At 42.4% G+C, this 143,866-nt stretch overlaps 7 protein-coding genes and 3 long non-coding RNA genes across 24 annotated transcripts in view; 5 read left to right on the top strand and 5 right to left on the bottom strand.

Annotated features, from left to right (window-relative positions):
* The window catches only part of igfbp2a (insulin-like growth factor binding protein 2a), a 13,675-nt gene extending 4,447 nt beyond the window's left edge, over window positions 1-9,228 (top strand). The window contains exons 3-5 of the mRNA XM_089000841.1: window positions 6,639-6,811; window positions 8,298-8,438; window positions 9,013-9,228. Coding sequence (XP_088856967.1) covers window positions 6,639-6,811; window positions 8,298-8,438; window positions 9,013-9,174 — 476 coding nt within the window. The 3' untranslated portion in view covers window positions 9,175-9,228. The remainder of the gene's footprint in view (window positions 1-6,638; window positions 6,812-8,297; window positions 8,439-9,012) is intronic.
* A 143-nt stretch (window positions 9,229-9,371) lies between these two features.
* Window positions 9,372-22,374, bottom strand: LOC148903348 (insulin-like growth factor-binding protein 5). 2 transcript variants are annotated; one of them, XM_089000863.1, is made up of 5 exons: window positions 21,814-22,374; window positions 21,429-21,721; window positions 14,599-14,771; window positions 14,246-14,365; window positions 9,372-14,162 (listed from the first exon to the last, which is right to left on the bottom strand). In XM_089000863.1, exons 1-5 carry the CDS (start codon window positions 21,831-21,833, stop codon window positions 14,025-14,027), a joined length of 744 nt encoding a protein of 247 aa, XP_088856989.1. In that variant the 5' UTR covers window positions 21,834-22,374; the 3' UTR covers window positions 9,372-14,024. The 2 variants fall into 2 exon arrangements, with proteins under 2 accessions (XP_088856989.1, XP_088856980.1); XM_089000854.1 differs by having other exon boundaries at window positions 21,429-22,371.
* A 9,599-nt stretch (window positions 22,375-31,973) lies between these two features.
* LOC148903347 (homeodomain-interacting protein kinase 2-like) lies at window positions 31,974-35,965 on the top strand. 2 transcript variants are annotated; one of them, XM_088996036.1, is made up of 10 exons: window positions 31,974-32,165; window positions 32,325-32,429; window positions 33,552-33,733; window positions 34,021-34,144; window positions 34,212-34,319; window positions 34,393-34,461; window positions 34,536-34,729; window positions 34,808-35,038; window positions 35,118-35,227; window positions 35,317-35,965. In XM_088996036.1, exons 1-10 carry the CDS (start codon window positions 31,974-31,976, stop codon window positions 35,424-35,426), a joined length of 1,425 nt encoding a protein of 474 aa, XP_088852162.1. In that variant the 3' UTR covers window positions 35,427-35,965. The 2 variants fall into 2 exon arrangements, with proteins under 2 accessions (XP_088852162.1, XP_088852083.1); XM_088995957.1 differs by having other exon boundaries at window positions 32,244-32,429.
* Window positions 35,966-36,680: 715 nt separating this feature from the next.
* tns1a (tensin 1a) lies at window positions 36,681-101,449 on the bottom strand. Of its 9 annotated transcripts, none has more exons than XM_089000734.1 (36): window positions 101,304-101,449; window positions 100,708-100,866; window positions 77,509-77,623; window positions 75,876-75,913; window positions 68,076-68,114; window positions 66,965-67,006; window positions 64,705-64,754; window positions 64,314-64,485; window positions 64,180-64,230; window positions 63,990-64,112; window positions 63,848-63,912; window positions 63,458-63,541; window positions 60,535-60,647; window positions 60,385-60,445; window positions 60,231-60,306; window positions 60,009-60,138; window positions 59,085-59,150; window positions 58,870-58,995; window positions 47,831-49,498; window positions 47,179-47,259; window positions 46,853-47,016; window positions 46,644-46,719; window positions 44,331-44,378; window positions 43,645-43,671; window positions 43,439-43,520; window positions 42,282-42,817; window positions 42,103-42,189; window positions 41,897-42,025; window positions 41,354-41,449; window positions 41,209-41,286; window positions 41,067-41,138; window positions 40,947-40,973; window positions 40,657-40,825; window positions 40,389-40,457; window positions 39,295-39,324; window positions 36,681-39,213 (listed from the first exon to the last, which is right to left on the bottom strand). In XM_089000734.1, exons 2-36 carry the CDS (start codon window positions 100,801-100,803, stop codon window positions 39,084-39,086), a joined length of 5,016 nt encoding a protein of 1,671 aa, XP_088856860.1. In that variant the 5' UTR covers window positions 100,804-100,866; window positions 101,304-101,449; the 3' UTR covers window positions 36,681-39,083. The 9 variants fall into 9 exon arrangements, with proteins under 9 accessions (XP_088856860.1, XP_088856869.1, XP_088856879.1 ...); XM_089000743.1 differs by having other exon boundaries at window positions 101,094-101,425; XM_089000753.1 differs by lacking the exons at window positions 100,708-100,866; window positions 101,304-101,449 and adding an exon at window positions 92,962-93,212.
* Window positions 40,807-47,019, top strand: LOC148903345 (uncharacterized). Of its 2 annotated transcripts, none has more exons than XR_016115546.1 (3): window positions 40,807-40,947; window positions 41,053-41,147; window positions 46,881-47,019. It is a non-coding gene; the product is annotated as an uncharacterized LOC148903345 (long non-coding RNA). The 2 variants fall into 2 exon arrangements; XR_016115547.1 differs by lacking the exon at window positions 46,881-47,019 and adding an exon at window positions 41,921-42,059.
* LOC148903346 (putative C-type lectin domain family 20 member A) lies at window positions 44,389-46,452 on the top strand. Its single transcript, XM_089000818.1, has one exon. The coding sequence runs from the start codon at window positions 45,298-45,300 to the stop codon at window positions 46,108-46,110; it is 813 nt and encodes a 270-aa protein (XP_088856944.1). The 5' UTR covers window positions 44,389-45,297; the 3' UTR covers window positions 46,111-46,452.
* Window positions 101,450-102,864: 1,415 nt separating the features above from the next.
* On the bottom strand, window positions 102,865-104,504 carry LOC148903343 (uncharacterized). 2 transcript variants are annotated; one of them, XR_016114918.1, is made up of 3 exons: window positions 104,149-104,504; window positions 103,763-103,921; window positions 102,865-103,204 (listed from the first exon to the last, which is right to left on the bottom strand). It is a non-coding gene; the product is annotated as an uncharacterized LOC148903343 (long non-coding RNA). The 2 variants fall into 2 exon arrangements; XR_016114926.1 differs by having other exon boundaries at window positions 102,870-103,204; window positions 104,359-104,504.
* A 27,828-nt stretch (window positions 104,505-132,332) lies between these two features.
* LOC148903342 (uncharacterized) lies at window positions 132,333-140,569 on the bottom strand. The gene is made up of 3 exons (XR_016115540.1): window positions 140,236-140,569; window positions 137,290-137,451; window positions 132,333-136,795 (listed from the first exon to the last, which is right to left on the bottom strand). It is a non-coding gene; the product is annotated as an uncharacterized LOC148903342 (long non-coding RNA).
* Window positions 140,570-140,732: 163 nt separating this feature from the next.
* Window positions 140,733-141,724, top strand: mettl21a (methyltransferase 21A, HSPA lysine). Its single transcript, XM_089000715.1, has 3 exons — window positions 140,733-141,014; window positions 141,089-141,200; window positions 141,283-141,724. Exons 1-3 carry the CDS (start codon window positions 140,868-140,870, stop codon window positions 141,678-141,680), a joined length of 657 nt encoding a protein of 218 aa, XP_088856841.1. The 5' UTR covers window positions 140,733-140,867; the 3' UTR covers window positions 141,681-141,724.
* Window positions 141,725-141,747: 23 nt separating this feature from the next.
* LOC148903340 (cyclic AMP-responsive element-binding protein 1-like) overlaps window positions 141,748-143,866 on the bottom strand; it is an 8,675-nt gene continuing 6,556 nt past the window's right edge. Inside the window, exons 6-7 of one of the 3 annotated variants that reach the window (XM_089000685.1) lie at window positions 143,810-143,866; window positions 141,748-143,734 (exon numbers count right to left, since the gene is read on the bottom strand). The exon at window positions 143,810-143,866 is cut by the window's right edge and continues 349 nt beyond it. In XM_089000685.1, coding sequence (XP_088856811.1) covers window positions 143,590-143,734; window positions 143,810-143,866 — 202 coding nt within the window. In that variant the 3' untranslated portion in view covers window positions 141,748-143,589. The remainder of the gene's footprint in view (window positions 143,735-143,809) is intronic. The other 2 variants (XM_089000701.1, XM_089000693.1) reach the window with 2 other exon arrangements.

Genomic DNA, 143,866 nt, shown 5'->3' with positions numbered 1-143,866 from the left:
GAAAGTAGGGAGATACCACGGCTGTTGCCACAGACAGACTTGTCCCCCTTCCTTTTATAAATGGTAACAATGTTGCTGTCTTTCCATTCCTGAGGAAGTGTCCCGTTTCGCCAGATGTTGCAGATTAGGTGGTAAAGCTTCCGTGTCAGGAGGTAACCGCCGCTCTTGAAGACCTCAGCTGGAAGTCCATCAGGGCCAGGGCTTTTGTTGTTTTTAAGGCTCCGGATTGCAGAGAGGACCTCTGTGAACTGAGGAGGTTCATCAAGGGAGGGAACTGATGGAAGCTCTGGGAGGGAGTCAAGGACAAATGTGTCTGAAGGGTTTACTTGGTTGAGCAGGGAGTCAAAGTGCTCTGCCCAGCGCTCAAGTATTAGCTGTTTGTCCTTCAGTAGTACAGAACCGTCTGCAGATTTAACTGGGACAATGTGTTGTCTTCGTGGGCCGTGCAGGGATTTTACAGCATCATAGAAGGCGTGGGTGTTGTTGTTGTCTGCATGCCTCTGGATTTCTTGGGCCTTGCTGAGCCACCACTTGTTCTCCATCATCCTCAGCTGTTTCTGTGTTTCACCACGGATGGCCTTGTAGTGAGAGAGGAGAAGTGGAGAATGAGGGTTGGAGAGAAGTGTGGTATGGGCTTTGCGCTTGGCTTCCAGAAGCTCCTGTATGGCAGCTGAGCTGTTATCGAACCAGTCTTGATGACGTTTCTGAGTGAAGCCGATGGTCTCAGAGGCAGCTTGATGAATTGTTGTCCTCAATTTTTTCCACCTGCTTTCAATATCAAGGTCACCGTTACTGGTGTCCTTGTCCAGGCTGGCAAGTCCCTCTGCCAGCTTGTTGCGGTAGCTGGCTGCACACTCTGGGGACTCCAGGGCCCTGGTGTTAAGACGCCTTTGGGGTTGCTGTTTCTTGTGAGGAGGTCGAATTTTCAGCTTGAGCCTGGACTTGATCAGTCGATGATCAGTCCAGCATTCAGCCCCACGCATGGCCCGTATGATGCAGACGTCATTTTGGTCTCGTTGCCTTGTGATGATGTAGTCCAGTAAGGGCCAATGTTTGGACCTGGGGTGCATCCATGATGTGATGTATTTCTTTTTCAGTTAAAAGATGGTGTTAGTTACAATCAACTGATGCTCAGAGCACAGAGTGAGGAGTCGGAGGCCATTGCTGTTTATTTTCCCCGTCCCGTGTCTTCCGATTACTTGTTTCCAGAGCCTGGCATCAGTATCTACTCGGGCATTGAAGTCACCCATCAGAACAAGTTTATCAGAGGCAGGGATTTTGGATATGGTAGCATCCAGGGACTCGTAGAAGGCATCTTTGGTGTTGTCGTCAGCATCCAAGGTGGGAGCATAGGCGCTGATTAAAGTTGCGAAGCGACCTTTTACCAGGGGAATACGCCAGGTCATAAGCCGTTCACTGATGCCTTGGGGGGACTCAGGGATGTTACTGAGTAAGCTGCTTTTCACAGCAAAGCCAACTCCATGTAGTCTTCGCTCATTCTCTGGGAGACCCTTCCAGAAGAAGGTGTAGCCCTCACCAACTTCTGTGAGTGAATCCTCGCCTGAGAACCGAGTCTCACTGAGTGCGCCAATATCGATGTTGTACCTCCTGAGCTCATGTGCGATGAGGGCAGTTCGTCTTCGAGGTCTCTCCATCCCGTCTCGAGCATCGAGGAGGGTGCGAACATTCCAGGAAGCCAGGTTCATAGTCATTAATTTATTTATATTTCGTTTTCGACCGCAGAGGGGGGATGCCTTGGTGGCTGCGGTGGGCCACCCAGGTGTGGTGGAACAAGCAATGTTTAAGTCACCTTTTCTAGACCCTTCCCCTATAAGGGGTGAGCAGTGCGGACCCTGAATAGGGCTGCTCAGACGCACAGGATGCTGCCGAAGGATAATTGTTGCTCCATCCCATCTTCGCAACGACCGTCAATCCTGTACCGCCCCTGTGTAGGAATCAAGCTAGAAGCTTCCAGTCACATCCATGACCTGCCCCCGTCACTTTATCCTATCGGCAGTGGACTTATATGGTGGAAGCTGGATCCTGCGCTACTAGTGAATTTAGTGTGAGGGACGGGGCGCGCAATTCCTTCCCCCACATACTTGGCCGCACCCGCTGTATTCCAGTGGCAAGAGTGAGGACTCAAGACGACCTTCAGGTGAGTGCGGTTGCAAGGGGCTGCCGGTGGTCCGATCTGTTGGACTCCGCCTACGCCTACCCCCGGGTGCGGATTTGGGATCACTCTTTGTCTGGCCTCTACCCTCCGACCTGTTCGGCTTGGGTGACCCTGCCAGGAGTACAAGACTCCAGCCGACATAGCTCTCGGGGTCATGGAGACGCGCAAAGTGCCTCACCACGATAAGGTGGTGATCCCAGTCGAGGCACCCATCCATCCATCCATCCATCCATCCATCCATCCATCCATCCATCCATCCATGAATCCATCCATTGGATTGGATTGGATATGCCTTTATTAGTCTCACAGTGGATAAATTTACATTTCACAGCAGCAAAGTGATGAAAGGAATGAAAGTAGAAAAACAAAATACATGAGCTGCTGGATAGGTAGCCACTCCTGCGGCTCCGTCTTGAAGTCAAAAGAACAAAAAAAACCTAAATAACAAATAATATGACAGCATAGAGACAATATGACAAAACAAAGACACAGAGAGACATGCATTCTTCAGGACTTGCTGTACCCTCTTTGTGATGACATGAAGCAGTTCTAGATGAAAGAGGAGAGGATCAAAGCGTCTTTCCACCAGTGGATCAGGGACATCATGGTGGAATGTGCACGTCGACTACAAGCTAAATGTTGAAAGCAAACACGCAGCTGTAGCATCCATTGACGAAAAGAGATTGTCTCACATCTCCTGTTCCACATAAATCTGCTTCAATTCCAAGCCGCAACAGTTCCACATACGCATCGGCGCTCTGCGCTGACGCTCCTTTCTTCTTATCGCGGGTTCCTCAAGCCATGCATCCATCCATCCAGCCGCAGACTGTCCAACAGCACTGACCTTTCCGCTAAACAAAGCGGGGCTGTGAAGATGCTGCCCATTACAGGCGCAAAAAAACACAATGGCCCCATCCATCCATCCATCCATCCATCCATCCATCCATCCATCCATCCAACCAACCAACCAACAATGCCTTGGCGGGGAGTTGCTGGAGCATATCGCAGCTGTCTGGGCGTAAGGTAGACTCCACCCTGAATTGGTCGCCAGTCAGTCGCAGTGCACACAGAGACAAACAATGATTTACACCCGTATCTACCCCGTCACTGAGTAGGAACCGATCCCAGGCTGCACTCACACAAGGCAGACAAGTGTACCATTACACCATTAGTGACCTCATGTGAGTAATTATAATAACAATAATAATAAAGCTGTCTGGAAAATGGATGGTGAAATATCTTAGATTAAGGGAGCACCAAAAAGAAGGCAGGTATTGGTCCGATACTGATAAATTCTGCACTAACCCAACCCCCCTTTTTTTGCAAGATTCCACAAAGAAGACACAATAAGTGTGCGTGTGACTGCGACAAACTATTGACACCTTCTAAGTCACACCTTCTCTCTTTAATTGGTTGTTTCTTTTCCAGTTGCTGTGATTTCGCTTGTGTGTGTGTGTGCGTATGTGTGTGCGTGAATGCGTGAATGTGTTTGCGCGTGTGTGTGCAAGCATGCCAGAACGTGTGCAAACGGCGGTTTGAGATGAAAAGTAAAGACATTTGAAAACCAGTTCTACCCAGTGCTATGGGGTTGATGGAGAGTCGCACCTCTATGTAATTTAGACATGAACTGGTTCTTTTTTTAAATTTTACTCTGATTTATCCTTGAAACATGTTGTGTGCAGCATGTTGGACCTGAACAGACCACGATCAGTCATCCGAGTCTGGCTAAAGACATTTTTTTCCCACTGAAGTGAATGAGCGAGGATTCGCTCTGCTGACCCAAATCTTGACGTGGCACCTGTGGCCTTTGTGCATTCTGGGAATGTGCCACGGATCAGTTTTAGAAAGGAACTCATTGTCTAGGGATTAATCAAAGCAGTAGACTGGACAGTTGGCCCACTCCTCTGTTTATAGTGCTGACCTGAGCCCGCCGAGGCCTAACTCCCCATCAAGAGCGGGAGGAGTCTGGGGGTGTTGTCCTCTGTGGCTGGCTGCATGTCCATAGAGACAGTGGCCTTTGACAAGTATGGCGCTGCCTAGACTTTAGACTTCCATAATGTACAGTGGGGCCTTGGCTTACGAACTTACTTGGTTCCGAGAGAGAGTGTGTAAGACGAAAAGTGTGTATCCCAAAAATTAATTTCCCATAGGAAACCATTAAAATGAGAATAATCCGTTCCCAGCTCTCCATAAAATATAATTTTCAACTAAATAACCCTTAAAACTACACACAACATACCTTATTCTATGTGTAATAAACGTGCTATTGTATTGTAATGAAAGAAATACACTGCACTGTATAATAAATTAACTTTATTTACATTTGTGATGGTCGTTGATGGCTCTTAATTGACACCTGTTGCTTTCTGACTTGTAAGGTCTTACGAAACTGAGGCATCACATTATCATTCATCATGTTGATGTCATGATCTGGTTGGCGACCAACGGGGGGCGCTGTCGACCCCGCCTGCACCTGCAGAGGTGCTGGTCGTCCCGATCAGATAGGCGACCAACGGGTAGCGACGTCAGCCCTGCCTGCAGCCTCGCAGGTGCTGGTCGTTTTAATCACTGACACTTAAAAGGACACCCGGCACGACCATCCGGTGTCGGTTCATTGTTTGCTGCATGTTTGTTGCATGCTTTGTCTGCAATCGCATGCATTGTATGCTGTGCATGTGTTTGTTTAACCTTGGCGGACTTTTACTTTTGGCCTTCTTTTGATACTTTGTATTTTTTCTGTTCAGATGATTTTGATGTTTTACATTTTGTTCCTGCTGACCTTTATTTTAATACAATTTGTCAAACAGCCTCCTGCTCCCTCCTGCCTGCTTTTTGGGATCCGCACCCGCCATCACCACCTCGCAAACCGTGACAGTTGATGATTCTCAGCCACAGTATTTTCTGGATGGAACTGTTCAATGAAAGCCTGCACATCATTCCACTTAGCCAACATTGCCTTGATGCTCTCACTTGATGCTGCAGCCATCTCCTCCTCCTCACCCTCAGATGACAACTCCTGAATGGCTTGCTTCTGCTTGGTCTCTTGATGGCAAATCAAATCCTCTGTGTTGAGGACCTCATTATGGTCAGCAACGAGCTCCTCGATGTCATCTGCATCCACTTCGAGTCCGATGTTCTGTCTAATGGAAACAATGTCGTCCAAAACAACGGAGTCATGTTGATCAAATCCTTCAAAGTCCCTCTCAAGGATGCACGGGGGCCACAAATTCTTCTATGCTGCTTTTTAGGATCAGATGGTAACATCATGCCAAGCCTTTTCTATCAGCTGAACACAATGACACACATTGAAATGGTCCTTCCAATAATCCCTAAGGGATAGTTCGGTGTCATTAGTCACGTGAAAGCATTGAGTAAATAAAGCCTTTGTGTAAAGCTTTCTTGCGAAGGATGGTAGCAATGGTGGACTTAGCATATCGGTACCGCGCGGCAAAATCGGACAAATGCACACCTCCTTCGTGTTTCTCAATGATCTCCTTCTTCTCCTCGACTGTAATTTTGTTTTGTGTCTTCTTCGGCTGAACACGAGCCTGTGGTGGGGTATTTTTCGGTCACAGCAAAAGTATCGTTCAAGACGATCGACGTGTGCATTCATTCAGATAAAGGGGGTGTGGAACGGTAGGCCGGCTGGGGCGCTGTTCGGTCGTGTGCTTTGGTGTTCTTCCGCTAAAGATTACTCCGCCAGCCGTGGTGGGGCGGCGCTCCATGTGTATCCCGAAAAGTAGTGCTCATGCCAAGGTTTAATTTTCATAAATTTAACGTTCGTGAACTGAAGATTTCGTAAGGCAAGTTGTTCGTAAACCGATGCCCCACTGTATATCGTTTTTTGTTTGAGACAGTTGTATAAATTACGTAACAGCAGTTTTTCGATGACTAATCATTCTTTCAGCCCAACAATGGGTCACAATGCATAGGTAACACACTTAACTTGGTACCATTTGATTGACAAACACTAAAATTATATAAATGGTGAGCGCTTCTTTCTTTAAGAACTAAAACTAAGTTTGTAAAAAACATTTTCATGAACCAAATGAAATAAAATATAAAACACCTTTGCAAAAATGGAAATTAACTTAAATCATCTTTGTCAATTAATATCATACATGAGTTTTCAGGGTTCATTGAAATATATTTATTGAAATATTTCTGTATGCTTGGACAAAAGAAGTCCCAACTGTCATTGTGAGAAGCATGCTACTTTAGAAGGAGTACATGGGAAAGAATAAAAGAGATGCAAACGAGGTGTATGGGAGTATATTGAAGGATACATTTTGTTCCCGCTTACTTGAACGTACTCAGCATGATGTGTTAATTTATTTAGTATATTTTAGCGATAGACACTGCAAGCTTTGCAATTTCATCCGCAAAGAATAAAGCAGCTCCTGAGCAAATCAACTACATCTTCAAATAATTTGGTACTTTCTGACTGTGAGTCCTCTCCCAGGTGAGGCCACGGACGTGTTCTTCGAGACAGGCCTGGGTGACGCCCGCTTACCCAGTAAGGAAACCGTTTGGATGGGGCCCAAGGAGAGTGCTGTGCGACAACATCGTCAAGAGATGATGACAAAAATGAAAACCAACAAGGTGGAAGAGCTTAAAACAACTGGACCCAAACAGGTGACAACAAGCCGACAAACGATGTACTGATTGCAAAAAGAAATATTCATCAATGGACTTCTAAGATCCTTCTTCTAAGAACCTAAGACAAGGAGCTGGATTCATCCATATTTCAAAAACAGTTTACCTGCTTTGCAATGTGATTCTGTGTCATCAGAATCAGAATGACAAAGCCTTTAATAGACCCACAATGGGGAAATTTGCAATCTACAGTAGCGACATTGAAAGTGTGTGTGTGGGGGTGTGTGTGGCGGTGGGGGTGGGGGTCAAAAGGTAAAACAAAGTATTCTATTCGTTATGCTGATGAGGTGATACCGGAGGGAGTAGGGCAAACAGGCCAGTCGTTAGTCAGGAATATAGGAACAATCACTGGGGCCACAGGGAGTGGTCCTCTGCTCCCCCCAACCTGAGAGTAGGGACCTATCATAGCTATGTCCGGCGCCGCCATGTCTGGACATTAGGGATATATAAATAGGGCCGATACGACCAGTAAGACTTTAGTTCGCTGACGAAGCCTCTTCGATAGGAGGCGAAACGTCCGACACCTTCAAATTTGTACAGATGACGGCTGAAGAAACCTCCTCATCGAAAGTATTCTATGCACAAAAAAGTTGTATGAAAAGAACTGTATATAGTGCAAAGTATAAAATACATTATAAAACGCATATTTGATATATGTAACTATGTTGAATCGACATAAAGTGGCTGTGGTATTTACAATGTGTGAGTCTAGGATGGCGGTGGCGCCCCCTGCGCGGCTGCCTCTACAGCAGCTTCTAACCAGTCATGTATCCTCAATGAATCATTCATTTCTACATCTTCTTTTAATTCTATGTAATTTTAGGTCAGAGCAATCCGATAACGTTCTGTTTATAATTACATTTAGCTTGTAGTCGACGTGCACATTCCACCATGATGTCCCTGATCCACTGGTGAAGAGACGCTTTGATCCTCTCTTTCATCTGGAACTGCTTTATGTAACAAAGAGGGTACAGAAAGTGCTTAAGAATGAATGTCTCTCAGTGTCTTTGTATTGTCATGTTATTTGTTATTTAGGTTTTTTTTGTTCTTTTGACTTCAAGACGGCGCCGCGAGAGTGACTGCCTTTCCAGCAGCTCCTGTGTTTTGCTTTTTTTCTTTCATAACTTTGCTGCTGTGAAATGTAAATTTCTCCACTGCGAGACTAATAAAGGCAAATCCAATCCAATCCAAAGCACAGTTCTTAACAACAAAAATTATGTCAAAATCAACATTGGGCAGTGACAACATGGACATAAATCATAATAAATGCTGCCAGGTGTCGTCAACTGCTCATTTACTAATACACGTATGCTCTATTTAAACCATATACAGTATACAGTATAGATATATTTTAAATGTCTCCATGTATATTTTATGTTGACTTGAAAAAACTCTTACATATCAGCACAGATGTGGTGATCTTTCTCATAGCTGTGTATACTCTCTTCCTTGTTTTGGGCAAAAGACTCCGTGTCAGCAGGAACTGGACCAGGTGCTGGAGAGGATCTCCAAGATGCCCTTCAGAGATAGCCGAGGTCCCTTGGAGGACTTGTATGCCCTGCACATCCCCAATTGCGACAGGAGAGGGCAGTATAACCTCAAACAGGTGAATAACACGTTTCATTTTTCGTACCACTGACCTGACTTGAAGTGATGACTAAGATTTGATTTGTTGGTTGCACCGTCAGATAAGTTTTATTTTTTTAGTGGAAGGCTTCCATCATTGTTTTGTGCAAAGGCATTTTCTAACAGGTTTGTCGAAATAATTTGCTTCGATTGTGTTAGTTTCAAAAAAACATCATGGCGAGCCTGCGATCTAACGTGAGCTCTGTCTCATGCCGTTCATTTCAGTATCAAAAGATCTACGTCATGGAGTATGAGCAACAGAAAAGTCAATTAAACAGATAGTTAATCGCTGGTCAGATTAACTGGGCCTTCAAATCGTTCAAGTCGAGTTTTTTCAACCAGTTTACCTTTCGAAATGCTAATTCCTGTCAGTGCTATTTCTTCCATCTACCTCCACGTAGAGCGTGTGTGTGTGTGTGTGTGTGTGTGTGTGTGTATGTGTGTGTGTGTGTGACATCATGGAGAAATGACTCTTTCAACAGAGTTGTAATATAATTCCTATCTTGTTTTTAAAAAAGTATCATGACTGAACTCTCCCCAAAATTTTGTTTCAGTGCAAGATGTCTCTTTATGGTCAGAGGGGAGAGTGCTGGTGCGTGAGCCCCCACAGCGGCAGACCCATCTTAGCAGCCACCATTGTCCGAGGTAACCCCAACTGCAGCCAGTACCTTTCCGAGCTGGAGCTGGAGATCGCCAACATGGAGCAAATACAATGATTATAAACATAAAGCAACTGTGAAGCATGTGGGAACAAACAGTAATGAAAATGAGTAAGTGTGGTGCAATTAGAAATAGCATAACATTACATTTAACATGCAATTTAAAAAACATGGTAGGTTCAAGGGGCTTCTTCAGTTTTATTTTGTGTCTTTAAGCTGTACAGCCGTTCATCGAGATACTTATTTGTTCTGTGACCATACTTGTAACTCTCAACACTTTATCTGATATAATCTCAATCCACAGGAATACATGTAAACACCCCCTCAAAATCAGCACCTCTATAACATCTTATTTTGCGAAAACATACAGTAATAACATTAGTGGAGATTTTGCTGCTCTCCCTGGTGCATACACCTTGGCCATCGGTGGCAGTATCAGACTGAGACGGATATACATCAAGCCTGTCGTGTTTTGCATTTTTGTTAGCTTGAGACCAAAAAAGAAAAGATGTATGTTTGTGTTGTCTTTGTTTTATGTTTAGTTTGATGTCAAAATTCAAATGGGAGTAGCTTGAAGGAAAAATACTTCACTATCTGCCAAATTGTTGTTTGGAAAGTGATTTGAGTTTACTGCCACCATTCAGTGCTCATATGTCAAATGTTAGCTCGCATACAAAATCAAAAATAAATGTTGTGTTGTGAAAATCTGACTGAATAGAATTGCACTCAGTAGAGCACTGGCCTAAAATTAATATCCTTAACCAAATCTTTCACCTTCCAAGATACATCAAACCAGTGCCATGATGATCTATGCATTGTTCACGCACGCACTCATGCAAAAACAAACAAAAAAAAACATCAAAAGAATATGTCTTGTAGGATTCGTCCTCAGACGAATGACTTTTGCAGGGGAGGTCATATGTAACGCTGCCATAAAAAAACAGGAAACGCAAGGATGGTCATGGCAGAAAACCTGGTCTAAACAAATTGTCATCCATCAACATCCACGTCGGACTCAACCACCAGAAGCACCACACTGTCGCATGCAAATCGGAATTCAAACAGGCATGTGGCCAAAGGCACTTGGATTTCCATACAAACTCAGCAAACCTACACCTGCAGCCAGTTGCCATCACCTCGGGGATTTGCTTACAATCTGGCTTATTACGAAGGGCTACCAGTTTTATATACAGTACTGGTCTGAAATCACAATGTTATTATTAAGGTCTGTCCGATCTGTTACACTAATATTAACTTTTTAAATAATCCTGTAATCTTTGCTGACAACCAGTTCAGGATGTCCCCCGCGTACTGCCCAAAGTCAGCTGAGATAGGCTCCAGCACTCCCTGTGACCCTTGTGAGAGTAAAGCGGCGCAGAAAATGGATGGATGGAAAAATACTGTCGTGACACGTGTCGTGTTTACTTCTGTACACATTAATACAGTTATTCAAAAGCCAAAGATAGTGACATTTAAACATCTCCCCCAAAGTCGTCAGAAAAAACAGGTATTTTGTTTTTTTACTACTGGTTATCGGAATTTCAGCGACAGACTAATATAAATCTGTATCCTTTTGAGACTACTATTATGATTATCGTATCACAATGTTATGGTTATGAATTATTGGTTTTCATTTACGCAAATACATTGATCATGAAAATGATTTCTCATAGCTTTGAAACACAACAATAGCAAATCGATGAGAAGGTTTCTTCAGCCGTCATCTGTACACTCATCGATGGACCACTCCTGTACGACTGAGAGCTTACACAGACGAAACAATAGGAAATGTATTCAGCATTTTATTTTCGTACATGTCAGTTAGTGTTCAATTCTGAAAAGATCAAATTAACAACAATCCTGGGAAATTACAATGGTTCCATCACTTGTGAGCTATTTTTAGAATAGGCCAGCGGCCTGCTCGTGTGGTCCTACCTGGTGGTCGCGCGTACCACATTGGTGACGTTGACCCTTGTAATAAAGAATCTAATCCAAATGCCACATACCAGTAATTTCTAAAGATTACCATGATGCACTGTGATGCCTTACTTGTGCATTTTTCCTTTAAATTATTGTTATTTATTTGGGATTTTTGCCTGGCAGAAGCATCTGATTGTTATTCTGAGTTTGACAGTCATCTCCCATCCTGCGAGCATATGACAGAGTACAAAAAAAAACATTTCAAGGATAACCGACGTCACTTTTTGTTTCTTAACTGACATCAGAAAAACGTTTGATAGCATCTAAAATACCCAAAACACGCAGTATGATATTTTTATTGAAATGCAAAACACCAATAAAAATGACCTAAAGTGTCCAAAATCGGCAAAAAATTGAGCTGCGAATTGGGCATTTTCAGAAAGTCCCGCCCCCAGTTCGTGACGTCACGCCAAGACGTCTTGCATTGCTGGAGAATCAAAACAATGGCTTCAGAGAATATGCTTTCTTGTTACACATCCAGTTATGAATATGATTCAAATAGTTCTGAAGAGGAAAGCATACATGTTTGCAATCGATTAAAGAATTTATTCCGTGCCATTATGAGGCAACATTGAGGGGAAATGTCTCACCGAAAAAGAGGCACAAAATGGCGACCTCCTGTGGCCACCTCCGTTTCCACAGGCTGATAAATTCCTTATATGGAGCTTGGACGCCCTCTTCTGGCGGCTTTTGGGTGCAACACGAGGTCCCCAGACCAAACAAGTAAAATTCATTGACATGATGGAAGGACCGCTACAATGCGTCTTTTTTTTTTTTTTTCGGTCAGGGGCGTTCCTTTAGTGACGTCACGTACGGACTCGTCACCAACTCAAAAACAAGACTTCCTGAATATTCAGTGTGAGTCCTAAAATATAGCTATATGCGGTGGAATCTTATTAAAATACGCTCAGTAGAAGTCATTTGAAGCCATTTTACAAATTATGGACACAACTTGTCCGGAGACGTCGGTTGTCCTTTAAAGCTTGACTCATAACATCATGGGATTCATATTCGTTTCCTAATGGCGGAGTTGCCTGAAAATATGTCGCAAATCATCCTACTGGAGTTGAAGCTTCCATGCCTAGATTGTAGCTTTGAGTCACATTAAAATAGGTAGTGTATGTGTGTGTTTGTGAATGTGTGTGTATACTCATGAATGTATGGTCTCTTAAAGGACAACTGACACCATTTTTTTGTTGTTTCCTAACTGACATCAGGAAAACGTTTTATAGCATCTAAAATACCCAAAACACGCAGGCTGATATTTTTAGTCAAATTCAAAACACCAATAAAAATGAGGTAAAGTGTCCCAAAACTACTTGAAAAGGACCCTTGAAATTGTGAGTTTCAGAAGGTCCCGCCCCCTTGTTCGTGACGGAACGCCAGGACATCTTCGCCTTACTCTAGAATCAAAATAATGGCTTCAGATTCGGAGAAGATTCTTTCTTGTTACTCATCCAGTTATGAATATGATTCAAATAGTTCTGAAGAGGAAAGCATAAATGTTTGCAATCGATTAAAGAAGTACTTGCGTATCAATTTGAGCCATCAGGACTCCAATGTAGCGTCTCAGAAAATGCACAAGATGGCGCCCAAGCTCCGTTGGAAATGGGCTTATTTGTCCGCTGAGAATTTGTGTCAACTCGAATCAAATAGTAGTCTGGGTGACAAAACACCACGATTCACCATCGGGTTATTTATGTGTTTTCCTTGTAATTTTGCCATCAACACGGATCAACATTTAGTTTTCAGACCAAACAAAGTACCCAAAATGCATTGTGTGTCGCTTTCTCGGTCAGGGGCGTTCCAGACGTGACGTCATGTCAGGCATTGTCATCAAGTCGAAAACAAGATTTCCTGAATATTCAGCGTGAGTCTTAAAACGTAAAATATAGCTATATGCCGTGGAATCTTTGTACGCTCAGTAGAAGTCATTTGAAGTGATTTTACAAATTATGGACACAACTGGTCCGGAGGCGTCGGTTGTCCTTTAATTGTTTTTCCAGAGCTGTATATACACAGTTGGATCTGAACAATTTCGTCAGACATTGTCTCTACTATGGTAATTCCATGATCACAATTTAAAAATTCATGAGCGGTGTCCATTTGATGCACTCACATCTTTGAAATGAAACCGATTTTCCCATTCAAATATTTGTTTTGTTTCATTTAATATACTGGTTGGATTAACTCTGCACACAGTGAAATACAATTTAAATGTTGCCCATTTTATTTGTGATTACAATTTACAGCTAACAAAAACCGCCAATTTATCATCACCAAACATTTCAATATAACTTCAATATAACTTCATTGGCTCAAGTGTCCCCCGAGCAAGGCAGGGACTGAGCCCTCCTGGTTCATCGAATCAATTTGGTTCTACTGCTTTTTGTAGTATGTTTGTGTATGTATTTGTGATTCCCGATTAAAGACGATTGGTTGCTGCCTTTCCTTGGTGGCTTTCAATGATTATCCTCTAGGCAGCAGTCCAGTCAGCAGTGATGCACTGAAGCAAGCTTAGAGACCATTTAAAGACCTTGGATGTTTTAAATAATCCCATTCTGAGGGTGCCTGAGTAGTTGACCACATGAAATCTTTTTGGACAGTATTCTAATGATGTGGGATCCTGAATGTAGGTCTTTTATTGTCTGTAAGGCTTACCCATGGCAATTAAAAGTTGCTGATAAATTTCACTTTCTAGATTGAACTACTGAGGTTAAACACGTTTTCCACGATATTGAAAGTTATCGAAATGCACGAAAACATCAGCTATAACAACACACACACACACGCGCACTCACACACAGTCCATTTAAAGCCACAGTTACAGTATATAACCTATATGAGCAAGCGTTTCAGCTTTCCTTTGTCAAACAAGTTCATCATGTCCCCATGGTGACGAATGAGACGGCTAGTTGGACTTAAGCTCACTCATTCCTGTTGCTGCTGCTGTCCAAGTCTTTGCACTGCAAGTCACCACCGGCGTAGTTAATGCCAGGGACCTTGGCACCGAAGCGATCCACGCACCAGCAGATCCCCCTCCTGCGCCCACGGGAGGGCTTGCACTGTTATTGGAAAGGCGACGAGCTGAAGGTATCGTTTTAAGGAAACACACAAAGGAGGAAGAGAGAGGATAATTCCAGTCTACCTGTTTGCGCTTGAAGAAACCTTTTTTGTCACAGTTGGGGATGTACAAAGACAGAGCCAACACCCGTGATGTGTCCTTCATGCCTTGAATCAGGTGATCCAGACGTCTCCGGCAGGGCCCCTACATAAGGGACGATATGGTTGCTTGTATTTGTGCTTTGCAATATTGTTGACATTCAACATCTGAAGAGTCTGCTCCCAAAGTCTCAAAAGTGTTAGGAAAAGATGAGGCAACATGAAGGTGAACATGGCTCTGTGAAACTGCCACTGTGGTGCATGGGGGCCCCCCCGAGTAAAAACTAATTGGGTCAAATACAATTAAAGCTTGGAGCAGAGAGATTACTGATCACGTACAAATTCAGGTTCCAGTTTCTCGGGGCCATGCACTGGGAAGTTCAAGTTGCTGTTGGGTCCCACGCGTGCAAGCTGCTTTTTGCGGTCCTTGGCCTGCTTCATCGCCTGGGCCTTACGACTGCGGATGTGATCTCGTCCGTAAATGGGCACCTTGGTTTGGGGCATCGTGGACTCTGGGAAAGGGAGCAAGACATAATTATGAGACTCAGGTCAAATGACAATCATTGTTTCTGGGGCAGGATTAGTCAGTGTGATTTGGATGAGAGAATTAATTTCTTTTTAAAACTACAGAAATCTGGAAAAGGGGACAGATAGAGACCAAAGTTAATGTGTGCAAAATGATTATGAGAGCATTCAATCCTCGCTGACAAGCACACCACATCTGCTATATAGGCCATGTTCATTTGTGCAGTTCCAGCACCATCCGGTGGTTCGTACTGCAAAACACCAATAAAAATGACTTAAAGTGTCCAAAATCTGCAAAAAATTGAGCTGCGAATTGGGCATTTTCAGAAAGTCCCGCCCCCAGTTCGTGACGCCACGACAAGACGTCTTGCATTGCTGAAAAATCAAAACAATGGCTTCAGATTCGGAGAATATGCTTTCTTGTTACACATCCAGTTATGAATATGATTCAAATAGTTCTGAAGAGGAAAGCATACAAGTTTGCAATCGATAAAAGAATTTTTTTCCGTGTCATTTTGAGGCAAACGGGCGGGGGGGAATGTTGCACCCAAAAATGGCGACCAGCTACCGTAACGAATGAATCAGCCCGTTTCCACAGGCTGATAAATTCCTTCCATGGAGCTTGGACGCCCTCTTCTGGTGGCTTTTGGGTGCAACATAAATGTTTTCAGACAAACAGTACAGGAAAATAGATTGACGTGATGAAGGACTGCTACAATGTGTCAATGTGTCGGTCAGGGGGGGTCCTTTCATGACGTAACGTGAGGACTCGTCACCAACTCAAAAACAAGACTTCCGGAATATTCAGCGCGAGTCTTAAAACGTAAAATATAGCTATATGCGGTGGAGTCATTGTAAAATACGCTCAGTAGAAGTCATTTGAAGCCATTTTACAAATTGTGGACACAACTTGTCCGGAGACGTCGGTTGTCCTTTAAATGAGGGTCACTGTCCAAATACAATGCTATACATACATATTGGTTTATATAGCGCTTTAATAACATCTGAAGCTGGAACAAAGCGCTAACGTGGAAAAAGGGGAAATGCTGCCCCCTTGTGACAGGGAAAAACATTGCCAGAGGCCAATGGCCACCACTTTATCAGCACCCAAACAAGAAAAAAACAAAACCCGAACAAATTCAAGAATGGTGTTCTACGTCATATTTTCAATTCCCGAATACATTTGTGAATGGCAGTGAATGAGTTAATTTTAATTTGCCATGATTTTTCTTACGACCTGATGACATAACGTGTTCTCGTCCCTACACAAATGGACTCAATTCACATTGTGTGCATTTGCAAGTAAATGCCTTTGTTATTTAAATAACATTGTTATTTGTGCGATAAGACGAACACAGCATTGTGTACCACGTAGACTGCTCGGCGAGGAGCCAAAAGCAGACCTTCACAAGAAAATGACAGGCTAATCCTAATCCTTTGGCACTGCTGTTAGGTACAAAAACATAATATTGGGATTTTTTGTTTGCAAGATTTTTTTAAACCAAATTGTACATGTTTTTGATAAATTAAGGGTGTTTTACATATGTCAATGGCCCATGACCAGTGACGTGCGGTGAGGTTTATGGCTGGTGAGGCACTGACGTCTTCACAGTCAGATTTACAAACATATGAACTCAACAGAGTAGCTTATTCACCATTTGTTTGGCAAGAGTTAACGTGTTTTGTGTAAAATGTCACGTCAGCATTCTTTATATATACAAACTGTAGCATAGAAAAAAATAATTTTAAAAAACGTTATCATCGTGTTACCTTTACTTATAAATGAAGTCCATGCGCCACTCCTTCTGAAGAAAGGCATCGATAACTTCTTGGTAGAAGCCTTCCTTATCTTTCTTCAGTTTTATAAGTCTCTCTGTCTCAATGGAGATCACTGCCAGTGAAGAAAGTTGTCCTTAATCAGTCCTGTTCCGAATGTATGTTTTCAGTCTTTTGTGCTTAGAATGACCACTCAACTGATGCTGTAGTAGCAGGAACAGTGAGCAGGAGCTGGAGCAACTTTGTCGCCTCAGGAATAGTTTCAATGAGATCCTTCTGGGCCAAAAAGCTGAGAAGCTGTCCAGGAGATTTACATCCACCCCCCTCCGTTTGTGAGCTATACAGTCCGGTGTTGGTCTTCCTTGAATGAGTATTTCCTGCTTCGATTGAAAGTCCAGTTTAGAAAAATCTTTCAATTGAGATATGTAATCCTCCATTCTGAAAATAAGGCCAATCAACACGAAAAAATGACTGGATGGTTGCACTTAACTTGCTGTTTACTGTAGCTTGTCGTTGCTAATTCTAGTCTGCAGCCGAGGAGTCGCAAGAAGAATCTCTGGAATCACCAGCACCCCCTGTCATGAGGCAGGAGAGCTGTGTGCCTCACCTATGCACACAGTTTTGATAAAAATAAAATAAACACTGTTGTACAGTGTTTATAATGTACAATGACTGTACATTATATACATCAGCTAAAGTGTAGAAACTTAGTTCATATACTAAAAGTTTTTGAACACTTTAATAGCGATATGCAGAGGGACAGCAATGCGGTCTCACTGCTGAGCAAGCCAGCACAGTTAGCGTAGTCATTGTGCAATCCATGGTGAGGCTCAGCCGGCTGCTGCCTCACCGCTCGTCTCTACTTAGTATTTGAACAGTAAATGTGAAAATTCAGCGATTAAAAAGAAAAATCCAAAAATGGTGAAGTTAAATGGAAAATAATTTTAAAGTACAAATGACGAAATAACTGTTTAATTTATTTTTTCATTTGATATTTCCATGATGACAGGTGAGGCAAATTTTTATTTTGTTATGCTTAGAATATCTTGTTTTCTATCCTTTCACTCCCACCCCAACCCCATCCCTCTTCAATTGCTGCTGTGGACTGCAAATTTCCCCATTGCGGGACGAATAAAGGTATTCTGATTCTGATTCTGAAAGCCTCACCTGCCTCCCCTGACTGCACGTCACTGCCCATGACCAATAATTTGGGTCACAGATCCAAACGCCCTGTTCATGCAAGTTGTTTGGCAATCATCCATTTTTACAAATTAGTTCATAACCACTAAACACTGTCTCTCGTTAATTCTGTGTGTTTGTAATTTCTAGATTAATCTGTTCAGTTTTCTTTGTATCAAATGCTTTCTCTAGGTCAATGAATATTCTATTAGCAGGTTTAGATTTGTCTATAGCACTTCTTTTGTCATTTTTTTCAGAATCTACATTGAGGACTGGTGAATAAATGTTGCTGATCTTGAAGTCATCAAAGCTGACAGTATTTGTTTAGCCTATAGGCCTAAACATGTCTTGTTCCATTAAGCAACTGCTGGCCCGGTTCCATTGCTATGTCACGCACGACAGCATTTTCTCCATCTCATTGGTACATGACCCTATATGGCTGCTCACTAAGCTACTAAGCTAACGGGGTGGTGAAACAAGGTCACCATCATTAGACCCCCCCCCCCCCGCCCCTTTCCTCTTCGCCACAAAAGCTCCCCCCTTTCCGATGACGATGGTGCAGATCACAGTGACATTATCCCTCTACATAATGACTTCTTGGAAACGGGTTCCTGCTGACAGTTATTCACTGCCTCCTTCTGGAGAAAAATAAAAAAAAATAGAGGCACGATCCAAATAATATGTCCATCAATTCTTTGCTTGCTAATCCTCACCCTATCTGACCTGAATCATGGTATGGCAAACCTTTGCAGCTTTGATAAATTGTGATGTTTGTTTGCATGGAATGTGCTCAATGCATGCAGCCAAAAGGATGAAACCGTTCCCTGGCTAGCTACCGAAGCGTGCTGATCAGCAGATTACGTTAGTATGGCCATTTCGATGTTTACAGACAAGAGCTGATGTCACCTATTTGGATTACTTGCTACAGATTGTAAAATCTCATGACATCGGGTATACTGAACCCATAGTTGAAGGAGACAAGATGAAAAGACAACAGCTGGGTGGTCCTCACAATGCATGGTCCAAGATTGTAACGTGAGAGCCCAGTTCAAAACCAGGTCAAAATGCTACAATGCTTTTAATCAAATCTTCCTGTAGTGTCAGTTTGTTAATTTATTGTATTTTTTTTACTTTGTTACTTCCGGGGGTGAGTGAACGCTGGCGCGTGTGGCTGCCGCTGCTCACCCGCAGAAAAAATATCCTGTGACTTAAAGAGTTTTGAAAGGTGCTTATAAATGAAATTTATTATTATTATTATAAAGATAATTTACTCAGCCATTTGTTCACAAGAGCTTTATGAATGTCGTGGATGCTGTTTTGTCATCTTGGAGCACTTGGGGAAAACTTGTATAAAATGACCAATACATTACATTGGACGGACGACAGACTCAGAGAAATGATTTTTGTTCATTTTGTATAATATTTAATGCTGAATTGTGTTCCAACCTTCTGTTGCTGACTAAAGTGCAAGAGTTCAATCAACAAGTGGTGTGGGCAACTATGATAAAATATGTTATTGTATTTGATACGTATTTTATTGGCCGTGTATTTCCAATAAAAAAGAGTACCTGCTTGGCACATAGCTTACTTTTTTGTTGTAGATTAAAAAAAAAGAGTTACAAAATTTGACCATCGTATTTTGCAGGGAATCCATTGAATTGTTTTTTTCACCACTCAGCAGACCAGTAACAGCACAATTCCCACTTGCTTTTTCATCTCTGCAATCTTTCTTCAATTTTACAAGCTTCAAAATCTGGCGACTGATTGTAGAATGAAAAATTGGCTCAGCGTTTCGTGGATGATACATTTTCAGAACCACCCAATACATGCAGTCAGCGCATGAAGTAATTGACAGCAGTCGGATGACATATAATCTATAATATGACATCATCTTGTTTGAACAAGCAAACGAAGTGTGAAGCGTTTGACAGGCCATTTACTGAGCAAGTTGCAAGCAGCCCAAATTGTCCACAGCTGCCAGAGACAAACAAAAGGAAAGAACCCGTTGGATTGAATGCCTTGAAGTATATAACGGTGCCCATGTTATATTAAACACTTGGAAATGAATCTTGTTGAATAAAAACTGTCCTTGTATTTCTGGGCCTCCGGTGAATGTCACACAGCCAAGCACGGTCATTTATGTCCGGTGGGAAAAAATGAAGACGAAACATTAACATGGGAGAGAATGGCGAAACATGAGACGTGAGGATAGTGCGTGAAAAAAAGGTGTGTCACACCAAGTGGAAAAGAAAGGGCTGAAACTCAAGTAAACAGTATAAAATATGACTTGACACTTTGCAGGGTCACGCAAAGCTCGACATGCACGATGCTGCTCCCCGGCAGACATAATGACTCCATATCACATCTCGAAGCCAACTCAACCTTACAAGGTCCCACCTGTAATTTTCTCCCTTGTTTCACCAACCCCCACTCCCACCCCCAAAGGCAACCACCACCACATACACAAACACACGCAGACACCAATGCACACACATACAAAAACCTCATGATTTATGGTGTGCACCCCCTCTGGCTTTCAGGGTTAAAACGACAGGTTGATTGACACTCATTGTTGAGTTCGCTGGGACAAGGCACGATGGGTGCGGTGGAGGGTTCGAGCAATGGGATACTTAGGGAATCTTTTGAATCATACGTTCTGGTAATGACAGATGTTGGGCTATCTTTAAAGGTGGTGAGAGACTCGGGCTCTCAGTCTCACTGGCTCCAGAAGGTTTACATCTCCAGTCATTATCTCCTCTGCCATTGAACAAACAGGCAGCATTTATTCAGACCGCAGCATATGCACTGTGGGAGGAAGTTCACACTGAGCCAATATGAACTGAGCGAACTCAGAGCGCCACTGATTCCCAATCGGGATGTGCAGGCACAAGAGTGGCATGAGAGATCATCATGGCTGACATTGAATTTACCCACGTTCACTTTTCATCCGAAAATAATAATAATAATAAATATTATTATGATACTACTGGTATTATTAATTACTTAAATAATAATAATACATATCAATTAATGAACATAATAAAATAATCACAAATAACAATTAGTAATACAAATTATTATTATATTACTGCTATTATTATTAATTAATTACATAATGAATAATAGTAATCATCTTCTTTTCCTTTCGGCTTTTCCTTTCAAGGGGTCGCCACAGCAAATCAGTGTCCTCCATCTTCAGAGGTTTGATCCTCATATTTGTTTTGGCCAAGCTTTTACTCTGGATGCACTTCCAGACACAACCCTCTATATTTATCGGGGCTTGGGACTGGCACAAGAAGACTTATGTCCCTTTGTGGCTACAGAACAAGCAACTCGCTCAGTAAAAGGCTACCAAACATAATAGTAATAATAATAAGTATTATTATTATTATTATTATGATTGTGATAATAATAAGAATTTTATTATTAATCATTAATTAATACTAATTATTAATTTTTATTTTTTATTAAAATAGTTAGCATAATTAATAATAAAAATTATTATTATTATATAATTAAACTCTTACAGTTGATGGCTAAAACTATATAATCATCCCGTTTATCAATAATATAGAATATAGCTTGTCAGTTGTTGCTATTTTCCCCTTAATATGATTTTTAGTGATGAGATGATAATGTGAATTATTGAAAGGAGATCTTTGACGGGCGCATGCAGGCTGCAGGCCTACCTTTGCCTTTCGAAGGCTGCTGCAGCAGTTTGTACAACTTCTCGTTTCTGCACAAACCCCGGCCATGCAGGAGGGCGTGCAGAGGCTTCTCCTCGCCGTTTTTGGGAAGGCATCGCAGCCCGCGAGTGCAAGGTCCCGTGTACACGCCGCAAGATTGGCCCTCCTCGAGCGCACACGTCAGGCAGCAGCCGCAGCCGGGTTCCTTCACCACCTGGCAGCCCACCGGCACCGGCGGGCACATGGAGTGGGCCTTCTGGTCACACGGCTCGCACGGCACGTACGATGCACCGCAGCTTGTGACGCACAGCAAGGGGAGCATCAAGAGGGAAACGCTCAGGTACATGGTGCGCGGGAGTACTTATCAACTGGAGAATCCGATGTGTACCAAAACTGGAGTCCGAGCATCAAGCGGATGCTTGCTGCATCCACAGGTGTGCAAAGGTGTCACCGTAGACGACCAGTATTGCGATTGGTAAGCAAGAGAATCGCGCTCCGAGTTCTTCAACTTTGCGGTGAAAAGAAAAAAAAGATTGAATGTGCACGTAAAGATCCAGACGCAGCGCCGGTCTCTCTCCCCGTCTTCCTCCTCCTCGTCTTCTTCTGCTTCTGCCTGGCGCCGGTCGCGCGCAGAAGATGTCGTCTCCACGCGAGAAAGACCGGTGTCTGTTTGGCCCAGCGTCGCCCTTCTCTGCCTCGGTGCCTCCGTGTGAGCAGAATGTGTAATCTGTTGCTGGCGTTGAGCTGGATTTAAAAAAAATCCCAGAGGCGAAGCCGAATGATGGGGATGTCAAACAAGGCACGCGGAGGGGGGAGGCGCACTTGTCAAGCGTGCACGCTGTGATGCTGATTCTGCAGGGCGGGTACTGGCATGCCTTCAGATAGGAGACGGTGATGTGACTGAGGCCGACTCAGTAGGACCACGAACCAAATCCCCCCATCCCCCACCTCATGTGACTCAAGTTTGAAAGTCAAAGCAAGCTTGTCAACGAGAAAATAAAGCAAAATCAAGAGTAATTTTTACAGGGCATCAATAAATCTCTCTCTTTCACCCCCTCTCTTTGTTTCTCTCTCTCTCTCTCTCTCTCTTTCTCTCTATGTTCTCTCCCCCCTCTCTCCTTATCCTCTCTCTCGCTATCTCATTCTCTCTGTTTCTCTCTCGCTCTATGTATAGTTCTATTTCTCTTTCTCTCTCATTTTCTCTCTCTCTTTCTGTTTCTGTCTCTCTCCTTATCCCCCTCTCTATGTCCTCTATCCCACCCTCTCTCTCTCTCTCTCTCTCTCTCTCTCTCTCTCTCTCTCTCTCTCTCTCTCTCTCTCTCTCTCTCTCTCTCTCTCTCTCTCTCTCTTTCTCCTTATCCCTCTCCCTCTCTCTTATATCTCTCTTTCTCTCTCTGTCTATATATTATTATTATTATTATTATTATTATTATTAATATTAATATTAATATTCGTCTATGTAAGCTCTCAGTCGTACAGCAGTGGTCCATCAATGAGAAGGTTTCTTCAGCCGTCATCTCTACAAATTTGAAGTTTTCGGACGTTTCGCCTCCTATCCAAGAGGCTTCGTCAGCGAACTAAAGTCTGACTGGTCGTATCGGCCCTATTTATATATCCCTAATGCCCGGACATGGCGGCGTCGGACACAGCTCTGATAGGTCTCTACTCTCAGGTTGGGGGGAGCAGAGGACCACTCCCTGTGGCCCCACTGATTGTTGGTACATTCCTGACTAACAACTGGCCTATTTGCCCCACTCCCACCGGTATCACCTCATCAGCATTACGAATGTTGCCTAACCTGTTTTGCTTAAGCAGGCTATTGTATGAACGATCCAAATTTAACCTCACCCCACCAGACCGGTTTAATGAAGGATTTAGTTGTTTGATGAGAATCGCTTCTTTTACCCCCCTTTCAAACCATCTATGTTCTTTCGCTAAGATTTTAACCTCATTGTCGTCAAATGAGTAGTTGCTAGCTTTTAGGTGCAAATGTACTGCCGATTGAGGCCCACTAGTATTATCCCTGTGATGTTCATAAAGTCTTTTTTTGAGAATTTGTTGAGTCTCCCCAATGTACTGCTCTTAGCAATTTTCATTCTTACAATGTATTGTATAAACTACATTACTTTGTTTTTCATTTGGTAGCCTATCTTTTGGATGCACTAATTTTTGCCTTCACGTGTTTATCGGTTTGAAATAGGTAGGAATTTTGTGTTGCCAAAGGACTCTTTGTAATTTTTCAGAAACTCCTGCAATGTAAAGTACTGCTACTCCTCTCCTTTTTGTGTCTTGAGAATTTTTGGTTTCATTCTCTATTCGTTCTTTCTGACATTTGTTGAATGACCACCCACAGTTTGTGAGTGCTCTCCTGATATGTTTTGACTCATTTTCTCTACCTTCAATGCTAGTTGGTATTAGTTTAGCCCTATGCTGGAGGGTTCTGATAACTCCTATAGTTTGTGTTAAAGGGTGGTTAGAGTTAAAAAGTAAGTATTGGTCAGTGTGCGTAGCCTTCCTAAAGACTTCTGTTTTTAGCGCTCTGTCCTCTTTCATAGTTACTTTACAATACAAGAAGGCTAGTTGGTTCTCATTAATGTCCTCACAAGTAAATTTAATGTTGATGTCTACAGAGTTGAGGTGATCTGTGAAGGATTGAATTTCTTGTTTTTTAATTATGACAAAAGTATCGTCCACATATCTAAACCAGTGTCTAGGTTTTGTCCCCGGCAAGGATGTGAGGGCCTGTTTCTCCATCTCTTCCATGTACAGATTAGCCACTATGGGTGAAACTGGTGAGCCCATAGCACAACCATGAATTTGTTTATAAAATTTCTCCCGAAATTGAAAATATGTAGTATTAAGGCAGATTTTCAATAACTGGCAGATGTGGTCCGGTTTAAGTTTGGTTCTTTCGTGCAGAGAAACGTCTGCCAGCAGTCTCGTCCTTACCACTGAGACTGCTGCTGGGGTTGGGACAGATGTAAAGGGAGAAGTCACATCGTAAGATGCCAAAGTTTCCTCAGGTTCCAATATGAGGTGTTTGATCCTCTCTACAAACCCTGTGGTGTTCTCTACGTGATATTCTGTGTTACCAACCAACGGAGCTAAGATTTAATGTAAATTTTTAATATTTAATTTAAATATTTGGCTACATTGTATGTAAAAGCTAGCAACCACTCATTTGACGACAATGAGGTTAAAATCTTAGCGAAAGAACATAGATGGTTTCATAATATATAGATGGGGGTAAAAGAAGCGATTCTCATCAAACAACTAAATCCTACATTAAACCAGTCTGGTGGGGTGAGGTTCAATTTGGATCGTTCATACAATAGCCTGCTTAAGCAAAACAGGTTAGGCAACATTCGTAATGCTGATGAGGTGATACCGGTGGGAGTGGGGCAAATAGGCCAGTCGTTAGTCAGGAATGTAACAACAATCAGCGGGGCCACAGGGAGTGGTCCTCTGCTCCCCCCAACCTGAGAGTAGGGACCTATCATAGCTGTGTCCGGCGCCGCCATGTCCGGACATTAGAGATATATAAATAAGGCCGATACGACCAGTCAGACTTTAGTTCACTGACGAAGTCTCTTGGATAGGAGGCGAAACGTCCGAAACCTTCAAATTTGTACAGATGACGGCTGAAGAAACCTTCTCATTATTATTATTATTATTATTATTATTATTATTATTATTATTATTATTATTATTATTATTATTATTGTTGTTGTTGTTGTTTTTATTGTTATTGTTCAAGAGCGAGTGTTATAATTTAGTGTTATAATTAATTCGGACGTTGAGTCAGATGTATTTTATCCTCCATAGCATAGGCTCTGTTGAACCCCTGAGACTGATTCATCAGTAAGTCGTGAATATAAAACACTTAGTCCAGCCACACAACAAGCTCCCTCGCTCATCATCAGATCGGCACCCTGTAGGTTTGGAGGGAGGGGGTGTGTCCACTGTAACAAAATGTAAAAAGTCAGAACATGAACATCATGGATAAAAGTCTTGAGACACATATAACAACATTAAATAAAACTGGTTATGGAAGAATTAATTATTTATTGAAGATAATGTGAATTATTTTGAACCATTTTAGCCTATATGTTTTGGTTGACCAATTTGAAGAAGGCTCCAAGTGCACACATCAAGGTCCAAAAAGCTGAGATGAGTGCACATATGTGCCAGTACATTTGTCTACATGGTCACGAGCACATTGGCCTTTTTTCCATCTTAGTCTGGCGTCCATCAAGAAGAAAAGAAGATTTCTCATATTCATCAACATCCTACTGCCCTGCGATTGGTTGGCAACCAATTCAGGGTGTCCCCCGCCTCGTGCCCGAAGACAGCTGAGATAGGCTCCAGCAACCCCCGCGACCCTAATGAGGAATAAGCGGTACGGAAAATGAGATGAGATGAGATGAGATCAACATCCTACAAGGACAGGCTTATTTCTAATGAAAGGTAGAAACAATTTGGTCATACTGCTTTCAACATTGTTTCTCTCCTATAGTTTCGCTCGCTGTTTCAATCTAAGGCTCGGCTTTCACATCCTGACCTACTTCACAATGTGCCAAAGGACGCTGCAGCTGTTGTGCTTGTGGAAGAGCTCCTCGAGTCAATCTAAAAAAAAAAAAAAAAAAAAAAAAAAAAAAAAAAAAAAAAAGAATGAACGGCTGAAACCCGGATGCTATTTGACTCTGAACGAATGTTGATATGAAGATTGGGATTCTTATACGTGTTTCTTTCGAAGAGATCAACAAACAGATCTGTATTGCCTCTGCATGTTTCAACACTCCTGTTCGTGCGTATGTGGCACACTGGTAGCCCATCACATACCCGGCAAAAGCCTTGCCGCATGCGTAATGAGCTCTGAATCAATGTGAAAAGAAATCCAAGTTGAGTGTGAAGTGCAGATGGTGCTCATGCATTTGCTTCCCGCCAAGCATATTAGCATGAAATTCTCAGGGAAACGGAAAAGTGTTGCACCTGCTTAGCATGACTAATGGTGGTTTAAGGAGGCATTTTTGCCCACATAACTGTCTCGATGAAATCTTTGACTGAGACGCGCTTCGTGTTTCCAACAACAGCAGATGCTGTGTTTGCTGGGAGGAAAAATGACAATGTTTATGATGAGAGAGAAGTGATGATAATGTGATAGCAAAGCCCCAGTTGACATGCAAGGGTCTGTCTGTTCTGGCTACTTTTGCAAAAAGACAATTAATTGGCTGCACAATTACACTGGGAGGAGGGTGTGGGGGATCACATACTGTACCAGATTAGGTAATGATACTAGATTTATATATATCAGAGCTGGAGGTAGCAGAGATACTAGATTTATATATATCAGAGCTGGAGGTAGCAGAGATTAAGATGTTGAGGTTTTCTTTGGGAGTGACCACGTTGGATCGGACCAGGAATGAGTATATCAGAGGCACAACTCATATTCGAGGCTTAGGAGAGAAAGTGAGAGAGGCCAGACTGAGATTGTTTGGACATATCCAGAGGAGAGTGACTATATCAGGAGAAGGATGCTGAGCCTTGAACTGCCAGGCAGGAGACCGAGAGGAAGACCTAAGAGGAGGTTTCTGGATGTTGTTAAAGAGGACATGAAGGTAGCTGGTGTGAGAGAAGAGGATGCACAAAAACAGGTTGAATGGAGGACGCTGATTCCCTGTGGCGACCCCTGAAAGGAAAAGCCGAAAGGAAAAGAGGAAGTTCACACTTATAAAGCTGCTTACTCAAGGGAAGCATGTTAACCCCAGTGCAGCCCCACTTGCGTTCATACGGCAGGTTCTGCGACCGTGCAATTGAACACTCACAGATTGATTGTGACCTCTAAAATGTGTTCCTAAATGTGATTGTGAGTTTGAATGGTTGTTTGTTGACATGTGCCCTACAATTGGCCGGTAACCACTTCAGGGCATATCCTGCATACCCCCAGAAGACACCCGGGAAAGGCTGCAGCAAACCCACCACCTCTGTGAGGATAAGCGATGAGACAATGGATGGATGAATGGAGATGATAGAAAAGAAATAAAGTGGTATAACTTGAGCACACAAATCATACACAATGTGATTCAATTTCTAGATGTTTCTAGATAAGACAAACTGTTATTTTGCACTTTTATTCAAAACAAAACCTTTGTATCCCTATGACTGGAAACCACCAACATACACTGATTGTATAGTGGCTATCTATTCAACACAGCTCTAAGTCATCCAGTTTTCCGGTGCAAGCTTTGCAAAGATACAAACATCCTTGTAATCCCTCATAAAATACAGTCTCCAAACATACTGGTTCTATTTATCGATGGAATAACATTTGGCCCACAAATGGTCACAGAGGAATGTTTCCAACATTATACTTGCCTGAACAGTTGTTTCTTTGCAAGATGATAGCAAAATGTGCTGAGTGATGACTGCACTTTCCCACACTCACATTCCACCTGCAACTTCTTGCGGTTCGTGTCTCTCGAACAGTAACTTGCCTCGAATGAGTAACGGCATCAAGCTACATTGCAAACTTTTGGGGTCTTTATTAGAAAACTCACAATGGAGTGGACCAGATTTTTTGGAGGATGAGGAAGGTTGCTCAGTAAGGTAGACGCAACGGCAACAACTCCCAGTCATATAGTAAATGTGTCAAGTGTGATGCCTGTAATCGTGTCTTAATACTTGCACCATATCACACAAACTTACTTGTGATGTGTCAATACAAATTAAATGAAAAATTAAGGTTTAGGGTGCTTAAAAATTGTTAATTGATTTAGTCGCCCTCGTGATTCAGAGGATTTTTTTATTCATATTTTTGTCCACTGTGTCCTTGGGGCTCTTGCGTATCAAGACAAAACAAGAAACCAACATGAGGACAAAAGTTAAGCTTAAGGTTGAGGTTGGGCTGGAGTGTTTTCCATGAGTGTTGCAGATCCTTATCAGATGTGCTGAGCACGTCCGTTCCAGATTCCTGGAAGCAGCCATGCTGAAATTTCACATGCATGAGAATTGTCATTAAATTCATGATGAGAAGATGAGCAGGGGCTATTTTCTTTCTCAGCACAGAGCCATTGACCCTCCACTAAATTTGTCACCTTTTAGATCCAAGTCAGACTTTGTTCCCTGGGAACTGCTGCCAGAAATGCGTGTTTTCCTGGTACATACGATACTGAAACAAGACCATATTGCCAGCCAGGGGTGAGTCACAGGCTGCTCCAGACAACTAAAAGAAGACAAGAAAAAGGGAAGGATGGTGTCTGACAAGTCTGAAAAGAGCAACGAAACAGAGCTCTAGTTTCAACTGGACGTGGAGCCACTGGTGCCTCAAGCAGCAAGTCCTCGCAGTTTAAGAAATAATCAAAGTAGAATCTCACGCAAAAAAAAGGCTCAGCTTAATTTTTACACGCCGTGGTCTACTCCATACAGAGGGTTGCATCCGACGTAAAAGCTTGGCCAAAACAAACATGCGGATCAAACCTCTGAAAATGGAGGACACGGATTCGCTGTGGCGACCCCTTGAAGGGGAAAGCCGAAAGGAAAAGAAGAAGATGGTCTACTCCTATCCCCTCTGTTTGACTCACCCCAAAAGAAAAACAGGGCGAGTACAAAGCTTTGTATAAGCTATCACATACATGTTTTAACACCTGTTACAGTCATTGAATTGAAAGATTTCATGACTCACTAGAACTATTTTCTTGCAGGACTGGCAGCGGTGATGGACGTCTGTCACAGTGATTCACCTCTCCATGCTGACCACGCACACATAAAAAGCTCTTCTTTGCTGTCAGATACGAAGGGTAATGGTGGTTTGACTGCATATCATGACAGTTAAAATGATAGATGGAGTAGGGGGAGAACTTTGATGTGATAATCAAATATTGTCGAAAGATATTTTGCTTCATTGCCAGTGCACCGTCAAAGCAGTCAAAACCGACTGCGCTGTATACTAGAGTCCATTGGGAAACCCACTGGGAGATCATCAGCAGGCCTTTGAGGTATAGCTAAAAGCTAGCAGTCATTGTCGGGTAACAAAGGGACTGGTGTTCATATAACTTTGTATGTGACAAACACAGTGGTGACACAGACCCCATATTAGCATAATCAAAAGACAGTGCGGGGGACAGCCAAAACACTAGGCTGAATATAAAAATGTAATGTGGCTTCATGTCAGAAAACTACAACCTATCATTATTAAAATTTACATGTAACCTACAAACAGTCACGACAAAAAAAAATGTGTGCACATATCTATCTACCTATGTCCACATCAATGTCTGTCAATATCAAAACAAATACACCAATATTTGACAGATTGCAGACATTACCTTCTTCATCTCCAAAGGCGCATACTCAACCTTCATGTTCCTTAACTTATTCACTGCCAGACATGTGCAAATATGTGTCCACTCAAGTGCCAGGGTTTTTGTGATTTTCACTCAAATTCCAGGACCCAAAGAATATTGAGTTTTAGGACTACATAAATATTGAATGAAGCGTAAGAAAACTGAGACTCTCTTCTTTCATCTTAAAAAAAGAGGCAATTCCTAAATTGTATGGGTCTGGAGTAATATGAGGTGCAAGTGGGGGCGGATGTACAAAAAGCAAATGCTTTCGGGAAAAACATGACCAGAGGTCTGACCAGCGCTTTATCGGCACAGCAAGAAGAACCAAAACCTGAACAAATTCGGGAATGGCGCTCCACGTCATATTTTCAATTCCCGAACAAATTCCGGAATGGCAGTAAATGAGTTTTTAAGGAATATGCTTAGTGTATTCAAATTACGCTTTGAACTCAAAGTGTCTAATGACTGCTAACTAAGTATGCAGTATGTCAATAAAATGTAACAGTAAATTAATTTTCAATGATCATCATCATCAATTAGGGAGATGAAATAGTCAAAGTATCCTTTCAAGGCCATGTTCTCTCCAACCTGTGCATTTTCATCCACTTGACAATTGACCCCATACGAGATTTGAATGAGACACAGCGCTGATAATATAATTTGGGAATGTTGTCCTGGAGAAAGTTGACGCAGGCACAAAACGGGGAGGAGGTTTTTGGCCTGCGTTTGGTGGGAGAACAGCTGGAGCGTTTTTAAGAGGCTTGCGGACATCTGCCTCTTCCTTGACCAACATGTGGATGTGAGGAAAAGCTAAGTCGAGCGTTTCCACTTCCTAATTAGCCCCGACTGCGATTACAAGGAAACCCTCAGGAGCTCAAATTGGCAGATAAGGAGTTTTTCCAGCACTTTGTACAAATACTATAAAATCAAATTGGCGATGTTGCCTCCTTGCCAGCAACATTTTGACAGCATCAACATGTCACTGATGTTTGGAACCACTTTTGGTTGACGTCCGGGTGACTTAAGTTCACAAAATACTGGACAGAGAAGGTTGCGTGCAAACCAAAACAAACAGGTTGTTTTTTTTCCATTTGATAAGAATTTTCCCTCTGTTTGAGTATTTACGGTTCGGTGCGCTTTCAAGTGTGCGGGTCAGCTTTTTCCAACATATGGGAAGGTCACAGGTTTCCACGTTGCGCATGTCACATCTATGCAGTTAGAAGACGTTTAACAAGTCCTACAAAAGAGAGATTAAAACCTCATGCACAATTGTTTACATTTAAGCAGTTTTTGCCAGCTCATGTCTTCAGCTCATGCAAGGTGGAACACGAGAGGGCTGAGCAGACAAATGAGGCTGCCATTCCAAGACACTAGCTCGCAATCCATTAAAACTGTTGGGTCTTTTTAAACCTTACATGGTTACAGATACTAGGCTCAAATCAAGCAATGCAAAAACTGACAGCGACGGTTCCCGTTAGACGTGTGCTCATTTAAGATAAAAGCTTTAATAAGCTATGAAAACCATGTAGCTGGGACTTATATGGGCTGGAAATGTTATTGCAGGCAAAGGGTCTCGTTTTCAAGCAAGGGCACTTACGTTAGATTAAAATAAACAAATAAATACAAAACATCAATTAAGGCCATGTTGCTGATACATGTGATCAATACTGCAAGTCTAATTTGTGGAGGGGAGCCCAAAAGCAGGGCTGCCTGTAATGTCGACTTCTCTGATGATTCTGTTTGGGATTTGTCACCGCGGATACAGTTGTCACGTAGCTCACTGATGCATCTTTCCTCTTTGTGGTTGTCATAAAGACGCAAGTCGCATAACTGTGATGTCACAGACGGTTCTTTACTGCTGGTTTTTGTCTTAGATGACTGTTATTTTGTAATTTCTTGTTTAAGTCTCAATTGTTAAGTTTTATTTTGTTAATATATTTGACCAATAAAGCATTTTACCCTCTCAAATGTCCATGTGACTGACAGGTAAGTGTTTTTCAGAAGTACAGTACTTGAAAATAAAGACTTTTGTTATGATTTGAACGTTCATGGACCTTAACATCTGCACAATTGTGTTAAAGTTTTCTACCATTTGACTGAGTTCTGTTGTTACTGCTGGGCACTGTGGTCTAGATTAGATGGTGCCTGCATACAAAGACATGGACTGGGCACGTTCTGACCTCCTCTCGGTGTGAGGAAGTGTAGGATGGAGTCCTCCAACTTTGCTGTGACTGTGGAGTGCCAGATCTCCTCTCCCACCTCCAGCTACATGATGGAGGAACTTTTAGGGGCCGGGTCATTTGGCGAAGTGGTCCAGTGTAGGAAGTTGTCATCAGGGGAGACTGTGGCTTTGAAGGTAATCAAGGACAGTAGCAAGATGGAGGATGCCAAGGATGAGGTGCATACGTCGTAAGTTCAGATGCACATTAGATGCGCAAAAATACTCTGCATGTGACTTTCATGCTGTGCATTGCAGGAGCGCGTTCTGATTGAGCTGAAAGAACATGGCTCGGACCGATTCAATATTGTCAGCTGGAATGACTCCTTCATCTTCCAGGGGCAGTTTTGCCTTGAGTTTGAGAAACTCGACATGAGTCTGCATCAACTGCTCGAGTGGCGCCTCCCTCTGTCACTGATGGAGATCCGGCCTGTTCTGCAGCAGGTTTGATGGTTACAGCAAGCATTCGTCATCAACTAACAGAGAATGAATATTCATGAGGAACATGTTCTGACAGACAAAATAGATTTGGAGAAAATCAAGGTGACGGGATTGACATCAACTTCTGAGTCACAAGTCTTTTCACAGTGTGCAAATGAAAGATGCACACCGTCGTCAAAAATAATTCATTCCCTCCTACATTTTGGCACATTACACCAACAGGACACCATGAGCGCAGTGGGCAGGGTTTTGCCATACTCATGTGACCCGGATGGAATTTTTCAGTCCTGCCAATAGTCCACAGTGATGTCAGATAGCACATTGAATAGGATAGTTGGTGACTGTGAGATGTCAGAATGAAGAGTGAAGTGGTGGTGTAAGCAACGAGGAGGTGCTCAAAGATGAGCCCGACTCGCCTTGAGATCCCGCCATGTCTTTATGAGATGAGGGCATTCCCCTTTTTTGTTGTAGTTTCTCATCATCCTCTCCTCAATGGAGGCAAATCCACATCTTTTTGTTGTAATGATATTGCCAATCATCCTCTCATATGCAAACAAAAGGGAAAAGGCACCAGGCTACTTCATATTCTGTCGCTTAGCAACCAGACAAATATGACAATCTTCAAACAGGTCATACGTGCAAGGTGAAAAGCCCTTAAAATTTATATCTGCTACAATGAGCCTCACATGAGCACACGCCTTGTTTGGCTCTGATCCCATTGCGCATCATTTTCCAAAGAAAGCAGCATTACTTGTGTTTGCGCTGAGTCAGCAATATTGCTGCGGCTGTTATGTGTCACAGCAGCAAGGCTCTGGGCTTGAATCTTACTCCAAGTTCTCCTTGTGCTCACATCTACTACAGGGACATGACCCTGGCTTCCACACCCAGTGTGAGCTTTGCTGAAATCTATATTGCCCGTGCGTGTGAATATGAGCGTGAATCAGTTGTGCCATTGACTGGTGATCAGTCAGTCCACTGTGTGTCCACCATGATGTTTGATCTCCCATGACCCACATTCCCAACCACTATGTGGCAGATTAACAGACAGAGCATGACTGTTTGAATCAAGCCTCTCGTTTTGAATCACATACGCATGATCTGAAATATTCTTATATTTTATTATAGCTGACAACCGCACTGCAGTTCCTAAAGAGTTTAGGGATCGTTCACTGTGATCTGAAGCCAGACAACATCATGGTGGTGGACCGCCTGCAACTTCCACTGAAGGTGAAGGTGATCGACTTTGGCTTGGCACTGCATGCCTCAGAGTTGTCACGGGGAATGACAGTGCAGAGCATGTGGTATCGGTGAGTCTACTTGGATCCATCAGTGAGTGCTCTACACATTGTTTGGATCACTAACATTTTGGAATATTAACAGCACGGGGGAAGATTTTCCAAAACTTAGTTTCATATTTTTTCTTTGGAAGAACGCTCCTAATTTCATAATTGTATTTTTTTTTTTTATATTGTAAAAGTTCAAGATTGTCAAACTGGCACCTTTAATTTTTCGTCTTTATGCTGCCCCTGGGATGAAAATGATTGTACACGCCTGATCTGAAGTGTGGTGTTTCCCCCCTTCCTCTGCCAACAAGGTGCCCTGAAGTGCTACTAGGACATGAGTGCACGGAGGCTATCGACGTGTGGTCTTTGGGTTGTGTTGCTGTTGAGCTTCTGCTGGGTCGAGCTCTGTTCGATGGCTCTGATGAGTACAGCATGGTAAGTGTACCACATCGTCATTAAGAGCTGCACGCCATAAATTGTAAAATCGATGTCATGTACACAGCTGTCACAGATCTGCACCACACTTGGAAAGTTACCAGCCAGCCTCCTCAACGCCGGCCTTTTCACTTCATGCTTCTTCCGCAAGAAAGCTAGAAGGTGGAGGTTGAAGGTAACTGTGTTGTTCTTCCGCCCAGTTTTGGTGCATTATGCGTGCCTGTGACATGGGCCTTTCCTCACTCCAGAATAGAGCAGAAATTGTCACGACTTACGATGGAACTCAACCTTTAAACAAGCTGTCAGATCTGATGGAGGTTTGTTCATCTGACTTGTGTAACTGGTATGGCTTCCGTGTGAGAATAATCGGGTTCCTTATGCCTTGACCTAGGTTCATTTTGTGCGACCCATCAACTGTAGTGACGAGGACTGGCATGCTATGCAATGTGACCTGGAGAGCTTTGTGAACGCAGTTGCTTCAATGCTCCACATGGAACCGAGTAAAAGGTCGAGGCCGTGCCAAATTCTGGAGCATCCGTTTGTGACCATGAGCCACTTTGATGGCAAATTTCCAAACAGTGCTTAGTAAGTTTATCCATATGCCATTGCTCTGTTGCCGTTTCTGCATGACTTCATCTGAAGCCCTGCTTGCTTCTCTTCCAGTGTCAAACTCTGGCGCAACTGCATGGAGGTGGGTCGAACGTGTCAGAACAAGGAAACCTCTGTGAGGCCCATTTGGAGCACGTCAAGCTTCACATGTGGCGATCACGCTACAGGCCCCAGGAAGTTGGACCAGTCGGTCATCACAATCAACAGTGTCAATTCCTTGCCTCAAAGTAACAACGGGGTGAGGAAAAGAAAACGTGAAGAGGATGATAACGAGATCTTCAGCTGGTAGGAGGTCACGTATGGCTAAAAAGTCTCTTTGTCATATTTGAGATACAAATAAATATGGAGATTTGGGTCCATACAGTGCTTCAGTCGCAAATAAAAGAAGCAACAGAGATGCAGAAGTCATTTACATGTCCTCAATCGACAGCTCCAGGAAAGGTGGCGGTGAAATGAAACACCAGGCACACAAACGTAAGCTTGCTTCTTGTTGCAGCGTGACACATGGTGGAGTTTGCACAGCTAACTCAGCAGATAGCAATCAAACATTTTGTCTTATTCAGGGCTCCTCTGCTTGGAATGTGGTGATGCCACAATCCAGTGGAAGATGAACAAGGCAGCGACTGTGGTGCAGGGTACAAAAGAGCCAGAGGGGAAGATCTGTGAACTGTAGCTCTATTTTTTTTTTTTTATTGTAATATTGTATTTATGTAATATTTTCCTTTACATCAAGTTTGTTGTGAAGTTCAGCCACCACTATTGTACTTAGGATGGTTAAATGCATTTTCTCTAAACGTTGTCTGTTCCAGGTGTTTGTATACTATTCTAGAAATGTTGTGCTTCAAATGAGGTTCATGTTTTTGTTTGTCAATAGTTGTATTTTTATTTTTTTTGTCGACTCTACAGTGTCCATTTGGTCATGTACAGGAATTTCAAATGTTAATATTTTTGTATGGAGCGACAATTCTGACTTAAAAAGTAAGTACAGTAAAGTCTCGTTATATCGATATCAGATATATCGATAGTCTCGGTTATATCGATACTATTTCTATGCGCGCACTGAGAAAATTACATGCAAACAGGGTCGGATATATCGATAGTCCCGGTTATATCGATATTTTCCATACTCCCTTGAATATCGATATAACGAGACTTTACTGTACTTTAAAAGTATAGGTACTAAAATAGTAACCAGTGTATTTTTTAATAAAGCTTTCCAAGAAGATATTTTGCCCTACAACTTTGTGAATGTGAAATTGATTATTTTAATTTAATTTATTTATTTTAAAGATACTCGTGACCACTGTTGTCACTTTCCAAAGTTCAATATTTCCACAATTGTTTTTCGTCTAACCCACTTGGTCAAATTTAAACTTAAACAGCTTTGGAATACGTAATGATTGGTGTACCTGTATGAATGTACAAAATTCAATTATTTTCATGTATAGTTGTATTAAGTTCATCCTGTCTACTTGAAAGTATACTTGAAAGTAAATGTCAGGTATTTGAACACCTACAATACACTGTAAGAAAATAATCTGTTTTAAATTAGATATTTTTATGTAGTATGTGCATTCATTGATCAATTATCCAAAACGCTTAATCCTCACCAGGTTTGCGGGGTTGCTGGAGGCTATCCCAGATGTCTTCAAGCAGTGGGCGAGGACACCCTGAATGAGTTGCCAGCCAATAACAGGGCTTTATATGTGTATTTTGAGTCCATTTAAAGTGGCTTATTTCAGTGAAAGTTGGACATCTGTGGTGCTAACATGCAAACACCGTGCTTCCATGCCAATCAGCGGCAACCCTTTCCAGTACTGTACAGAAATTCATTTGCTACATGCGACTTCTTTCAAGCAAAAGGACCACACCTGTTACTTGCACATCATATGGAGTAGCAACACAGAGTCACAGACAGACACTTGGGTGTAACAGACTTGTATTGCTTTAATGTTTTTTCCCCTTCTCCATAATTAAGCTGTCAGGACAAATGAAGATGGTAAGCACAAACACAGTCTTTTTTGTCATTAATACAATTGAAACAACTTTAGCCACACTTGCTAGGCTTTTATAAAAATGCGTTCGTGGACAGAAGCAAGCGTAACAGCTCTACTTCTACATAACACAGTGGAACAAGATGTTTTGTTATCGAGAAAAAAAAGATATAAACCATTGGCGTCCAGGAGGTCTGATGATTAAGCCATGTAAGTGTTTGCAACAGAAATGCAACAGGAATTCAACATGCAACAAGCATGTTAAATTCCTGTTGCTTCTCCACTGCTCTGCCAAGTGCTTCATCTACTCCGCAAGCACATTTTTCTCTGGGCATACACTTCAAAGAAGAGTTATCAATAATGTCTCAGTGCATAAATGTAAACCTCCCTGTGTAACATAGTTTTGCATGTAAATTGGAAGTAAATACAAAAAAGCAGCTTGTGTGACTCTTTGGCAAAAATCAAAACTGTCATGGGTGCACACTGTTTTTTATATTGCATTTGAGCTTGGCCTCTTTTCCCTCCATATCTTTTTAAAAAAAACTGAAATGTTCGATCAACTAGAATCTGTTCTAAATGGTTCCCACCACCAAACTCTTGTTCACGCACACTTCTGTCCATGGAAGTCTGCGACACTTTTTGCCAAGGTGACAAACAAGACGAGCCAAAACATATACATGTACAAAATAATGTACACCATATATTCAAACATTTCAAAATCCTTAGACTTTGAAATCATTAGCCAAAATAAGTAGATTTTTTTTCTTAACCCATTTCTTTATCTAGACTGTACAATATATGCATAATGAGTACTCATGAGGGACCAAAGCAACAAAAATAAATACATTTTGCTAAGTCACCTTTCAAAGTAGTTCACCTATGTACATATTTATCTATCCTCTTGTTGTAGAAGCTTGCGTGTGTGGAACTGTGCACAGTGTGAGTACTCACATTGTGTTTTTATCTGCTAAAAATCTCTAGATGTAATTTGCGACAAAACAGTGGAAACAAAATGGAGACAGACTCGCCCCTAGTACACTCAAAGGCAAATCCGTCAGACCAACGCTTAAAAAATAAAAATAAGGCGCACCACCATCATTTGTCTACTTCAAAAATGGGTTGTCTGCTTTTTCTTGAGGACTCTGAGGGTATTAAAAAAGTGTACTTCATGCGGTCTTTGACAAGTCAAATGGCCTTAGTGAGTGTCTACAATGGGCACACAGCGCAGAAAGTTTTCAGTGAATGCCGCTACGGAGGAAAACAGCATGCAGAAAGAACAGTGCATAGGTCCAGGTTCAGCTTCCTGGGGGTGCTTTCCAGTGTCATTCCGTGACAAGTGTCCTGGTGCAAGGCTGACTGGGGGTTGGTGGAAGGGGGTTGGCTTTACCCTGTGGACTATCTGTCAAAGTCAGCATTTGCTTGCAGTGTAAAGCATCTTGCAAAAAAGGAGGTGGGTGTGGGTGGGGTAGTGATGAAAATGCACATGTGCACGGAGCCTAGTGTTCGTGTGTGTGCCACTTTTCTTTTTTTTCCGTGGGGGTTGGGGATGAGGGGGCTGGTCTGCAGTGCGCAGTTTTGATCAGTCACTCTTTCACTGCGGAGCCCTTTCTAACACACAGCAGAACCAGAAAAGCTCACACTTAGTGCTCCACAAGGACCAGTGGAAGGTAGGAGAACTGGACTTAAGGGTCAAGTTAACATGCAATAGGTCTTCAGACAATGTTTTGCCAAAAGCCTTCGAGGCCAGTTTTTCCCTGAAGACAACAACAAGAAGAAAGTACTTTTTTGTGTCTCCATAGGTACATCTTTTACAAAATGAATGAAATAATAAGAATGGCTTAATCGCTATGTCATTCTTACACATGTACACATGTACATGTTTACCTTTGGTAAATTAATCAAAACACCCTGAAACAAGCCTCACATCTCCTCACACCGAACTTGCCAGTTCCATTCGCTTTCCTCTACGCATTTCAGTGCAGCAGCCACATTTGCAGGCCAACATTGGCACTTCCTCGAACAAGTTCACAATGCCGCTTGCACAAAAAGACACTTGCAATATGGCAAACTAGAAAGGCTAAAAAAAATCTCTCTCTCTCTCTCTCTCTCTCTCTCTCTCTCTCTCTCTCTCTCTCTCTCTCTCTCTCTCTCTCTCTCTCTCTCTCTCTCTCTCTCTCTCTCTCTCTCTCTCTCTCTCTCTCTATATATATATATATATATATATATATATATATATATATATATATATATATATATATATATATATATATATCTCGGCAGATCCCATAGACAAAAACCAAAATGATGGATTCATAGCCGCCATCCCAGCATGCGTTTCACCGGCGCATCATTTTGGAGGCAAAGCTGACGATGGACGAGGCCGGCTGGTCAGGATCCAGTTCGGCAAACAGGTGGCTGACATTGTCTGTTGTGCTTCCTTGTTTCCTTGCCACGAAGCCAAATAGCCTGAAAAATAACAGATGTGTGTATGCACTTTGTGTGGTACATGTACACACAATGGACACAAGTATTGATTAAAGTACTTACCGAAGTGAACAACCACCCTCTTGGCCCCACCTGTGCAAATGAACGATTTTATTACTGATAGACTTGTACTCAAATTTCTTTGGAACATTTTGCATCTTTTCAAACAGAAATATTAAAGGACAACCGACGCCCCGGACAAGTTGTGTCTATAATTCTTAAAATCACTTCAAATGACTTCTACTTAGCGTATTTTACAAAGATTCCATGGCATATTGCTATGTTTTACGTTTTAAGACTCGCGCTGAATATTAAGGAAGTCTTGTTTTCGAGTTGATGACGATGCCTGACATGACGTCACATCTGACCGAGAAAGCGACACGCAATGCGTTTTGCGGTACTTTGTCTGATCTGAAAACTTTGTGTTGATCTGTGTTGATGGCAAAATTAGGACAAAACATAAATAATGCAATGGTGAATCGTTGTGTGTTGCACCAAGACTACTATTTGATACTAGTTTACACAAATTCCCAGCAGACAAATTAGCCAACTTGGGCGCCATTTTGTGCATTTTCTCAGCGCTACATTGGAGTCTAGAAGCCTTACAATGAGACGGAAGGACTTCTTTCATTGATTGCAAACATTTATGCTTTCCTCTTCAGAACTATTTGAATCATATTCATAACTGGATGAGTAACAAGAAAGCATCTTCCCCGAATCTGAAGCCACTGTTTTGATTCTCGAGCAAGGCAAGACGTCTGGGTGTGACGTCACAAACAAGGGGGCGGGACCTTCTGAAACTGGCCATTTCCGGGTTCATTTTGAATTAGTTTTTGGACACTTCATTTTATTGGTGTTTTTCATTTGACTAAAAATATCAGCCTGCGTGTTTTGGGTATTTTAGATGCTATAAAACGTTTTTCTGATGTCAGTTAGGAAACAAAACATTGGTGTCGGTTGTCCTTTAGGTAAGTTTTCTCACCTTTTAATAATTTAATACAGAAATGCAAAGTCAGCAAATTATGGTAATCTTGCTTGTTTACAGAGGATTAAGGGTGCCACTGTACTGGCTAATCCTCAAAAATGTTATTTTTATTTCAGCTATGATAATATCAGGAAAATGTGAGCATATTACGACTGTTGATATTAAGTCATACCTTCTGCCCTGGGGGTCAACGTCACAGAAGGTTATGGTGCTGAGTGGATAATGCCGCCTGAAGAAGAGCCTGCAGAAATCACAACGGCACATTAGTAAGGGTTTCTTCCTACTATGGGAAATACCCCAACAGAATGTTGTCATTGTTTTTGGTTCAAGGTAGCAGTAGTCAGTCGCATTTTGCCAGCAGGAAGTACCCTGACTCCTAATGATTGGAGATATGAGCAGGTTAGCTCTTATTTTGTGAGATGATGACTTTCTGCACTTACTTCCTATGACTGTCTGTGAGCATGATGCCCTGCGGGGACACTTTACAGTGGACGACAGTGGCGGTCGGCTGGGGATTGCTCGCCAGTGTTTGACTGATGGCCTTGGCAATGGCTTGAGGGCCAGTCAAAGACTCCATATCCACAGAGTTAATGTAGAGCACATTGGACGCTGGGAGCCAAAAATCAGAACTCACCATCATTTTTTTCTGATGCAAGACAATGGTGCGTGAGCTACAACCAAAAATGGAAGCAGTGGATTGTGTGAGCGATAGCAGTGTTCCAGTTTTTACCGTAAGACTCCTCCAGAACCTTCTGAACTGTAAAGCAGAATTGATACTGTGAGCCAAAATTGATGACCATCGAGCCTGCTATCTTCCTTTGCGACACATATTACAGAAGGAGGTGGTTACCTGTTCCTTGTTTCAAAAGCTCCACAACTGGGTCGGTGGGTGTAGCCAGCTCCAATGCTTCCTCATTTGGGTCTGTACAAGGCAAGTATATTTCAAGCGTCACACGCAACTTGAGTAATATTATTACCAACTGCTATTTTACCTTTGGTGGGGATCATGAGCTTGCAGGGCAGCGCCAAAGCTGTCATGGAGTGTTGATATACAAGTGCCGAGAGACAACCTGTGGTGAAATAGAGTACGTGAGTTGAATCCATGGCAGACATCAAAATTGCTACACATGCACTCACCAAAGTAGGGCTCGTTGGCACAACCCTTCAGGCGGACACCTTTGGGGCTTGTTTCGATCAGGAAATGTCTCACCAGCTCGTTGGTCTGATCAGGAACTAGAAGCATTGTAAGGTAGTATGTTAAAGAACTGCTATATCCCTGTAAACAGCTCTCTGTGTAACCATTGGGGAATTATGCATTTTGCCAGCAGTGATTGTCAAATGGTGTGTAGGGAGCCCAAACTGTGTTGACGACCCATTCTGGTTGGGTTGCAAATACTGTAGCTAGGAAAAATAAACGATGTACTTGTATTCCTCTTGTCTTATCCTCTCACGATAGCAAAGAGGCTGATAAGGTTTGTCCTGGCGCATAAAATATTGTTATTGGTGTTATGTTACTTACTGGTGCTCAAGTCACTGAGCTACTCTATAAACCAATAAATGGCAGAGCATCATTTCACTAGTGGATGTCATATATGCTTTTGGCTGTATGTAAAAGTCATTTGCAATTATAAGTAGAGGCATATCAGAAGCTTGTTCACAGGCTCCAGTGCTAAAGCATACCTTTTTTGCTTTGTTTTGCTGTAGGCGGTGGGCAGGCCACCTTCAAGGCAAGACCGTAAGCCCCACGGAAGGAGTGGCTGTCCCTGATAACAAAAGCGCCGGGCTCCCTGTCCTTCAGCACATTAATGGCTGAAAGGAAAAGTGAGAGTGAAGGTGGTGACGTGGCATGACAATGATGGGAGTGTGCCCGAAGCTCCTGGTGTCACCTTGTTCTCTGGAAATGTCAGGCTTGTACCAGAACTTGGACGTGTCTTGGACAAACTTAACGTTCATTTTGATGTCTGGATAACCGTCTGTTGGTGACGGAATTAAATGATGAATGTGGAGGGAGGACAAAGAAAAAGAACACCTCAAACACTCACAGCTCATCGTCTTTGTGTCTCACCATAGATGGACTTAGCGGTGTCTGGGTAAGTCCCGGTCAGGTTTGACCCTCCAACCTCAGCTGCGAGGTTCTTGCTGTCCATCCTGTCTGCGTCTCCGCTGCTTGCATGCCTCTTCACTGGCAGCTCGGGGGAGACGGGGAAGGCGGGGGTGGAAGGCGGTTGAGCCTGACGAGACGTGGCCCCCAACTCATCTGGGGTGCTGTGGCCTCCCGCTGCAGCTCGCCGTCCCGTCAGGGGGCTGGTGGGTGGCACACTGGCACTTGTTTTGGTGTTTCGGCCAATTAAGGGGCTGGAGGGGATGCCGTCCCTGCTGGCACCCGCTGGAGGGGTGCGTCTGACCGGTGAAGGACTGCATTGCCCCAGGCGCCTTTGGAGGGCAGGGCTTGGGGGAGTATTGGTCGCCACTGTGCGGTGGAGGGTGTTGGGACTACCGGGGACAGTGTGGACGCCCATGATATTGACCTGGGAGCCATCAGGGGAGGCGTGTGTGTGAGGATAAAATGGCGCTGAGCTGTGGTCGGGAGACCTATACCTCCTTTTGATAAAGAAAACAACAATAACAGGAAGATTATTCTTCCAATTGAATGAAAGGTTAAAGGTTCAAAATATCTTCGCCAGTCATCCCCATCCATCCAGACATCATCCAATTGGTTATTTGAAAAGATAACATTAAATGACTGAGATACGTGTTTTTGAATCTCTTTGCATCGAGGTAACAGGTGCATTTTTGGCCAGATTGTGTCTGTTGTAAACAAAGACTAGGTGTACGTATATTTCCACAAAAACAATTGCACTCGGTTTTTCAGTGTTTAAAGTGCGCAACGATTCAAGAACAGTTCAATTTGAAAGTGGAAGGATTCAATCTGGTTTGATACAGCGGGATTATAATTCAATTTGATACGGTACAACTCGGTTTGAGAAGTTAAGGTGTCATGACTTTTGGTTGCCTTTTTCTGTACATTTGAATGAACTTGTCAGAAATGCAAATGTGCGATGTCCTTTTACGATAATCTATACCTCGTCGATGAATGATGATTCACTATGTATCTTGATGTATTTTAAAAAGAAATTGTTCAATTTTATTGACTTGATTCTTTTAAATTAAATCAAATGTTTGTTCAACCTGTTTTTAGTCACACCCCAACCAGATACGCACCCTTCAGGGCTATGTACAGGACTGCCGAAGTTAAGAGGACTGCTGAATTGTTGTGCTCTAAATTCTACAAAACCACGATGATCTACAGTGGATGAAAAACACATCAAGACAAAATAAATGTTAAATCGTGTTAAACGTGTTGCACATATAAAAACTTATTTTGAGAACAAAATCTGGAACAGAAAACGCATGTTGCACTGTCTTACCTTGTTCTCCATGACTTGAAGCAGGGTCTGATCAAAGGAAAAGAATAGAAGAAACCATTTTGAAGATGTACAAGAGCAAGGATATTTAACTCATTCACTGCCAGACAAAGTGCAAAAATGTGTCCACTCCAGTGACAAGGTTTTTTTTTATCATTTTCACTCAAATTGCAGGACCCACAAAATGTTGAGTTTTAGGAATACATGAACATTCAATTCAACGTAGGAAACCTTAGACTCTCTTATCTTAAAAAAAGAGTTAATTCCCAAGTTATATGGGTCTGGAGTTATCTTAGCTAGAAATGGGGGGTGGCTGTACAAAACAGAATTCAATATATACATATTGATTTATATAGCGCTTTAAAAACAACTGAAGCTGTAACAAAAACGCTAACATGGACAAAAGGCAAATGCTGCCCCCTCGTGGAATGGAAAAACATTGCCAGAGGTCCGACCAGCACTTTATTGGCACTCCCCGCAAAAAAAAAAAATAAAAAAACGAAAACATTTGGGAATGGCGCTCCACGTCACACATTTCAATTCACGAATAATTTCGGGAAAGACAGCGAATTCATAAAAAAGCCTGTAAACTAGGGAGAAGCGGGAGCTATTTCGAACAACAAAGGGCAGCAGAGAGGCATACTGATTACAAAATATACCAGATGTTGTTGAAGGTAGAATTCACTGACCTGTTACAATTTTTTGATTAGCCTTCATTCCTGCTGCCGACAACCAACCTGGTGGGGAACGAGCCGAAGACAGACAGACAGACAGACATAGAGAAAAAAAATACGTATTTGATAATTTTATGACATCCTTTACGTGCTGATCACGATTGCCAGTCGAATAATGTCGAATTCATTCCTGGACTTGAGTAACATTTGAGTAAAAGGTTTCAGACGATCATTCCTTTTATTGAATTATAATTCTGAATGAAAATGATTTTAACACCAATGCATTTCCTTAAACCTGGCATCAGCAAGACGTGCAATGGCGTGAACGATCCTTTCTTTAAGATCAAGTGCTTCTTACGTATACCTGAAATGTCAGAAATTGGGGTATTTTCAACCTGCCCGTCCAATGAGGTAGGTTAAATTCATTTCACTTACTCCACTAAGGTCAACATTCTTTGAGTTATTATGAGCTTGTTAAACTAAAGATAGATAAATGAAAACTTCAGAGTCAAAGCTGCCACTTTGAGAAAATTATTTGACCCTTATCATGATTTCAGTCATAGAAACAGACGCAGTAAAAAATCCAGGTCAGTTTTTTCAAATATACAGTAAAGTCTCGTTATATCGATATCGGATATATCGATAGTCCCGGTTATATCGATACTATTTCTATGCACGCACGAAGAAAATTACATGCAAACAGGGTCGGATATATCGATAGTCCCGGTTATATCTATATTTTTTCCCACTCCCGAGAATATCGATATAACGAGACTTTACTGTATTTTTGTCATGAACTCCAGTATACCTCTGAGGGACTTCCTACAAATATTTGCACACAGCTGCTGTATGTTATTTGCTGTGAGGCCAAGCTTTCATCCGTTTACATAATCACAGGCCGATGCAAATCCTGTGAGGGCACACAAACAACCGCCCAAGATCTTTAAAGCCCGTGCGAAGAGTGCAAAGTTGGACTGAAAAGATGATGGCAAGAGTGCAAGTATGTGCCTACCTCTTACTCTTACAGACATTGTCCACCATTTCAGGAAAGTACGTTTATGTGAACGAGAGAATGACATGGAACGACGCCCAGACCTACTGCCGTGAATTTTACACCGATCTGGCTCCGGCTGTTAACGATGAGGAAATCAGGAAATTCCGTGAAATGAGAGACGTGTTGAGTTTCTGGACCGGACTGGTGAAGGTTGACGCTGACAAAAACAAATGGATGTGGTCGGGGGGTGGTGATGCATCTGCAATTCTCTGGGAAATAGGGCAGCCAGATGATAATAACAATGAAGATGCCGGCTTGATTATCAACTACAGGATTCATAATGCAAATCGACTCCAGCTGCACCCCTTTTTTTGTTTTGGTGCCATTGTCGTGAGGGAGAATGCGAGCTGGGAGGAAGCGTTGGAACACTGTAGGGAGAGGCACAGTGACTTGGCCAGCGTGACATCACAGACAGACATGCTGTTGATCCAGGCAGAGCTGGATAAGAACCTTTTTACTGAGCATGTCTGGGTGGGTCTGCGTTTCTTCCTAGGGGGCTGGCGCTGGACAGACAAGGAGCAGTTGACATTTGAGGCCTGGGCTGATGTCGAGAGGCCTTTGTGTCCAGCCGCAAGACACAAGTGTGGGACCTTAAAAGTGATGGGATGGATGCCAAGTGATGATATTTTGGGAACCAATGACACACTCGTTGGCATTAGTGTGGGGAAAATTGCCTTCTGGCAAGAATCAGTGTGGGAAGTTTACGACTGTGAGCAGAGGCTTTATTTTGTTTGCTATTGAAATTGCTAATTAAGTAGTCAAAGGTGTATTATTTCATTTTTAGGTGTTTTTAACTTTCAATGATTGGAGAGAGTATCTCCAGTCAAATGGTTATTTATTTCCCTTCTGGCTGTTATACTATTATTTCCTGCCAATGTGTGTGTGAGTTTGAGTTGTGTTTTGTAAACTTTTTATTAAAGTTCTTCAATGCTAATAACGACATAATCTTTGCTGCTTTCGCAAAACAATGGAATGGAAATGAATGTATCGTTGTACTAAGTTCATCCTGTCTACTTGATATCTAATGTTGAGCAGATTCTTTACTCACAGACAGTGTAGGTGTTCAAATAAATACCTGACATGTTTCGGTGACGTCGCCGAAACATGTCATGCATCTGCATCTCGGTGCATTTCGGTGACGTCGCCGAAACATGTCAGGTATTTATTTGAACACCTACACTGTCTGTAAGTAAAGAATCTGCTCAACATTGGAAATGAATGTACATATTCTTTGGTGACAGGATTAAAGTTTGATATTCAAATGAAATTCTTACCACAGCCTCCCAACACAGGACTGTTGATGACAAAATCGCTGTCCTCAAATGCATCCCGGTAGCTGTGCACGGTACCCTGCCAGAAACAAGTCAAGTAAACAGAATTAGAGAGGAAAGAAACAATGGCATATTGGAGAATGTTTATTGATTTTTATTTTTTGTTGCCAAACTCTGGGCCGCTAAAGGGAGGATGAAACTAATAAATGTACCTCGCCGGGTCTTCCTCTTGTGTTGTAGGGCAGACTGGTGCTGAACTCTATTGGACGGCCATCTGGCTTGTTGTCATGTCCACTGTGGTACTGACCCTCACTGGTGGTTCTACGGCGGCCTGTCTCCTGGCTTACTTCTGGGGTCATTGCCCTCGAGCGTACCCCTGCGAACCCCGCACACATTGAATAATGTGGGCAATCATAACTGTTCAATGTAAAATGAATGAATATGAATTGGAAATGATGTCCAAAATGTTCCATGAAAAATGTGAAAGAAAATAACAACAAAGAAAGAAGCAACTAAAAGTGAGTGGTTGTCGACAAACCGGAGAAGGAATAGGAGCGATGGCGGTCAGACTGTTCCGGTGTTACGCTTTCACTGATGTCCCGGATACGAGCGTTGTACTCTGATGCCGGAGCAAGAAATCAGGGTGGTGAATAGTGGACAGGCGGAAGATAGATGAAGAAGAAGGTGAGGAAGACAGGCAAGGGAAGAAGTGGTGGGAAGAGGTGTGTCCGATCAGTGTGTGATAGCATAGAAATTGAGAATAAAAACACAACGAAAGAAAGCAACAGACTGAAAAGCAAATGTTGCACTGAAGCAATCTGCATGTGAAACAATATTCCATGGAATTAATAAAGCGGCATGTTGAACGCGTATGAAAACAAGGTACTGTATGTGCAATTTAAATCCACTTGGGAGCAGTATAGCGCTTCCACTGAGTACCTTAAGGTGAACTCATGAAAACCGGGATCTCAAAAGCTTCCTTGCACTCTCATGCTTGACTTTATTTTCTTTTTAGCAGCAGAGCTAATTATATGTGCACTGATCTGCTATAATGCTCCTCGTTGGCCCACATAGGGAGATTGAGTTGAAACTTTACAGATTAAACTCTGACACCAGTGAGACATTTACTGAGCCTTGTCTGGCATATCAATGATGCAATTATGTTACAGTTTGACAGAGCCCAGACTTACCGGCAATGCGGTGAGCAACCAGGCCCTCTAGGTTCAACGCCCCCTCCTCAGCATCCTGCTCTTGGGGTAAAGAGGAGGAGGAGGAGGTCTCCTTCGGTTGAGGGGTGAGAACAGGAAGTGGAGAGGAGGACTCACTGCAGCCTGGGTAGGTAGATGAGCCCTGTAGGTCCGGAGAGTGGGACACCGTGCCGACCATGTACAAATTCGCAGGCTTCAACTGTGGATGGACATTTGTGGAGGGATCCAATTGGAACTCGTGCAGTGCTTGACATGTATGCATGTAGGGCTCAGGTGTGTATGAAGGTGTGGTGCTGTGGTGTTGTAAAATGGGGCTGGGCCTTTGAGAGGAGTGTGCCGGAGACTCCACAAGAGGGCTCTGGTTGGGAAAAGTTCTCACAGTCACGTGTGGTGGCTGATGCAAAGTATTATTGAAAGCCCCAGAGGAGCTGTAGCCATGGATGGCCGAGTCAGCTTGGTATGATGGCCTTGTGAGTGTCTGGGAGAAGGGCACAGGTGATGAACCAAAGGTATTTTCTCCAGGGGGAGCACTGTGCGACTTGGACATGTGCGAGTTGATCGGGTCCAGGTCAAGCATTAGCATGTTGAGCGCTTCAATGGATTGCTCAATGTCCCTTTGAGAAGCTGAAGAGGGAAAATGTGGCAAGCTATGGGTGGACTGCAGGGGCGGGCCAAAAGGATCATCCTGGAAGCTGTACTGGTGCCATGTACTGAGTCCCCTTTGAACAGCTTCTCTGCTACTCGTGCTCCTCTCAGGGGCCCTGGGCATGAGTTTAGGGTTGGACTCAGGACTTCTCATAGGCGCGTTACCAAAGGACTGTGAGCGATACATTCCACTTCCATTGTGAAAATTGTTATAACCCCCCGGTGGTGACACAGAGGCACTGCGCTCCTGCATTGCAGTGGGCGTTTGTAGTCTGTGCACAGGCATCACACTCAATTTATCGTTGAGAACACACGATTCAAGCTGGTGGGCATCGTTCTTGACAGGGGCTTGTGAGTGATAGTAGAGGTCACCTGGTGTGGCTTGGCCCTCTAAGGATGAGAGTGTGCCCAAACTGTCCACACTGTTGCCCTCTTGGCTATTGGGAAGCTCGTCATCAAGAATATCTGTCTCACGTTCCTCTGTAGAAGGGACACCAATTAGTCTGGTGTGACCCCCGTTGACATGCACCTGTGCAGGTACCAGGTGTCGGACACCCCCTCCCGGACTGGTTGAAGTAGACAAATAAACTTGTCGTTGATGAACAGGCTCCTCAAGTCCGCTCAGAAGCCGTTCTAGTTCTCTTTTCTCCTGGGGGCTAAGGGACGGGTGACTTACTACTGTGTTACAGTGATTTGAGCCCCCTTGCAGAGACTGACTGTGTTCCTCTGTGCGGTCTGTCTTGATGGAGGCGGTGGAGTTTCCCGAGTCGCTGCTCACCGACAGAGTGTGGTCGACAGTAGGGAGAGAGGCGTGGCCTATTACAGGAAGGGTATGTTCTGATGGTTGAATGGGGTGGTTTGGGTGTTGCAAAGGGTTGTCAGGGGCAGTCAAGGGGTCTCCAAGGACCGGGAGGCCATTGACGGTGACGACTCCCTCCAGGGAGTCTTTCTTTCGGACCTGTGCATACAGGCTTCCATCAAGTGGACCTTGACTGTGAACAACATCTGAAAAGCAGATTAAAAAATGATTACTGTAATTCTCTGTGCACATTTAAACAACACTTGTAAAGGAGTAAATAACTCTGCCCATCAGCTCAAGGAAGCTCTGGAAGTCTTTTTTTAAACCTTGAGTTTTAGCCTGGCAACGAGAGAGCACCGCCCCCTTGAACTAATAATAGAAAGTTTACAGGGCTAAAGGCGGTGCCACCAATGCCTCACTGACGACCAATTCAATCTGATGCAAACCAGCGTGGACACTGACCGAAAAACAGAATACTGACAGATTACTGTCTTTCATCTGTACTGAAGTTCAGAAACAAACTATCCTTTGTCCAGGCTGTGAAGATGAATTTAGCAGTTGCAAATCTGGTATTGGGCAAAGAATCTGAATCATCTATATTGACCAAGTGTGTAGAACGCACAATGACTCTGTCTCCGGTCGTACAGGCTGCATTTGTATCATCGTAACAAGGGCATGACAAGCTTAGTAAAGTCAAGTTGGTGGCAACCGAATGAATATACTTTAATGTAGCTCAAATTGTAAGCAATAACACTCATATTTGCAAGAAAAAGCCTCATCCCCATTCTAAAGTAGTCGACACATAGCAATGGAAACCCATGACAAGTACACACCAACAACAGCTGATTGGTATATGGTAGTGTGACCCCAAGGGACAGATGGTGCGTCACTCCAAACAGTTATTTCAGACATCATGTCAACAGGAAGTCAGAAGGACAACTATAAACAAAAATGTCCCTTTGCTTGATTCCCATGGCAAGGAATGATATAATTAGCTTGAACCATATATTTCTGATGTTGCCATGGAAAAGTCTTCCTTACCTGTTGTCGATTTGATTTTCTATCATTCTCCCTCTTCAAAAACTATGCAAACTAAGCATTTACTTCCACATTAAAAAAGAGTTAGCTTTCTGCTGCTGCTCCCCTCTCTGTGCCCTCCCATCACCAGAAATGCATTTGACATCAGAGAGGCATGGCCACGCCACCACTTGATTCTTCCCAGCAGCAGGGGAGTGGCTACACAGAAAACCCATCTGTCAACCTCATGATGTCGCAGTATAAAGTGAATTATCAAGGTCTCTTTCCTCGGCACCCTCCCAAGGCCCCAAAAGATGTACAGTATTAAATGAAAAAATATGTTTTTCACTAAGCATGATTTTCAAAAATGTAAACAATCATTAGTTAGATACACTTAAGAGCGTACAGTAATATAAAGTATGAAGATAAAAATGTGATTGTCATGTCCCTGATCCACTGGTGGAAAGACGCTTTGATCCTCTCCTCTTTCATCTAGAACTGCTTCATGTCATCACAAAGAGGGTACAGCAAGTCCTGAAGAATGAATGTCTCTCTGTGTCTTTGATTTGTCATATTGTCTCTATGCTGTCATATTATTTGTTATTTAGTTTTTTTTTGTTCTTTTGACTTCAAGACGGCGCCGCGAGAGTGGCTGCCTTTCCAGCAGCTCATGTATTTTGTTTTTCTACTTTCATTCCTTTCATCACTTTGCTGCTGTGAAATGTAAATTTCTCCACTGTGAGACTAATAAAGGCAAATCCAATCCAATCCAATTCTCCATGCACATGTACATGATTTATGCATACACATACACGACTAAATTCTGATACTAATAAATATTAAAGTTTGTCAAATATGAAATTGTCACACTGGTGATGTTTGTAAATGCATTCTTTTGCCTGGGGACCATTTGACGTATGGGGACAAAAAACCTGGTCCCCATAAAGAAAACATAAAAAACGTTTCACAAAGGGTGGTCCCCAGAAGTGATGATCCGAGAAGTGGTCTCCTGAAAGCATAAAAACGCGTATGTGTGTGTGTGTGTGTGTGTGTGTGTGTGTGTGTATATGTGTGTGTGCTCTCGTTTATATGTTGTTATGGGGACAAAAACCTGTTTACACAGTCACGTCCTGGGGACCATTTGACGTATGGGGACAAAAAACCTGGTCCCCATAAAGAAAACAAAAAAGTTTCAGAAAGGGTGGTCCCCAGAGGTGATGATCCGATAAGTGGTCACCAGAAAGCATATAAACGCGTATATGTGTGTGTGTGTATGTGTGTGTGTGTGTGTGTGTGTGTGTGCTCTCGTTTATATGTGGTTATGGGGACAAAAACCTGTTTAACATATATGTTTATATATATATATATATATATATATATATATATATATATATATATATATATATATATATATATATATATATATATATATATATATATATATATCAGTGGCAGTCCGTGCATTTCCCACCTAGGCCTTCAGTGAAGTCTTGCTTAGTCAGGCTTGAACAAATATCCCTCGTAATACCATAATTTATGACACAACGGCTGGAGATATCATTTACAAAATCACACGCATGCAGTACTGGGCGTGGAATCACCTTAATCGTCTACAACACAGGCTATTTTCCGGAGCAATTACACATCAATAAATCTGCATCAGCAATTAGAACTTGTCACTATACGTGATACTGCAAACACTTAAAAATAAAAGGAAATTTAAAATCATTTGTCCACAAAGTTTTATGAAGTCCACCAAGAATATGCAATCTTTAACAAGATTTTACGCTAAATTACAAAATGTCAGTTTAATATAAGAAAAACAACAAGATGTTCACAAAACTAACTATTTGTTGAAAATAAAAGTAAACAAATCTTTTTCATTTGTTCTTAAGAATAGGCTTACCTACATGCGACAGCGAGTTGTCCTCTCCTTCAGCGATTGTGGGTTAAAAAAATGAGTAGATATACTTGGTTTTTCTGCTAAAGTTTCCGGGTCTGATCTGTTGTCAGCTTGGTTGATTTGCATAGCGCTGCCTCCCCTGAGGGCTGAGGTAAAGTGAGTATCCAATCACAGGACGCGTACGTCATGTTCAACGCGAGGCCCTCTCGCTGGCCTTACTGTGCCAACTCGTGATCTGATTGGCTATCGCAACTGTATATCAACTACATGTGCCCGTTCATGTACAGCGCACAGACGCCCTCACTGTAGATTCTGAAGGCGTCGGTCAGATTTCATACAGCCTGGCGACACAAACTAGCTGAATTCATATTGGATTAAAAACTCTGACCTAAAACTACAACACTGAAAGGAGCATAACCAAATGGACATAATATAACATCAAGAAAACAGTATGTAGAATAATTATATATATATTTTAAAAAAAATACTTTTTTAATGAAATTAACTTTTATTATAATTATGATAATGATGTCTAATTATGTCAGGCCAGCACAGAAGGCCTTGCTGGCCGCGACGGCCCACCACTATATATATATATATATATATATATATATATATATATATATATATATATATATATATATATATATATATATATATATATATATATATATATGCGATGTTGATAAAGTCTTTTTTTGAGAATTTGTTTAGTCTCCCCAATGTACTGCTCTTTACAATTTTCACCTGATCTAATTTAAGCTTTGGCATTATTGTGAGTGATAACTACATGTTAGGTGCCTTGCAGCGCCATTGGATATTTTGGTGGTCATAGTAAAGGATTTCTCTGAGGCATCAACATTGCTGCTGCTTTACTTTAAAGGACAGCCGACGCCTCCGGACAAGTTGTGTCCATTATTTATAAAATCACTTCAAATGACTTCTACTGAGCGTATTTTACAAAGATTCCACCGCATATAGCTATATTTTACGTTTTAAGACTTGCGCTGAATATTCAGGAAGTCTTGTTTTTTGAGTTGGTGACAATACCTACCGTGACATCACGGTTGGTATCATCACTGACTGAGAAAGCAACACACAATGCATTTTGGGTACTTTGTTTGGTCTGAAAACTTCGTGTTGATCCGTGTTGATGGCGAAATTAGAAGGAAAACACATAAATAATGCGATGGTGAATCGTTGTGTGTTGCACCAAGACTACTATTTGATACTCACTGACACAAATTCCCAGCAGACAAATCAGCCCATTTCCAACGGAGCTTGGGTGCCATCTTGTGCATTTTATGGGACGCTACATTTCAGTCCAGATGCCTCAAAATGACACGGAATGACATCTTTAATCGATTGCAAACATGTATGCTTTCCTCTTCAGAACTATTTGAATCATATTCATAACTGGATGAGTAACAAGAAAGCATCTTCTCAGAATCGGAAGCCATTGTTTTAATTTTCGAGCAGGGCAAGACGTCTTGGCGTGACGTCACGAACTGGGGGCGAGACTTTCTGAAAATCCCCAATTCGCAGTCATTTTTAAATGACTTTAAGTCATTTTTATTGGTGTCCTGCATTTGACTAAAAATATCAGGATGCGTGTTTTGGGTATTTTAGATGCTATAAAACGTTTTTCTGATGTCAGTTCGGAAACAAAAAAAAAGGTGTCGGTTGCCCTTTAAGCCACATAACTGACATTGCACCCATCCATTTTCTATACTGCTTATTCTGTACAGCCTGAAGATTTCAAAGTCAAGGCCTACGCAGAGACCTATCATAGCAGAGTCCGGCACCACCATGTCTGGACAGTAGGGATATATATATATATAGGGCCTAAACTACCAGTAAGACTTTAGTTGGCTGACGAAGTTTCTTGGATAAGAAGCGAAATGTCCGACACCTTCAAAGAAGTACAGATGACGACTGAAGAAACCTTTTTATCAATGGACCACTCCTGTAGGACTGAGAGCTTACACAGACGTTAGATCAGGTGAGTCATCCGGGCAGTGCTCACCAAATGCTGTTGCACATGCTTGTTCGACTAGTGAATTTCTGTTTACCTTTCAATGAATGGTATTGGTTGCAGGTCCGCACACTCACTCCCAAACACAAGCACTAGCTTTGGTGTCTCATTGGCACATTTCAGACTTGGCAGCCATTAAAAAGCCATTTTCACAAAAGTGGCTAATGGTTTGTTATAAATAGAAGCAGTTGAGCACTGTGTGTCACTGCTGTGTCAAAAGCCCAGGTGGCCAGTTGAGTACAAAGTAAGGTGTACAGTACATGCAGTTTGGTCCAGAAGTATTTGGACAATGTTTGTGAAGTTGCCTTTACATAACAGAACAATGGATTACAATGAAAACAAAATGTGATTGAACTTTCAGTTTTTAAGACCAAAGAAAAATATGACATTTACCAATATTATTTGCTTTCAAAAAGGCTTGAGATAGTTTTTGTCGCCAGTCTGTAAGAGAATGAAAGCAACATATAGCAGATCCCTTTTCTTGGTGAATAAACACCAACAACACCAGCAGAAGTAAAAAAATAGTTTGACAACACCGTGCACAAAAAAGGGCCATACTTGGCAATCAGACGTTACGGACAGAGAAAACCAAGGTATATTCGTGGCAAAATAAAGTCTGGAGAAACAAAGGCATCACTCATGAGCCAAAGTACACCTCTCATGTGTCAACCATTCTGGAGGAAATAGTACGACATGCTCACATCAAACTGCTGGCGGAACAGGCTCACTTGTCACACTTTGAACATAATAGAACACAATGAATGGGCCCGTCCATTCCATTCTATGCTGCGAGCTGTTGCATTGGAGCATTTTTATTAAATCTAAAAAAGGTTTATACGCTAAGCGCTACCCCTGAAATTTACAGGTCTGACCAGTTTTGGACCACATACTGTATTCATCCATCCATCCATTTTCCGTACCGCTTATTCCTCATTAGGGTCGAGGAGGGTGCGGGATCCTATCTCAGCTGTCTTCGGGCACGATGCGGGGGATACCCTGAATTGGTTGCCAGCCAATCGCAGGGCACACAAAGACGAACAACAGTCACTCTCACACTCACACCTAGGGACAATTTGGAGTGGTCAATCTGCCTGCCATGCATGTTTTTTTTTTTGAGTGTGGGAGGAAACCGGAGGACCTGGAGAAAACCCACGCGGGTCCGGGGAGAACATGCAAACTCCACACAGGGAGGCCGGACCGGGACGCAATCGGCGACCTCTGCACTGTGAAGCCGTTGTGCTGACCACTCGACTACCAGGCCGCCATACTGTATTTAATAATAATAATACATTTAATTTATAAGCGCCTTTCAAAACTCTCTAGGACACTTTACAGTCACAGGATATTTTTTCTGCGGGTGAGCAGCGGCAGCCACACGCGCCAGCGTTCACTCAACCCGGAAGTAATATTTAGTTTACAACATCTACCTCTGGACCTGCAGTTTGAATTTGATAAAAGGCAATTTTACTTCTTAAAAGCATAAGCAGTTTTCAGTGTCTTTTGATCGAAAGTCTGGAATTAGAAGCTAAAGCAACTCAGATCTAAGATGAAAAAAACACAACCAAAATGTGAATGATGGAGGTTGATGTTTCTTCTTAAACGCAACTCACAATTATACATGCTGACAGGCATGTGTGGACACACAGTGATATCACCTCCCCAATGTATGTGACATTTAGCTTTGATATGGGTGAGTCGTCATCCAGTCTACATGCCAGCAGAAGGTGACTGACAGCTGTCTCACTTATCCCATACACTTGTTTGTGTCACATGAGGCTCCGACAAGCCCATCTTACAAAATCTTCAAGGGAAATAATAACCCATTGCAGTTCTCTGTTAAAGAGTGGAACGTTCATAGAGATATGACGTGACAACATGTGTCGCAGTGGGTGAATCCGTGAGTGACTGGTTTCATATGAGCAAAGCCTGCCTCCTGCTCTATCCATCAGTCACTCCTTAGCGGTAACGCGATGTGTCCATATTGGTGTCACCTACCAAGAGGGGTTTCAGGATGATGTCATGTTAAAGACATGTTACACTTCTAATTTACATTTATCTCCATGCTCGGAGGATATACGATCAGTAACGCGGTCATTCCTAAATAGATATTCAGAGCAGAAAGAAGGCATGAAGGAAAGAACACAGCCAAAGCAGGTTTTGGAGGCCGGCTGGGACCTGAACCTGCTGCTGCGGCTCACTCTGCTGTCAGTGACAAGTCCAGCTCAAAACATTTTGTTCTCGTGTGGCACACACAAGCACACATTTTGAAATACCTCACTGCTTTCCATTTCTGCAGACTTAGTTTGGCTGCAGTATATTTGGTCAGTTATGTGCCGGTATGGGCTCCTGTAGTCTTGATTGCGGAGTGATAAGACATGAAGACAAATTCACAATAAAAGTTGTCATATTATTACGTTTATAACTCACAAGTAGAGTCTTACTGTGTAGCCTTTAGGCTCACACAAGAAGTAACCATGCATGGTCCTACTTCTTCATGTCTAATTAGCCTTGTTTATTAGCCCTACTTGATTTCCTGTTGTCCATGTTAAGCGCTTTTTTTACTGCATCAGCTGTTGTTCAATTATATGTTTGTTAAATATATGTTAAATATATGTATATAAATTAATATGTTTGCTATTATATTGTATTGTCAGGAAAAATAGTTACTTCATTCCTTAGTATCCCACATCATATGAGATAAATATGTTGTATCATATTGCAACATAATGTAAAAGATGTCATTAATTTTAAGGCAAGCAGCATTTTCTTTTATATTCAGGCATTTGAGAAGTGAACAATTACAGTACACTGGTCAACAATTCTTGAGTAATTTTCTTATTTAGAGATGCAAGCAAACTTTACTTTTTTTCTTAGAATGTAAGCCATTGAGTGGGAACCGATCGCACGCTGCCCGCACAAAAGGCAGGCAGCGCCTTTATTATTGTTCTCATTATTATTATTATGCAATAATGGTTACATTCAAGATAAGGTGGAATTTGTTTCCAAAAACATTATAACTATACACGACAATGTAAGGTTAAATGATGGGCTACAAAAAACACTAATGACATATTTTAAATGATCATAAAATATACATTTAAAGACATGAAAAGTCAACATTTTTATATTGACCATTGCTATTATGAACCACAATATGGCTGACTACCAGGTTGGAAGGTAATTGATGCCTCGAAATGCAAGCATTCACATCGACGAAGAGCTCACAGTTGGACTCACCAGCCAAAAAAAGGTTTGTGTTTCAGCTTCTCTTCACAATTTTCCTTCAATCAGTCCTCGCAAAGGCAAACAAAATGACTTGTGTGGGTCCACACATAAAACTGGCGGTGTCTGCCTCGCCCTGACTGCCTGCCTGGCTGTGTCCCTTGCTGTCACTGTCCTGCTATTTGAGACATGTTTAGTGGCACGGCACGGCCAAATAGGGCATGGGTTGTAAACAAGACAGCCTTGAAGACTTCTGAATGTCACACAAAAATTCCAGTCCTTTCAAACAAATCCGGAGTAATGGTAAATCATATGCCTTGTTTGTCAATAAATTTAATTTCTGCATAGTTTTGATTTCTTTGTCTGATGTGCCCTTGTCTTGAAGAATCAGATGTTTGTATTTAAACTTGACACATTTTTGTTGTTAAGACAACAGTTCCTGAAACATTCAAAGTTTCCATTAGATATTTCAGCTGTATACCGGCCTTCTGACTTGTGTGTCAACAGCTGCCAGGGATCAGGGTTACTAGCAGAGCAAAGTCAAGCTGACAAAGACGATTGCATTACAGTGTAAAAATACCAAGTACTCAAGATTTGAATAGTAATTTGCTGAGCTCCTAACGTGTCCAAGGTTGGGGTTAATCAAGGCGCCAGTGGGTTAAGCGACATAGATTCGGACGGACATCAACGCCTGAACCCCAGAACAAAAGAACAAGTCTGACTCTGTAAATGTGTACCGTAATTGTGTCGCCTGTGCAGCGACGTGTTGATACATTGTCCATGTCAAGAAACACTTTCGATCTATGAGTACTGTACATGATGGGGACTCGTAAACAACATTGTGAGCGTATCCCATCATACAAATATCACCCGCAGGGCACATATACTCTTCTCAGAAACTATCCTACAAGACTGAAAATTGATACTATTTATTGTGAATTCTACTCAGATTGTGGAAAAACAAAGTCTTCCACATGACTTGGCAATCAAAAGACTTAAATTGAAGAAATTACATTATTATTATTATTATTATTATTATTATTATTATTATTATTATTATTATTATTATTATTATTATGAGTCTTCCAACAGAGTGCTTGTTAAAATAGAAAACAATTTGCAATTCGTGTGCTTCTTGAAATGCTGCAATTACTACAACGTCCCTCAGAGGAAGTCCATAAAAATAAAACGGGTTTCTGTGACAACGTAAAGTACTGTAGATTGGGATACTGCACTGACTGCCATTGAGAAGTCTACAGTATCGATAGGTGTATATATGTGTGTGTATGCGTGTGTGTGTGTATCTGTGTGTGTATCTGCGCGTGCGTGTGCGTGTGTGTGTGTGTGTGTGTGTGTGTGTGTGTGTGTGTGTGTGTGTGTGTGTGTGTGTGTGTGTGTACCGTGATGATAATCCGCCCCTCCTTCACCGCGATGACTGAAGTTCTCGTATGAGTCCCAACGGATCAAAGGATCCTGAGTGTTGTAGTCCACACAGACACTTGGTCCGTTCTCCAGATGGCCTAGGCCTGAGGAACAAATGTCATGACAGGGATGTGACTCATAAATTTAGGAACAATAAGTAACTATAAGCAAAAAAAGATAAAAAAGATGTTACCTTTTATTTTCTGTGGCCCATAAGAAAAAACAAATTCGACCTTTCCATATTCCGGGAATCTTTCATCTGTACAAAGAAAGAAATTCATTTAAAAGAGTAAAAATGTATCAGTAAAAACCTTATTAATCCAGGAATGAAACTCTGCTAGTTGTGAGGGATCGAGACTGGGCTTTGCTGCGCATACCGAAAATCCGCATTCAATTGATGGTCACCCCAAAACGTTTGTCATTAACTATAGGCAGCACTGGATGGCAGCAATATGCTTTTTGTCATTCAATGAACCTTATGCTCTGAGTTGCTTAGCCTCAGTGCAAAAGCAGTGACTAGATGAGTTTGGTGAATAGTGGATGATGGGATGCTTCTAAATAGGCACAAAGCAGCCAATTTGCAAATGCTCGTTCTTGAAAATACAAATCAAAAAGCCTTTAAAAATGGGGGTTCAATTAAAAACTATTGTCTTTGAACTTGCTGCACTCACTCCACAGAGCCTGTTGCGTCACACGCGTGTATAATTTTGAAGTGCGCCTTTCAACCCTTTCATGTCTTTCAATTCCTTGATCTCCTTGATGTGCGTCTCACCCTGACGCATAGCACACGCTTGAAAATTGTATAAAAGGAGCTGTCGCGGGACGAACGAACCACGGGGCAGAATCATCTCAGACTCATCCCGGACATCACAGTGCGACTTGCTCAACTCCACGCCGCGATCAAGCTCTGCACGTCACCTGCCTGGGAGATCTGACAACGAACCTACTTACAAATAAAGAGAACCGTCAAACTCTTTAAGCCCACTGTCTGAGGGTCTCAATGCTTCGACAACAGCGCTTCCATACCTTTATCAGACCAAGTCACATACATATTTCCATCTTTTCTGTAACTTCTGTCAAATGACTATATTCCAATATGGATTTTCCCACACATCACCTTTGAACGTCTCATCCAATTCGCTCTTCCCAAACACCACTCCCAGGTCATGGATGGCGCACGTGTGGAACTGCACCCTGAAGACAACATCCCTGGTGGGGTTTCTGTAGCGCTTGTGGTAGCACTTGAGCTGCGACAGGTTAGTGGAGAAAGAAGTGCGGGTGGCGTGAAGACATCTAAATGATCAGGGGTGAAGAGAATGAGCAAGGAGGAATCGCTCACCAGGATGTCGCCCTTGAGGAGGAGGCCTGGTTCAATGGTGATGCAAATGCTGGTGTTGCCGTCGCCCTGCACGTTGCTGTGTAACGACAACAGCATCTCATAAAAAATGAATTTAAAGCTCCACCAAACTGACCAGTTGGCAATGATTGCGTACTATATTCCCGACGTATAGACCGGCTGCATCGCCTGGTAAATCTTTAGGAATGGACGGCAGCCTGAATAGGACAAACAGAATTGATTTTTAACTCTTTTTGTTTCTTACAACACTAAATTACTACATAATAATTGTTGGGTGCACACTCACCACCTTTGGACTCAAAGTTGGGAATTCCGTGCATGATGACGTGGTGCAGGAACAGGGGCTTGTTGTTGATTTTTATGTCTCCCGACAAAAGCCCGTTAAAGTACTGCACATACCTGAAGATCAAAGAAAGCGTTGAGCAGAGTCAACTTGGATGTATTCTTTTCCTCATTTTTTGTCAGGTGCATCATTTTGGGACTCAGTACATTAAATGTGCACCTATTTGTAAAGTGTAATGAAATCCCTACACAAATTCATGCAACCTTCACACAGGGAAGGCAGAGTTTCTCAGTTGTGAGGCTAACATATGTTACCTTTTATATGCCACTTTGCTTTTTATGCCTACAGCTCCCTGCCCCAAAAAAATACTGCTTCTGTTTCCTGAGATTATTCCTCCCTGGTTAACTGTGGAACATTCTGGGGTGAAATGTTGTGAACGGTTGGGGGTACAGGGCCTGGTTGTTAAACATCGTTGTGAGGAAGATACAGGACATGACCTTGAACATAAGGAGGGCGAAAGCATTGATCCGCTGATGGGAGCCAGATGGTTGAGTTATCTGGGATCTCACAGATAGAAGGAAGGAAGGAAGGAAGGAAGGAAGGAAGGAAGGAAGGAAGGAAGGAAGGAAGGAAGGAAGGAAGGAAGGAAGGAAGGAAGGAAGGAAGGAAGGAAGGAAGAAATCAAGGAATGGCGGAAGGGAGGAAGAAAGGAAGGGAGTAACGGAAGAAGGAAGGAAGGAAGGAAGGAAGGAAGGAAGGAAGGAAGGAAGGAAGGAAGGAAGGAAGGAAGGAATGAAGGAAGGAAAGAAAGAAGGAAATGGTTAATTTTGTGTGTTGAAGTTCTAACTTGAAATTATGTCATGTAATGCAGTATAATGCCTGGAGAAGAGATAAAGAAGGTGGAGGATTTTAAGTACTTGGGGTCCACTGTCCAGAGCAATGGAGAGTGTGGAAAAGAGGTGAAGAAGCGTGTCCAGGCAGGACATCTGGAGAAAGATGTCCGGTGTGATGTGTGATAGAAGGGTTTCAGCCAAGATGAAAGGAAAAGTGTATAAAACAGTGGTGAGACCAGCCATGATGTTTGCACTGGAGACACTGCCACTTAAGAAAAGACAAGAAGCAGAGCTGGAGGTAGCAGAGTTGAAGATGTAGAGGTTTTCTTTGGGAGTTTCCAGGTTGGATAGGATCAGGAATGAGTACATTAGAGGGACAACTACTATTAGAGGCTTTGGAGACAAAGTCAGAGAGGCCAGACTGAGAAGGTTTGGACATGTCCAGAGGAGAGAGTGTGACTACATCGGAAGAAGGATGCTGAGCCTTGAACTGCCAGGCAGGAGACCGAGAGGACGGCCAAAGAGGAGGTTTATGGATGTTGTCAAAGAGGACATGAAGGTAGCTGGTGTGAGAGAAGAGGATGCACAAAACTGGGTTAGATGGAGGACATTGATTCGCTGTGGCGACCCCTGAAAGGAAAAGGAGAAGAGTGCAGTTTAATGCCTCATGACATAATATACTTATCTGTGCGGCACTAATGTAATTTGTTATGATATATCTTACAAAAGTGTCAATTTTGTGGAGTGATCACACTTATAAAGCTGCTTACTCAAGGGAAGCATGTTAACCCCAGTGCAAACCCACTTGCGTTCATACGGCAGGTTCTGCGACCGTGCAATACGACAGTAATAATATGGAAGTAAAACATGCACATGAGTAAATTGTACTTCCTTTTCTCTGCCTTGTTTGTGACATATCAAAAACCATGGTTTATACAGACAAATGAACTCTCTTGTCTACCAGACACCATAAAAGGATGAGGGAGAGAGGAAATATGGCAGAAGTACAACAGAGCACAAAATACTGTATGTCATCAACAATTGTCACGCATAACGAGTCTATTACCCCTGAAGCGTTCACACGTCCTATTTCAAATCAGCGCTGCTTCTCAAACTAGCATTTACTCCAGAGTGAATTTTTAAACCTCCCTGAGCAGGGTTCAATTTGCTCCTGTATAAACTGTATTACGGGCTATGCCAGTATAACTTTTTATGTGTGAACGCCCAGTAAAAGATGATGTGTGAACACCCCTTATCTCATCTCTCATCTCATTTTCCGTGCCGCTTATTCCTCATTAGGGTCGCGGGCAGTGCTGGAGCCTATCTCAGCTGTCTTCGGGCACGAGGCGGGGGACACCCTGAATTGGTTGCCAGCCAATCGCAGGGCACACAAAGACATACAATAGTCACTCTCACACTCACACCTAGGGACAATTTGGAGTGGTCAATTTGCCTGCCATGCATGTTTTTGGAGTGTGGGAGGAAACCGGAGGACCCGGAGAAAACCCACGCGGGTCCGGGGAGAACATGCAAACTCCAACACCCCTTATATTTTGTATAATTTATTTTAAACTTAAACTTGTACAATCACACATCAGCAACAGAGCTCATCCCTGTTTTAATACATCACATTCTCAATAGCAGGCGGGTGAGAGCAGAGACAATTATTTTTGATGTGGCAAATAGCTGCCATCAATAATGAGGTTTTGAAACTATTTCTTTGTTTATTGTCTGTCACCTTTACTAATCTCCCTCTTAATAAATTCTGCGATTCTGCAACTTACTTGATGACATCATTTGCAGTCACTAATCACGGTGGTGGAAAATAGAATTTGCAATTCGCTAAACTCTCTTGGGACCTCTCTTGGTATGAGTGGAATCCCTCAAACAAGCAGAGTAGATGCCATGACATTTTCACACAATTGTCCCAATTCCAACTAAATTGCATATGAGAAAAATGCTTTTCCTGTGTCCCGGAATAGACCACATTTGGACCAATCTTGGCAAAGCAGGAGGTTCGGAGACAGAAAGTGCATATTTTGTACTGCGTGACGCCCGTACATTTCCTAAGAGGGAGTGAGAGAAAAACAAACCTTTTCTGCGAGGGTTGCCCCATAGGAAGCGCTTTATCCTCATAGAAACGCCTCATGGCAAACCTGTCCAATGCCTGGTCAGCGCTGTAAATAGAGAGAAACAGTGGCATTGTGGAAATCTTTTGAAGAATTATCCTGCAGTGTTTGTAAGTACGCATCACCAAAGTTCTAACACCATCTGACTCCATTAAGGAATGATGACTCTCCCGAGCTGTTCGTTCTCAGAACCAGAACAACAAACCAGCCGGGATGGATTGTTTTGCCTCATTCATCACACAGCGAACTCTCACACACCTCAAGGCTTTTGAGACCGAGGGATCAAAGTTGAAGAAGAAAAATTGCATTCAACAACAATCTTCAAATCGTGAATTCTGGGAATGTGTTCACTACCTTGCCGATATGTTGCTGTAGTGCATGTAGGCTGCCACCACAACCCCCGTCCGACCTCGGTTTCCCTGAAACATCAGAAAGGTCATAGTGTGATGCATGTAATGTCCATGTTAATTGATTTGTGTTGTCTGTACGTGTTTACTTTGTTGTGAAGCACCACGACATTGTGCAGGTCACCATTGAGCCACGTGTCGATGGCCTTGCACATGCTGCAGATTTTGTCTAGTGGAGGCGCGTGGTGGTCTGGCCAGCCAAACTCTAGCACCTGCACAAGCCAAGCGTGTAAAAACCTTTTCACATATCATGTTTTCCTGCAGCCTACCCGTTTTTACCTTGGGGTTTAGTGCGGCTAGGTCGGTCCTCAACTCACTCAGGTTGAGCACCTACCATTCGGAAGAGCAAATAAAAATGCATGAGAAATACCCCCATAAAAAGTGATGTATTAATTCCCAGGGTCATTTCTTACCAGATAGTGTTCACTGTGTTTGGAACGCAACATGGCCGCCACCTCCTTTAGGTGGGCAATGTAACTGCGCTCTTCAGCGGTGGCAGGGAAAGAGAAGGAGATGATCCTCTCTGTGATGTAGACCAGGTCCACTTCATAGCTTTCCTCCATGTCCTGGACCATACTTTGACTCCTGGTGATGGGCAAGAACGAAGCAGGTTCTGCATTATTTTCTCTTGCTTTACTGTGTTATCACAGCAGAGATTGTAATTGTTGTGATTTATACACAGATTATAGAAAATTGCTTCATTTCCCACATTATTGTTCACTAGAGTATCAAAGGAGAAGTCATCCATGGTCAGTTCAAGTTTGTTTGTTTGTGTGAATGTGGCATGACCGCGGTGTGTCTTACCGTGACTGCTTTCGCTTGATCTCGGCACTCTTGCAGGACCTGGCAGACCCCTGTAGGCAGGAAGGGGGGATAATTCACAAACAAATGCATGTTACTGACTGTTACTTGACTGCCGACTCAGATATTTGACAGTGTCAGGACAGGATTGATCGGACTCCTCTTTTTGGAATAGAGTAAGTCGACGATGCGCTGAATATGGAAGGACAGATGACAACAGTAAGAAACACAGACCGCAACTAAACCTAGCCTTGAGAGGCATGTGAAGCCTCCTCTTCAGTGCTCTGACAAGCACCAGATGTGTGCTAAATGAGGGCTCAGCACATAACATCACAACACTGTGGTCTTGTAGCAACATGTATGCAAGCTGGTTTAACTGCGAGGGGGAAACCCGCAATGATCAGGTGTCCCAATACATGTGTCCTTATAATGTACATTACAATGTAGCACAGAGCTAGAATACGCTTATAAACATCTTGGGAATTCCAAAGGACTTATACACCCTTTTCATAATATTTACAAACAGTAGGGGCCAGTGGTCGAAAATGAATTGACTTCCACTGACTTGAACTGAAAATAATGAAAACAATTACAATGCACAGTAAGGTATATCAAAAAAAGGTTTAGATGTATTTCAGAAGCTTTTCAAATGAACTGACTCAGAACTAAACCTTCATACGTGAATTCGTGGAAGGCATGGCTTGCTGGTCACCTCTGTTGCAAATTATCCATTTCTCATTAAAAAAAATCTATTTTGTACTATTAACCCGATGAACGGAAAATGTCCTCCCCTGACCATATTTGAATAAATTTAGCTGTTTGAAATATAAGTTAATGCTGAAACAATTGACATCATGGAACATTTTCTTTGTACTGACACATCACATATTGAAAAGTACGCTAGCAGAAGGTTACGGACACATGTTCGATGTCATTCTGAATGGTGAGCATGAAATTTGCTCTCCGATGTGGGCGTGGCCTACCTTGTTGACCAGGGGACCGGTGCTCCACCTCCATGTTAAATGCAGGAAGGGAAAATGCCTCTTAAAAGAGCCGCCGAGAGGCATGGCCGATCTAGCTGCCAGATGTTTTTGTTTGGAATGTCAAAAATAAGTGAGAAAACAAAGTTTGGCAGGATATGACTATGATCGGTAAGGCTACATCGCACTCCACGCAAGTTCCCATGGTGGACAAAGATGCTGCATGATGCTGTTTGACCAATGGGAGTTGTTTTTTCCAACATACTTTGCCTACTTTGCAGTTGCTCCTCCCTTTGACTCATTATCTCTGCTTTTTCCCAACTTGCCCATAACAGTTTCTCCCTTCTTCCCAAGTTCAGTGTTGTTGTGCACTTCCTCCGTACTGTAAACATGAGATGCTAACTGTAATTACCCTTCAGAATGAAGTTCCTGAGCTTAAAATAGTTTCAACCGAACTGCATTATCCTGGTGTAGTTGCAGCTGTGGTTGCATTGAGGCTAAAATTGTCTTGTTGTGCACCCTTTGTTCATTCCACCATTTTACAGCATGTTACCCTTGATCATCCCCAGAGGTAGAATTTGATTTTTTAAATCTCGACAGAGCACTTCCTTGATCCAGACTCCTTGCCGATCTCAATTCCGTTCCGTTTTTGTGGGTATGTTTTAAAGTATGTGGAGTTATTCGATGGGGAAGGGGGAACAAAAAAATCAGTCCTTCATCTCTTCATCCAGCATTGAATGCTCATGAAAAATATATCTATTCAAAAGAATTGCACTATAATTCTAAATACCAACTCATCATTTTCAACTTGTTGCCAAAAGAGAAAAACACAATAAGTTCTGCCATTTTTAGTGCAAGTATGTCAACTAGTTGCTATAAATTGGTAATTTCTCCATTGGCAGAGAGAAAATCTTATTTAATGTATTCCACATTCAGTCCATGGATGACGGAAAGACCAAACAACTAACAAGTGAGGAAATACCGCCTGCGAAGACATGTTTCAGTTCATTTGATTTCAGATTGTGGAGTGTTCAGAAAGAAAAGCTAAAAGACGGATTTTGAGCTTTTCTGAACACACAACTATTATCCTGAGCATAACTTTAGTACCAGAAAACGTTCCTTGTATTGGTCCAGAATCTATTACCTGTCACTCTGTGTCTACTGTATATTTTTCATACCAGGTTACGTGAACGTCAATCAACTGATATTTAACACTGCAGATGTAGACTGTGGATGTGTGACCTTTGGAAGCATGTGTGGAGCTAGAAAGACATGCTACTTACCGGAGTATCTACATGCTTTAAAGGCAACTGAGGAGTAGGAGGCTGTGGAGAAAAACCAGACAACCGACTGATTAGTCATGAAATTCCAAATGTTGCCACGCTAGTTATTTTGAAGAGCATTATTTATACAGAAGTGCATGTGATGGGTGGGAGTGTGAGGGATGGTGGTTAAAACACCACGTGGGTTTGGTGACAAAGAGGTGAACGACAGCTACTGTACAGACTAAACGAAAGCATGTAGGCATCTCTCCTGACATGTATACAGGAAAAATAGTTCAGCAATGTCTTTACTCCAGCTCTATCAACAAAACTTGGGACTGTTTATAAGCAGCATTGGTCATTTTAAAGAGCTCACATCTAAAGTAAATAAGTGCAAATAAATGACTGATTGGAATGTTCCTAATTTGTTCAGCTCTTCAAATTGGTGAAATTCTTGATGCCATCCTGAGTCCGATACAAAATAAGTTTTGCACAAGATTTACAGTGCAGGTGTGAAACCTAGGGGCCAAAAGCCAGATTCGATCCACCAAAGGCTTTGATGTATTTGGCCCTCAGACTTCACTCTTCTTTTGCCTTTTAAATAGGTGTTATTTAATGTACCGGTTTGAAATTTGAAGGTTTTTACATCACCAAACCCGCTTTATCATTAATTTAATAGTTGAGTAAAAACTATCTTCCTTGACGCCTGGTTTAAACTTTCCTACATCCTGTATCCTAATAACACGATAAGATGTCCGCTGTAGTAAAGCACTGTCCCTGAAACGGTTGAAATGTTGCGGTGAAGGGAGCTTTATTTATATAGGTTATGTGCTTCACATAAAAGTACATTTCCAAACAAAAGAGGAAAAGATTCTAAAAGCAAAGCAAAGAAATACAATGTACAATTACTACAAGTAGACCATATTCAATATGGCCTCCGACAATTATGGGTTTGACACCGCTTTACTTTAGCGTCTGACCTTTGACCCTCCTACAGCTGCTCACTGTGTTTGTGGGTGGCTTTGCACACAATTCCAGGATCATGAAATTGGAAATGGGGATATGAGCAGGTGAAAAGGGTCAGTCAGTAAAGGTGTCTGAGGCACATTCATGCGCGACGCATTGTACTCACAAGCTCATAGTTGGTGCTCGTTTGACACGCTGTGGTGACCTGTAGAGAGCAAAGAAAATTTGTGAAGGACTGTGATTCCATTTTCTTCCATGAAACCGTCTGCCTATGCAGAAAATAACAAGTTGAGGGATACTGTGATCATCACAATGCTTCTGACCTCAAGTGGTGCGTTTTATGACATTACTGTTGTTACATCTTTAAATAGCAGGAACGCCATCACCACATTCTCCAAGTGTCTGTGACAAGAACAACCGCTCCAACTAGTTTGTATGAGCATCTCACAGCCTCACATCACTGATTTGAATTCAACAAGAGAGAGAACTTTACACATAAACACAAGCTGCTGTAGATTTGTGTGCAGCGAGAGGGACTCGGGCTATCAGTGGCCAGCAGGCTCTGGTGGGAAGGAAGCCACCATTAGTTTGCACAGTGAGAACAAAAGCTTGGTTGGCATTTGCTATCATGGAGCATTTCTAAACACAGGAGCTGGAACAGTACTGTTGATATTTCACGTGATGGCAAACAGCGCTGATGAAAGTCACCATTTTGCTTTCATGTCAACAGGCAATCTATTTCACTTCCCGCAGCCTCGACTGACATTAACATAACTGTCTTGTCACTTCATTTACAGCAGGAATGTATGACACATTGCAGGGGGTTCTCAACTCGGGTTGCGCAAAGACCTGTATTTTCCCACGGTCATTAAGTCGCATCAAATCAAGTGAATTTATCCATCCATCCATCCATTGACCAAACCGCTTCTACTCACAAGGGTAACAGGATGGAGGAACAGGTACACCCTGAACTGATTGCCAACCGGCAACAAATGCCTATGAAACACATTTTGACTTTCCAAACATCTGTGCATCTGTGTCCCTTTCAGAGCACATGAATAAAGACATAAATGTCAATCCTTGAAATGCAGTTAATATCACATCTCATCACATGAGAACATTCTATGTTGAATATAATGTTACCTTTCTAAATTCCTGCCGCTTAACAATTGACAATACTTCTGTCACCCAAGAATGGCCATCATTCAGAATTTTTGTCTTTTCGAATGACCAGCAGCATCAGAGAAGTGAATAATAAGACCAGAGAGAAGTTTGACGAAAGACTTTCACTGTGAACATTTTGGACTGTGTCTCCCCTGACTATATCCTTATAAGGTGGCTGATGTGGGAAGCCAAAAGAGTCTTTGTGTGGTTTCTGCCTGCTGAGGCCAAAAGTGCACAGGAATATCTTGGACCGTCTACCATGCACCACAACATTCTAGTTGTTAGAATAAGCAGAAGAAATAAAGTCTCAGATTGTTTGTTGCTTTCTCAATGAAATGAGTCATGCATCTGAGTTTCTATGGTAAACCTCCTTCCAGCCTCTCTTTGTTCTTCCAAATCAAACCTACAGGCAGACAACAATTCATAAAATACAGAAAGGAGGAATTTTTTTACTTGAAAAGTCTTTTCTCTCTTCTCAATGGGTCGCAAGGAAAATGTTGCCTGGTGGTGGTTAGGGTTAGGATTAGGATTACATGTAGTGGTTAGTGCTAGGGGTTAGGGGTTATGGGTTAGGATTAGAGTTCAAATTAGGGTTTGGGATTAGGGTTGGTGGTTAGGATTCGGGATTACGGTTAAGGGTTAGGGTTTAGGGTTAGGTTTTAGGGTTTTGGGTTCAGAGTTAGGGTTTAAGGTTAGGGTATGGGTTAGGGTTAAAGTTAGGGGTTAGGGTTGGGCGCCGGTTTAGGGTCGATTTTCTTTTGTCCGATATCCACTTTTGGCGTCCAGGTGATCAACTGGTTTGTATTTCCGCCTCACAGTGCATATATATATATATATATATATATATATATATATATATATATAAAAATCCTCGTCTCACCCACCATGGGTGGTGTCTGTCCCCATTTCAACTCGGGTCCTCTACCAGAGGCCAGGAAGCTTGAGGGTTCTGCGCAGTATCCGTGCGCTTTTCTGGACCGAGATATCCGATGTTGTTCCCGGGATCTGTTGCAACCACTCGTCGAGTTTGGGGGTCACTGCCCCAAGTGCTCCGACCACCACAGGCACGACTGTCACCTTTACCTTCCAGGCTCTCTCCAGCTCCTCTCTGAGCCCTTGGTATTTCTCGATTTTCTCATGTTCCTTCTTTCTGATGTTCCCATCACTCGGGACTGCTACATCCACGACAACGGCTTTCCTTTCCCCTTTATCTATGACCACGATATCAGGTTGGTTGGCCATTACCATCTTGTCAGTCTGTATCTGGAAGTCCCACAGGATTTTTGCTCGGTCATTCTCCACCACCTTGGGAGGTGTTTCCCATTTTGACCTTGGGGTTTCCAGTCCATACTCCGCACAGATGTTTCGGTAGACTATGCCAGCCACCTGGTTATGGCGCTCCATGTAGGCTTTCCCTGCCAGCATCTTACACCCTGCAGTTACGTGTTGGATTGTCTCAGGTGCCTCTTTGCACAACCTACACCTTGGGTCTTGTCTGGTGTGGTATATCCCTACCTCTATGGCTCTGGTGTTCAGGGCCTGCTCTTGGGCAGCCAGGATGAGTGCCTCTGTGCTGTCCTTTAGGCCAGCCCTCTCTAGCCACTGATAGGACTTCTTGAGATCAGCCACTTCTGCTATGGTTCGGTGGTACATCCCGTGTAGGGGCTTTTCCTCCCATGATTGTCCCTCTTCCAGCACCTCATCCTCTGTTCCCCATTGACTGAGACATTCTCTGAGTACATCATCCGTTGGAGCCTTCTCTTTGATGTATTCATGGAGCTTGGATGTTTCATCCTGGACAGTGGCTCTCACACTCACTAGTCCCCGGCCTCCTTCCTTACGGCTTGTGTACAGTCTCAGGGTGCTGGACTTGGGATGGAACCCTCCGTGCATGGTGAGGAGTTTTCGGGTCTTAACATCCGTGGTCTGAATTTCTTCCTTTGGCCACCTTATTATTCCTGCAGGGTATCTGATCACTGGCAGGGCATAGGTGTTTATTGCCCGCGTCTTGTTCTTGCCATTGAGCTGGCTTCTGAGGACTTGCCTCACCCGCTGGAGGTATTTGGTCGTAGCCGCTTTCCTTGTTGCTAATTCGAGGTTGCCATTGGCCTGTGGTATACCGAGGTACTTGTAGCTGTTTTCAATGTCTGCTATTGTTCCTTCAGTGAGTGAGACCCCTTCAGTGTGGACTACCTTGCCCCTCTTAGTCACCATCCGACTACATTTCTCCAGCCCGAATGACATTCCGATATCACTGCTGTAGATCCTGGTTGTGTGGATCAGGGAGTCTATGTCCCTTTCGCTCTTAGCATACAGCTTGATGTCATCCATGTAGAGGAGGTGACTGATCGTAGCTCCATTTCTGAGGCGGTATCCATAGCCTGTCTTGGCGATTATCTGGCTGAGGGGGTTCAGTCCTATGCAGAACATCAGTGGGGAGAGTGCATCACCTTGGTATATGCCACATTTGATGGACACTTGCGTTAGTGGCTTGCCATTGGCTTCAAGTGTGGTTTTCCACATCCTCATCGAGTTTGCAACGAAGGCTCTCAGGGTCCTGTTGACCTTATACAACTCCAAGCATTCATTGATCCATGTGTGTGGCATCGAGTCATATGCTTTCTTGTAATCAATCCAGGCTGTGCACAGGTTGGTATGTCGGGACTTGCAGTCTTGTGCGACTGTTCTGTCAACCAGCAGCTGATGTTTGGCACCTCTAGTATCTCTACTAATGCCTTTCTCTACTATATATATATATATATATATATATATATATATATATATATATATATATATATATAAGATTTGAATACTGGCTTTGACCTTCTTGTGTGGAATTGGCACATTCCCTCATGCCTCCCTGGATTTTCCCATGGTACCTCGATTTCTTCCCACATTTTAAATACACGCATGGCAGGTTGATTAAAAACTCTAATTTATCCTTAGGTGTGAGTGTGTAATTGTCTGACAATCAGTGCAGGACAGCTGGCTTCAACACCCTATGTGACACTTGTGGGGAGAAGCAGATCAGAAAAGGGACAGATGGATGTTAGCTGTTTTGGCAAAAGTCTACAAATTTTTATTTTTGTCCATTATTGATGATTTTTTAATGGTCTGCCTGAGACCAAAAAATAACACATTTAGCAATTCTAATTATTTTTAATTAATCTGCTGATTAAAAATTTATTTTAAATTAATTAAAATAAAATGTGAAATATCTGATTCTGCCTAAAAAGTCCATAACAGTCAGCTTCAATTCTACATTTTGCATACCATCGAATTGATGAAGAAGTGCATTGAGGCAACCACATTCACAATTCCCGCGGTTATCCTGCTGATCTCGCACCACGTTGATGGCTCTTTGCCAGTGCAATTGAATCCCACACTCACCAAGCAATGGCTAAATAAGGAGTGAAGCTCAAAGAAAACCCCGTGAATGGATTTAAACACGCTGGCTCTCTGTTTTCCTTGGAAAGGGAAGAAATCCACAAAGTGCCGTAATGGTGAAGAGAGTGCCTGTTCATCTGTGATTTGACATTTTTAAATGAATGTGGAATGATTCTGCACATGCTACAGTACAAATCCCCTAAAACACACGAAATAGGTTTGAGTTGGGAACTATGTGGATATAACTTCTTAACACAGAATCTATTGGCTGCATAAATGTCATCTATTTTCATCTCTTCTTAGGAAGGCTGATGTAAAATCTCCCATTTTAATTTCTGACATGTATTGTAATTTGAGCAAGGTATAACATGCCGGCGGCCTAGGGCACAACATACTCATATATTGAGTATAAACTCTCCCCCAACAGCCGCAGTTGTGTGGCGGCTTTGTGGTCAAAAAGGAACTTCATAAAATGACGACAAGATGCTAAACTGACAAGAGCTGGGTTGAAAGAGAAAGTCGTTGCGTCACAATCAGGCTACAGTGGGTGACGAGTCAGTCCAATCATTACTGATGCTACAAAATATACTTGAAATGAGAAATTGATGATGATAATGATGATATGTGTAAGTTCAGCACACCTTGGACGCTGAAAACCTTCTGGCTGGAAACGCCACAACCATAATTGGTTGTTTTAAAATGTTTTTGTATTCTTTCACTCATGGGGATATGCAATTGGAGAATACAGTAAAGATATGCATTGTGATGGAATGCAAGCTCATGAAGCGCTATAAACATATTTTGGAGCTGTCTTTGGACGCAGCGGCCTCGTGTATGTTTCTTCAGTGAAAACACCGTATTCTACACACTTTCATGGGTCAAGCTTGTTACTCATTGTCGGAGGGACTGTGTGGATCCATGATTCGTACTGTCTCCCATATTTCCCTTGGGGTTGTTCTCGAATGGGTAAACATGTAACCTTCCCTGAAGGTTCTATAAGAAGAGACAAACAGCTGCTTTATTAACATCGGTTTTCTCCTTAGGACGCTCAGGGGACACATGAATGACGCTCTTGTTATGGGCAAGGTGAGAAAAAGGTGAAATATTTTTCTCTTGAGGTTAACAAGCAAATTAACTCATAACTCATATTGGCAGGCTGTGCTGTCCCAAAAGGTGATACATTAAAACTGAATTCCCACGTTTTGTTAAGAAGCAGAGGACCTACAAGCCCCCCAACATCCCCACCACTCAAGTTTAGATGCTGTTGGTCAACAGCAATTATTTCAGAAGTGAAGGGGTTCACATTACTTCATTTTATCTTGTGCGGTTTCCCCGTTTCTTTTCCATACACTTCAACTACACTTTGATTGTCAATAATCACATTCCTTTTAAACCATATTGGAAGGCACTTCCTCATTATGTACATCTATACATCAAAAACAAAACAAAACATTAATACCAATTAAAAAAGTCTTCAAGTTTCTCTCAACACTAAATTCCATTTCCATGAACATGCAATTGGTGAACGTACCCTAAAACAACTCTTACCTGCATGCACGAGCTCATTCCTCTCTTCTGTGCTGCCCGCTTTCTAGCTTTGCATTTCCACGGGCTGCACAACACCCACCGACCTCACCCCCTCACCTCCACTGAGAGGAGAGAGGCAAAAGAAGGAGCGCCAAATACATACACTTGTGACCACCTCCTCAGTCATAGGCCTCCCCCAGCCCCCTCACTCCAAACACCGGCAATAATCCCGGACGCGTGCCAGAAAGCTACTGAAGTCGAATGTGTTCAGCCACTGGACTGAACCAGGAAGCACTTTGTGTGCTGCTGGCTCAAACTCCTCTATCAGCTGCCAAGTCGAATCCAAACACACTATATAAGGCCAAGAAAGCAGCTTGGGGCTGTTTGGCGCCTAAAGCAAGTAACTGTATCCCTCCCTCTCTGAGCCCTGTCTGTCTAATTCCCATGTCCGCACTCCTTCTGTCCGCACCTTCATTCAATGCAGCGGTTGAAAGAGAATAACTGGCATTGCATTAGAAATGTTGTGAATCTGCGTGGCGGGGAGGGTAGAATTAACCTATCGTGGCACAGTGAGTCAGTGGCAAGGCTGGAAGTTTGGCCTTCCTGTATACAATGGATCCTGGATTGATCCCACATTCCTAAAATATGCTTCTTATGAGAAGATAAGCATTCAGTTATGCTCTCTCACCCTACTCTTTAGCAATATTAGGACATCGAATATTGATGAATCCACATGGGCAAATCGCTCCTCTGAATCTCCCCAAATGCCAAAAATCACTGCACTGATCATCCAAGACACATGTCCAAGGCGAAGAAAAAAACACAAGAACAGGGAGTGAGAATGACTTCTTGCACCAAAATAGATAAAAAAACTGCCACAAAACTAAATTTGCTCGTTGCTGTGGATATATTGAATATTAGGCATGCAACATGCTGGCAACATCAAACCTTCTTGACATTCTCATCCAAATCGTTATAGACCCCATTAAAGCGCCATAAACAGCATAATATGTATGAACCACCTGCATTAACGTATTCAAGCAATAACGTGCATGGTTAATGATGTCAACAATGGAATGTTAAAGCCTCTACTAAACAGAAAATCAAATAAATGCGACCACTGACACATTTACTCGTACAAGGGTATAGATAAAATCACAGTTCTCACATAGCTGAGGGATTGAATGCGTGTGTGTGCGTGCGTGTGTGTGTGTGTGTGTGTGTGTGTGTGTGTGTGTGTGTGTGTGTGTGTGTGTGTGTGTGTGTGTGTGTGTGTGTGTGTGTGTGTGTGTGTGTGTGTGTGTGTGTGTGTGTGTGTGTGTGTGTGTGCATGTGTGTGTTTAAGGCTCCTATATACAGATTTGGGCAAAGAGAAAAGCAATGAAAAAAGTCTTGGGTGAGAACCTGGGTAGGCTGATTTACCCTATTTACCCTAACCAAACCCTAGCCCAAACCTTAACCATAAACCCTAACCCTACCCTCTAAACCTAAACCTAATCCCCAAAACGAATCCCTAACCCTAAACCCTAAAACCTAAACCTAAACCTAAACCCAAACCTAAATCTAAACCTAAACCTAAACCTAAACCTAAACGTAATCACTCAATCATTTCTCCGGGTGTACCTCATTGTCTTGTAATTTGCCTGGATGAGGTTCCTGCTTTCACTCCTTCTGGGTCAACTCAGTGGAGTGTGCCATATTTTGTATCCTTATGTTTCTTTCAATTGTGATTTTATTTTATTTTATATTTTTGGGGGTTTCTGTATTGTTAGTGAGAGACTATCCTGGATAATGCCCCGTACTTGGGTACACACTGTACATCTGATGCTTGAGCCCAAACATAAAACAGAGAAACGATTCATACAGCAGTCAGTGGTGAATGTCTTACCTTCACTTCACATTTTTTATGGCAGGACAGCTGACAAGCTGCAACAAGAAAAACAAATAAAGTACTAATTTAAAACAGATTCTTATCTTACAGACAGTGTATTGTCGGCGTTCATGTTTCGGCGTCTACTTCCGCCTTCACAACACAATACAACAATATACAGTACTACGTATTTGTATAATATCCAGGACAGTGCAAGAAAACACATGCACACACTGTCATGCTTTCTGTCCAGCTTTCTCTGAGCAGTGAGCTGGAAAGGAAACTACATCAAGGTCAGCCTCCTTCCTTGTACAGTCCATGTTTAAGTATGGTACTGCCCCCACGTGGCTACCATATCATACGACAACCCATTTTAGCATATGACAATGGAATTAATTTTATTGTAGGGGAGTCTCAACGTTATCTTTCATATGGGGATAATGGTAGAAAAATTTAGATATGCAAGGGATTTTCTAATTCGTTACCATTTAATACATTTCATTAGATGAACACAATTTATCCGATCATGAGGGAAAGAAAGACATATCTCTCTTTAAAACAGCACGGTAAAAGATGCTTTGGGATGTTGAGGTGGCCAAGTTTACTTCAGTTCAAATGGAAACTGATTCTCAGTTCAAAAGTTCAGAACATGTAAATTTCTCCACTGTGAGACTAATAAAGGCATATCCAATCCAATCCAATCCAATCCAACAATGAGAATGTAGTCACATAGCATTTCACTGACTTGACCTCTCTGTCATATCATATCAGGCTTGACATCACACAACTCCAACAAGGGAAAGTACCCCCTTGTTGTCTTTCAGTTCAGAAGAATCAAGCAAAAGAACAAAATAAAGTTGTGTATTTTGAATGCTTCCAGATTCAGATTATTTTATTTTGTGTAACCACCCGATATATTAACATTGAGTACATTTAACGGACCATATAGAAACCAAGATCAATTGGAGGCATGTGCCATATTTACGCAAGCACCGCTTACTGCCTGGAAACGCAGTGTACAGAACAAAATAGGGATGACGGCAATTCTCTTGCACTTTTCCTGACATTTCTCAATTTTCTCTGCCCGTTCTGCCCCTTTCTACCACCCCACTTTCCCTCTTATCTAGGCTAAGTCAGCAGCAGCTGCAGTAGCAGTGCTAATTTTAACAGCAAATCCTTAGCCAAAGCCCCAAATTGGCCTGATCTCCTACTGCTACAGCTTTCGTTTTTTTCATCATGGTTTTGCCTGCAGTTAGTAAAGAAATATGCCCTGCAACCACAAAAGAGTAGACATATGGTGGTGACCCCCGACCCCCGAAATAAAAATAGAAAAGCCCCACGCTGTATGTGCTTTATCATAACTTGCAAGGATTTCCTGAACATCATCAGCCTCCATTCAGTGAGGCCTGGTAATGTTTCTGATAGGCGCGATAGCAATTTGCTGAACTAAACGGACAAAGTAGGTCGTCTGCAGTCGCAGCCATTCCCAGCGCATCAAAAAAAGCAAGGAAAAGGTTGCCAGGAGACACACCTTCGATTGATTGTCTAGATTCTAGAAGAATGTGAGAAGAGCTCTATCCGGAGTCATAAAACACAAGCTGGATTTAAGCAAATAACCCATTGGTGTAGGAGAAGTCCCGCTGGCACTCACCTTTGCAGATGAGACCCTCCTTTGTGATGGCCTGCTTGCATATATCACAGCTCTTGGCCTTCTTGAATGGCTTCAGCTTAAAGGAGTGTGTGTGGACCCCCTCCAGCTTGTCGGGCTGAATGGAAATGGAAAAGAGGAAACTCTCATCACATACACACGTGGTCACCTCAACATTGTGCAATGTCATCTTAACATGAGGATGCTAGTTAATTTCTAACAAGCATTGCTTAATTTTTGGGTCTAAAACAATTATTAAAAAAAACAAATCAAAAAACAAAAAAAAAAACAAATTAATATGCAACGTACATGAAGTGCACAAAGCCTGGCAAAAATTATACAATAACAAAGTGCTCATGGTATGTTGAAGGGTTCTTTGTTGTTTTCCTTATTCAAGATTTTTTTTCGAATCTCTAAGTGAGATTGAACTCTTCAAATTGTCCCTAGGTAGGAGTGTGAGCATGAAAGTTTGTTTGCTTGCATGTGCCTTTCGATTTGCCTGATCACCGGTTCATGGTGACCACCGCCTAGTACCTAAAGACAGCTAAAGACCCTAGTGAGGATAAAGTGGTTCAGAAGTACGTATATCAAGTCCGTGTGTGTGCGCGCTAGTGTGTGTGTGCGTGCGTGCGTGCGTGCGTGCGTGTGTGTGTGTGTGTGTGTGTGTGTGTGTGTGTGTGTGTGTGTGTGTGTGTGTGTGTGTGTGTGTGTGTGTGTGTGTGTGTGTGTGTCTTTCACATTAGGGAGACGAGGACCAAAAATTCTACTGGACGGAATAATTTTCCTCTCCTGAGCTGTCATGTTCCCATCATCTCCCTTGCCTGAGGCCACCTCCTCCTGAGTCATAGTAGCAATGTGATTTCCTTTGGTTCTTTGTGCAGATTGTCCTCAATAAGATCGGTAGGGCAGGCTCTGCCAAACAGCAACTCTTGGTTGAAAACATTTTTTTACACCACCTTACCCAAATGGCTCCCTTAACATGTGCCATCCAGTCAGTTGATGGTGATAGGGACACAAAATTCAAATTGAGCATTTTGTAACCTTATTCACTCATTCACTGCCAGACAATGTGCAATAATGTGTCCACTCCAGTGCCAGGGTTTTAGTCATTGTCCCTCAAATTCCAGGACCCATAGTATATTGAGTTTTAGGACTACATAAACATTCAATGCAGCGTAAGGAACCTTAGACCACAGGTGTCAAAGTCAAGGCCTGGGGGCCAAATCCGGCCCGCCACATCATTTTATTCGGCCCGCGAAAGCAATTCTAACTTGTGGAATTCAATGATGCTTGTTGAAGTCCGAACCAAAATTTCAAATTGTCCCATGTACGTAAACCACAAAAACAGTCATTATTTTTTACTTCAAATTTGAAAACTAGTTATTCATTATTTTGTTGTGTGCTATGTATATAATATGTGGAGATTATGAAACATTTACCGTATTTTCCACACTATAAGACACACCTAAAAGCCTTCAATTTTTTTTTAAAGCTGACCATGCGTCTTATAATGCAGTGCAGTGTATATATGGATCAATATTAAGCCGCAACAGGTCTTGCAACTTCAGTAAGCAGCCGAGATTCCATTTTCCCCCGTAGAAGAAGTAGTGCGCGGTGCATGCTGGGATATATAAAACGGCGTCAACAGAGCATTAAAAGCTAGACTGAGAACTTTGTGGAAGCAGTGGATGCAGAAGGCGAACACACGTTCACCAAGATGGGGAGACAGCGCCAGACGACATACGCCACGGTCTGCCAGTGGATCGTAAATGTCCACTATGTGATATAAATGTTGCACTACATGTTATAGCTTGCTGTTGTTAAAAATACGAACACTTTATCTCAGAGAAAATAATAAAACAGTTTGTAGTACGGGTATATGCCACACTGCCACATGACGTGCCACGTGACGTCGCGGCAGTGTCGTAAAGCAGGATTGTTTACGGCATCAAGTTGAGAATGCCGCAGTTGTAAATAAAGACCATTCGCAGGCAAGTCGTCTCTTCTCGTGCCTCCGACATAACACAGTTGTTTATTCATTTTGGGAGTGAATGGAGTTGTCAGAAAGCTTATTTGTAATCTATTAATCACGTTTGACTGACCTATCTGACTGTTTTGTGACATTGCCTTTAGCGCAGCATCGCCTATAAGCAGCGTCTAGCACGGTCTAAGCAGCGTCTAGCACCGGATGTTATGTAAACCCAGCCGCTACTGTAGCGCCTTATAATGCGGTGCGCCAAAAAAGTTGTAAAATAAAAATAAAATAAGTTGTAAAAAATAATTCATTGAAAGTGCGGCGTATGGTGCGGAAAATATGGTATGGTATGGCAAAGTGGAATGATGTGCAGGCTTTTACCGAACAGTTCCATCCAGAAAGGTCTGTGGCTATGACAATCATCAACATGATGAGCGATAATGTGATGCCTCAGCTTCGTAAGACCTTACAAGTCAGAAAGCAACAGGTGTCAATTAAGAGGTTTTTAATCAGCAAAAATGATGAGGAGTCTCCAAAGAAAAAAGAAGAGAAGCCACACCAGAGGTTAAGTTACCAACAGTCCTTATGGAAGGTGACTCTCCTTCCATAAGCCATCAACGACCATCAAAAAGGTAAATATAACTTTATTTTACAGCAGTTTATATCTTAAATTGCAGTCCTCATGTAATGCGCCTCTCTTTCCAAACAGCAATTCCCTTTGACCTTCGACCTCCAACGCCATTGCATCAAGCCATAAATAACCATCACAAATGTAAATAAAGTGACTTTATGATACAATGCAGTGTATTTCTTTCATTACAATACAATAGCACATTTATTATACATAGAATAAGGTATGTTTTGTGTAGATTTAAGGCTTATTTAGTTAAAAAGTATATTTTATGGAAACCCGGGAATGGATTATTCCCATTTTAAAGGTTTTCTATGGGAATTTTTTTTTTAGATACACACTTTTCGTCTTACACACTCTGTCTGGGAACCAATCAAGTTCGTAAGTTGAGGTCTCACTTTATTGGTTTATACAGTTTTGCGCTTTAACAGCAGCTGAAGCTGGAACAAAGCGCTGACATGGAAAAAAGGGGAAAATATTCCCCCTTGTTGAGGGGTAAAACATTGCCAGAGGTCTGGCCAGCGTTTTATCGGCACCCATGCAAGATAAAACAAAACCCCAACTAATTCGTGAATGGCACTCTCCATCATATTTTTTATTCCCGAATAAATTCGGGAATGGCAATAAATGAGATAATAATCCTGCTTTTCTCTAAATGACAAGATAAAAATATATAAGAAAATCCCCAGTCCCTCTGCAATGTTGGCTTCCCTGAAGACGCCTTAGAGAGAGAATTAAAAATTCTCACGAGAAGGAGAAAATGGAAGTAATGGAGGTAAAAAAAGAGGGCATAAAAAGAGAGTGGGTGGCCCAAGAGCTGAGAACAGACAACAAGGAGAGGTATGTTTCTCCGAGCATTGGAGACAGCTCGCGCAGTAAATCAACTATTGGCGCTCCTCTCCGCTAGGTGCACTTAGCTAATGAAAAGCAGGACTACACAACTTTAACTCCACTTCACTTTAAGCACAGAAGCAAGACCACAAGAAAGGCGCGGGAGAGTCAGACCCAAAGACCCCAGCGTCTAATTTTCCACACCATCAATACGAATCTCTGTGGCTGTGTATGTAAATAGTACCAAAGCATGAATGAATTCAATGAAAGAGCAATAGCACACAGCAGAGCACCAGCGTCTGACAGCCGAACAATTTGAATCTACAACAAATAAAACATTTTTCGAAATGGCCCACCTCATGCACACCTGTATTGTACAATTAATAAACAAGCATGTTTGACTTTGGCAAAGTTATGTTGGAAAAAAAACTCAGCTATGTGTAGAAATTTATGGACATTAAATATTTTAAGAATGACTTGCTGTGAAGTTTGTGAAATTTGCAAACTGCTACAAAGTACATTAAAGTCTGACTTTTGCTTGTGTTGCAATAAAGGGATTGATGTATTTTTTTTTGCAGTCCATTCACAAATTTATTCGGGAATTGAAAATGAGACGCGGAGTGCCATTCCCGAATTTGTTCGTGTTTTGTTTTTTCATGCTTGGGTTCCGATAAAGCGCTTACCATGGTCTTTGGCAATGTTTTTTTCTTGCCTCATCATATTGCCTTTTTTCCCCATGCATGGACCCCATTGCAGCTATTATGAAATATCTCATCAGTGTATGATACAAAACCAGCATATTAAAAATATTGAACCATATGTGCCCAGGACCAGTTCTTGACAACCTCTATTTTTAACGTTTTGTTTGATGGCCACTACTTTGAGCCAAATGATCAGATGGTCATTTCTTATAAATAAAATAATTCCACCAGAAATAATAGTGAACGTATCTGTGGTCCTGAAAAATATTTCATCAATATGCCTTACATCTTGCAAGCAAGTAATTAAATGATGCAAATTTCTCAATTGTGGGACGAATAAAGGTTTTCTGATTCTGCACTAGGTAGCCTCGGTAGAGGAGAAAATTGGAACTTGTGTGAGACATGGCATGACTGTATTGGACCAAGTGAGCATAAGGACGATCAGGCATCTCAGAAGCAAACATGGCGTGCAGCTGGAGAAGTCCTGCACCACCCTCAGGATTAAGAAAGAAAGCAATCACACCTGCTTTCAATTTCCACCAAACTGAAAACCTGCCTGAATCAAAGAGTACCCTTGTGAGACAGACTGGGCCAACGAGAAGGGCAAAAGCTCCCATATGCTGGGCATTTAGTATTGCATGCTGTGGTGCATGTATAATTCCCTCCAATTTCAACTACTCCAAGGGCTTAAATCAAGATGCTGCACGAAAACAAATTCATGAGCCACCTCCACATGTAACTGGTTAATGCAAATGGACCACGGCTGAAGGACGGCTACTTGTGGCTCTCACAAAACTGCACTGCAAGATGTGACTCTTTTGCCGAGCTGAGCTCAGCGAGAATTGAGTGCCTCTTTCTTGACTGATTACACATTCCCTGATAATTGTGAAAAAGTATTAACATGATCAGTGTTTTCACATAAAAGCAAATGGATATCATCTAGTACGTATCACAACATATAAAAGCAATTTAAGCAAATGTGGTGTTTCATAAAGTGATATTATGTCAAGCTAGGTAACATGTCATTGTCTAAAGTTTCCTTTGGAAGGCTTTGCCAACAAGTTATTTCCCCTTTGTGTTAAAATGCATCATGGGAGTATGGATCGGTGGACAAGAACATGGAGAAGACTTCCCGATGTTTTATTAATGATAGCGCATCCAGTCAATCCCAGTAGACTGTCTCTCTGGGCCTGACGCCAGATTGTAGGTGATCGCGCAGAGAAATGCTGTGTGGTGACAGCTCTGCGAAGCTTGTGTTAGTATGATAGCCTCAACCAATACAAAGTGGAACGAGGGTGCCATATGATCAATACCAGGTGCGGCAGACAAATGAATCGATGAGCTGTAATCATGAAGTCACGACCACTTAGAGTATGATTGTTGGGGTATCGTCTAATGTCGTGTAGATGTGGTGATTGCTAATGCATCAAGACACACACACAGAAGGAGGCAAAGCAGTGCTTTGAAATGCAGATTGTCAGAGCATCTGTGCAGCATCATGTCAAACACAACTTTGTGGAAGGCGCCTGCACAATCTATGACAGGATCGCTGCGCTACCTGGCTTACAGAAGCGTGGAGCAAATGAAAACAAACGTGCAGCCTCCAAGCAGACTTCCTCTGACCGCCGCAAGCCAAGATCCAACACAAGCAATGACAAGAGGTGCAAAGTGCCGCGACGCACGCGATTGGCATGTTTGGCCAGAGTGGCAATCTCAGAGGAGTGGTGAAGTTACACTGGCTAAAAATGTGGAGGCAGCCAAACAGACTGTGGTGATCTTCAGTTTTATGTGATGTGAACTGTGGGCAGACATCAGAATACCTTTGTTCGTCCCACAATGGGAAAATTTGCAGTCCACAGCAGCAATTGAAAAGGGATGGAGTTGGGGTGGGGTGAAAGGATAGAAAACAAGATATTCTAAGCATAACAAAATAAAATATATGACATCTGCATTATTAGGGCATTCTGTACTTCAAATAAACATAAGCCTTCATGTCATTTTGTCACGGTTTTGCGAGGTGGTGATGGCGGGTTCGGATCCCAAAAAGCAGGCAGGAGGGAGCAGGAGGTTGTTTGACAAATTGTATTAAAATAAAGTCAGCAGGAACAAAATGTAAAACATCAAAATGATCTAAATGGAAAATATACAAAGTAGCAAAAGAAGACCAGAAGTAAAAGCCCGCCAAGGTTAAACAAACACGTACATGATGCATGCTGCAACCAAGCAGCAAACAAACAATGAATCGGCACCGGATGATCGTGCCAGGTGTCCTTTTAAGTGTTATTGATTATAACGACCAGCACCTGCGAGGCTGCCGGCAGGGCTGACGTTGCTACCCGCTGGTCGCCAATCTGATCGGGACGACCAGCACCTGTGCAGGTGCAGGCGGGGCCGACAGCGCCCCCCGTTGGTCGCCAACCAGATCATGACAGTACCCCCCTTCAAGGGGCTGCTTCCAGAAGTCCCAACAGTCTCCCAAAAGGTCCACTCGCCAGGGAACGGTCGGTGGAGAGGGCAACCGCTGCCTCTCCAGCACACGACGGGCGGCGGCCTGATAGGAACGGGACTCGGCCTGGGGTGGACGAAGACGCGGCACGGATCGTCGTGGGCGTGAGTGCGATCCCTCTCGCACGTTCACACGACGGCGCATGGCTCTGCGTGGACGTCGAACTGCCAGGCGCAGAATGGCACCCCGTACGGCCGTATGGGACCAGGTCTCGGCCGGACGCCGACGTGGGCGTAAACTGCCTGACTCCGGGGGAACGAGACCAGTCCAGAGCCGCTCCGGGATCCAGCGGTGAGTGGGGTCTCGGACTGACGTTGACGCGGACGTTGCACGGCTCGTCGTGGATGAGACTCAATTCGTCATGCACGACGACAGCGTGGCTGGACGTGGGCGTGCAATGCCAGTCACCCAGTGTCACCCTGGACGGCCACCTGGAAGGAGGTCTCGGCCGGACGTTTACGTGGACGTTGCGGCTCGTCGAGTGACGCAATTCAAACTCGACGAGGCTTGCGCTAACGTGGACGTAGCATTGCCAGGCACAGGGTGGAAATGAGACGGGTCCGATGTACCTGCGGGATCCGATGGTTGGCCGATTCATTCTGTCACGGTTTGCGAGGTGGTGATGGCGGGTTCGGATGCCAAAAAGCAGGCAGGAGGGAGCAGGAGGTTGTTTGACAAATTGTATTAAAATAAAGTTCAGCAGTAACAAAATGTAAAACATCTGTCGTGCGGCGATACAGCAAGCAGGTGGAAAGTTGATAAAAGTTCACTCAGCCAGATGCAGGAAGGGTATTGTGAGTTTTCTTTATTTGAAGTTGATATTGGTTTTCGGCAGGCCCCAGGTAACACTGCTCTCCAGGTTGTCCTTTGTCCCTCTTCTTCCTCCTCCAAGAGACTGGCTCAGGCTGGCTTTAAAGGTGCTTCACCTGAGCTTCTGGCCAATCAGGTCCCAGCGGCAATTGGCCATTCCCAGGTGGTTGCAATCACCTTCTCAATCAGTCTAAATCAATTAGTGGTCGCCCAACTCTACTGTTTTGGATGGGGAGAAATGTGCACCTTTCTCCCATCCAAAATCCAGAACACACAAAATTATTTAACATTTCTTTTAGCATCATGACATCATTCACCCCCTCTCCTCAGAGTTCAGACATTCTTGTCAAATAATCAGCAATAACATTTGTTGTCAGGGCAGAGAAAGTCATATGTGACAGGTCCTATTCTCCTAGTCACAGCGTATGGGCCCTGCCACTTTGCCAGTAGCTTACTTGATCCCATATGCAACAATATTAACACCTTCTGTCCAGGGTGCCAATCTCTCCCTGATAAATTCTTGCCGTTATTCTCGCTGGAGATCCTCTTCCAGCTTCTGACATTCTGCATCTTCCGCTTCTTTCTGGAATTCTGGGTTCAGAAACCATGGGAATTGCAGCTTGTCTTAGATGATGAAACTGTGGAGGTTGGGCATGTTAAGTAACCCAACTTGGGAGTTTCTTGTGCGGGACGAAGGTTCGTTGGCCTGGCTGTTCGAGAGTCAGCGCCCCGGGGCTGCGGTCCCAGAGGAGGATAATGTTAACTAGATCGACTGTCAAATGTCCATTCTTACTTGTTGGGTGCATCTGATCTCTAGATCTGTTCAATCAACATCACCTCTTGTCTGAGTCTTAGGCTTCACCACTGGTTCCATCTCACTCTGCTCAGTTCCATCCTTGGCTTGGCAACTGTCAGACGCCTCATGGAAAAGAAGAACGGCATCTTCTTGGGGCAACTCAAGCTTCTGGTTTCCTTGATCCCCTTCAGAACTCTTCAGTCCAGTTTGGTTGGCCCGTGCTACACAACTTCTTACTCGTCCCACCTTCTTCCTCTCGGCTTCCTTCTATCTTTTCCACTTCAGCAAGGCGTAACGATCCCACCTTCTTCATGCAGGGTGAAACCATCCCACCACTGCCACCAATTGTCGTGCGGCGATACAGCAAGCAGGTGGAAAGTTGATAAAAGTTCACTCAGCCAGATGCAGGAAGGGTATTGTGAGTTTTCTTTATTTGAAGTTGATATTGGTTTTCGGCAGGCCCCAGGTAACACTGCTCTCCAGGTTGTCCTTTGTCCCTCTTCTTCCTCCTCCAAGAGACTGGCTCAGGCTGGCTTTAAAGGTGCTTCACCTGAGCTTCTGGCCAATCAGGTCCCAGCGGCAATTGGCCATTCCCAGGTGGTTGCAATCACCTTCTCAATCAGTCTAAATCAATTAGTGGTCGCCCAACTCTACTGTTTTGGATGGGGAGAAATGTGCACCTTTCTCCCATCCAAAATCCAGAACACACAAAATTATTTAACATTTCTTTTAGCATCATGACAACATCAAAATGATCTGAATGGAAAAAATACAAAGTAGCAAAAGAAAACCAAGTGTAAAAGTCCGCCAAGGTTAAACAAACACGTACACAATGCATGCAGCAAACAAGCAGCAAACAAACAATGAATCGGCACCGGATGATCGTGCCAGGTGTCCTTTTAAGTGTCATCGATTACAACGACCAGCACCTGCGAGGCTGCCGGCAGGGCTGACGTTGCTACCCGCTGGTCGCCAATCTGATCGGGACGACCAGCACCTGTGCAGGTGCAGGCGGGGCCGACAGCGCCCCCCGTTGGTCGCCAACCAGATCATGACACATTTAACAACATGAATGTCAACAGGTCACAAACTGACTTTGACAGTGTCAAAGGTCAACCGTTTGTTTTCATGCGCACATACAAATGTGCAATGTAATTCCACATTTCCTGTTTTGGGTGGCACAGTTCACACATCCATCTCACAGTTCTATGATTTGGGGATCGTCATGTGTGGAGTTTGCTTGTTCTCCACCTTCCTCCTGTCCCCGGCGCCCGAAAATTCACCCGTCCAACTATTCATTCATTTTCAGATCCATTTTGTATTCAACATAGGTTGTTGGGGTGCTGGATCCTATCTCAGTTGTTTTTGGGCACATTCCATACCTTACCCTTTACCTAACGTCAGGGATATGCTCAATCCTTTCGTGATGACAACTCATCCCCCAAAAAAGTTGCATTGGATTTTTGGTCATTTCGGTTGTAAGTATGATTTCAACAGAACATCGCCAAATTAATGCTAGCCTGTATATCATACTGAATAATACTGTACTATCATCTTCTTCTTTTCCTTTCGGCTTTTCTTTTCTGGTGTCGCCACAGTGAATCAGTGCCCTCCAACTTACCCGGTTTTGTGCATCCTCTTCTCTCACACCAGCTACCTTCATGTCCACTTTGACAACATCCATAGACCTCCTCTTTCGTCATCCTCTCTGTCTCCTGCCTAGCAGTTGAAGGCTCAGCATCCTTCTTCCGATATAGTCTCTCTTCTCTGGACATGTCCAAACCATCTCAGTCTGGCCTCTCCGACTTTGTCTCCAAAGCCTCTAATAGGAGTTGTCCCTCTAATGTATTCATTCCTGATCCTATCCAACGTGGTCACTCCCCAAAAAACCCTCAACATCTTCATATCTGCCACCTCCAGCTCTGCTTCCTTTCTTTTCTTCAGTGGCACTGTCTCCAGTCAAACATCATGACTGGTCTCACCACATTTGCTTTCATATTAGCTGAAACCCTTCTATCACACTATCATGACGACTAAAAATAATAGGAGGCATTTACACAAAGTAATGCCTATACGACTTGCCTGATTTTGATGAGAAGACCGTCACATTCAAGCTGAACGTGTGTGATTCTCATTCATGTCATTTCAAATTCATTGAGGGGTCTTTACAGCCAAAAAGTACTGTGTCAATGTCCCAATATTTATAGATCTGACCGTATCGACTTCATTATGTTATTTTCAGCCACTGTTAAAGGGGGCTACTAAGTCCCTCCCCATTATACTCAGCCCAAACCTTTACTCTGGCACCTTCCTGCTGACGTTGCCGCCTTGTTAGGAGGTGGCGCCGAGCAACAAACCTTCACAACTTTTGCCATCGGAACATTCCAAAGCAGCACAGCATCAGTGGAAATAAGCTCTTTGAAAGTTATCTTCATGTATTGTTTGGGAACATTGCAATTGTTTACTATGAGATGGTTTTGGAAGGACTGCTGGAATAGAACTTTGTGTGTGTGTGTGTGTGTGTGTGTGTGTGTGTGTGTGTGTGTGTGTGTGTGTGTGTGTGTGTGTGTGTGTGTGTGTGTGTGTGTGTGTGTGTGTGTGTGTGTGTGTGTGTGTGTGTGTGTGTGTGTGTGAAACTGCAAGCCTTTGGGAGGATCCTACTCTGAAGACACAAGTAACTTTAAATGCCTGCTTTCTGCGCTTTTCATACATATGTTGAGCAGAAACTTGATACGCGCCCTATCGGAACGTTTGCCCCATGAGTCACATACAAATGATTTCACATTTTGATTGTGTTGAAATGTCCAATGTTTCATCCCCTTTATCCTTGTAACTGGGACTCCCTCACTAATCTGGAACAGCAATTTCCGTCATTTCCAGCTCAGCTCAAAAAATGATCAAACCTGTTTGACATGGATCGAAGAGAGTTGATACAACTTTCACAGAAATGTTTATTTTCTTAACATTAATCCTAAATATGATGGGTGAGCACGCTGACTTCACAGTGCAGAGGTTGTGAGTTCAAATCCCGCTCTGGCCTCCCTGTGTGGACTTTGCATGTTCTCCTCGGGCCTGCGTGGGTTCTCTCCGGGCCTGCGGTGTCCTCCCACATTCCAAAAACATGCATGGCAGGCTGATTGAACACTCCAAATTTACCGTAGGTGTCAGTGTGAGTGTGAATGGTTATTTGTTTCTGTGTGCCCTGCGATTGGTTGGTAACCGATTGGGTGTCCCCTGCCTGATGCCCGAAGACAGCTGGGATAAGTTCCCATTGCAACCCCAGTGAAAATGAATGAATGAATGAACGATCCCTCTCACAGTTCTATGATTTGGGGATCGTCATGTGTGGAGTTTGCTTGTTCTCCACCTTCCTCCTGTCCCCGGCGCCCGAAAATTCACCCGTCCAACTATTCATTCATTTTCAGATCCATTTTGTATTCAACATAGGTTGTTGGGGTGCTGGATCCTATCTCAGTTGTTTTTGGGCACATTCCATACCTTACCCTTTACCTAACGTCAGGGATATGCTCAATCCTTTCGTGATGACAACTCATCCCCCAAAAAAGTTGCATTGGATTTTTGGTCATTTCGGTTGTAAGTATGATTTCAACAGAACATCGCCAAATTAATGCTAGCCTGTATATCATACTGAATAATACTGTACTATCATCTTCTTCTTTTCCTTTCGGCTTTTCTTTTCTGGTGTCGCCACAGTGAATCAGTGCCCTCCAACTTACCCGGTTTTGTGCATCCTCTTCTCTCACACCAGCTACCTTCATGTCCACTTTGACAACATCCATAGACCTCCTCTTTCGTCATCCTCTCTGTCTCCTGCCTAGCAGTTGAAGGCTCAGCATCCTTCTTCCGATATAGTCTCTCTTCTCTGGACATGTCCAAACCATCTCAGTCTGGCCTCTCCGACTTTGTCTCCAAAGCCTCTAATAGGAGTTGTCCCTCTAATGTATTCATTCCTGATCCTATCCAACGTGGTCACTCCCCAAAAAACCCTCAACATCTTCATATCTGCCACCTCCAGCTCTGCTTCCTTTCTTTTCTTCAGTGGCACTGTCTCCAGTCAAACATCATGACTGGTCTCACCACATTTGCTTTCATATTAGCTGAAACCCTTCTATCACACTATCATGACGACTAAAAATAATAGGAGGCATTTACACAAAGTAATGCCTATACGACTTGCCTGATTTTGATGAGAAGACCGTCACATTCAAGCTGAACGTGTGTGATTCTCATTCATGTCATTTCAAATTCATTGAGGGGTCTTTACAGCCAAAAAGTACTGTGTCAATGTCCCAATATTTATAGATCTGACCGTATCGACTTCATTATGTTATTTTCAGCCACTGTTAAAGGGGGCTACTAAGTCCCTCCCCATTATACTCAGCCCAAACCTTTACTCTGGCACCTTCCTGCTGACGTTGCCGCCTTGTTAGGAGGTGGCGCCGAGCAACAAACCTTCACAACTTTTGCCATCGGAACATTCCAAAGCAGCACAGCATCAGTGGAAATAAGCTCTTTGAAAGTTATCTTCATGTATTGTTTGGGAACATTGCAATTGTTTACTATGAGATGGTTTTGGAAGGACTGCTGGAATAGAACTTTGTGTGTGTGTGTGTGTGTGTGTGTGTGTGTGTGTGTGTGTGTGTGTGTGTGTGTGTGTGTGTGTGTGTGTGTGTGTGTGTGTGTGTGTGTGTGTGTGTGTGTGTGTGTGTGTGTGTGAAACTGCAAGCCTTTGGGAGGATCCTACTCTGAAGACACAAGTAACTTTAAATGCCTGCTTTCTGCGCTTTTCATACATATGTTGAGCAGAAACTTGATACGCGCCCTATCGGAACGTTTGCCCCATGAGTCACATACAAATGATTTCACATTTTGATTGTGTTGAAATGTCCAATGTTTCATCCCCTTTATCCTTGTAACTGGGACTCCCTCACTAATCTGGAACAGCAATTTCCGTCATTTCCAGCTCAGCTCAAAAAATGATCAAACCTGTTTGACATGGATCGAAGAGAGTTGATACAACTTTCACAGAAATGTTTATTTTCTTAACATTAATCCTAAATATGATGGGTGAGCACGCTGACTTCACAGTGCAGAGGTTGTGAGTTCAAATCCCGCTCTGGCCTCCCTGTGTGGACTTTGCATGTTCTCCTCGGGCCTGCGTGGGTTCTCTCCGGGCCTGCGGTGTCCTCCCACATTCCAAAAACATGCATGGCAGGCTGATTGAACACTCCAAATTTACCGTAGGTGTCAGTGTGAGTGTGAATGGTTATTTGTTTCTGTGTGCCCTGCGATTGGTTGGTAACCGATTGGGTGTCCCCTGCCTGATGCCCGAAGACAGCTGGGATAAGTTCCCATTGCAACCCCAGTGAAAATGAATGAATGAATGAACGATCCCAATGGCATAAATAATTTAAGGCAGTTATTTTTTAACTCACTATTGATATAGTGTATATTGGAGCATCTGAAGTAAAATCATGACTTCATACTGTTCCGAATTCAACCATGCGTTTTGAGAAAATACTTTAAGACTTTTAAGTTCACACGAAAACGTTCCAACCAGAGTCGCAATGTATTTTGAACTTTCACACTCACACACACAGACACACACAAACACACGCACACACACACACACGCACACACACGCGCACACACGCACACACACACACACACACACACACACACACACACACACGCACACACACACAAATAGACACAGATACACACACATGCACACACGCACACACACACGGACACACACTCATAGAGATAGAGCGAAAACACCAAAACTCAAACTGGCTGTAAAAGTCCAATCAAAGCCTGATTGATTTTTCACAGCTCTTCAGGGATTTGGTAGAGTCAATATGGGACTCTGTTAGACAACAAAAGACATGATTGATCCAACATTCATATGAGCTTCCAGTGCTTCCATGACTGTGTGTTAGGATACAGCAAAAAATGGAAAGGAGATATATGTACTACTGGACCCTCCGCACCCTGCCCACCACCTTTTCCAGCTACTCCCCTCAGGCAGGCGCTACCGATCCATGCGCACCAAATCCAGCAGACATTTAAACAGCTTCTTCCCCCAAGCCATTAACTCTTTGAACTCTTTCAACAGTAGCCAAAATGGAACTGTATAGTGCCACTTAGCAGTTTTTTTGACAACGATACTAGTGCAGCGTGTTCTACCGGAAACAAATTCCTTGTGTGTTCTACATACTTGGCAATAAAGATGATTCTGATTCTGATTCTGATTCTGATGTAAAAAGAAAAATAAAAACAGTTGCATGTTAGCAACGAGCGCACAGATGCTACTGTCGGAGTGCAGCTTGTCAGCGCCTCACATCTAATATTCACTCCCCGAGTATGGACGTGATAAATCATTAAAAGGGTGTATTTGGGGAGCTTTCTTGGAACCAGCCACATCACTCTTGCGTGTTACTCTTCAGAGCCCTTGAGGTGTTTTCTTCCCCATGTTCGGTTTACAATCGAATGGTCACTCCAGTGGTCACTCATGTGGAACTTTGCCTTTACTAAGTCTCGCTTGGCATTCACACTGCATGGAAAATTATCCACTTCTGCATCTAAACATCACTCTCATTTACTGCAAGATTTAAAAGTAGGGCACGCACAATGTGTATCCATAATAAATGGCAAAACCCAAGGAAAAAATCCAAATAATTTCTCAAGGTGTTGGGAATATATATTTAAGATGCTTAAAAAGATTGGTAATGTCTGATGAGCGAGGATCTACCAAAACTAGTTAATTACCCTCACCAATGCATGTTCATCATAATGTGGGCGGGTCCTCATGTTCTGCATGTTATTGTCCGACAGACAATCATGGTGGTGTGTTTCCCGCATCCCGACATACTCAGTTAGTTCCACATACGAGGAAAGGCGAAGCAGATTAAATTATACAGGAGAGAACAGAAATAGCTCCGGTGTAGCGACCGCCTGGACACACCGGTGAGAGTCATCACAAAGCAGCAACTAGACAGAAAATTGAGTTTTGGAATAAGCAATAAATGTGGGGAAAAAGGATGACTTGAGAACTATTTAGTGTCCAGGTTGCCTTATAAACCAAATGCCAATCCTGTAACTCTCTGACTTTGACAAGATGGCAAGAAGATTAGTAGTCCATCAAGCAGTAAAAGACCCTCAGACTGAACCAAAATGTCTTACCCAAAACATGCAGGAGAGGCAGATCCATGTTTTTGCCCTTCCGGCCAGAGCACAGGGCAGAGAAAGCAACACAGAGGGCATTCTGACCCAAGAAAAGAATACTTTTCAGCTCATACGAAAAAACCCCAGCAATATTTCCAAATGTTCCGGCGGTGCCATTCAGGCTCCGAAGGCAACCATTGCAGATGTAAGGGGCAAAATGATTTTGAGATGAAAGTTCAGTCAGCGTAACCCCATCGGAGCTCCGTCCTTCTCACGCTTTGCTTCCTCGCTCTCGGCGCCTCAGCCACTTCTCCTGCCTGCTCCTGTCAACTAGTGCCAAATGAGAAGGCGGTGGGCCAGGAGATGTTCTGTTTCTCTCTCCCAGATCTGGTCCGACTGGCTCTCTCTCTGTACACTCACTCCTCTTTAACTCCCCTAATCACCTCAACTTGTTCCTTCCGAAATCCAAAATGGCAGAAATTACTGGGACAAACAGATGTTTCCTTTGCAAAATCAAATCAATGGTGTCGACAGCTGCAAAACATAGATAGGTGATGGAAGTGCGAGCTTTTATGCAGTTACATTTCAAAGTCAAAGTCAGCTTTACTGTCAAATATGCTAATATGCATGACATACAGCACAGATGAAATTAATGTCCCCTCCGACCCAGCGTGTAAGGCATTTGACACAAATGCAAAAAAAAAAAAAACAATTGCAGACCAACATTTCTCCGTAGAACTTTGGCAAAGTCTGCAAATATAATATTTCGAACGTATGCCCTTAAGAGGCTCAGCAGAATAACATTTGAGAGACGAGATAAAACGTGTATGCGTGAACTCATACTTGAGGCACGTGTAATAAAACTTTTATGATGGAGTTTGAGCAATTTCCTTCGGACTGTCAATAAAAAGCCAGGTCATAAATCAGCATTGTGTCTGACATGTTAGATCATACCACAGTTAACATCCATAAAACCCCAACAGACGATTCATTTTGAGCAAATGCCCTCAATTGATCGCGGCTGCACTTGCACTGAAACAGTTATCTTCGTCCAGAGGATAACCTGACACTTATTCTTAGTATGTATGTACGTGTGTGTCTGTGTGTGTGTGTGTGTGTGTGTGTGTGCGTGTGCGTGTGCATGTGCGTGTGTGTGTGTGTGTGTGTGTGTGTGTGTGTGTGTGTGTGTGTGTGTGTGTGTGTGTGTGTGTGTGTGTGTGTGTGCTCTCGTTTATATGTGGTTATGGGGACAAAAACCTGTTTACACAGTCATGTCCTGGGGACCATTTGACGTATGGGGAGAAAAAACCTGGTCCCCATAAAGAAAACATAAAAAAACGTTTCAGAAAGGGTGGTCCCCAGAAGTGATGATCCGAAAAGTGGTCCCCAGAAAGCATCTGATTCATAATAGCCTTTTTTCCTGCAGCTAAACATTCTATTCTGGCTAGCTAGCAGCCTCTAGTGGCCTCCAACAAACTTTCAGAGGTTGGTTAGCTGCATATATACCACAACACATTGGAAATAGCGGTTTTCCTCTGGTTTGTTTGCGAATTTTATATACAGCTCAGAGGGCCATTGGATCACTCTGATGGTGTTTTCTCACTACGACAGTGGTTTGGTGAGGTCAGATCACATGCAGGACGACAAATTTTAGGCACGCCCAAGATGCAATGTGTAAACGTTTGGGGTTTTATTTGAAACAAGGAAACGAGAGGAGGAAAAGGTGCCTCGCTTGCTGAGGAATCCATCACGTTAGCGATTTAATAGAACATGTACAAAGCATACCTCACATTGAATGGCACCCCTTAATACAGTAAGCCATTCAGGGACGAAATGTCCAATGGTATACGCACGGTACCTGCATGTCGCTAACCCACGATTGTCTGACATTGACGCATTGTACTGGCTCCCTGAATACTGAAGACAGGAAAGACATTATGATATGACTCTACGGCCTCAGTAGAACATTGGGAAAGGCAACATAAAAGAAAGGGAGAGACCAGAGAATGAAACAATGCGTGGAAATTATGAAGAGGAGATTATGGAGAACGTATGGAAGACAGAAACAACAAGAGAGGAAGAAAAGAGGTGAAAACAAAGGAAGAATATGAGGAACGGTATACAGTTGGATCAGTATACAGTTTGGACCAGTTTTAGGCCTTTGGACTCTCAAACGGTGATTATTCTAAATTCTCTTAACCTTTTTATGATATTAAGCAGATGTGAGATGATGATGATGAAATCTCTAAATTCCTTGCAAAGGCATGTTGAAGAACATTGACGCTAAACTGTTTGACTAATTTCTCACGCTGTTGCTCACAAAGAGATGAACCTCACCCCATCTTTGCTCGTGGATGATTGGGCGATTCAGGCAAGCTCCTTTTAGATCGAACACTGGCAACCACCTGTTCCCAGTTTGACTTTTCACCTGTGGGATGTTCCAAATAGGGATTTGATAACCATTCTTCTACTTTCTCAGGTTCTTTTTTCACATGCCGCAGCTTTTGGGAATGTGATGACTTCCTTTTGCTGTATTTTTTTTTCTCCATTTTATTTTATGATAATTTTACTACCTTCATCTGGCATACTGGTTGCAGCCATTGTATCGGTCAAAATAGCGACAAGTATTTGTAAAATGTACTTGCAATGACATCACACAATAAAACATACTCAAGATGCTATCTTTGTGAAAGTCCTGTAAATGTTGTCTTTGGTAATACTTGGGAGCAGTTGTGGCAAAGGGCACCAATCATGACAATATTGACTTAGAGCGGCAGTGCTGCGTGAATGGTGTACAGTAGCATCACATATTTGGAGTAAAGAAAATCCTGCCTGAGGGGTATTTATTATAAATGGGCTTGCCATGTGTTTCATTCCCCCCACTTTAGGGTCTTGTGATTGGTCTATTCCAAATACTTCTCGACCGATCTGTAAATGATAACAAGAAACAGGACATTAAAAGAAAAGGCTTTGCTTTCAAATGAAAGAAAGTGAATAATGAGGCCATCGATGGGGAAACAACACAAATAGAGAAGAGGAAAATGAAGAGAAAGGGATCCACATGTATGCCCTGCCATGGTGTCACCATAGCAACGGAAAAACCTCTGCATATCATCAGCCCTCCACCTCTTTCCCCCCGTCTGCCCGTTACGCCATCTCCTGCCATAACCCAGGCCTGGGACCGTGTGATCTTGGTTTCCATGGAAACTGAACAGCTCACAGCAGTCCTCCGAGGGGAAGACACGTAGACTTACCTCTCCACTTTCACCTACCAGTCAGTCACATGATGAGCTCTGACACTGCAGCTGGAGCCATCAAACTAGACTAAAGGGAGGGACGCTTTGCTTCCTCGCTCTCGGCGCCTCAGCCACTTCTCCTGCCTGCTCCTGTCAACTAGTGCCAAATGAGAAGGCGGTGGGCCAGAAGATGTTCTGTTTCTCTCTCCCAGATCTGGTCCGACTGGCTCTCTCTCTGTACACTCACTCCTCTTTAACTCCCCTAATCACCTCAACTTGTTCCTTCCGAAATCCAAAATGGCAGAAATTACTGGGACAAACAGATGTTTCCTTTGCAAAATCAAATCAATGGTGTCGACAGCTGCAAAACATAGATAGGTGATGGAAGTGCGAGCTTTTATGCAGTTACATTTCAAAGTCAAAGTCAGCTTTACTGTCAAATATGCTAATATGCATGACATACAGCACAGATGAAATTAATGTCCCCTCCGACCCAGCGTGTAAGGCATTTGACACAAATGCAAAAAAAAAAAAAACAATTCCAGACCAACATTTCTCCGTAGAACTTTGGCAAAGTCTGCAAATATAATATTTCGAACGTATGCCCTTAAGAGGCTCAGCAGAATAACATTTGAGAGACGAGATAAAACGTGTATGCGTGAACTCATACTTGAGGCACGTGTAATAAAACTTTTATGATGGAGTTTGAGCAATTTCCTTCGGACTGTCAATAAAAAGCCAGGTCATAAATCAGCATTGTGTCTGACATGTTAGATCATACCACAGTTAACATCCATAAAACCCCAACAGACGATTCATTTTGAGCAAATGCCCTCAATTGATCGCGGCTGCACTTGCACTGAAACAGTTATCTTCGTCCAGAGGATAACCTGACACTTATTCTTAGTATGTATGTACGTGTGTGTCTGTGTGTGTGTGTGTGTGTGTGTGTGTGTGTGTGTGTGTGCGTGTGCGTGTGCGTGTGCGTGTGCGTGTGCGTGTGTGTGTGTGTGTGTGTGTGTGTGTGTGTGTGTGTGTGTGTGTGCTCTCGTTTATATGTGGTTATGGGGACAAAAACCTGTTTACACAGTCATGTCCTGGGGACCATTTGACGTATGGGGAGAAAAAACCTGGTCCCCATAAAGAAAACATAAAAAAACGTTTCAGAAAGGGTGGTCCCCAGAAGTGATGATCCGAAAAGTGGTCCCCAGAAAGCATCTGATTCATAATAGCCTTTTTTCCTGCAGCTAAACATTCTATTCTGGCTAGCTAGCAGCCTCTAGTGGCCTCCAACAAACTTTCAGAGGTTGGTTAGCTGCATATATACCACAACACATTGGAAATAGCGGTTTTCCTCTGGTTTGTGTGCGAATTTTATATACAGCTCAGAGGGCCATTGGATCACTCTGATGGTGTTTTCTCACTACGAAAGTGGTTTGGTGAGGTCAGATCACATGCAGGACGACAAATTTTAGGCACGCCCAAGATGCAATGTGTAAACGTTTGGGGTTTTATTTGAAACAAGGAAACGAGAGGAGGAAAAGGTGCCTCGCTTGCTGAGGAATCCATCACGTTAGCGATTTAATAGAACATGTACAAAGCATACCTCACATTGAATGGCACCCCTTAATACAGTAAGCCATTCAGGGACGAAATGTCCAATGGTATACGCACGGTACCTGCATGTCGCTAACCCACGATTGTCTGACATTGACGCATTGTACTGGCTCCCTGAATACTGAAGACAGGAAAGACATTATGATATGACTCTACGGCCTCAGTAGAACATTGGGAAAGGCAACATAAAAGAAAGGGAGAGACCAGAGAATGAAACAATGCGTGGAAATTATGAAGAGGAGATTATGGAGAACGTATGGAAGACAGAAACAACAAGAGAGGAAGAAAAGAGGTGAAAACAAAGGAAGAATATGAGGAACGGTATACAGTTGGATCAGTATACAGTTTGGACCAGTTTTAGGCCTTTGGACTCTCAAACGGTGATTATTCTAAATTCTCTTAACCTTTTTATGATATTAAGCAGATGTGAGATGATGATGATGAAATCTCTAAATTCCTTGCAAAGGCATGTTGAAGAACATTGACGCTAAACTGTTTGACTAATTTCTCACGCTGTTGCTCACAAAGAGATGAACCTCACCCCATCTTTGCTCGTGGATGATTGGGCGATTCAGGCAAGCTCCTTTTAGATCGAACACTGGCAACCACCTGTTCCCAGTTTGACTTTTCACCTGTGGGATGTTCCAAATAGGGATTTGATAACCATTCTTCTACTTTCTCAGGTTCTTTTTTCACATGCCGCAGCTTTTGGGAATGTGATGACTTCCTTTTGCTGTATTTTTTTTTCTCCATTTTATTTTATGATAATTTTACTACCTTCATCTGGCATACTGGTTGCAGCCATTGTATCGGTCAAAATAGCGACAAGTATTTGTAAAATGTACTTGCAATGACATCACACAATAAAACATACTCAAGATGCTATCTTTGTGAAAGTCCTGTAAATGTTGTCTTTGGTAATACTTGGGAGCAGTTGTGGCAAAGGGCACCAATCATGACAATATTGACTGAGAGCGGCAGTGCTGCGTGAATGGTGTACAGTAGCATCACATATTTGGAGTAAAGAAAATCCTGCCTGAGGGGTATTTATTATAAATGGGCTTGCCATGTGTTTCATTGCCCCCACTTTAGGGTCTTGTGATTGGTCTATTCCAAATACTTCTCGACCGATCTGTAAATGATAACAAGAAACAGGACATTAAAAGAAAAGGCTTTGCTTTCAAATGAAAGAAAGTGAATAATGAGGCCATCGATGGGGAAACAACACAAATAGAGAAGAGGAAAATGAAGAGAAAGGGATCCACATGTATGCCCTGCCATGGTGTCACCATAGCAACGGAAAAACCTCTGCATATCATCAGCCCTCCACCTCTTTCCCCCCGTCTGCCCGTTACGCCATCTCCTGCCATAACCCAGGCCTGGGACCGTGTGATCTTGGTTTCCATGGAAACTGAACAGCTCACAGCAGTCCTCCGAGGGGAAGACACGTAGACTTACCTCTCCACTTTCACCTACCAGTCAGTCACATGATGAGCTCTGACACTGCAGCTGGAGCCATCAAACTAGACTAAAGGGAGGGGGCTAAGAGTGTTATATCATTGCACCCTTTTTTATGACTTTTTTTTGCAACCCCATGACTGATCTGAAAAGTGCAGCACAATGAGTGCTTAGGTTTGATGAAATTACACACCCCCATACCAATTTTAACTAGCAAGCCTGCAGACGAGCTGCTCAGGAAGCCAGCCAAGTATTCACGCTAAACATTTAAACACACACACACACACACACACACACACACACACACACACACACACACACACACACACACACACACACACACACACATGCGCCAGGATTGAGCGTGGGTGTCGAGATAAGGAGCTGCGGCAATTGAGTGGTGGTGGTGGAGGGGGGGGGGGGGACAAGAGGATTGGGGAAGGTTGGATTTTGGTGCTAGTGGGAGGGTGTTGGGGCTTGATGTGATGAGCGGATGCAGCACGGCACGTTGCACAGGATCCCTAAATATTCGCATTTGGCATTTTCCACATTTTTGAAGTTTAAAAGCTTTTGGATTCAAAGGACTGAATCATGGTAGGGAGGCAGAAGATTATTTATTCTCACAAGAGGACAAATTATTCACAGTTGGCAATAAAATGTTTCTCTTTGTGTTTGCCATTCAAAGAAATTGCCAGAGATGCTTTCCTTGAGAGGATTGGCTCAATCGTGGCTGTCCTCATGTGAGTTTCCGACTTTGAGTTTGACAACACATCATCGTGATTACTTGTCACTCAAGAAGTCAAAAAGGTTGGATAGCTTGGAGGTTACGGAACAAATACCATTCCTTCAATTCTGGCCAGCCTTTATCGCTCAAGTCAGTGTGCCAGGGCAAAACCTGGCAAAGGGATGAAAGTCCGTCAGTCAACAGCATAACGTGCGATGCAGATAATAGTTGATTGCAATTTGTGATCGGAAGGTGACCCCGTTCGACCAGAACATCCATTGTCCAGTTGATGGCAACGAATACGGAGCCAGAGTGGTGAATCCAAAATCTGAGCGCTTCTATTTGGGCAACAGCCGCATGGAGACCATTTTCAGTTGTAACCCTGACCTTGAATCAGCACTTTGAGGGGCAATCATGCCCTGAGGTCCCGCATTGACAGGCACCCCAAGAAATGCACCCACACCATTCATGTGCTTTTTTCAAACTAGCGGTATGTCATGGTTGCTTTTATTTCGGTAATGTTTCTCCCCGATGTTTCTTTTCTGCAAAATCACTCTTTTGGCTATTTGGTGGTGATGGTGAAGGATGTTTGTGTGTGGTTATATGAATGGTTCACATCCATAATCAAATGGCATGATGCATACAAGCTAACTGGCAGATTTGCAGGACAGAGAGTGCCTCTTATCATGCAGTCGCTCAAATCCCTCCTCAAGTCTGGAGAAATCTTACCTTGTCTCGCTTGAACCCCCGCAGAGGAAAGAAGCATGCGAAGAGAAACTTGCCCCAGCTGATGACGGCAGCGAGGCACCAGTTGAGGCGAGCCATGCCTGCGTTTGGTTCCTCTTGTCTGCGAGCCCCTTATTTCCTGCTCAGCCCCAAGGTAGGATCCTGTCACCCCCAACAAAGACAACAACGTCAAAAAAACTAAATGAATAAAAAATAAAAAACAACCCCTCATAAACAATACACTCCTATTCGAACAATCTTGTCATTGTGGCAAATTTGTTCAACCTGTCAGGTTGTGCGTTTTCAAATTCCAATCTGTGTGGTCGATGTCAAGCAACAAATTCCCCCAAATTGGACAAGACCCCTCGGTCGGATGGTTTAACACACACCAAAGCCATGAAACTGACTTCTTCTCTGTCCATTAGTTCGCGTTCCCCTCTCTGCTTCCCAAGCCAATCTAGATCACTTAAAGTGTCATGAGCATCAACGGTTGCATAATGCGAATCGGCCGCCACTCATCGACGGCAATGTTACACACGTCCTACAGACGCATGTCCCACACTCATGGGCTTGTCTCCTGAACACACAGCAGCACTCGCCTTTGGCAGAAGGAAAAAAGGAACATAGAGAAAGAAAAAAAAACGCTGTCCTGGCGCGTACATCCACAGGGTGACAAACCCCCCTCTCATGGCATGGCTCCCCTCTAGGCTGAGGATTCCCGGTGCTTTGCGCTCTCACAGTTAAACGCCGTTGCTGCTCTCTCTCTCTTTTTCTCTAACACACACACTTGCAGTGATGCTGCAGCACTTACTCAGCTAGCCAGGGGAGGGGGTGGATGGGAGCAAAAAAGTGTGTGCATTGGCAATGGAAGGTTTGGTCGAAAAAGGAAAACAGAATGATGGAAAATGAGAAGACAGGGATCACCAAACAAGCGTACTGTGTGATCGCTTGTGTTTAAGAAAGCAGCCTAAGAGATGACGAGCAGGAGGTGCACGTCAAATATTGAGTGAGAAAATGAAAAGAAAGAGAGAATAGATGAGATAAGGTGCGTGGATGGGAGACATGCAGAAAAGTGGGGGACAAAACAAAGATGCAGGAGGGAGTGTGCTTGGAGAGCAGAACGCACTGATCAAAACACACACATATGTACGCCAGTATGCGCAATGTGCGCACAAAAAGCAGAGTCTGTGTTGCCAGATGATTGTGGCGTGTGAGCAAAATTGGGATGAATGGAAAGAAGAATCAGAAGAGAGATATTGAATCGGTGCATTTCCGAGATTATCCCTCTCTCTCTCTCTCTTTCTCGTATATACACACACACACATGGACATACTTTGAGGAGCAGACACACACACGCGTGCGTGAGCACAGAAGACTGCAAGTGGTGCGCAGGCTCGTTCACTGGTGCTGCAGTCTCTCTACGCTTCAGTGGGAGCACATTTTCACTGCAGAACGATCCCCCCCCTTTTCCCAGTCCGACCCAGTGCACCACCGCCGGCGCTACCACCACACCGACGCAATCACAACACATCAAAGCAGTGAGCAAGGCAGATACACAAGTGCATGGAGGACCATATCAAGCCTGCGGAGAGATGGGAAATGCGCAGGAGGATTAGGTACTGGGGCAAAATGGTAGCCCATATGGAAACAATGTGGCAATAAAAATATGCCTTTGGACTGGCAATCAGAAAACTGTTCAAGCTCATTTAGACTTTTTTTTGCAACCCCATGACTGATCTGAAAAGTGCAGCACAATGAGTGCTTAGGTTTGATGAAATTACACACCCCCATACCAATTTTAACTAGCAAGCCTGCAGACGAGCTGCTCAGGAAGCCAGCCAAGTATTCATGCTAAACATTTAAACACACACACACACACACACACACACACACACACACACACACACACACACACACACACACACACACACACACACACACACACACACACACGTGCGCCAGGATTGAGCGTGGGTGTCGAGATAAGGAGCTGCGGCAATTGAGTGGTGGTGGTGGAGGGGGGGGGGGGACAAGAGGATTGGGGAAGGTTGGATTTTGGTGCTAGTGGGAGGGTGTTGGGGCTTGATGTGATGAGCGGATGCAGCACGGCACGTTGCACAGGATCCCTAAATATTCGCATTTGGCATTTTCCACATTTTTGAAGTTTAAAAGCTTTTGGATTCAAAGGACTGAATCATGGTAGGGAGGCAGAAGATTATTTATTCTCACAAGAGGACAAATTATTCACAGTTGGCAATAAAATGTTTCTCTTTGTGTTTGCCATTCAAAGAAATTGCCAGAGATGCTTTCCTTGAGAGGATTGGCTCAATCGTGGCTGTCCTCATGTGAGTTTCCGACTTTGAGTTTGACAACACATCATCGTGATTACTTGTCACTCAAGAAGTCAAAAAGGTTGGATAGCTTGGAGGTTACGGAACAAATACCATTCCTTCAATTCTGGCCAGCCTTTATCGCTCAAGTCAGTGTGCCAGGGCAAAACCTGGCAAAGGGATGAAAGTCCGTCAGTCAACAGCATAACGTGCGATGCAGATAATAGTTGATTGCAATTTGTGATCGGAAGGTGACCCCGTTCGACCAGAACATCCATTGTCCAGTTGATGGCAACGAATACGGAGCCAGAGTGGTGAATCCAAAATCTGAGCGCTTCTATTTGGGCAACAGCCGCATGGAGACCATTTTCAGTTGTAACCCTGACCTTGAATCAGCACTTTGAGGGGCAATCATGCCCTGAGGTCCCGCATTGACAGGCACCCCAAGAAATGCACCCACACCATTCATGTGCTTTTTTCAAACTAGCGGTATGTCATGGTTGCTTTTATTTCGGTAATGTTTCTCCCCGATGTTTCTTTTCTGCAAAATCACTCTTTTGGCTATTTGGTGGTGATGGTGAAGGATGTTTGTGTGTGGTTATATGAATGGTTCACATCCATAATCAAATGGCATGATGCATACAAGCTAACTGGCAGATTTGCAGGACAGAGAGTGCCTCTTATCATGCAGTCGCTCAAATCCCTCCTCAAGTCTGGAGAAATCTTACCTTGTCTCGCTTGAACCCCCGCAGAGGAAAGAAGCATGCGAAGAGAAACTTGCCCCAGCTGATGACGGCAGCGAGGCACCAGTTGAGGCGAGCCATGCCTGCGTTTGGTTCCTCTTGTCTGCGAGCCCCTTATTTCCTGCTCAGCCCCAAGGTAGGATCCTGTCACCCCCAACAAAGACAACAACGTCAAAAAAACTAAATGAATAAAAAATAAAAAACAACCCCTCATAAACAATACACTCCTATTCGAACAATCTTGTCATTGTGGCAAATTTGTTCAACCTGTCAGGTTGTGCGTTTTCAAATTCCAATCTGTGTGGTCGATGTCAAGCAACAAATTCCCCCAAATTGGACAAGACCCCTCGGTCGGATGGTTTAACACACACCAAAGCCATGAAACTGACTTCTTCTCTGTCCATTAGTTCGCGTTCCCCTCTCTGCTTCCCAAGCCAATCTAGATCACTTAAAGTGTCATGAGCATCAACGGTTGCATAATGCGAATCGGCCGCCACTCATCGACGGCAATGTTACACACGTCCTACAGACGCATGTCCCACACTCATGGGCTTGTCTCCTGAACACACAGCAGCACTCGCCTTTGGCAGAAGGAAAAAAGGAACATAGAGAAAGAAAAAAAAACGCTGTCCTGGCGCGTACATCCACAGGGTGACAAACCCCCCTCTCATGGCATGGCTCCCCTCTAGGCTGAGGATTCCCGGTGCTTTGCGCTCTCACAGTTAAACGCCGTTGCTGCTCTCTCTCTCTTTTTCTCTAACACACACACTTGCAGTGATGCTGCAGCACTTACTCAGCTAGCCAGGGGAGGGGGTGGATGGGAGCAAAAAAGTGTGTGCATTGGCAATGGAAGGTTTGGTCGAAAAAGGAAAACAGAATGATGGAAAATGAGAAGACAGGGATCACCAAACAAGCGTACTGTGTGATCGCTTGTGTTTAAGAAAGCAGCCTAAGAGATGACGAGCAGGAGGTGCACGTCAAATATTGAGTGAGAAAATGAAAAGAAAGAGAGAATAGATGAGATAAGGTGCGTGGATGGGAGACATGCAGAAAAGTGGGGGACAAAACAAAGATGCAGGAGGGAGTGTGCTTGGAGAGCAGAACGCACTGATCAAAACACACACATATGTACGCCAGTATGCGCAATGTGCGCACAAAAAGCAGAGTCTGTGTTGCCAGATGATTGTGGCGTGTGAGCAAAATTGGGATGAATGGAAAGAAGAATCAGAAGAGAGATATTGAATCGGTGCATTTCCGAGATTATCCCTCTCTCTCTCTCTCTTTCTCGTATATACACACACACACATGGACATACTTTGAGGAGCAGACACACACACGCGTGCGTGAGCACAGAAGACTGCAAGTGGTGCGCAGGCTCGTTCACTGGTGCTGCAGTCTCTCTACGCTTCAGTGGGAGCACATTTTCACTGCAGAACGATCCCCCCCCTTTTCCCAGTCCGACCCAGTGCACCACCGCCGGCGCTACCACCACACCGACGCAATCACAACACATCAAAGCAGTGAGCAAGGCAGATACACAAGTGCATGGAGGACCATATCAAGCCTGCGGAGAGATGGGAAATGCGCAGGAGGATTAGGTACTGGGGCAAAATGGTAGCCCATATGGAAACAATGTGGCAATAAAAATATGCCTTTGGACTGGCAATCAGAAAACTGTTCAAGCTCATTTATTTTGTGCCCTTCACCGCATATCACGCTGAAAACACGATAATTTACTGAATATTGAGAATCCCCACTTAATTCATTACACAAACATTCGCTGGTTGAGGAGGACATTTTAGATTATCATCTTACTGGACGTGGTGGCTGGTAAACATGAGGCAAGCTTCATAAAGGAAAAATTGTTGGAGAATAACTTGCAATTGAAAGCTTCCATATTTTCGGCCCTGTAACTGGCGTCAATGTTGTCATTGGTTCCCATGACAACAACAATATAATTTATTTGGTCTAGTTGTTTTGTAAAAGTGTTTAACGTTTCAACGTGAACGTTCATTTGTATGTTTTTCTTAAAATCGGTTTCAATACTTTATTTATAATATTTTGTCATGATCACTTCCGGTTCTGTGTCACGTGAGAGAAATCGCTCGAGAGAGAGAGACAGAACGAGACAAATTGCGAGAGAAATCGCCCGAGAAAGGAATGATAAAGTCAACGTCATTAAAGTTTGTCTTTCACTTGCGGTTTACAAGGTGCACACGGTACGTGATTAATTTGCTCATTTATTGTATGTCTTGTCGAACATTTTGGACTAATGTCGATTTTGTTTTAAATAATAATAATAGTAATAGCGGGCGGGCACTAGGACCAGGCATCTCACCCAGCAGGTGCACAGGAGGGGGCGGGTTTATGTTGCATATATGTCACTGCTTTTCCTGTTTGAATTAGATCCACTTGTTAGCCGTTGGAATAAACACGTCTTTTTCCAATCTTGTGTGTCTTCAAAGGCTACAATAATAATAATAATAATAATAATAATAATAATAATAATTATTATTATTATTATTATTATTATTATTATTATTATTATTATTATTATTATTATTATTATTATTATTATTATACATTACATTTTAAGCCCCTTTCAAAGCTTTCAAGGACACATTAATGTATTTTAGTTTTCACTGTGTTCCACAATAAACGTGTTGGACATCAGTACAAAGCGTTATCCTTGATACTGCCCCTTTTCGCTCTGTAACATGTCTCAATACTTTTCACCTCGCGGTGCATTGCATTGCACATCAAATCAAATGGTGATAAAGACAATACCAAGTTTTATAACTGTAATGCCCTTCGTTTCATGAATGAACAAAATGAAATTGGCCCCATTGCTGGGCATCCACAGACACAAAATCACCAAGGTATTCTCTGCTCACTTGGCAATGCGCCGATCATCCTCATTAAGTATAAGCAACTTGCATAAGCACTCCTGTCTTCAATTGACCGGCCTGTCACACTGCCATCCATGAGAGTGCAGAGCCTGCGAGGAAAGAAAAGAAAAAGTGCGCTGCCAATTCTACAAAAACAAACAACGAAACAGCAGCATGTCTGCCATGCTAGTGCTGTACTCCAATAATCACCTCTGTAACTAGATTGTTACAATTATGCAATTATTCTATTAGAATCTAGCAAAATAAATAAATCATACATTTTAAATCCCATATTAACTCACGTCCAGACATGTGCAAAAATGTATCCGCTCCAGTGCCAGGGTTTTTGTCATTTTCACTCAAATTCCAGGACCCGCAGAATATTGAGTTTAAGGTCTACATAAACATTCAATGGTGTAAGATGGTGTCAGAAGCCTTAGACTCTCTTCTTTCATCAGATAAAAGAGTTAATTCCTAAATTATATTGGCCTAGAGTTATATGAGCTTGAAATGAGGGCAGCTGTCCAAAATACAATAAATACATACCTATTGGTTTATATAGTGCTTTAACAACAGCTGTAACAAAGCGCTAACATGGAAAAAAAGGAAATCCAGCCCCGTCGTGGAAGGGAAAAATATCCTCCGCTGATCTTTACCCTCTACAGCAGAGGTCCCCAACCCCCGGGGCGCGGACCGGTACCGGTCCGTGGGTCATTCGGTACCTGGCCGCGCAGAAAGAATAAATAATTTAAATTTGTATGACAATTAAAGGACAACCAACACCATTTTTTTGTTTCCTAACTGACATCAGAAAAGCGTTCTAAAATACCCAAAACACGCAGGCTGATATTTTTATTGAAGTGCAAAACACCAATAAAAGTGATTTAAAGTAAACACGATAATTTACTGAATATTGAGAATCCCCACTTAATTCATTACACAAACATTCGCTGGTTGAGGAGGACATTTTAGATTATCATCTTACTGGACGTGGTGGCTGGTAAACATGAGGCAAGCTTCATAAAGGAAAAATTGTTGGAGAATAACTTGCAATTGAAAGCTTCCATATTTTCGGCCCTGTAACTGGCGCCAATGTTGTCATTGGTTCCCATGACAACAACAATATAATTTATTTGGTCTAGTTGTTTTGTAAAAGTGTTTAACGTTTCAACGTGAACGTTCATTTGTATGTTTTTCTTAAAATCGGTTTCAATACTTTATTTATAATATTTTGTCATGATCACTTCCGGTTCTGTGTCACGTGAGAGAAATCGCTCGAGAGAGAGAGACAGAACGAGACAAATTGTGAGAGAAATCGCCAGAGAAAGGAATGATAAAGTCAACGTCATTAAAGTTTGTCTTTCACTTGCGGTTTACAAGGTGCACACGGTACGTGATTAATTTGCTCATTTATTGTATGTCTTGTCGAACATTTTGGACTAATGTCGATTTTGTTTTAAATAATAATAATAGTAATAGCGGGCGGGCACTAGGACCAGGCATCTCACCCAGCAGGTGCACAGGAGGGGGCGGGTTTATGTTGCATATATGTCACTGCTTTTCCTGTTTGAATTAGATCCACTTGTTAGCCGTTGGAATAAACATGTCTTTTTCCAATCTTGTGTGTCTTCAAAGGCTACAATAATAATAATAATAATAATAATAATAATAATAATAATAATAATAATAATAATAATAATAATAATAATAATTATTATTATTATTATTATTATTATTATTATTATTATTATTATTATTATTATAATACATTACATTTTAAGCCTCTTTCAAAGCTTTCAAGGACACATTAATGTATTTTAGTTTTCACTGTGTTCCACAATAAACGTGTTGGGCATCAGTACAAAGCGTTATCCTTGATACTGCCCCTTTTCGCTCTGTAACATGTCTCAATACTTTTCACCTCGCGGTGCATTGCATTGCTCATCAAATCAAATGGTGATAAAGACAATACCAAGTTTTATAACTGTAATGCCCTTCGTTTCATGAATGAACAAAATGAAATTGGCCCCATTGCTGGGCATCCACAGACACAAAATCACCAAGGTATTCTCTGCTCACTTGGCAATGCGCCGATCATCCTCATTAAGTATAAGCAACTTGCATAAGCACTCCTGTCTTCAATTGACCGGCCTGTCACACTGCCATCCATGAGAGTGCAGAGCCTGCGAGGAAAGAAAAGAAAAAGTGCGCTGCCAATTCTACAAAAACAAACAACGAAACAGCAGCATGTCTGCCATGCTAGTGCTGTACTCCAATAATCACCTCTGTAACTAGATTGTTACAATTATGCAATTATTCTATTAGAATCTAGCAAAATAAATAAATCATACATTTTAAATCCCATATTAACTCACGTCCAGACATGTGCAAAAATGTATCCGCTCCAGTGCCAGGGTTTTTGTCATTTTCACTCAAATTCCAGGACCCGCAGAATATTGAGTTTAAGGTCTACATAAACATTCAATGGTGTAAGATGGTGTCAGAAGCCTTAGACTCTCTTCTTTCATCAGATAAAAGAGTTAATTCCTAAATTATATTGGCCTAGAGTTATATGAGCTTGAAATGAGGGCAGCTGTCCAAAATACAATAAATACATACCTATTGGTTTATATAGTGCTTTAACAACAGCTGTAACAAAGCGCTAACATGGAAAAAAAGGAAATCCAGCCCCGTCGTGGAAGGGAAAAATATCCTCCGCTGATCTTTACCCTCTACAGCAGAGGTCCCCAACCCCCGGGGCGCGGACCGGTACCGGTCCGTGGGTCATTCGGTACCTGGCCGCGCAGAAAGAATAAATAATTTAAATTTGTATGACAATTAAAGGACAACCAACACCATTTTTTTGTTTCCTAACTGACATCAGAAAAGCGTTCTAAAATACCCAAAACACGCAGGCTGATATTTTTATTGAAGTGCAAAACACCAATAAAAGTGATTTAAAGTGTGCTAAATCTGCAAAAATTGAGCTGCTAATGGGGCATTTTCAGAAAGTCCCGTCCCCAGTTCGTGACGTCACGCCAAGACGTCTTTCCTTGCTCGAGAATCAAAACAATGGCTTCAGATTCGGAGAAGATGCTGTCTTGTTACGCATCCAGTTATGAATATGATTCAAATAGTTCTGAAGGGGAAAGCATACATGTTTGCAATCGATTAAAGGCGTTCTTCTGGGTCATTTTGAGGCATCAAGACTGATGTGTAGTGATAGGACTATTTTATATATGCACATTCTAAAACATTCCTCATATATATATATATATATATATATATATATATATATATATTATATATATGTGTGTGTGTGTGTGTGTGTGTGTGTGTGTGTGTGTGTGTGTGTGTGTGTGTGTGTAGTTTGCCTTATAACTTCATGTATTTGTAGTGCATACACTCATAACATGTTTCAGTCTAATGTTCCACGCCTTAAGTCAATGCCGATTGGCTCCCTTTGAAATGAGGTCATTCCCGCTAAGATATAAATGACATCTGTTGGGGGAACAGCCTCCCCCTTTTTTCTTCACTGGTCCCTTTGTCTCTCTTTTGCTCGGTGCTCTGGCTGAATAATAAATATTCTTTTTATTTATTTTATATCTTTTATTTATTTATTTTATTATGAATCACGGAAAGTCTTTTTATACTGACTTTGTTGATTGCAATTCTCTCCACTGAACTCAACCGTATTTATAGAGCACTTTGAAACAGCCACCGCTGCATACAAAGTTCTGTACATGGAGCAACTATCATATACGCGACAATAAAGCAATAAATCATAGTGTAGCCAATTCCTCGTGTGTTCTACATACTTGGCCAATGAAAATGAATGTGATTATTCAAGCATTTGACAGCAAATAAAACCAGAAGATAATAAATGAATGTATTTAATAAATAAAAACTGTGTTGACAAAAAAGGACATTGGATTGGCCCGCGCTGTGAGTGACAGCCAGACCATTTGTTTCCCGCCCACACAGCCCTCTATTTCTGCATCAGCAATCCATTCACATTCTGGGCACACACCGTCTACTGTATGGAGCAGACACCAGATTAGGTCCCATCACACACCTCATCATTCACTAATGTGCTGACTCATCCATCTTCCACTTCTCTCCCACTCGTCGTCTCGTTCCTTTCTTTTGAAATTACATCCCAACCGTTTCTCTCTCTCACTGTCAATTTTTCACTTTCTCTCTCTCTCTTTGTTTCTCTCTCTATGTATGTCTCTTTCTTGCTCTCTCTTTCTTTGTCTCTCACTATGTATCAATGGTTTTGTCTCATCACCGAATGTGCCTTGATCACTCACTTAATGAAGCTGGATCGTTGAATGTGAGAAATCCACAAGCGTCTCAGGCCAAATATGACAATGTTGTTTTCCGTATCAGCAATGTGTGGGTCAGGATGAAGAACTTGACCAGAGCGACCTACTATATAGCTCGTCACTGGATAAACCTCCAGGTGACAGCTTTGTCTTTAGCGGGGCCAAATTATGTGAGGGGACGGAGATGCACTTAAAGTAGAGGACCATGAGTTGTGACATATCCAGGGCCAGCTGCCAAGGTAAACTCACTTATCCATCCTGGCCTCCTTCTCTATTGTACTGCTGCGGCATCTTTTTGTGAGGACCCAAGGGAGGAGGAGCGTATGGAATATTTTGGGAAATACCACAAGTAATCCCTTTCGACCTTTGTCACAAAAATAAGAATTATTTCCAAATTGATATTCTAGCAATTATGTTCAGTTCAGATGTACTCATAAATGTAATTTGTAAAATGTTCATAATTTGGGGTAAAATATGACTCATGAACCATTTGATTCAAAGTACAATATGCATTTAAAAGGAAATGCACACAGATCTCCACTTGAGGATAATTTAAATCAGAAAATCACCGCTGGGTCATGAGCACATGGAAATTGCCTTCCACTGCAATTCTTTACCTCTGTTTTTAAATCCCCCCCCCCCCCCGCTCCTTCTGCCTGGCAGAGCTGCATTGAAAAAAATGGTGTGTTATACTTTGTCAATTTTACTCAGTCAAGGGGCTGTAAACGATAAAAGGATCTGGATTTAAATACATTTTAAGGAGGCGAATAGTTTACTCAAAAAATTGACTGAGATCTAGATGATTTTATTTCATCCCACCATTGTTTGATGCATTCAAATAATTAATTTCTACAATGATTCATGGTATAGATACAGGCCATTGTTATATTTATGAATGGAAAAAAAATGTTATCCACCACGCGTAGCACATATAAAAACCTATCTGACTGCAACTCCATCAAATTAGGGATGAGAATGACAAATGAGAAGAAAGTTAGAAAAAAGACCCCCGGAAGCTCAGCGATTTTAGCAATTTAATAACCCTTGTTTGGTGGTCTACCAGTATCACACAATTGTTATATCAGTTTCATTTTTTGCCATGCTTCAAATATTGCATTTGTTCGTTGTAAAGTTTTTGTAAGAGTTTCACAATTGCCACACTTCTGAATGAATTTTCTGAACATCATTATATTTAGGTAAGCTACAGTGACCTATATTCCACAGCAATTGTTTCTGTCCAGTGAACCGAGTGCACTCTGTACTCGCAGTCGTATATGATTGCTTTTTTATGAAGTACGTAATCGTTTTTCGTGGGATTTTCTAAGCTATGCAGTTTATGATGACGTATTACACGTTTCCCTCCATGCTGGTTCTTGAAATTTCCGAATACAACAACGAGAAACGGGGGGAAAATGATTGAAGTTTATGCTCTTTTTGCTAACACTCCAGTTTATAAAAGTGAATAATAAATTCTATTTTTATAACTCATAGAAGTGGTAGAATATATATTTTTCCCATTAACTACCAAGTTTCAATCAAAAAGAAGCGTTTGCATATACATTTCTGGAGCTCACAATTTTCTTTCCTAGTATTCAGTGATAGCCATTTTTGATTTATGATGAAAATCTGCCTGCATTCGATCGTTGATATTTGCTAATTTATATTTTGAAAATTTTCTTGTGTTTTCTATTCTTGTTTAGAATTTCAACAGCTCCAATTGTACATTACTCGTTTAGATTTGCCAAAAATTAAAAACGTTATGATAGTTTAAACTGTAATAAAGAACTCCCCTCATATTTTGAAAATTAAAAATTCCATTATTTCCTTATTATTTGTGATAGAACAATAATCTATACATCATTTGAAAGCTATTTAAATGCACTTTATATGGTATTAGAAAATGTGTGTTGAATTATTATTGAAAAATGTGTCACATTCCTATTACATTGTCAATTTAAACATAATATAGTATCATAGGATCTAGGATGATAATGCTTGAAAGAGAAAAACAATGAAGTTTACAGATAAAGCACAAAGTTTCAGAACAATAAAAATACCTTACCCATCTAAAACAGTTTTTGATCCCAGCACTCTTGTCAATTTTCCTTGCTCGATCGTCATCGTTCTTTTCTAACACTTTTGCCATCATCGACAACATCGCTTGAGGAGGTGCCGCTATCTACCTATGTCTCACGTGCCATTACCACCAGCTAACTGTCGAGTTACACTACGGCTTGTGAAAACCGATGGGGAAAGGATGACAAGGGTGAAACTCGATTTACCGCTAATCCGATCGTGTAATTATACAGCAAAACTCGGTTGTACAATCGAGTCATCTGCCGCAAACACGTTTTCATGTTTATGTCGTAAAACTCAAATACAGTAAAGTCTCGTTATATCGATATTCTCGGGAGTCCGAAAAAATATCGATATAACCGGGACTATCGATATATCCGACCCTGCGTGCATGTAATTTTCTCCTTGCATTCATAGAAATAGTATCGTAATAAGCGGTACTATCGATATAACCGATATCGATATAATGAAACTTTACTGTATTTACACTACGAGAAGCTCAAGTACAGTACTGTATATGATAGTCGTGCTTGTGCCAACACTTACATTCCAACATGGAGTGTCCCCTCCCACACGCACGGCAACCAAGACTCCGTGGAAGGTGGGCGATTAGAACACTGTCCATACCCCCCCCCCCCCCCCCCGAAATTTTCTCAAAAAATTAGCACTTTTCTCGAGAATGGTCCTTTTTGTCTAAAAAAGCCAGAAATCGGCCAATCAGAAAATTCTCATCACTGATCAAATTCATCAACATTGCATACCGGTGCTATGACTTTGACCTGGACAGACGCAATCAGTCTGAAGCTCCAGTGTTAAACTCAAGGCCCGAGGGCCAGAACTGGCCCGCCACATTATTTTATGTGTCCCGCAAAAGCAAATAAAACATGGCAACTTCCATGTTAATTGCTAAAATAAGTACCACAAGTTAAAATATTTACATTTATCAAATAAGAAACACATTGTAAGCATTTTGTTGTTTCCAAGACCTCATAAAAGTAACTTAAACCAGGGGAGTCAAACTTACGGCCCGCAGGCCGGAACCGGCCCCCAAGGAGGTTCGATCAGGCCCGCAGGATAATTTGAAAGTGGAAAAATGCATAAAAGACATGGAATTAATATTTTTGGTTCTCTGCAATTCATGGATTATCCGCTAAGGGGCGCACTCTTTCCATCACTGAGACAGACTGAAAACAGCAGACGGTGTCAATGCGCCATCTGCTGCTTGTTACGACGTTGTTAATACCTTGGTCTCTACCTCTCCGCTACACCCTCATTAGCCAAAATGTCGTTATCCAAATGGAGAAAAGTAGATAAGGAGTGTAGAATTTTCAGAGAAAAATGGACCACGTCCTATTTATTTACAGAGATGCACGGAAAACCTTTGTGCTTGGTGTGTTTGCAACAAGTTTCGGTATCGAAGGAATATAATATTCGATGCCACTACGAGACTCATCACAGCGGAAAAATATGATGGGTTGCAAGGACAACTGAGGAGAGAAAAGATTAACGAATTGCTGGCGGGTTTGAAGAAACAGCAGTCAACTTTCATACGGAGCCGAGAAGTCAGTGAAGCAGCGGTAAAAGCCAGCTACCTAATTGCTAGCGAAATGGCATTAGCATCGAAGCCGTATTCCGACGGTGACTTTGTTAAACGATGCATGATGAAGGCGGCTGAACTTGTATGTTCCGAGAAGCGACAAGCTTTTGCCAATATTAGCCTGACGGGGAATACTATAGCATAGAGGATTTATTGCATTTTTCGTGGCAATTGACGAGAGCACTGACATCACTGACGTGGCCCAACTGGCCATATTTATTCGAGGAGTTGATGAGACATTGACTGTTACTGAAGAGTTTATTGAGTTGGTGCCAATGATAGACCCCACAACAGCCGAGGACATTTTCGGCTCTGTCGTTGCTGTATTGGACAGAGTTGGAGTGGACTGGTCCCACGCTGTCAGCCTGGCTACAGACGGCGCGTCATCCATGGTCGGAAAGAAAGCAGGTGTCGTGACAAAGTTCAAAGACAAAGTACGAGCCCTTAATGGAGGAGATCATTTCTGGACATTTCACTGTATTTTGCAACAGGAGGCATTGTGTTGCAAGTCGCTGAAAATGGACCACGTCATGGAGGTGGTTGTTCGCACTGTAAATTTCCAGAGGTCTGAACCATCGTCAGTTTGACAAACTTCTCCGTGACAGCAACATTACCCACAGCCTGCCATACCACACTTTAATGTTAGTCAGCAGCTTCAAAACAAAAGTTCTGTGATGGAATTCTACTGTTCATACAACTCCATAAATTTTCAGTATGTATTGCATGTGTATGTATGTTTCATGTATGAAGTTTACAGATTTACAGGACAGGTGAACACTTTCTTCATTACACATTTAAAATCACTCTCCTTAGTTTGTAAGGTGTACGCAGGGATGACATTTAGATTTTATATACATACGTGTAAGTGGTTTAAAAATTCCCTTTCTTTAAAAGTCTCATTTAATCTTAAAGTGCATTACTACATTTCTCAGTACCAATTAAAGTTTTGTGCCTTTGTACAATCAGTGGGATCAGTTGCAATGCATATTTGTGAATGATAAAAGTAAATTGCACATTTGTCTAAGGAAATATGAGGTGTTTCATGAAATGTTTTGTAAAAGGATAGTCCATTAAATGTCAATGTTTTCCTAATGTTCTTGCGCTTATTTACACCAAAACAAAGGAAAGACATGATGTTTTTACTATTTTTAGCAGAGTATGGTATAATTTTAATGGTCCGGCCCACTTGACATCTCCCTAGGCCGTATGTGGCCCGCGATGCGGAATGGGTTTGACACCCCTGACTTAAACAATAGTTGAAGAGACTGTTTTTCTACATTTCTTCATATGTTTTCAGTCATAATGGCCCAAAATGTATTTGACACCACTGGTCTAAAATTTTGTCTGGTTCCAGTCGCCAAAATATCAGGTGTGTCGACTGACGTGTAAAAAGGCTACGCTCATGGTCAACCAGAAAGCCCAGCGTAGTGCAGGGTGGTATGCCAAGTTCCCAAACATGCTAAACAAGACTAGAATATGAAGATGCAGCAGTTTTAGATTAGCGTTTCTTAGTTTTACAGTGGAGAAATGTACACACCAAGTGCATGTGTATTGTCTACGAAAATAGGGACCTTTGGTGTGATTGTTTTTTTTCGTATTTTTATTTAAAAAATGGATTCTACATCTTTGGATTTGTTTTTTTCTATTTATGTTTGTATATACACTGTCATGTATTTCTGTTTATTGGCTAGGAGAAAATACAATTAGAAACATATGGCAAGGAATGTGAGATTGAATATCAGCGTACACATGAAATACACAAATTACACACAAATTGTAAACAAATTGTTCTTTTCCTTCGTAAATAGTCCATTGTTTATTTTGAACAAATATTTTTCTTTTATCCGTGACTGTGTTCTCAATCCTGTTTATCCTGTTTGAATGCACAAGAACTTAGTGCCTTGCTTGAATGGGTACATGCAGTATAAAGATAAGCTAAAAGAAATACAAGTATACTCAAGTATTTTCATTCCCTCACCGAGTGGGCATTGAAAGTTTCTGGCTGTACTGACGTTAGCCGAATGAACCGCGACATAACCGGTGACCACATTTTCACCCAAATGATGAATCTGCATTGTGACCTGATTTCCATGCCCTCAAAGGCCCCATGGTCATAATTCGCTGAATGTCCTTTCGTCACCTTCACGTTTTTGCTTCAATGGGCCAGACAAGGATGTCTGATCTTGGTGCAGCCGCCGAAAGCTGCAAAGCTGCAAATAATCAGCAATGTACGTGCTCATGAAAACAGCAACGTGATACGCCTCAACAGTTATCTCCACAATCAGCTGCAGCGCTGGACCAAATTAAAATCGACCTCCAACTTAACTCCGCACTTCCACTTCCCGCAGATTTTGCTGCCAATGGGAAGCAATGGCACAGTGTTGGCCGAGTAGCAATTAATAAGTGTGAAGTGCACATAAACATTGAATGACTCAAAAGTCTGACAAAGTCATGATGAATGTCACATTATAGTTCAGAATGTGTGAAATAAAAACAAGTCCTTGGAGGCAGCAACATGAAATTATGTGTGAAGCCGGAAAGAACCAGTGCCGAAAGTTACACTTTGCCTCTGCACGTCTGACATGACTGCGAGCTTCCATCCCGCTGCTGACTTGGCTGTTCTCCATTGGCGTTTGTGGCATGCGTTTAGCTCCGCTAATGTTGCTACCTATGTAGGTTAAAGACCCCCTTGTGGTCGACAAACACACCAGCGCCAAGGGAGACGTCTCAAGGTTAAAGCCGATCCTGCAGTAAAGGTTGCCGCGAACGGCTGAGAGTGTAACAACACAGCGATGCAGTTTAGCTTGGATTTGCTCGGAGAGAATTGTAAGTTATACATCTATGGGTCAATTAATCACCTCATTCTGTCTGCCCTGCTCAGAAATCTGCAGAGCCCTCATTTCCTAAATGGGCCATGGAATCAATTGAACGACCTACCCCTTCTAATTATGTGCATTCATCACCAATCACAGCCTTGGGCTTGGATGCAAAGCGATGCTGCACTTTGAGGCCAAAGTGACGCTGAGCCTCCATCTATTCGATTCTGTAAATCTCCGTCAGGACTCTTATCTTCGAGTGGGCTTGTCTGCTGCCAGCAAGATCAAAATGGGGAGAGGGAAAGAGGGGAAATCAAATAATGGGTTACAGGATAATAGTAAACTCTAAATCAAATTTGTAGGCCTTTTGATTTTTTTGTATGAGATGTAGTGATTCAACTCTTATGACAGTGCATTGCTCATGAATGGTAAAAATGGCTGGAGCCACAAGACGGGGGAAAACTGGCATGTGTCTCTCCAGAGGAAACTACAGGAATCAAACCATTGGAAAGGCCTTGTTTCCAACGGGAGAAAATTTGAAAGCACCACAGTCGCAGGGAGCCACATACACACACTATGAGACAAACGGCGGTACACACAGATTTACAGATCAATGTGGCTGAGAGAATGTAGTGAACACGAGAATTGTCACGATATGTCACATTCATTTACGACGGTGACAAAGAAAAAGCACAAACTTCTCTGCGCGTAGCCATGCTGTAAACTGACCATGATCTTTTGCGGGTGAAAATGGTCTCCCCACTTTTTCTTTGCTGCCATCGCTCTGTTGCCATGGGAGACACTTATGTAAGCCATGCCTAATCCTGTTAACTGTCACTGCGGGTGCTGAAGAGCATGGGTGCATTGCTGCACTTAAAAAAAAAAAACAAAGTCCCTTCTTTGTGATTTAACAGAGGGCGAAATTCTCTTGGGCGTTGCTATAAAGTTATTTAAAGCTCTGATTGGGGGAAAGGAGAAAAAGAGAGACAAAGTCTGTGTAAGCTCTCAGTCGTACGGAGTGGTCCATAGATGAAAAGGTTTCTTCAGCCGTCGTCTGTACTTCTTTGAAGGTGTCATACATTTCGCTTCTAATCCAGGAAACTTCGTCAGCAAACTAAAGTCTTACTGGTAGTTTAGGCCCGAAATATATATCCCTACTGTCCAGACATGGCGGTGCCGGACTCTGCTATGATAAGTCCCTGCTCTCAGGTTGGGGGGAGCAGAGGACTACTCCCTGCAGCTGCACTGATAGTTCCTATAGTTCTGACTAACGACTGGCCTGATTGCCCCACTTCGACCGGTATCACCTCATCAGTATTACTAATCCTATATTGCCTAAGCAGGCTATTGTATGAACGAACCAAGTTGAACCTCACCCCACCATACCAGTTTAATGAAGGATTTTTTAATTTTATGAAAATTGCCTCTTTTATTCCCCTTTCAAAACATCTATGTTCTTTCGCTAAGGTTTTAACCTCATTGTCGTCAAATGAGTGGTTGCTAGCTTTTAGGTGCATATGTACTGCTGATGGAGGCCCACTAGTATTATCCCTGTGATGTTGATAAAGTCTTTGTTTGAGAATTTGTTTAGTCTCCCCAATGTACTGCTCTTTCCAATTTTCATTCTTACAATGTACTGAATAAACTACATTACTTTGTTTTTCATTTGTCAGCCTAACTTTTGGATGCACTATTTTTTGCCTTAAAGTGATTATCGGTTTGAAATAAGTAGGGATTTTGTGTTGCCAAAGGACTCTTTGTAGTTTTTCAGAAACTTCTGCAATGTAAGGTACTGCTACTCCTCTCCTTTTTGTATCTTCAGAATTTTTTGTTTCATTACCTATTCTTTCTTTCTGACATTTGTTAAATGACCACTGAGGGTACCCACAGTTTGTGAGTGCTCTCCTGATATGTTTTGACTCATTTTCTCTACCTTCAACGCTTGTTGGTATTAGTCTAGCCCTATGCTGGAGGGTTCTGATAACTCCTAGTTTGTGTTGTAAAGGGTGGTTAGAATCGAAAAGTAAGTATTGGTCAGTGTGCGTAGCCTTCCTGAAGACTTCTGTTTTTAGCGCTTTGTCCTCTCTTATAATTACTTTACGATCCAAAAAGGGTAGTTGGTTCTTTTTAATGTCCTCACGAGTAAATTTAATGTTGATGTCTACCGCGCTGAGGTGATCTGTTAAGGAATTTCTTGTTTTTTAATTATGACAAAAAGTATCATCCACATATCTAAACCAGTGTCTAGGTTTTGTCCCCGGGAAGGATGTGTGGGCCTGTTTCTCCATTTCTTCCATGTACAGATTAGCCACTATGGGTGAAACTGGTGAGCCCATAGCACAACCAATATGTAGTATTAAGGCAGATTTCCAACAATTGGCAGATGTGGTCCGGTTTAAGTTTGAACCTCCGGTTTAAGTTTGAACCTTTGCATGAAAGAAGAAGTTCTTTCATGCAGAGAAACATCCGCCAGCAGTCTCGTCCTCACCACTGACACTGCTGCTGGGGTTGGGACAGATGTAAACACATATTAAAAAACAAGAAATTCAGCAGGGACCTATCATAGCAGAGTCTGGCACCGCCATGTCTGGACAGTAGGGATATATATATAGGGCCTAAACTACCAGTTAGACCAGGCATGGGCAAACTACGGCCCGCGGGCCACATACGGCCCGTTAGGCTTTTCAATCCGGCCCGCCGAACTTGCCCAAATTATAGTACAAACAGTGTCTAAAACTCATGACAAAAAGCTAGCGAACAACAGGGCAGATAACTGAAAAGTTGCCTGCCCCATTTTTTCCAACTTGAAGCAAAATGAGACCAATCCCATTAAGAAACATTGTCGCAAAGTATAAAGTTTTTTTTTAAATCAAGAATGCACCAACTACAAATGCTACCTTGCTTACTTTACGGCAAATGGGTATGGCTGTAAATTTTGCTACAGTAGTCGATTGTCATTGTGGTGCACAATGCAACGTTTGCATTGATTCCTACGAGCCACTAAGCCCCTTTCATAAGTCTCACGTACACGTTACAGTCACGGTTTAATGTAAATTTACGTTTTGTAGCGTCACATATGTCGTTAGCTTCTTTTGAATCTTTCTTCTAGTTTGAGGTTCTGTGCATCTATTTTGGAAAATGACATGCAATTGCACGACTTTGTAACGCTTGCGAAAGTCCGGAAGAAAGAAGCAGGCTTCTGATTGGCTGCCGAGCCGAGTATGCAAATTTCAACTGCAGGTAGTCTATGTTTGTGTGCTCGGCGACGGTACACGTGTTTTGTTAGCGCGTGAAGGCGAGAGCGTCAGTGAGGAGTTTGTTGAGCGCGCGGTCAGGACAAACCATCTATGATTTGGCGGAATTTAACACGAGTAGGTATTATTGAGCTTGAATATTTCGTTGTGTAATAATATGTTTTGAATGTTGAAAGTGATTCCATTTTTCAATAAATGTTGATTTCTTTGCCCCTTCGATGGAAACTTAAAAACAGACGCAATCTTGATAAATCACAGCGCATATGTTATTTTAATCTATTTCCATTTCCTCCTCCAAGTATCTGCGAAATAGTTTGTAAATGCCATATCTTGCATATTCCTTGAGACAAATTTATTAACTGATCAGGGATATTTTTCACATTTGAAAGACAGTTAATAAATTGGGTTGTAGTGTTTTTACTGTGCTATGAGGTTTGTACATACTACATTTAAAGGACAACCGGCACCATTTTTTGTTTTTGTTTCCCACTGACATCAGAAAAACGTTTTATAGCATCTAAAATACCCAAATCAGGCAGGCTGATATTTTTAGTTAAATGAAAAACACCAATAAAAATGACTTCAAAATGAATCCGGAAATGGCCAGTTTCAGAAGGTTGCTCGAGAATCAAAACAATGGCTTCAGATTCGGAGAAGATGTTTTCTTGTTCTTGTTCTTCTGAAGAGGAAAGCATAAATGTTTGCAATTGATTCTAGGAGTCCTCCCATATCAATTCGAGCCGTCAATGACAGCAATGTAGCACCCAGAAAAAGCAGAAGATTGCGCCCAAGCTCCGTTGGAAATGGGCTGATTTGTCAGCTGGGAATTTTGTGTCAGCGAATATCAAATAGTTGTCTTGGTGCAACACACAACGATTCACCATGGCGTTATTTATGTGTTTTCCTTCTAATTTCGCCATCAACACGGATTAACACGAAGTTTTCAGACTAAACAAAGTACCCAAAATGCATTGTATGTCGCTTTCTCGGTCAGGGCGGTCCAAACGTGACGTCACATGGGGATCGTCATCAACTCGAAAACAAGACTTCATATATTCAGCGCAAGTCTTAAAACGTAAACTATAGCTATATGCTGTGGAATCTTTGTAAAATACGCTCAGTCGAAGTCATTTGAAGTGATTTTATAAATTATGGACATAACTTGTTCGGAGTATTTCCGGCCCAAACACTCCCTCCAAATGCTCCTGGCCCGGCCCCTCTGTCAAATTTTAGAACCCAATGCGACCCGCGAGTCAAAAAGTTTGCCCACCCCTGAGTTAGACTTTAGTTTGCTGACGAAGTTTCTTGGATAAGAAGCGAAACGTCCGACACCTTCAAAGAAGTACAGATGACGGCTGAAGAAACCTTTTTATCGAGAGAGACAAAGTGGAAACATCCATGAACAGCTATGCAGTGTCCTTCCCCTATTCTCTGAACTGCGTCGTGCTCCATTAGCTTTATTACATTCTCGTGGCTGATGGCTGTTATTGTGCAAGGTTTGTGAAGGTCAAGGTGAAATCCCACACAGACATTTTAGTCTCAGCCAACATAAACAAAACAACCACAGTTGCAATGCATAAGAACATTTTGGTCAACTCATCATCACCGCGATACAACTACTAATCACAGGAACATTAACGTAGTAGTCGCAAAGGGAGCATCATCATTAGGTTCACCTCTAGTGTGTCATTGCTTCCGCGTTAACTGGCACCAAAGGAAGATATAAGCATTGCATGACCCTTAATGACATCATAGCACTCTTAGCCATCTGGCATCAAAGTGAGAAATACAGTTCAGTAGGTCAAAAAAAAAACAAGTGCGACCACTTAGCCTTTATGTTGGCCATTTGTGTTCAATTTACGCCACCTTCTTGAACCAATTAACAGTTTTAATGCATACAGTATGTAATGAAACTCCATTTGGAGTACCCAGAGAAAACCCACACAGACATAGGGAGAACACGCAAACTCCCTACAGGAAGTCCAGAGCCAGAATCAAACCCTATACCTCTGCAATGTGAGGTGTATGGGTTGACCATTGTATGGAGAGTTATTTTTGTTTAAGAATTGGAAGCTTCCAGTGTAAAAAGATTGCATTTCTTCCAATATTATCGCTTTGATCCTCTCCTCTTTCATTGCGGACTGCTTCATGCAAAAATAGGGTGCAGAAAGATTGAATGACTGTGTCTTTTTGTTGTCATATTATTTGTTATTTACAGTGTAGTTTGTTTTGTTCTTTCCACTTCAAGAAGGCGCCACAAGAGTGGGTGCCTTTCCAACAGCTCCTGTATTTTGTTTTTCTACTTCTTTCTTTCCTTTCCTCTTCCTTTCATAACTTTGCTGCTGTGAAATGTAAATTTCTCCACTGCGGGACTAATACAAGGCTAATCCAATCCAAAATTTAAAAAAAATGGTGTAAGTTATTCAAAGTGCCATTTTTTCTGCGTTGAACAAATGAACACTAATAATATGAACAATAAGAACTGATGTTAGTTTAAAATAAAAGACACACAAAGAAACAGCAACAAAAAACACTGACTGAAACACAGACTGCCTGAAAATCGGCTAATATGGTCACAAACAAATTTAAGCTATAGTCAAATTGAGCGAGGCCTGACAGGTTCATGGGATCAGGATGATTCCAGTTGCAGCTTAGCTGCTTTGCCCTGGAAACAGTCTCATCATAGAGGTCAGTTCATGAAGCTAAAACGCGATCTGAGACAAATTTCGACCTCACTTGTACTCTTTGGCATTCGACTCATGATTCCGACTTGATCTTGCTTTTATTCCCTGGTGCTTTCTACTATCTTTGTGACTGCTTTATTTCCTTTATATGATAGTTTTCCATGTTAAGCACTTTGTTACAACTTCAGGTTGTTAAAGTGCCATATGAATCATTGTGTATTGTATTGTTTTGTATTGTATGTATACTGTATATGCAAATAGGTGTTGAGAACAAGACTCCAAGCCAATACCCGCTGATTCGATGCCATAGCAGCCTCCCTGATTCGGTCAAAGGGAACACAGGCACTCTTTAGCTAAACTTACTGTTGGTGTCTGCCAAATCTGGTTGCGCTAAAATACTTTGCTCCGCTGCCAGGGCTGCGTGGCAAATTTTGAATCAGAGCTCATTAGAAGACAAACAGAAACAGCGGCAGTCAGCAGCCATTTTTGTGTTAGCTCAGCAGGAAGAGCGGCGGTGCGGCAAAGCCAAGATAGATGCTATAATGTGGAAGCGTGGATCCGATGTGCACCGTGAACATCATCAGTTCACTCCTGCAGATGACACTGAGACGGATGCGTCATACTTTTGTAAACTCCGCAGCACAACACAAAAACAATGTCATTCATCGGGAGACACACACACTTGTTCTCTCTAAATGTGAGGAATCTGTGAAGGTCAATAGAGCTTTTCACCATGATGACACACATACTTCCAAGTGGCAAAACCTCAAGCATTGTCATACATGAGCAAACCATGACATGTGTGTTAATGACAAGGGCGGAATGATTGAGAAAACAGAGTAAATATCATGAATCATGATTTTAACCTTATTCTTTGCATCATAGCTTCAACGTGCATGTGAAGTCAGGTAACTTGCTTTCAAGGAAGGTGGCATGATATGTGTAATTGACATTTCAACAGGTAAATTCAACCTAAGTTAAAGTAAGTTAACAGGGGGCATTAACGCAATCTTCTCAGTCCTCCTATTTATGGAATCCAAATGGGCTGACCATAAATTAATAAAATAAATAAATGAATGAATGGATGGATTGATGAATGAATGAATGAATGAATGAAAGACTGAATGAATGAATGAATGAATAGATAAATAAATAGACAAACAGATGGACAAATGAAGGAAGGAACGAACAAACACACAAACAAATAAATAAATGAAGTCAAAAGTCAAAGTCAGCTTTATTGTGAAATATGCTAATGTGCATGACATACAGCACAGATTAAATGACTGTCCTCTCGGACTCAGCGTGCAAAGCACTTATAATGACTTTAACAAACATAATGAACACGAAAATGCCAATTTGCCGGGAGAGAGAGGAGCCGCTGCATGTTCACGGGCATCCATTTTGGGAAAAAAACAAAAATAACAAATAATATGACAACACAAAGACACAGAGAGTCATTCATTCTTCAGCACTTGCTGTGCCCTCTTTGTGATATGAAGCACTTCTAAACATAAGAGGAGAGGATCAAAGCATCCTGTTCAGCAGTGGATCAGGGACGTCGTGGTGGAATGTGCACGTCTACTACAAGCTAAATGTTGAAAGCAAATACGAAAAAATATTGTTACACATCTCCTGTCCCACATAAATGAATGAACGGATGAACAAAGGAAGGAATGAAGGAAGGAAAGAAGGAACCAACGAACAAACAAACCAACAAATAAATAATTGAATAAATAAATAAATAAATAAATAAATAAATAAATAAATAAACATACGATTGAACGAAGGAAGGAAGGTAGGAAGGAAGGCACGGATGAACAAACGAAAGAAGGAAGGAATAAATGAATAACTAACTAAATAAATAGAGGAAGGAAGGGACGGATAAACAAACAAACGAACAAAGGAAGGGAGGAAGGAAGGAAGGAAGGAAGGAAGGAAGGAAGGAAGGAAGGAAGGAAGGAAGGAAGGAAGGAAGGAAGGAAGGAAGGAAGGAAGGAAGGAAGGAAGGAAGGAAGGAACAAATGAAAGAACAAACGAATGAAGGAATGAATAAATAAACAAACAAATAAATAAACAAAAACATGCATGGCAGGCAGATTGAAGACTCCAAATTGTCCCTAGGTGTGAGTCTGAGAGTGACTGTTGTTTGTCTTTGTGTGCCCTCCGATTGGCTGGCAACCAATTCAGGGTATCCCCCGCCTCGTGCCCGAAGACAGCTGAGATTGGCTCCAGCACCCCCCGCGACCCTAATGAGGAATAAGTGGTACGGAAAATGGATGGATGGATGGATAAATAAACAAATACAAAAATAAATGAATGAATGTTTTGCTGAACTCCTGGTGCAGCTGTGTGTCGTGTAGAATGACTCTCCGCCAACTGTCACTCAAAAACAAACTGCTGGGATGCTGTACGGCGTACTGCAAGAACTGTGCTGGTTCCAGGTGATGGATCAGAACACTGCAGCTTCCAGAATGTGTTTCTATTTTGTGGAGCTGATTTAACCAGCAGTGACATTTTATGCTCTTTCATCTTCCACATGGGAAGGTACTCAGGTTTCTGGAGTAAACCTCGAGAGCGCGAGAGTTTGGGAACTGAGCAGATTTACTTCCAACCACAGAGACCGAGAAGGCAATACTGGAGTATTTGCATGGTGTGAGTCATTTCTTAAAACAAAGCGCTGAGTATCGTGCCGCAGATTTTGTAATGTGATCAGCATAGCGTCTCTGCACATTCTGTACATTTAAAGGACAACCGACATCACTTTTTTGTTTCTTAACTGACATCAGAAAAACGTTTTATAGCATCTAAAATACCCAAAACACGCAGTATGATATTTTTAGTCAAATGCAAAACACCAATAAAAATGACTTAAAGTCTGCTGAAACTGCAAAAAATTGAAACCGGAAGTGGCCAGTTTCAGAAGGCACCTTGTTCGTGGTGTCATGCCTTGCTCGAGAATCAAAACAATGGCTTCAGATTCGGAGAACATGCTTTCTTGTTACTCATCCAGTTATGAATAGGATTCAAATAGTTCTAAAGAGGTAAGCATACATGTTTGCAATCGATTAAAGAATTTATTCCGTGCCATTTTGAGGCAACATTGGGGGGAAATCGAATCCATCCTGTGTTCTTCCATCACCGTTTGGTTCGGGGCCGCCACAAAAATGGACAAAATCCGACTTCAACGGACAGTTAGGACGGCGGAAAAAATCATTGGCACCGCCCTACCCACTCTCGAGGACTTGCACACCGCAAGAATCCAAACTAGGGCGCGGAAAATCCTACTGGACCCTCCGCACCCTGCCCACCACCTTTTCCAGCTACTCCCCTCAGGCAGGCGCTACCGATCCATGCGCACCAAATCCAGCAGACATTTAAACAGCTTCTTCCCCCAAGCCATTAACTCTTTGAACTCTTTCAACAGTAGCCAAAATGGAACTGTATAGTGCCACTTAGCAGTTTTTTTTTTACAACGACACTAGTGCAGCGTGTACTACCGGAAACAAATTCCTTGTGTGTTCTATATACTTGGCAATAAAGATGATTCTGATTCTGATTCTGATTCTGATTCTGATTCTGATTCTGAAATGTAGCACCAACAAGAGGCAGAAGATGGCGACAAACCTCTGGCTGATTTGTTTCCTTAGAATTTTTGTCAGCCAATATCAAATAGATGCTCGGTGCAACACACAACGATTCACTCGCGTTATTTATGTGTTTTCCTTCTAATTTCGCCATCAACACGGATCAACACGTAGTTTTCAGACCAAACAAAGTACCGCAAAATGCAATGCATTGACGTGATGAACGGACTGCTGCAATGTGTCCTTTCTCGTCAGGGGTGTTCCTTCAGTGACGTGACGTGAGGACTCGTCAACCAACTCAAAAACAAGACGGAATATTCAGCGCGAGTCTTAAAACGTAAAATATAGCTATATCTTTGTAAAATACGCTCAGTAGAAGTCATTTCAAGAGATTTTACAAATTATGGACACAACTTGTCCGGAGGCGTCGGTTGTCCATTAAAGGACAACCGACGTCACTTTTTTGTTTCTTAACTGACATCAGAAAAACGTTTTATAGCATCTAAAATACCCAAAACACGCAGTATGATATTTTTATTCAAATGCAAAACACCAATAAAAATGACTTAAAGTGTCCAAAATCTGCAAAAAAAATGAGCTGCGAATTGGGCATTTTCAGAAAGTCCCGCCCCGAGTTTGTGACGTCACGCCAAGACGTCTTGCATTGTTTGAGAATCAAAACAATGGCTTCAGATTCGGAGAATATGCTTTCTTGCTACACCTCCAGTTATGAATATGATTCAAATAGTTCTGAAGTGGAAAGCATACATGTTTGCAATCGATTAAAGAATTTATTCCATGTCATTTTGAGGCAACATTAGGGAGAAACGATCATCAGAAAAGAGGCAGAAGATGGCGACAAAGCTCTGGCTGACCTCCTGTGGCCACCTCCGTTTCCACAGGCAGATAAATTCCTTATATAGAGCTTGGACACCCTCTTCTGGCGGCTTTTGGGTGCAACACAAGGTTTTCAGACCAAACAATACAGCAAAATACATTGACGTGATGGAAGGACTGCTACAATCATAGAAATAGATAGGTTTAGAAGTGCCCAAAGGAGGCAATAGCATTGTGCCCGGGGTCACCAGGTCGTGACGTCACGGATGACGTCACGAGTTGTAGCCTCTGACACAGTTCCGTACCATATGAATAATTTTTGCTCGTTTTTCGTCGATTTTCTTCCGGTATTCGACGAAATTCTAATACTTTGTGGCTAAATATGTTTTAGAAGACAACTACTTCACTCTCACGTCGTCTTTCGGCGCGATGTGAAGTCGGACAAGTCCAAAAACCTCAACTTTCAAGATCAGATATGCTTTGGATTATAATTTTTTTATCATCCAAAACATACAATTGCAATTAAATACACCACTTATTGATGTATATTTATTCAGAGTCTAAAAATGTTATGAATAATAGAAATGACAGCTCTTTAAGATTGAAAATTCAAATACATAGTATAATTATCTTTTGAGTGTGATTGTAACCAATCTTCAAACGTGAAAAAAATAACATTCATGAAGAATGATCATACTTAATTGGTGATCGGAATTGGACTAAATCAGAAATTGTAGAGGATTAGGTAACACTGTGTATAGTGTATATATGTGTGAAATCTACAACGGATCAAAAAGATCAAGAAGTAATTATTAGTATGTTGTATGAGCAGAGTCGGCTAACCTGGGGCGCGTTTCACTAAACTTTGCGATTTAGCAATATTGCTAAGCGTTAACAATATTGCTAAATGATGTTTAGTGAGACACGTTTTTAGCGTTAACAATGAATTTAGCAATATATTAGCAATATTGCTAAATTGGCAATGTTTAGTGAAACGCACACCCCTGCAGTTCAAATTTAGTGTCGAATTAGTTACATGCTTGAGGAGGCAGAGCCAATTCAATTTCATACTAATGAAGAACAGCTAGAACGTACTTATACACGGTCGAAGATCGAAAACAAGACGAAAATTAGTCGCTAAAACAACGCAAAACGAATTATTTTTTTTCTTTTTATAGAAATTTCATTTTCACTCACTTGAAGAACGAAATTCCTTTGTTTTTCAGCTTGTAGTTGAAGCATCCGTAAGCAAAAGATTGCGGCCCCCAACTGTTGTTCCGTTTTACAGCATCCATACGTTAAATAGACCTAAATACGCTCAAAACTATCTTATTTCTATGCCAAACCAAGCCACGTTACTATGGACGCTACAACTCGTGCCGTAACTTCCGGGTTTGCCATCAACCTCGTCTCTACGCCACTTCTAAACCTATCTATTTCTATGGCTACAATGTGTCTTTTTTTCGGTCAGGGGGCGTTCCTTTAGTGACGTCATGTACGGACTCGTCACCAACTCAAAAACAAGACTTCCTGAATTTTCAGTGCGAGTCTGAAAACGTAAAATATAGCTATATGCTGTGGAATCTTTTTCAAATACGCTCAGTAGAAGTCATTTGAAGCCATTTTACAAATTATGGACACAACTTGTCCGGAGACGTCGGTTGTCCTTTAAGTTACTATTTATAATATGGATAGAACACTGTGTTTCAAATTTATCAAGTAGGGACTCCATGATATCACTGTATAAATTCATAATTATGCTGCACTTAACCTGGTAAGTTATTTGTTTGTGCGGTGGGCTGTTGGATATGATGTTTGATTTGTTTTTACTTTTGTGGCACTGGCGCGGAATGAATGTACGGTCTATCAGTGTGACTAATCAGGCGTAACATAGCTCCTGCTGTGAAGCCTGACAAGTGTACAGTACAACTCGCACCTTCTCTGTGAAGTGTGACCTGAGCAGAGGGTACATGCTGAAACTCCCCCAGGTGCTGTTGGGGCAGCTTGATGAGTTCAGTCAAATCCCATGATGCCAAGAAATTAATCAAGCCACACTGGCACTTTTGAGTTCTACAGGGAAAACCAAACACACAGATATAGATTTCATATCACATGGTGTACCCTTGTCGTATGACCCCGCAGCATGGACATTGCCATTGGTACATGTAAAGAGTTTGTCAAATCTCTTTATTTGTTGAATCGTGGTTGTCAAATCTCCCAGGGAAGTGACGCAGATGTCTCGCAGCGCTTGATCGTGGCGTGGAGTCGAGCAAGTCGTGCTGTGAAACTCTGTCCGATGCTGAGCAGGTCTCTGAGAGTGACATGTGCTTCTGCGTCTGAGATATTCTCTGCTGCTGTCCCGCAGTCCGAGCGTGGGAAATGTGTCAGGCTGAGATTCACATCCAAGCAGCGGTGCGCACCTGTGTCGCCACACATGCAGTACATGGTCATCTCGGCTGGCCCGTGAATATATCTCATATAATATAGAAGGCATTGTAAGTGCTGAATATTTCTGCAAGTTCTTTTTTGCTCCAGTCACCGGTCAGGAACAGAAAGAATGTGCTTTGACCTTGTTTGCATAATGAAGAAGTTTGTTCCTTTTGCATTTTAGGAGTCGAAGATGGCGCCCGAGTAGGCAGCCGTCAGCAAGTGCTCTCATGAGACTTGCTTTTTTTGTTTGTTTTTTTTTGTATTGTTTTGTGTTTTCTTTTGTCACTTTGTGTTGTTGTGCGTCGTGTGGAATGGATACGGATTGTTTTTCAGCATTTTTGACCACGACATTCATTAAGGAGGAGACTGTGCTGAGCGGTTGCGCCTTTTTGGCAGCATGAATATGCCAGTACTGTTTTTGAATATGAGGAATGTCGGTGCCATTCGATTGTCATCACTGGACACCACAGGGGCCATTGTGCTTTTTTGCGCCTGTAATGGGCAGCATCTTCACAGCCCCGCTTTGTTCAGCGGAAGGTCGGTGCTGTTGGACAATCTGCGGCTGGATGGATACATGGCTTGAGGAGCCCGCGATAAGAAGGAGCGCCAATGCTTATGTGGAACTGTCGCGGCTTGGAATTAAAGTGGATTTATGTGGGACAGGAGATGTGAGACAATCACTTCGTCAATGGATGCTACAGCTGCGTGTTTGCTTTCAACATTTAGCTTGTAGTCGACGTGCACATTCCACCATGATGTCCCTGATCCACCGGTGAAGAGACGCTTTGATCCTCTCCTCTTTCATATGGAACTGCTTTGTGTAACAAAGAGGGTACAGAAAGTGCTTCAGAATGAATGACTCTGTATCTTTGTGTTGTCATGTTATTTGTTAGTTTTTTTTTTGCTCTTTTGACTTCAAGACGGCACCGCGAGAGTGGCTGCCTTTCCAGCAGCTCATGTATTTTGTTTTTCTACTTTCATTCCTTTCATAACTTTGCTGCTGTGAAATGTAAATTTCTCCACTGCGAAACTAATAAAGGCAAATCCAATCCATAGCCCTGATTAGTTTACTGGAATGCAGGATTAAGAAATCAGACATACTTAGATGTAAGATCTTACAACAAAGCATTTGCAGCTGTATACGTGAAACTGAGGCAACACAGATATCTGACGTTTTTTTTAACCCCACACACAGGCTGTACTTGACGAGGATGTCGAACGACAATATAAGATCACTGACTGCAGACGTTGCAGTACTGCCTCCCCGTGGACGTGAACACGGCATGCAATTCTGGAACGACTGGCATAAACGAACGAAGGAACGAACGAATGAATGAATGAATGAATGAATGAATGAATGAATGAATGAATGAATGAATGAAACGAGGATGCGTTGGATGAAGCAGGTGTGGCGATCTTGACGCTCGGATTTTGCAGTGAGCAATTCCAGATAGCATACGTTACACGACTGTCAAACTATAGCCTTCACATACCTCTCAGAAGCCAAAGTCAACTTCTTTTGTTTATTTTTATATTTTGTGTGGCGAGGAGGTGGGCATTTTTCGCTCCACACTGCTGCCAATGTTTGTTGAAGATATTCACTCCCCTCTTCTGCCTTGACCAAATGCGTGTTGTCGGCGCAGCGAAATACAGTAAAGTCTCGTTATAGCGATATCGGATATCGATAGTCCCGGTTATATCGCTACTATTTCTATGCACGCACGGAGAAAATTACATGCAAACAGGGTCGGATATATCGATAGTCCCGGTTATATCGATGTTTTTTCGGACTCCCTTGAATATCGATATAACGAGACTTTACTGTATATTGCGGAGTGAAAATTGAATTACAGCACTTCCTTAGGTGTGATTAATCGATAGTCCCGGTTATATCGATGTTTTTTCGGACTCCCTTGAATATCGATATAACGAGACTTTACTGTATATTGCGGAGTGAAAATTGAATTACAGCACTTCCTTAGGTGTGATTATGTGTTGCTTCGTGTAAGCGGGTTCGGTAAATGATACAACTTCTGGATAGAGTTGAGGTTCTTTATTAGGACGGCTGTGTTGGTTGGAGGGAGAAGGCAATTCACATGTGTGGCTCTCGTAGGCTCTCATCAGACTGACTTGCAGCAGCGCGCATGCTCCTTTGATCTAAAGCCAGGCATCACTAGTAGAACATGCAAATACGATTTGCTCATATCATTACATCTCCCTTTCTTAATGGAATTCTTTACTTTTAACAAATGTAATGAATTTAATTATGTCAGTAATTAGCAACCTTAAACTTGAATAAAGTATTTCTAACTTTTGCAACAATAAATGAAACATTCACATGAAACATTCACATCATTTTTTTCACCATGATCACTTAGAAAAACATGTTAAATGGTTTCAATCAGTCTCTCAGGTGGTATCACTTTCCTTGAGGATTTTCGGATAGCATGTCCTGGATTTAGAGGTGTTACAACAGTCTCTGTTCGTTGACTTGCTATGGTTGGTTCTTTGAGAAGATCTCGGCGGTTTCTTCTTAAAACAGCACCTTCCTCTGTCTGAATGTTGTATGACCTTGGTTGGACCTGACGCAGAACAGTTCCTTTCTGTGACCATGTGTCTGTTTTGTCTTTGTACCGTACTTGGTCACCGGTGTGTAGTTCAGGTAGGTTCCGTGTTCCTCTGTCATGGTAGAACTTTTGTTTTTGTTTCTGTTGTTCTTTGATCTTCCTCACTTTCTCCCCTTCCTTTGTCTTCAGCAGGTTTTCCGGGATTGGTAAGTTGGACCTCAGCACGCGTCCCATGAGTAGCTGGGCCGGGGACATACCACACTCGAGCGGCGTTGTGCGATACACCAGCAAGCTCTGGTAGAAATCCGTTCCACTGTCTGTTGCCTTGTACATCAGTCTTTTCACAGTCTTGACAGAACTTTCCACCAAGCCATTGGATTGTGGAAAATGTGGACTTGAGGTTATGTGTTTAAAGTCCCACTCCTTTGCAAATTTTCTGAACTTCTCATTGGCGAATTGTGGACCGTTATCAGAAAACACTTGGTTTGCAATCCCGTTTCTAGCAAATATGGCCTTCATGCATGTTATCACTGCTTCTGCTGTTGTAGCTTGCAGTCTGCAAACTTCTGGATACAGGGAGTAGTAGTCTGTGACCAAAAGATAATCTTTACCTTGACACGAAAACAGGTCAGCACCCACCTTCTGGTATGGTCTTTCTGGTGCTTGGTGTGGGTGTAGTGGCTCTGCCGGTTGATTTGCTTGATATTTGAGGCAAATTGTACATCTCGACACTTGATCTGTGATGTCTTGATTCATTCTAGGCCAGAACATCAGTTGTCGTGCTCTTTTCTTGCACTTTTCAATTCCAAGATGTCCTTCATGGATCTTTTTGAGCATTTCACTTCTCAAAGTCTTTGGAATGACAATCTTACTGCCTTTGTATATGATGTCATCCACTACAGATAACTCCATCCTGTAGTTCCAATATTCTGCTGCGTCTGGTGAACAATTTTGTTTCACTTCGGGCCATCCATTTTTGATGATTTGTTTCAATTGTTTCAGTGTCTCATCCTTGTTTGTTTCCATCCGTATAATCTCCATCTTTGCATCTGCAACTGGCAATGCACTGGTGATCATGTGTACGTAAGCTTCGACTTCTTCATCCAGTTTAGCCTTCGAGTGCTCCTTCGGGTCAACAGCTCTGGATAGAGTGTCAGCTGTATACATCAGTTTTCCAGGGGTGTATGCGACCTTCAGTGAGTAACGTTGTAGCCTGATCATCATTCGCTGTATACGGAGTGGACAGTCATTTAGTGGCTTTTGAAACAATGCTATTAAGGGCTTGTGATCAGTCTCCACGCTGATTTCTTGTCCTGACACAAATTGATGAAATCTCTCACAGGCATACGTAATGCTGAGCAGTTCTTTTTCAATTTGTGCATAACGTGTTTCCGGATCCTTCATCGAACGCGATGCATATGCTACGGGTTGCCAGCCTTCATGTTTTTGTAGAAGTACTGCACCAAGCCCACTCTGTGATGCATCCGATGATATTTTGATTGGTTTTTCTGGATCATAGAATTTCAGTACTGGTTCCTCTGTGAGCAGCTTCCTCAGTTCATTCCATGCCCTTTCATGCTCATGATTCCATTGCCATTCTATCTTCTTCTCAGTTAGTTGTCTCAGTGGGGCCATCTTTTCTGACAGGTTGGGTATAAATTTTCCCATGAAAGTGATCATCCCATTAAACCGTTGCACATCTTTTTTTGCATTGTGGCCTTGGCATGTTTTCTATAGCAGACACTTTTCGTGGGTCTGGTCTGATACCTTCACTGCTTAGGATATCTCCCAGAAATGTCAATTCTGTTGTACCTAGCTGACATTTCTCTTTATTCAGCTTCAGGTTTGCTTTTCTTGTTGCTTCTAGCACAGCTTTCAGTCTCTCGTCATGTTGAACTCTGGTGGCACCCCAAATGATGATGTCATCCATCGAGGTATCAACTCCTTCCAAGTGCTCATATATCATGTTGATTGTTTTGTGATAAACTTCAGGAGCTGAAGCAATTCCAAAAGGTAGTCTTAGGAATCTGTATCTTCCAAACGGAGTGTTGAAAGTACATAGTTTGGAACTTGGCTCATCCAGCTTCATTTGCCAAAATCCTGAAGAAGCATCTAGCTTGCTGAAATACTTTGCCTTTGAAAACTGTGCCATAATCTCTTCACGAGTAGGTAGCTTGAAGTGTTCTCTCTTGATGGCTCTGTTTAGATCTCTGGGATCCAGGCATATTCTGAGTTTTCCATTCTTTTTGTCCACGACAACAAGGGAACTGACCCAGTCAGTCGGCTAATCAATTTTCTTTATTACATGTTTGTTCTCCATGTTGTCCAATTCTGATTTTAGTTGCTTTTGAAGAGCAAACGGGACTTTCCTGCATGGATGTATGACTGGTGGCACACTTTTGTCCACTCTGATTGTGTGTTCTCCTGGTAGGCAGCCTAACCCTTGAAACAAGTCTTTGTACTGCTCCATCAGTTGATCATATGCTGTCTCTTTTTGTCTATCCACAACAAAAACTCTCTTCACTAGGTGTAGTCTCTCACATGCCGACAATCCTAGTAGACCCTGCACATCCCTTGGAACTATGATGAAAGATAGCTTATGTAATTGGCCTTTATGTGTCACATTCACAATGCATTTTCCTTTCATTGGTATGACTGAACCCGCATAAGCTGTTACTTTCATATTTGCTTTATGTATTTTTGGTCTCGGCCTGATCTTCATGAAATCAGTCTCTGAAATGACATTCACATTGGCTCCAGTATCCAATTTGAATTTTAGATGAATGTTGTTCACTTTCAGTGTAGTGATCCAATCTCTTTCTTCTCTTTCATCTTTTACAGCATTCACATAAAGTTCCTCCACTTCATAATGATCATCTACTGCATCTACTTTGCCTTTCATGTCTTGGTTCCTGCAGCAACGAGCATAGTGATTTGCTTTGTCGCAGTTTTTACATATTTTCCCATATGCTGGACATTGCTTTGGGGGATGTTGCGTACCACAACGAGTACAAGATTTTTGTTTGAGTATCCTATTTTTGTTGGGTTTTCTCACTCTTGCTTTGATCTCAGCAGTCTTGTTTTTGTTGAATCTGTGTGCATTTCTTTCCACTGCATCCACGTTGCAGCTAGAATCATTTAGCAACTCTTTAGCCTGTGATTTAACAGTCTCAGCGGCTCTACACAGTGCTAAGGCTTTTTCCAGGTCCAGATCTGATTCTCTGAGTAGCCTTTCTCTCAGTTTATTATCTGTAATGCCACACACTATTCAGTGATTCTGTTAATCCACCGAACTCACATGTCTTTGATCTGTTTCTCAGCTCATTTGCATATTGGTCAATAGTTTCTCCAACTGTCTGTACACATGTGAAGAATCTGTGCCTTTCAAACGTCACATTGCGTTTCGGAATGCAGTAAGCTTCAAACTTTTCCATTATTTTTGACAGCTTCATCTTGTCATCCTCAGCATCAAATGTGAAGTTATTGTAGACCTCTAGAGCTTCCTCTCCCACAACGTGCAAAAACATGGATGCTTTCATCTTTGAATGGCTTTCATCAGCTCCAATTGCAAACAAATACAGTTCAAAACGTTGCTTAAATCTCTTCCAATTTTCAGCCACGTTACCTGTTAGCTGCAGAGCTGTGGGTGGACGTAAAGCTTCCATTTCTGCCGTTTTCTGCCGTGGGTTGTGCTCAATGTCTTTCCTCCGTGGAATCTTTCGTTCCAAGTCCTTTTATCGTCCTCTTGTCTTCCAGACCAATTCTGACACCATGTGTTGCTTCGTGTAAGCGGGTTCGGTAAATGATACAACTTCTGGATAGAGTTGAGGTTCTTTATTAGGACGGCTGTGTTGGTTGGAGGGAGAAGGCAATTCACATGTGTGGCTCTCGTAGGCTCTCATCAGACTGACTTGCAGCAGCGCGCATGCTCCTTTGATCTAAAGCCAGGCATCACTAGTAGAACATGCAAATACGATTTGCTCATATCATTACACCTTAGGTGTGATTTTTTTTACAATGAAAATACAGTAAAGTCTCGTTATATCGATATTCTTGGGAGTCGGAAAAAATATCGATATAACCGGACTATCGATATATCCGATCCTGTGGGCATGTAATTTTCTCCTTGAGTTCATAGAAATAGTATCGTAATAAGCAGTACTATCGATATAACCGATATCGATATAACGAGACTTTACTGTATGTTACCATCATCATCAACAACAACAGTAAATACGTATTCCTATCTGCAAACATACTGATTCGCCATTCTTTAAAGCAGTGGTCCCCAACCTTTTTTTTTTGCACCACAGACTGGTTTAATGTCAGACAATATTTTCACGGACCGGCGGATGAATACAACAAAATAAGACGTTTGCGTGAAGAGTAAATCATAGACGGATGTAATCTGGTAATTTTTCTCTCATCTCTCATCTCATTTTCCGTACCGCTTATTCCTCATTAGGGTCGCGTGGGTTGCTGGAGCCTATCTCAGCTGTCTTCGGGCACGAGGCGGGGGACACCCTGAATTGGTTGCCAGCCAATCGCAGGCAGTGACGTGCAGTCAGTGGAGGCAGGGGAGGCAGTGCCTCACCTGTCATCATGGAAAGCTGTCATGGAAATATCAAATGAAAAAATAAATTAAACAGTTATATGTATTTAGTGATTTGTACTTTAAAGTTCTTGTCCATTTAACTTCACCGTTTTAGGATTTTTTTCAAAATCGCTGAATTTTCACATTTACCGTTCAAATACTAATTAGAGACGAGCAGTGAGGCACCCGCCGGCTGATCCTCACCATGGATTGCGCAATCACTATGCTTACTGTGCTGGCTTGCTCTGCAGTGAGACCGCATTGCTGTCCTTCTGCATATCGCTATTAAAGCGTTCAAACACGTTTAGTATATGAACTAAATTTCTACAGTTTAGCTGGTGTATATAATGTAGAGTTATTGTACATTATAAACACTGTACTACAGTGTTTATTGTTTTATTTTTATCAAAACGCTGTGCGTAGGTGAGGCAAACAGTTCTCCCGCCTCATGACAGGGGGCGCTTGTGATTCCAGAGATACTTCCGACTCCACGTCTGCAGAATAATAGAATTAGAGACAGAAAGCTACAGTAAACAGTTAACAAGTAAAGTGCAACCCTGCAGTAATTTTTTCGTGTTGCTTGGCCTCACTTTCAGAATGGAGGATTACATATCTAAATTGAAAGAATTTTCTAAACTGGACTTTCAATCGAAGCAGGAGGCAATAATTAAAGGAAGACCAACACCGGAGCTAAAAGGTTTGCTTCAGACAACGGGACACAATACTCGCTCTTTTCAGGCGGACTGGTACACACGAAAAGGCTGGCTGTGTGGATGTCCAGCAAGAAACCGCCTTTTCTGCTTTTCCTGCCTTCTGTTCTCAACTTGTGACAATGTCTGGACTCAAATGGGATATTGCGACCTGAAAAATTTACAACGGAGCCTCATCAAAAATGAGCGAAGACTCAACATCAGCATCCACAATGCTAAGGTAAAGGAGAACCGGGAGATTTTAAAAGATCTCATCAATGCCACCTGCTTCCTTGCCAAACAATAGCTGGCATTTTGTGGAAATGATGAAAGTAAAGGCTCTGCTAATCGTGGCAACTATGTTGAACTATTACATGCTTTCGCTCAGAAAGATGACCAGCTAGCGAGTCATTTTGGGACATCCACTATATTTTCTAGCCTGTGAAACAGAATACAGAACGATTTAATTGAAGCAGTTGGTGATGTCATTAGAAATGACATTAAAAAGGAGATCGGTGCAGCCCCATTTGTTGCTGTAGAAGTAGACGAGATTGTCATTCTCAGCACTGAAAACATACAGTCGGAACAGGACTGATCAAGGACGACTTTCTTCACTGGCAGTGATCTCCGTTGAGACGGAGAGACTTTTAAAACTGAAGAAAGATAAGGAAGGCTTGTACAAAGAAGTTATCGATGCCTTTCTTCAGAAGGAGTGGCGCATGGACTAAAGGTAACACGATAAAAACGTTTTTTTGTAATTATTTTTTTCTATGCTACAGTTTGTATACATAAAGAATGCTGACATGAAATTTTAAACAAAATACGTTAACTGTTGCCAATCAAATGGTGAATAAACTACTCTGTAGAGTTTTGTTATGTTTGTAAATCTGACTATGATGACGTCAGTGCCTCACCAGCCATGAACCTCACCGCACATCACTGATCGCAGGGCACACGAAGACATACAACAGTCACTCTCACACTCACACCTAGGGACAATTTGGAGTGGTCAATCTGCCTGCCATGCATGTTTTTAGAGTGTGGGAGGAAACCGGAGGACCTAGAGAAGACCCACGCGGGGAGAACATGCAAACTCCACACAGGGAGGCCGGACCGGGACGCGAACCGGCGACCTCTGCACTGTGAAGCCGGTGTGCTAACCACTCGACTACCAGGCCGCCCTTGGTAATTTTTCATTTTATGTAAATTATTTATTTTTTTCTCCGCGGCCCGGTACCAAATGACCCACGGACCGGTACCGGTCGGGTTGGGTACCTCTGCTTTAAAGGACAACCGACACCATTTTTTTGGTTTCCTAACTGACATCAGAAAAACGTTTTATAGCATCTAAAATACCCAAAACACGCAGGCTGATATTTTTAGTCAAATGCAAAACACCAATAAAAATGACTAAAAGTGTGCTAAAACGGCAAAAAAATGAGATGCAAATTGGGGATTTTCGGAAAGTCCCGCCCCCAGTTCATGACGTAACGCCAAGATGTCTTGCCTTGCTAGAGAATCAAAACAATGGCTTCAGATTCGGAGAAGATGCTTTCTTGTTACTCATCTAGTTATGAATAGGATTCAAATAGTTCTGAAGAGGATAGCATTATTTTTTTCAATCGATTAAAGAAGTCCTTCCGGGTCATTTTGAGGCGGAAAATGCAGAAGATGGCACCCAAGCTCCGTTGGAAATGGGCTGATTTGTCTGCTGGGAATTTGTGTCAGCGAATATCAAATAGTTGTCTTGGTGCAACACACAACGATTCACCATCTCGTTATTTATGTTTTCCTTCTAATTTCGCCATCAACTCGGATCAAGTTTTCAGACCAAACAAGGTACCGCGAAATGCATTGTGTGTAGCTTTCTCGGCCACGAGCGTTACAAACGTGATGTCACGTGGGGATCGTCATTAACTCGAAAACAAGACTTCATGAATATTCAGCGCGAGTCTTGTCCGAGGGCATCGGTTGTCCTTTAAGGTCTTGCCTGACACACGAGTCTCATTAAGTTTTCCAATAAATTGGTTTTGAATTTTTTTGCCCAAGCCAATTACAGTAACTGTATTTGTTGGACAGGTTGAAATAATTGCTACGAAACGGTTGCTCACATAGAGTTGTGGTCAGACTTTTGTGCACTACTAACTTGCATCACATACATTCAGGAACATTTAAAACTCACTGCAACTAACATACTCTGGTTGATTACAATTTACGAGACGACTATTATCCACGGGCAACGGCCTCAACGTCATATCCGGAAATTGTTTTTTCAAAATAATCATTGATTTACGTGATCATAATAATACGATAAACATTGTATTTCTCAGCGCCTTATAAATAAACATAACTTTGTACAATATCTGTAAATCTATTCGGAATGTTCATTTACATTCCTCTGTTTTATTATATGACAAGAATTTGGTTTCCATTCACAATAACGATCAAGAGTGGAAAATATCACAATTTAAATGTGTGCTAATGATTTGTATATCTGTGAGGGGCGACAGTGGCCTTGACGTTTATAAATAAATGTAATCAGACAGTTTAGTTTTACAAGTTTGTCAGGTTGAAAAATTACTGTCAACGTATCCCGTGAGCTCGTGCTGAATAGCCACCAAAAGAGGGCGATAGCGTTGCAAGGGTCGCCATGAATTACCTTCAGCGGAAGTGAAAAATGTAGAAGGAAATAGCGTAAAATGTTTGTTGTTTATATGTAATCGTTTAATGGTTAGATTACATTATGGCCCTTGTTCCGTATGTAGAGAATGTGGTACCTGCCCTTTCCAAACTTCAGAATTCATCGGCACGTTTTCATTTTGCCAGCCAAGATATCGTCATAACTCAGGATTGGAGGACGCTTGGCGTGGCAGCGGTTGTATGGGACGCGGTCGGTTAAGTTATGAATTGAGCATGATTGCACTTAAAACAATGTGCATGAATTTACACCGACACGTGTTGCAGGCTGTTGTCTTGAGCATGTACTTGGAGCTGGGCCACGTCGATCTCAAAGGAAAGGTGTCCATTGAGCTGGGGGCAGGCACTGGATTGGTGGGCATCGTTGCAGCTCTACTGGGTAACTTGCACTAATGGTGTGCCTGGAAATGCCTTTGCAGTTTGCACACTTAAAATCGATTGCGAGTTGATTGTCTCCTCAGGTGCCAAAGTGACCATCACTGACAGGGGGTGTGCTCTGGACTTTCTTTCGAGCAATGTTAAATACAACCTGCCCTCTGACCTTTGGGAATCTGTGGCGGTGTCTGAGCTGTCTTGGGGTGAGGGCCTTGCCCGCTTCCCAGCTGGAGGCTTCAATCTCGTCTTGGGAGCAGACATTGTTTACCTGGAGGACACATTTGTGCCACTGATACAGACACTTCAGCACCTGTGTGCGGACGATGCTGTAGTGCTGCTGGCGTGCAGGATACGCTATGAACGAGATACCAATTTTTTGAAAATGTTGAGGGAGCAGTTTACTGTCGAGGAGGTTTACTATGATAAAAATAGGGACATTCATATTTACAAAGCTGGAAAACAACTGCCCAGGAAGGATTTGTGATTTCTTTCTAAAGACACTCTTGAAATAAATGTATTCTTTGTAAATCCATGCTTCTCAAAAACATTTTTTTACTAACAGAAGCCAAAATGTAACAGCTCCAACATAATGTATTGTACAAGTTGGTACGGACATTAACAAAATAAATGAAAAGCCACGTGAAATATAACAGTCTTATTATACACAATGCCTAAAGGGGAAATAGGGTATCCCATCATGATCAAAATTTCTTTGGGTTGGGTGCACTTTACAATCCTTTTGCAGAATGTTTGACCAACAGTCAAATGCGATGTGCAACACACTTGATTGAATTCAGATATGACATGATCTTTAAGAAAAAATGACATCCCAAATATTTTGTCAACAATCACTGCTTACATTGCTGCAGTGCCTTCTACTCAAATATTGAATACAAGGTCTCAAGTTTTCCCCCTTAAAGTAGACCAGACGATCAACCAACACATTTGCAAAACGATCCTATGACGCTATCTTGAACTCAGTGCGTGAGAAGTAATAATTGTGGGAGAACAGCTCATTACGGCTGCTGCTTCTTCTTCTTGACAATGGGCATTTACACAATGGAGCCAATGCCACAAGAATCTTCCTGCATTGGATGGAATTTTCCTAACACCTGGTTTTATTTCTGTCTCCCAAGCACAAAGGTTCAAAAAGGAGGTCTGTTTTTGAAGACTTGTGTCACTCAAGATGCCAGTGATTAAAAAAACGCAGAGCATCCTGGAAAATCCTTCAAGACATGCAAAGAACTTGAAAGTGTGTGACAGACTGAACGACTACTTCAAGGGGGGAAACTTGTCATTTGGATTTGAAGCTTCAGCTCGGACACTAGGGCTGGGATTTTTCGGACATACCTGTATATCTGGATTGTTTTAGCAAGGAAAAGTGCATACTGTATCCAACCTCATTTTACTATTTTTGAAGTTCTCAAATTTCCTCATCAGACAGATAAGTTAAAACACATCCTCACAGGCTGCCTGCGGTGATGTATCTATTGCATAAGCTGTAAGCAGGGCTCATTATTTTTGGTTTTTATTTTCAGAAAATGACATCATAAATGATTAGAATAAAAGCCACAATACAAAAAAAACATGTCATACTAGGTGGGTCATACGCACACCGTGTGTCAATTATTCGTTCTCTCCATTTAATGAATCTCTTCTCATTCAAGGTCTAAAAAAAATGACCATTTATATTGCAAACACGTGTGGAAATCCTTTTCTTTAAAAAATGTGCAGATCCATAAAAAATTACAACCCAAAAACAAAAAATAATGACCCTGCATCAAGGTTCGAGACAAAACGGCAATAAAAAAAAAAGAAAATTTGAGATTGCTGGTATTTTCTGCTGCATTAAACACAAAAACCTGAACGGTATGCATTTTTGTTCATGTAGCAAGGCAAGGTAAGCCAAAAAAGAGGGAGATGGCAATAAGCAGCCCAGAAGGAGATCAGAAGCACAACTAAGATTAAATCTGTGATGCAAATTCAGGTACACCATCCAATCACTGAAACAATACAGGTTGACTGAGTTGGAGGTGTGGGGGGTCACGGGCGGTAACTGTTCCATCATTTGTGCCAATGACATCTTGCAGCTCCGTCTCCCATTCAAGACTCAGTGACAGAATCTATTCCTTTGGTCACTTCATTTATGAGCGCCCCTCCCAGGACAAATCCACTCATGACGATGTCAAGTGAACAGAATGCTAACTTAGTACTGCCAGTAAACTTTGTCTACTGGGCCACATGAATTTCTTGCTGTTGTGTGTGTGTGTTTCTGTTTTTTTTCTTTTTTAAGAAAGCCAAAAGATTAGAAAAGGTAGAGTGGCATCCATATGCATGGCTCTTTGCTGAGTCTCTGTACATGGGCGGGTCCATGCCGGCGAATAATAGTGCACCTATTCAGATTTATGGCAGTACAAGTCTTTGAGGGCTTTAAGTTCCTCAATAAGGGTTTTGTTCTGGTTCTCCAGCACGGCGACCCGATTCTCCAAACACTTGACATACTCCTTCTTCTTCCTGCGACACTCACGGGCAGCCTCCCTGAATGAGAGGGCCAACGGTCTTAAAAATGGCCTTCGATTGTGGGACTGTTGTGCAGGATTGTCAGCAACATACCTGTTTTTCATAAGGCGCACCTCTCTTTTGCGCGTGACTTCCTCTGTTCCCGTCCCT

This window comes from Hippocampus bargibanti, linkage group LG01, assembly GCF_051943395.1.
Source record: "Hippocampus bargibanti isolate YZ-2025 linkage group LG01, ASM5194339v1, whole genome shotgun sequence".
Classification (NCBI taxonomy): Eukaryota; Metazoa; Chordata; class Actinopteri; order Syngnathiformes; family Syngnathidae; genus Hippocampus; species Hippocampus bargibanti.
This window is presented reverse-complemented; position numbering and strand designations above follow the sequence as displayed.

Bases quoted from the DNA above. Each gene is read 5' to 3' on its own strand.
- LOC148903346 (XM_089000818.1), top strand. From the start codon at position 45,298: ATGATGGCAAGAGTGCAAGTATGTGCCTACCTCTTACTCTTACAGACA.
- LOC148903347 (XM_088995957.1), top strand. From the start codon at position 31,974: ATGGAGTCCTCCAACTTTGCTGTGACTGTGGAGTGCCAGATCTCCTCT. The intron at 33,734-34,020 runs GTGAGTCTACTT...TCTGCCAACAAG, and splicing joins GTGCAGAGCATGTGGTATCG to GTGCCCTGAAGTGCTACTAG. The intron at 34,145-34,211 runs GTAAGTGTACCA...TCATGTACACAG, and splicing joins GCTCTGATGAGTACAGCATG to CTGTCACAGATCTGCACCAC.
- mettl21a (XM_089000715.1), top strand. From the start codon at position 140,868: ATGGCCCTTGTTCCGTATGTAGAGAATGTGGTACCTGCCCTTTCCAAA. The intron at 141,015-141,088 runs GTCGGTTAAGTT...CACGTGTTGCAG, and splicing joins CAGCGGTTGTATGGGACGCG to GCTGTTGTCTTGAGCATGTA. The intron at 141,201-141,282 runs GTAACTTGCACT...TTGTCTCCTCAG, and splicing joins CATCGTTGCAGCTCTACTGG to GTGCCAAAGTGACCATCACT.
- LOC148903348 (XM_089000854.1), bottom strand. From the start codon at position 21,771: ATGTACCTGAGCGTTTCCCTCTTGATGCTCCCCTTGCTGTGCGTCACA. The intron at 14,772-21,428 runs GTAGGCCTGCAG...TCCCTTTCCCAG, and splicing joins GCAGCCTTCGAAAGGCAAAG to AGTCCACGATGCCCCAAACC. The intron at 14,163-14,245 runs GTAGACTGGAAT...TTCCAATAACAG, and splicing joins GTTTCTTCAAGCGCAAACAG to TGCAAGCCCTCCCGTGGGCG.
- tns1a (XM_089000734.1), bottom strand. From the start codon at position 100,803: ATGGCTCGCCTCAACTGGTGCCTCGCTGCCGTCATCAGCTGGGGCAAG. The intron at 60,648-63,457 runs GTTTGTTTTTCT...TTTGATCTTCAG, and splicing joins GGGCAACCCTCGCAGAAAAG to GTATGTGCAGTACTTTAACG. The intron at 43,521-43,644 runs GTAAGACAGTGC...CATCCACTGTAG, and splicing joins TTCAAGTCATGGAGAACAAG to ATCATCGTGGTTTTGTAGAA.